The 143,178-nt window shown below is 42.2% G+C and overlaps 11 protein-coding genes across 14 annotated transcripts; 7 read left to right on the top strand and 4 right to left on the bottom strand.

Moving 5' to 3' along the window:
* The first annotated feature begins 22,442 nt into the window (after positions 1–22,442).
* On the top strand, positions 22,443–48,360 carry inpp5b (inositol polyphosphate-5-phosphatase B). Of its 4 annotated transcripts, XM_080857326.1 has the most exons (22): positions 22,443–23,308; positions 23,441–23,538; positions 23,726–23,755; positions 23,929–24,039; positions 28,038–28,187; positions 34,857–34,935; positions 36,408–36,563; positions 37,276–37,377; positions 37,608–37,722; positions 38,596–38,712; positions 39,154–39,341; positions 39,615–39,726; positions 39,940–40,049; positions 41,378–41,513; positions 41,787–41,897; positions 42,178–42,343; positions 43,400–43,635; positions 44,901–45,014; positions 45,532–45,616; positions 45,881–46,008; positions 46,301–46,412; positions 47,927–48,360. In XM_080857326.1, exons 2-22 carry the CDS (start codon positions 23,466–23,468, stop codon positions 48,034–48,036), a joined length of 2,541 nt encoding a protein of 846 aa, XP_080713452.1. In that variant the 5' UTR covers positions 22,443–23,308; positions 23,441–23,465; the 3' UTR covers positions 48,037–48,360. The 4 variants fall into 4 exon arrangements, with proteins under 4 accessions (XP_080713452.1, XP_080713453.1, XP_080713454.1 ...); XM_080857327.1 differs by lacking the exons at positions 22,443–23,308; positions 23,441–23,538; positions 23,726–23,755; positions 23,929–24,039 and adding an exon at positions 27,351–27,439; XM_080857328.1 differs by lacking the exons at positions 22,443–23,308; positions 23,441–23,538; positions 23,726–23,755; positions 23,929–24,039; positions 28,038–28,187 and adding an exon at positions 31,296–31,401.
* A 706-nt stretch (positions 48,361–49,066) lies between these two features.
* mtf1 (metal-regulatory transcription factor 1) lies at positions 49,067–63,130 on the top strand. The gene is made up of 11 exons (XM_080857684.1): positions 49,067–49,124; positions 51,334–51,917; positions 55,733–55,971; positions 57,852–57,983; positions 58,291–58,364; positions 59,983–60,116; positions 60,470–60,547; positions 60,778–60,884; positions 61,100–61,715; positions 62,046–62,103; positions 62,260–63,130. Exons 2-11 carry the CDS (start codon positions 51,396–51,398, stop codon positions 62,862–62,864), a joined length of 2,565 nt encoding a protein of 854 aa, XP_080713810.1. The 5' UTR covers positions 49,067–49,124; positions 51,334–51,395; the 3' UTR covers positions 62,865–63,130.
* Positions 63,131–68,290: 5,160 nt separating this feature from the next.
* yrdc (yrdC N(6)-threonylcarbamoyltransferase domain containing) lies at positions 68,291–72,248 on the top strand. Its single transcript, XM_080858320.1, has 6 exons — positions 68,291–68,478; positions 68,945–69,140; positions 69,432–69,546; positions 69,679–69,798; positions 70,177–70,307; positions 71,264–72,248. The coding sequence occupies exons 1-6, from the start codon at positions 68,322–68,324 to the stop codon at positions 71,337–71,339; spliced, it is 795 nt and encodes a 264-aa protein (XP_080714446.1). The 5' UTR covers positions 68,291–68,321; the 3' UTR covers positions 71,340–72,248.
* A 1,679-nt stretch (positions 72,249–73,927) lies between these two features.
* On the bottom strand, positions 73,928–86,389 carry LOC308380192 (glycoprotein endo-alpha-1,2-mannosidase-like protein; the record flags this gene model as incomplete). Its single annotated transcript, XM_080857465.1, has 4 exons — positions 73,928–74,564; positions 76,411–76,487; positions 84,541–84,650; positions 85,882–86,389. The coding sequence occupies 4 exons, from the start codon at positions 86,387–86,389 to the stop codon at positions 73,928–73,930; spliced, it is 1,332 nt and encodes a 443-aa protein (XP_080713591.1).
* Positions 86,390–93,507: 7,118 nt separating this feature from the next.
* On the top strand, positions 93,508–103,739 carry lin28aa (lin-28 homolog Aa; the record flags this gene model as incomplete). The annotated part of the gene is made up of 4 exons (XM_080858014.1): positions 93,508–93,538; positions 94,168–94,343; positions 98,715–98,899; positions 103,520–103,739. 4 exons carry the CDS (start codon positions 93,508–93,510, stop codon positions 103,737–103,739), a joined length of 612 nt encoding a protein of 203 aa, XP_080714140.1.
* Positions 103,740–107,932: 4,193 nt separating this feature from the next.
* mecr (mitochondrial trans-2-enoyl-CoA reductase) lies at positions 107,933–111,450 on the top strand. The gene is made up of 10 exons (XM_080858437.1): positions 107,933–108,286; positions 108,460–108,557; positions 108,693–108,824; positions 109,154–109,297; positions 109,564–109,666; positions 109,830–109,932; positions 110,056–110,129; positions 110,569–110,629; positions 110,813–110,885; positions 111,159–111,450. Exons 1-10 carry the CDS (start codon positions 108,033–108,035, stop codon positions 111,320–111,322), a joined length of 1,206 nt encoding a protein of 401 aa, XP_080714563.1. The 5' UTR covers positions 107,933–108,032; the 3' UTR covers positions 111,323–111,450.
* A 194-nt stretch (positions 111,451–111,644) lies between these two features.
* Positions 111,645–116,383, bottom strand: smpdl3b (sphingomyelin phosphodiesterase acid like 3B). The gene is made up of 9 exons (XM_080857696.1): positions 116,358–116,383; positions 115,712–115,797; positions 115,239–115,452; positions 115,001–115,098; positions 114,760–114,903; positions 113,870–114,039; positions 113,606–113,786; positions 113,343–113,482; positions 111,645–113,202 (listed from the first exon to the last, which is right to left on the bottom strand). Exons 2-9 carry the CDS (start codon positions 115,785–115,787, stop codon positions 112,837–112,839), a joined length of 1,389 nt encoding a protein of 462 aa, XP_080713822.1. The 5' UTR covers positions 115,788–115,797; positions 116,358–116,383; the 3' UTR covers positions 111,645–112,836.
* A 152-nt stretch (positions 116,384–116,535) lies between these two features.
* rpa2 (replication protein A2) lies at positions 116,536–122,434 on the top strand. Its single transcript, XM_080858593.1, has 9 exons — positions 116,536–116,630; positions 117,464–117,561; positions 117,710–117,811; positions 118,168–118,281; positions 118,536–118,610; positions 118,766–118,882; positions 120,370–120,516; positions 121,076–121,170; positions 122,031–122,434. Exons 1-9 carry the CDS (start codon positions 116,618–116,620, stop codon positions 122,116–122,118), a joined length of 849 nt encoding a protein of 282 aa, XP_080714719.1. The 5' UTR covers positions 116,536–116,617; the 3' UTR covers positions 122,119–122,434.
* Positions 122,435–122,760: 326 nt separating this feature from the next.
* themis2 (thymocyte selection associated family member 2) lies at positions 122,761–126,996 on the bottom strand (the record flags this gene model as incomplete). The annotated part of the gene is made up of 6 exons (XM_080857989.1): positions 122,761–122,846; positions 123,030–123,141; positions 123,710–124,899; positions 125,149–125,559; positions 126,137–126,277; positions 126,891–126,996. 6 exons carry the CDS (start codon positions 126,994–126,996, stop codon positions 122,761–122,763), a joined length of 2,046 nt encoding a protein of 681 aa, XP_080714115.1.
* An 858-nt stretch (positions 126,997–127,854) lies between these two features.
* ppp1r8b (protein phosphatase 1, regulatory subunit 8b) lies at positions 127,855–132,165 on the top strand (the record flags this gene model as incomplete). Its single annotated transcript, XM_080858647.1, has 7 exons — positions 127,855–127,921; positions 128,476–128,536; positions 129,485–129,638; positions 130,079–130,296; positions 130,888–131,032; positions 131,485–131,549; positions 131,809–132,165. The coding sequence occupies exons 1-7, from the start codon at positions 127,875–127,877 to the stop codon at positions 132,163–132,165; spliced, it is 1,047 nt and encodes a 348-aa protein (XP_080714773.1). The 5' UTR covers positions 127,855–127,874.
* Positions 132,166–135,040: 2,875 nt separating this feature from the next.
* LOC308380017 (cytochrome P450 4B1-like) lies at positions 135,041–141,012 on the bottom strand (the record flags this gene model as incomplete). The annotated part of the gene is made up of 12 exons (XM_080857294.1): positions 135,041–135,407; positions 136,246–136,328; positions 136,782–136,846; positions 137,627–137,760; positions 138,142–138,332; positions 138,642–138,748; positions 138,845–138,999; positions 139,320–139,444; positions 139,647–139,774; positions 140,027–140,071; positions 140,168–140,312; positions 140,770–141,012. 12 exons carry the CDS (start codon positions 141,010–141,012, stop codon positions 135,230–135,232), a joined length of 1,599 nt encoding a protein of 532 aa, XP_080713420.1. The 3' UTR covers positions 135,041–135,229.
* Between the last annotated feature and the right edge of the window lie 2,166 nt (positions 141,013–143,178).

Here is a 143,178-nt window from a genome sequence, read left to right as displayed (position 1 = left end):
TTTCCACAAATGTAAATGTCTTCCGAATCAGAATTGTATTTATTCCCTTTAAATTCACATTAACATAAATCCAACATATTGTAAATAAAAAAAATGAAATGACGCGTGAACTATGTAACTCCACGTCGACCATTTTTCACAATCGACGTCGTCGACTTATCATTGCAGCTCTATGCGGCCGAGAGCCTGCGTGGCTGCTCTAACTTTTTAATGTACATAATAAGGAAGTTCAAGTGAGGTAATTGGTTTGGGCGCAGGCCTCAGATGTTTTCATGATGTTTCAGTCACGATACGACGTGTTTTTGTATTGTTCATGTTCTTGCAATTTGTTAAATTGCCTTGCAAATAAATGCTTTGCCAACTGTTAAAGGCCAAATCCTTTCATGTGATGATTTTCACGTGTCATTTATATTTGTTCACACACCACTCCATCCATCTGTTCCTGGCCCGGCCCCTCTGTCAAATTTTAGAACCCATTGGCCCACGGGTCAAAATGTTTGCCCACCCCTGAGCTACCCACAGGAGCTCTCTCAAGCTAGGCACCGATTCACTCGTTAGCCTACCTAACGATGTTCTTTATTATTTGACACAATTCCCTGGTTTAAACAAGTACGAACACCTGGTCTGGCGAATGACAACTTAAATGATCTTCCCATATATTTTCTTCTGACATTGTAGTATTACTAGTTGAATGACTAAATATACTAGCCTAGCCTACTTGCTTGCTTAGGTACTTAGGTAGAGCAGCAGCTGGGTAATCCAATTTGAGTTGATGCCTTGTTTCTTGTCTTTATTACTTGATCTATTCCCATGTTAGGTAGTTATTCTGATAAATTAGGCGACCAGAACAGGGTGACTGCTTTTATTTCCAGCTTCAAAAGTAAGGACTTTACTGTGTATCCGAGATAAGTTGACCCAGAAGACGTCTACGTACAATCAGCTGGCAGCAACGGCGAAATAATAAAAAATTGTAACAGCTGGCAGCAACGTATGGAGGACTGAAAGTGCCAAAATTCAATAAATAAATACACCATCAATAATTATTTAAATGTGTCATTAATTCATTTAAATTGGAATTAAATAAATACATGTTTCAATAAATGTGTCATTAATTAATTCAAATTGGAATTAAATACATAAATGTTTCAATAAATGTGTCCTTAATTTATTAAATACCAATTCATTTTATGTAAAAAAAAAAACACATTTAATTATTTCACTATTTAATTAATTATGTCATGGTCCTGTGTTGCAGCGCATCAATAATTTATTTTATCTGTCAAACTCACCCATCAAAGTCAGTGGGCGGGGCTAACGCTGATTTAGTCTGATCCATTGCTTTAGTCTGAAGTGCCTGGAGAGAGACATTTTTCCACCGGTTCCAGCACCAAAACTTAACGTTATGGAATCTTGTGACATGTTACTTTGGTTAAAATTTCGAGTTATTCACGAGTGGTCTTCTTCCAGCGAGAACGCAAATTCATTTCGATAACACTTAAATTTTGTTTAACTTTTTAATACCATGTAGTACCATACGACCTAAAGTTAAAGTTCTGTTTACTTGATCACTTTAGACTAGAGTTTTTGAGATGCTCCATGGACCAGCTCAGCAGTAGTTAATTCCTCTGAAATAAACCTTTCAGCATATTCACACCTATTTGCCTTGAGAAGTTTCTTGAGAACTCTTAGAATTTTCCACGACATATAAAAGTTCTGTTTACTTGGCCATGGCTTTCTATATTTTCTCACGTAGATCAGACGAGTGGCAATGCAGTTCATGACGGGAGTTGACTAGCTACTTAACAACTGTAGCAGTAACCTACAGCAGCTAGTGCTAGTTACTACACGAACGTGCTTAGTCAAGAGCTTCTTTTTTTTCAAGTGGCAAGTCTTCTACAGTACACACAATACAAAACCAGCACTACATCACGGTCTCAGTTAATGATGCAACTACGGGTTTTCTACGAGCAGGCAATGCAGCTCATGATGGGAGTTGACTAGCATACTGTAGTAGTACCTCACGACAGCTAGCTGCTACAAGAACTTGCTTAGTCAACTGTTAATATCAAGTGTAATATCACACAAAAACAAGCCAGATTGAAAGAGATAATGTATACAAAGCAGACAAACCAACACATTTTGATGGATGAAAGCCCTCTTTATTATTTGTAATGTGTTTGTTATTAGGTCTAATAACTAAATTGCTTTCGAGGTATTTAATCCATGGTCCACTACTGGATCGATTTTCCGTTTTCTTCATCTCGCACGCTCTGGATTTTTAGCGTTTAAGAAAAAGTTTTGTTTGACACAGTGTTTAGGAATGAGGCCTGCGTCAATCCAAATATCTTGGATCGGTAAGCCTTGACTTGATGTGCAGGGTAACCAATCAGGTTTTAGGAATCCGCCCACTGACTTTGATGGGTGAGTTTGACAGATAAAATAAATTATTGATGCGCTGCAACACAGGACCATGACATAATTAATTAAATAGTGAAATAATTAAATGTGTTTTTTGACATAAAATTAATTTGTATTTAATGAATTAATGACACATTTAATGAAACATGTATGTATTTATTTCCAATTTGAATTAATTAATGACACATTTAATAAAACATTTATGTATTTAATTCCCATTTTAATTAATTAATGACACATTTAAATAATTATTGATGGTGTATTTATTTATTGAATTTTGGCACTTTCAGTCCTCCATAGCAACGTGGGCGGGTTTTAAATGCGATAAAAACAAAAGCCGGGCTTGTCTCCTCGCCGATTTAAACAGCCAACCGCGCAACAACTGTCTGGCATTTTACTAACTTAAATTAAAAGAGCTTGAAAGGTGGGTGGTTCCTGTATTAACTCCCGTGTTAAACAGCTGTGGAACTTCTTTTTTGCCCGCCAGCTGGTCATTCTGACGTCATCTGAAAACTATCAATTGAAAAGAAGATACATCTCACTAATGTGGGAGGATGTGTGCCATTGACAGATAATAATAATAATAATACATTTTCTTTGTATTGCACTTTACATTATACAAATCTCAAAGTGCTACATATACATTTAAAACGATAACAATGAACATTGATTATCAGAAACATTTTGAAAAAAGATAAGCTTTTAGGCCTTTTTTAAAAATGTCAGTAGACTGTGGGGCCCTGAGATGGTCAGGGAGGGCATTCCACAGCCTTTGGGCAGCAGAGGAGAAAGCCCGGTAAAAGGTTGTATTTTTCCACCATCCAATGAAGGAATACACAGGACTATGCAGGACATCAGTGGTACAGTAGGATTGTTTTTTTTGTGTAAAGTGTTGTGTTTTTATTTATAATTTTCCACAATGCATTTGTGATTTTAAGTATTGCACAAAGCAGTTATACAATAATAAACTATACAAATCACCGCAAAAAAGTACAGATTTCACATACAATTCCAACGGTGTGCACACCCACTGACAATACCCCGATGACATTTATAAAACTTCAAAGAGATCTCCAGTGCAGGTCAAGGGTCTGGGTCGGGTGATCCGTGTTATCGCCACAGGGAGATGCCTTTCTTACTCTCTGACTCTCTGTCTCTCTCCGTTCATTCCCACGCCATAAGCAACTTCTGAAAGGGAACGAATGCACCATGTCCAGGCATGCTGTTGAAAAACCCGAGAGTCAGATGAAGAGATCATATTGGAAAGGAAACTTATGCAGGTTGTTACCATTTTTAATGTATATTTATGTTGGCACGTAGTTTCTGTCTTCAAATTAATTTGGTTGAAACATGGTCAAGTGAAACAGAGATACACATAGCTGTCATTCACACAAGCTGTCAAGGCTATACACATGTGCTTTACTATACAAGGCCATACTATGTACTTTTGCACTCTGGATGTGTTAGAACTGGGCTTACAGCGCGATATATTGCAGAATACATTTCTATAACCAGTTAGCAAGCTAATAAGCCTTTACCAGTGCCTGTTGGCCTGATGGCTGTTAGCTTGTTAGCTCCCTAGTTTAAGACAAAAACATTAATGTTAATGTGGCACCCGTGTGCTTGCTGGCATTACCATTCAAAGTAGTGCTGCCCCTGGTGGACTCCAGACTGGGAGCCATTGTCAGCGCGCTCCAGCTCTATCCCCAGCTTGTAGTCCTGGGGGCCCCCCACAGTGCCCAGGTAGCGCAGAGTGCCGGTGCTGATCCGACCCGAGGGCAGCATAACCCGGACCCGGTGGCCAACCTGCAGGTCCAGGGGGGAGTGAGGCACAAACACCCGGTGGGGTCCACTGCCACTCCGCCAGGAACCCACACTGCAAGAGGGCAATAATGTGTGTGTGTGGAGGAGGGGGGGGGGGGGGGGGGCTACTGTCAAAATCAAAACATTTGTGACAGGGACATTTAGGGGCAATTCAGGAAGTAAAGACTTCCAGTTTCCAAGGATGCATGAAATAAACATGCCTCTCTGTTAAAAATAAATCATTGCAGATGAGATCTCTGAGAACCAGGTGTAAACACTGTTAAACTCCTTTAATACAAGCTCATAATGGGTGCCAGAACGAGTATTAGAGTTAATTGTATTATTAGAGTTTATTAGTTAAAAATGTGTTTTTACAGAGTTTTCTGGGTCCAGCAGCAGGGTGTTACAATACACATACATCCCGTGTCATTATGCATAATTAGCATTCTTTTGAAGACGCAAATATATCTGTATGGTGTACCTGGTGTTTGTGTTTACAGATGAAACTGAAGGGGGGCTGGAGTCACACGCTGATGATGAGGACAGTGAGGACATGTATTGGTCAGCTCTTAATGCCATCATCTCGTGCCTCCTAAGGGTGGTCCCTGAAAGGACAGTGACAAGGCAGACCAGTCCCAAACTAAATACTTCAATACACCTCCACTGTAAGTCTTATTCTGGGTTTTAATTACATAAAGAGAATGAAAAGGTATGGTTAAAAACGTCCTGGACTGAAGAACAAGTGGTTGACTTCAGTATAGCTCCGTTACAAGTGTTTATGTTGGATTTTAGTGATATACAGAGAATGCCAGGGTACGACTTATAATGGGGTTAAAGGATATGTGATTTCTGGTATACAGGCTTATTTACTTGGAAAGTCCTGGCCCTGTTCATCAAACTGGCTTGGTGGCCCATTCTCCAACATGGCCTCAAACAGCAGCTCTCTGGGAATCTGTAGCCCTTCCTGCCCGAGGTAGACTCCACCTCTTACCCATGCCTCAGAGGCCAGCTAAAGAAAAAGACAGTTGGTACAAGCCCCATTAGATAGATAGATAGATAGATAGATAGATAGATAGATAGATAGATAGATAGATAGATAGATAGATAGATAGATAGATAGATAGAAATAGACACGAGACATAGATACCTGGTTTTGTAGGTCCTGCTGCCTCTTCTGCAGTTTCAGGAATCTCCTCTCCCATGATTCCTTCTGGCTGTTGAGATGGTTCTTCAGTTTCTGGATATCCTCCTCAGCAGCTGACAGCCTCTTTTGGAGGGGAGGCCTGTGCTTAAGCCTACTGGCCCTGTCCCAGCCCTCACCACGGCCTAATGAAGTTAGATTCATTAATGCAAAATATCGTCATCATTGTCATCATTGTCATCATTGTCATCATCATCATCATCATCATCATCTTCACTGCCATCATCACCATCGTCATCATCATCATCATCATCATCTTCTTCTCTTTTTCTTCATCATCATCATCTTCATCTTCACCATGACCACCACTATCATCATCATAATCATAATCTTCTTCTTTTTTTTCTTCTTCTTCTTCTACTTCTCCTTCCTCCTCCCCTTTCCACTTTTCTTCACCATCACCATCAAAATGACCATCATAACCACCATTATCCTCCTCAATGAGCAGAAGGACTGTTGGCCAGTTAAGGTGAGGTCTCAAATTGTGAGGTGGATGGTGGGAGTGTGTGATAGACTAAATTACACAAATACTGCCATCTGCTGGACAAGTAGATTAAGTTCATTTTTTTATACAGTATAGCGGTATAGTTTCTCACTGCAGCAGGTATTTTAACTACAAACAGTAAGAGTAAAAAGCTTTACACAACACTTACAAAGCAATGTTTTCCCAAAAGATGATTAACCTACATTACCCTTGGTTCAGGTTAAACAGAGGTTGACAGAAAAGAAAGATTCTTCAGAAACTTGCCAGTCTATAGTCTATGAAATTGGCAAGAAACTAAAGATATCTGACAAAGGTACGCACCACATCCTTCTCAGAACAGCGCAAGCTGGCTTTAACCAAGACAGAAAGGGGACATCTAGGCTCAACTGTGCAGGAGGTTAGAAACATCTGAATCTCTCATTTGAGAAACATATGGCAGTTTTATAGCACCCAGGCAACCAAGGTCCTATCTTCAACAGTGAGGCCGCTCTGTAATACTATTCCTCCAGCCAGAGTTTAAATATAAAAGCCCATTTACAAGACTGGACAATGAATGGAAAAGACTCAAATGGCCGAAATGAAACAGATACTGACTGGAAGAAGATTAAAAATAGATTATAGACAGACCTTAGTCTAAGTTCAGGTGTTTGGATCACACAGAACAATTAGGTGTAGTACAGATGAAAAGATGCCAGACGACTGCTTGACCACCATCTCTCAAGCACGGTAGAGGACATGGGATTGTCTGGGGCTGCTTTGGTACTTATATGATACATTCAGACACAACACTGGCGCTTGAACCACGTTTCAAAGACCTGGCTTTCTTGAAAGACCACGGCACCAAGGACATGGTATTTTTAAAGATAATAGCAGAGGTGATGATGGAGGAAGAGGTAAGAATATACTTCATATACCGTAGCTAAACTCTATTTGTTACTTGAATTTACCTGTGCCTTCCTTAAATTGGAAAAGGAAATCTATCAGCTAGTCTCCATTATACTTTTTTCTTCATCCTGATCATGTGGATCAACTCAAAACCTAAAGAAAAACCTTAAAATAGGGCAAATAAGTTAAATTGATTGCGAGAGGCATTTGATCCACATGTTTAGGATGAAGCAAACTGTGTTGTGACTGCTTGGTAGGCCTACAGTTAAAAAAAAAAAAAAAAGACATTTAGAGAACACTTACACACGTACATATACATGTTATATTTCGTCAGATACCTTTTTAATGATTTGTTGTATGACAAATAAATGAATCATTATGAATAATATAAAATTGCATTTGTATCACACCTTGTTGAATCGCATCGTGTCGAATCGTACTGCATCGCAATAGGGGTGAATCGTATCGTATCGCATTAGTAGCTGCTTTTATGTATCTTTAATGTATCGGATCGTTGGCAGTGCATCGAGATGTGTATCGCATCTTCCTCAGTGATGAGATGCACATCCCTAATACATACATATAAAGTATGTAGTTTGTTTAGCGTAAAAGAGACGTTTAAACAAGGGCGGCTATCACTCCATTTCACCATCACCATACCCTGTGGACGGCACTTGACTGGAGCCAACTCAAAGCATTGCTCCTAATTATGCAAGCCTGTACTGTAGTGAGGCCAGGTTTATAAGTGCTGCAAACGGAGGACAAATAACAAAATTGTTATATCAAGCTGAAAATATTGTCTTCAATGTATTTTCAATTCATGCATCTTATTTGATGGATACAAAATGGGTTTTCCTGGAGAACGTGTCATTTTCTGGCATATAAGTTAAAATATAAACATACACGGTGAGTCTTTAAAAATGTAAACAATAAAGGTGTCAGCACCTGTTTCATACGGTTCCCTTGGAGACTCTTGTATTGCATGGTATGGGCTAATCTGCAGAGGAAGCACGAAGATACAGGAACCGGATGTGAGATGACACACAGTGCACACTTCAGAAACAACTGCCTTTAAGCAGTGCTAGATTACTGAGATGGCAGCTTATTTGTGAATAAAAAAACACCCTAGTAGAAAACAGACATTAGGAAATTATTTCTTTAGATAACAAAACATTACTTGTTATTTCTTGATTTATTTATTGTCTCTTCTGTGAAGTGACTTTTTCAACAGTAGCGATTTCTCAGAGGGTGCTGGCCCTCTGGAGTTCAGCATGTTTAGTATGTATAGTATGTGTTGACAGTGCTCACCCAAATAAACCTCCAAGTGAACAGTAACCCCTTGCATGTCCATACTAGTGCTGACCACAGAATGTATGTCACCATTCTGAGTCATTTTCATCGACGCATGACTGCAGTTCTGGGTCTATATGTTCAGGCAAGCAAACAAAAGCAAAAACTAAAAACACAAGAATTTAAATGACAGTCAGAAACGGGGTTAGTCCAATTATGCAGGTTTACCACTAGACTTTAACCCTCTCATATGGGGCACTTTCTCAAACAATATTTACATCATAGGAGAGTAGAGCCAATGCAAGGGCATGTTCAGTCAACACAGAGCGCTATTTCCTGGAATCTATTTGTGTCACTCTGCCCTTCAGCCTCTTTCATTTACAGAATACACCAATCTGACACTTACTACCCAAACATAAAAAGACATTCAAAGACAAAACAGACATATTCCTAATACTAACATGTACCTCTAACAGGTGTTCAGTCAGTTGTTTAGTCCAGACGTAAACAGAATGGCCTTACACCGTGTGGTAGCCCTCCGTGACATGTTAGCGAGAGTCAGCCTGTTGCTGCGCGCACCAGGGATGACTTGTAAATCTTATCTAATCCTCTTAGATGCAGACGTCCCTCAGACCACTTGCATTTGAACAGAGACTGATTTAGGCTGCTTGTCCTGGTCACCCTGGTCCAAACGCCAGCCATGTCCAGTTCAAACGCAAAGAAGGGCAGATCTTTCATCAGAACAGAAGCACTGTTTTGTTCTGTGTATAATGTACGTACAGTATATATATGAAAATCACACTTAATAACTACAAATTTAAAATGTGTCATAGGGTATGGCAAGTTTCTCACACAACATGAGGCAAGGTACTGCAATCATTAATGATGAACAAATAATTCTCTACTTCACAATGGGTATGAGGTGACACACATGTTTGTGTATGGGTTTTTACTAAACACATAATGGCAAATGTCAGATTGGTCAGTTTGTACTAAACACACTAGGCATGAGTCACATTGGGTGAGCAAAGGTCATGAGATGAAAAACATACAGGAGCTGAAATGTCATGAGAACTGGATGAGGCAAACTGTTCATTACTCAGATCTGTAGAGCTGGTCTCTCACCACATGGGGGCATCCATAACTACTATGGTTTGTACTCCTGTGTACTGCGAAACCTGGAAAGCTCAGAGCTTCTGTTTCTTAGAAGAGGATGCAGCCAGATTATTAAAGCTTCTGTGATATATAGAAGAAACACTTCAAAGTAGTTATAATAAGTATAACAGTAATTGTATCACCGCAAATTCAGTCATTTGTGTTTCCATGGTAATTTTCTATTTAAATCATTGTTTCAACCTCAACACTATGGTTCACGACACTGTTGTATCACCCAGAGCGTGTTTGGATCTCAATTAGGTTTAAAACTCAATCCATACCATTCATATCCAACTCCATGAAACTACACTGTTTACTGTAAATATTGGCTTTAGCATGAAAGGCATGAGACATATAGCCTACCCACATCTCCATGATCAGAGATACAGAGAAAGACAAACATTCAAAACATATTCAGGGTCTACAAGACATATACGTATAGCTACACCAAGGAAAGGAGTTGGAAACTATATGGACCCTATACTATTCTACTGCTATGTAATAGGTAGTAGGAATGATGTTGTGTTTTCTAGCATTGTCTCTATTGAAATAACCAAACTTCAAATTGAAAAGCTAAATTAAAACTTTAGCACAGGCTTCAACCAAACTCAAGAGATAATTGCCTATTTGTAGTCGTAACAGGAGTTGAGTTAGTTTTTTCATTATAATTCATTCAATCATTATTTCATTTTAACACTTACCATATAGTAATACCATGTACACTATTTCAAAAGTCTTCACACAGTGGACAGACACAGACCTCAGCACATCAGTTAACCTTTAGTGCAAAATGCACTACAACCACCAAAACCCTTCATACTTCACCCAAAAGTAACTTGCTGCCATAACTATAGCATGTTCTCTCTCCTATTAAACTACTCAATATACAATTAATCCGTTTTTAGTTTTAGTTTTTATTCTGTTTATTAGTTAAGTGTTGTAAAAACGTATGACTCTTACATATTGTTATACAAATCAAATACAGTAAAAATGAAAGACAGAGCAATGCTAAATTTGCTGTGGTATTCGTGACGTGCAGCCTTAATGCTGATCCGTGTTGTTCTTTGAATTTAGGGTGACATTTTTATGAACTTCACATTTACAATGTTCTCATTTGCCTTAAATCTTTACAAAACAAATCTTTAGCACATCTTATCGACCCCTAAAATCCATTCCACAAATATTTCAAGGCAAGCAGTTGTCATGACACCAAGAACACATTTCTTCAATCTGTTGGTTTGTCACAATACCACTTTTGAGTTTGGTAAATGTACCGCCTGATGGTGTCAGTGTGGTACAGTGGTTGGTGTTGTTGATTAACAAGTATTTGACCTGGATTCAATTCCTGGGAAAAACAAGATGCTATTGTATGTCATTTTGGATGAAAGATTCTGCTAAGTACCAGTCCTTTGTTGTAGTTGCATTTTTGGGTCACTTTGCCTCATTGGTAGTCCATGACATACATATACAGTAGTATAAGTGGGACAAAATTTTGAGTGACAACTACATCTGCATTTCTTTCCTTCATACATTTCAATGCATATGCTGTATAATCACTTATTACTGCAAACAAACAAAATAAAGCAGAAAACCGATAAACTTTCCGCAAAAATCAGAACAATCTGTCTTATTTCAAGTTCATAGATTCATTTGGCTGCCAAAATGCAGCTTCTTTCCAACTGTGATCAAACTGTCTGCCAAAATTGCTATAGTCGCACAGAGTTTTGCTGAACTTGAATGAGATGGGTATCCATTTTGGAAGAAGTGGTCATTGAATGTATTTTGTATCTAGGCAATGGAAAAGTAGCCACAGTTCAGGTCGCATAGTCTACTGATGGTGAATGTGTTAAGTGTGTTAAGAAATAGTGTTAATGGTATGGAGACAAGTGTAAAAATGATTGTAAAAAACTGTAAAGAAAAATCTTAGACAGACATACGGACAGGCAGACAGACAGACAGGCAGGCAGGCAGGCAGGCAGACAGACAGACAGACAGACAGACAGACAGACAGACAGACAGACAGACAGACAGACAGGCAGGCAGGCAGGCAGTCAGGCAGGCAGACAGGCAGGCAGGCAGGCAGGCAGGCAGACAGACAGGCGAATTTATTTCCACCCCTACTTAGCCCTTATTTGAATATTTCCAGGGACATATGTCTCTCTCTTTGTTGCTAGGGAGACCTATCTAAATCAAATAAGCCATGCTTATTTGCATGCATATTTCCGTTTGTAAAATATTGACATTACTGTGGTAAACAAATAGACTGTTGTGTAAAGCCTTGACAGTGATACTCATTTTCATTCTGTGCTCATTAGACTGCACCTGCTCCTCTCCTCTGTGTGTGTGTGTGTGTGTTTGTGTGTGTGTGTGTGTGTGTGTGTGTGTGTGTGTGTGTGTGTGTGTGTGTGTGTGTGTGTGTGTGTGTGTGTGTGTGTGTGTGTGTGTGTGTGTGTGTGTGTGTGTGTGTGTGTGTGTGTGTGTGTGTGTGTGTGTGTGTGTGTGTGTGTGTGTGTGCATTTGTAGAGATTAAGAGATGAATATGTACATAACGTCCAGTCCTCTGCCATATCTGCAGCTCCTACCCAGTGCAGAACCAGGAGACTCTCTCAGAAAACAAGCATTTTTTGGACGAGGCAGTTTTTATTTTATGACAGCTTGAAACAAAAGCACAATCATCACTACTGGACTACATAGGTATTCAATTTACATGGTTCGAGGAATAAAGTATCCTGAGAGAATTATGTGAATCAGCGAACAAAATAACACGCAATACATCTGAGATAATGACATGGAGTCCGAATGGTCATTATAATCATGAGCATCTTTGCCAAAAAGATTGTGTTAGGTGTATGTAAACATACGCTTTTCGACATATCATAACACATATTTCACTTACTGCACGTTGTGGGCACGTGTTGCATTTTTTTAAAACCTTGTCCACTTTGTCAAATTCTAACTTCTATCACTATTTCTTTTTTCTATTATAATATGAATTGTTAAACATGTTCATCATTTAAATACTGTGTACAGTGTGTACAGATGCTCTCTGTGGAAACACCATCCATACAGCAAATGTTACGATCAAGGCTACTCGTGCATAAGCCTCATCATGATGGTCCATTTTTTCCTTTTGAGCCTGTCTTTCACAATTCACAATTTCACAATCTACCTAATGTGAACACACATTACCTGCACCAACAAACCCATTCAGGCATCTCAATGCAATGCTAGCCAATTATGTGTTTATGTACAAGCTGCCTCCTATCGAACATATCCAATTGCCTCTGCCCCGCTGTTTGGACTCGAGCCGTGAAAGGTCTTTTGTACCCACGTCTATGGTGAAACGTGGATTAGGTGGTTTCGATGAAACGTGGAGATGAAAGGCGACCATGTCTACAATGATTGAGCATCTGGCTGTTTCAACAAGACAACAAACAGAAACGAATCAGAAAGCGTACCTGCAGGTACTTTATGATTAATAAGATCTCATGATCAGGTTGTATTCATGATTTTAACTTACATGAAGATATGTTATACGCTTAACACCTTATTCAACATAGGAAAATGACATGACTTTTGATGTATATGATCACTTAACCATTTTCACACCCTTCCATTGTATCTGTCAAACATGCCTCAGCGCGATAATCAAGGTAGCATGAACTACTGTATCATTTTCTTTTTCTCTCACACTTTCGCTATACTCTCCCCCCTAGCCCCATTATATGGAATGTTCGGTAAACATAATTAATAAACAGTCATTTTCAATCCTGCGCGTTCATCTATCAGTGTCTGACCTCATTAATCAAGTGTATCTGTCCCACTCAAGCAAAACATGATACATCCTAATACAGTGCATAGTCTTCAATGTCATACAAGATAAAACATGTCAACATGCCACAACTCATGCTACTGATTGATTGCTATCTGATCCCAGTAAACAGCACCATGCTTTAATTTAGTGTCCTCACAACACTGACTTGTTGATAAAAGCATTTTCCACTCAAAATAAAGACATGGGGACAGATCTGAAAGATCTACCTTTTACTATCTTTGACATTTCAATCTGTTTCTTTTTTGTCATAATCTAGTCAGTGTTTTTTTTTTTTTTTTCACTGGGCTACAGCATACTAGCATCAATCATGTTTCCATTGTAAAATGCTGCTAGTAGAAAACTTGCTGAGAAGCCAAATCAAGTTGATTTCCTGGAACAAAATAAAACACTACTGAAACTTGGCATTAGGGGAATTCCAATACGTGCGTTTGTTGAATTATTAATAATAAAATGCTAAATAAAAAGTGAAACAACCAAAAAGAACCACTGAAATATTTTATTCCACAAAGTCAATTTGATAAAGAAACTTTTACTGTGTCACTTTGCACAGACATGTGATGTTCCCAAGTGCTTATGCAAACCTTTGGGAGATCAAGCCGTAATATTAGGCATAAACTTGGTCAGATACCTTGCCATGATGCATTCATCTAGAAGGGCAGTCATGAACAAGGAAAACAATGGTGTATGAACTGGGTGTGATCTGGGTGTGAAAATTGTGTGTGACCACTGTGTTGAAGAGATCCATGTAAATCAAAATCAGTCTGTACAAAGTCTGTTCTTTTTTTATCCTTCTCAGAAATAGAGAAGTGAATCCTGAAAAAGAGAAGGATTTGTGCTGTCACCCGAGTGGCCCCGTCCCTTTGTGTGCCAACTAGGTATGCCTGTTTCGCAGTGCCACAAAGGGGTAATTGTTGTCCAGAGGAGAGCTTTTTCTATCAGTCAGAAAAGTAGGGTTTTTCATTTCACCTGCTCTGTTGCACAAACCACGGACTGATACCCTTAGAAACTCCTCCAACAGCCAGAGACCTCCAATCACACAGTGTTCCCACTCAGACTTGTTTTTACCTCCGTCCAGTAAAAGGAGACAAATAACACTTTAATGTCCTGGTGCACAAGATGCTCAAATCAAAGTGAAATGTCACGATGGCAGCTTTTGTTATGGGCAATAGTGTGACGGTAAATAAAGACAGTTGAGGAACAGGTTAAGACGTAACATGAACGCACGGTTCTGCTGCATTTTGGGTCTGGTTACCCATTGGATAAAGGGCTGTAAAAGTGTGTGGTTTACGTTATCTCTTTCTTTTGTTAGATGACTGATTCATATCTTTGTTTCTGTTGCTAATTTGGAATTCAGGTCAGGCTCCTGAATCCTCTCTTGAGGAATGAGACTGTGAGGGTTTTCCTTCTCCAACTGTTAGTTTGCCTACATGCTCGGAGGACTTTCAGCAGTTGTTTATTGTCTTTCTTCACTATTACTGTCCAAATGATTTCACTGTTAAATGAGGCCACGGGCTTTCAGCCAGAGGAAAATAGGCTGAACTGTTAAGGACTCACAATGACACTTGATTTCAGTCACAGCTGATACTTCAACCTCTTATGCCATTCTTGTCCATCTGTTAAATGCTCAGCCTAAATCTGCTGTCTATGCTGAATCGAGAAAGAGAAAGAGAAAGAAATTGATTTTAAGAAATACAGATTTAATTCAACCTGATGTATTTCTTTCAAAATGTGATTTGACTTTCACAAGAGTACATATTTGTCTGCTGATGGATGTTTGGATCAGTAAGACTGAATGTCTCCATATTAGGCCACTAATTTGGGAGCCATCGTGACTATAAACACTGTATAGAAGCACAAGGTTAGTCTGCCTTCTTTGCCTTGCAGGATCTGAGAGGAAAAAATAGATCACCCAAAAATGTTATCAATAGAGATCCTCCTCACAGGTTCAACCGGTGTTACGAAAGGCCAGGTGGGTGAGCGTTTCCGCTACTTAGACAACCTCTCCAGTGATGTCACCAGGGCGAGAGGGGGGAAAAAGGAATTCCGGAGAGAGTGGAAAGAGAGGGAGACAGTGAGAGAGAAAAGAAGGGAGGAAGAGGGAGTGAGTGGGAGAACAAGAACAGGAGCAAACAAGGTATAATCTTAACAGCATTGATGCACGCACATCTGACAAGCTTGTTCTACAATCTGAAAAACAGTGAGTAACACTAAATCGAAATTTCTTACAGACTTAAAGACTGCTTATGTTGTTTTGCACAAAGGTGCCGTCGGATGTTTTGCTCAAATAATCTCTAAAGGATGTAGCCTGGTGTATTAGGTTGCCATGGTTGCATTTGGTGATACAGCAGACTTATTCACAGTATGTACAGTCAAATAGGTATTGAATTTAGTTTGTATTCAAAATAATACTGATGTTAGCTACCTGTGTCATTAAATAGTCATTTTTCCTTGGTGATGGCTTGTGATAATATATTATTAATAGTCTACATACTTTCACCTGAAATACGATACAGGACAAACAATAAAGACCACTGATTTGGAAAAAAGTAACGTAGATTATGAAAAGGGGAATACTGGTGAGGGCTGACGTATGCTTTCAGAAATCAGACTTAGACATCTTAAATTATGTATAACAATTGTTTAAATTTTTCTAAACGATGCAGCGAATCCAAAGCGATGAATATAGTTGTTGAAAAACAACAGTGACATTAGTGCTTAACCGCACTGGAAATTCAGATTAAATTATTTTAAGTGTTGAATTGGATGCAATCGTAGGTTTGAAGTTAGTGTCTATACATCCGGCTTCCAACAAACAATGAATATTCAAGTGACCGCATTTCCAAGAAAAATGCGCTATCCCACCTGTTGCATAATGCCTTATGCCTTACGCCGAGCAGTTCCTACGGTTGTTTCCAGCGCAGGGTGAATGTTTTCTCAAGGGAATGAGAAGTAACAAGCCGTGCTCAGGCCACACGGGATACAAGACGAACAAACAAGTGTTAATTGAGTTCAGTATGTGGGTGCGTGGGTTCACCGTAAGAAAACTCGGACAGTAGGAGTCAATTGTCCAAGGGTTAACAGCGTGATGATACCAAGCACTAGGGATCCATGAGGCTACCGTGAGATGAGGTGGAACAATTCGTTTTCGCTTGTAACATTTAATTGGCTGTCCTGTAGCATCGTATGTGTCCACGTGAAGGCCTTCCAGTAGTAATCTGTGCGCAGCAGCGTTGCCTTTACAGCTGCAGCTGCTTTGTGAACATGGGATCGGTTTCACCGGAACAATTACAGATTGTTGGCGCTGCAGTCTTCCGATGACATGCCTCGTCTAGATCAAAGGGAGGCACAGGTGGGAGTGCATGAATGGTCATGGTTGTTATGCAACCTCAATTAACTTGAATAAACAGTCTCTACCGCTCGCCTGGTTCAATAGTTTAGGTTCCGTGACGAGACCTGATGCTTAGAGGGGTGAAGTTTAGACGCAGGATTGGACGAAGCCTATTGCCACTCCCTCATACATTTAAGACCGTCATAATAGTAAAAAAAAAAATCCGTGGAATAAACATAAAAGCGTTTAATACCAACTTTAGCGACGCGTGGGCCTGTATTAGATGTGGGCAAAATAAATGTGCATCTCCTTTATTTTCATTACAGAAAACTATTCAAGGTTTGATTCTACTGAGCAAAACTAAACATGATGTCATCAGTGCAATATTCCAAAGGTAAGATAAAAATAAGTTGTGTTAGCTACTAAGTGTGATTTTGACATGCCATACAGGAAGGTAGCATAAGCCTCTAATTTAAATATTAGACAAATTTGCCTTGATACGTTCAGTGTCCTTGACAGATACATTTTGAATAGTGACCTGACAGTTAATACCCATTATGAACATTAATTACAGAAATTAATTATTCTCTGAAGACCAAATAGGGCAAAACATTTTTATAGCAATAGGTTCAGTTAAGCATATTTGAGTAATTTATATTTCAATTGGTGGTTAGATGGAAAGCTTCAGATAAATGCTTTCTTTACTGCCCGTGCTGTTTCAAATTCTGTATGCTTTCAACTTGTACCTTAATGTTCATGCTGTGGTTCCTGTGCGACAGACACACCTGGAACCACGATCATTATCAGATGCAAATTAATTTCACAGATGGTTGTCCCTCTCCTTGATTTTTCAAACAGGTTTCCTGGTCGTTTTAATATGCCAAGTATGGCTTCCCTCATTTGTGTCAAGTCAGACAAGCGACCAGGCATCCAGCTCCTCCATGACCATGGCAACATCTACTGTCTCCATGACAACTGATTCAACTGCAACAAATGCAATGGCATCTAGCACTGCCTCTCCAGGAGCTGCCTCTACAACAGGAGCTGCCTCTTCAACAGGAGCTGCCTCTTCAACAGCTGCCACTACGCCCATGTCCACAGCAATGGCAGCCACCACTACTGGAGCTTCTGTTACAAGTACTGCAACGTCAGCATCATCTTTAACTACCATGGTTTCCACAAGCATGACCTCTTACATGACCACAGGTAAAACTGCTCAGAGTAAGACTGAATGACTCATCTTAGGGCAGAAGTGTCCTAGATAAAACGTGTATTTATAAAATCTAGAGATTATCTGTTAAGAAGAAAACACAAAATGTACAATTACACTGCTCCACCAGGTGGCTGAAACAGAGATACGGCTAATTGTATAATCTGTAATCTATAATTGTCTGTTGTAGGCATTCAGTGGTGCTGTATGAACTAATCTGTTTCCACCTCTCTAGATTCAGTGAGTAGCACCAGCAGCCCCGGCAACAGTACCATGGGAGGTAGCTCCAACAGCACGGTGAGGGCAGGATTTGGAACAGTAGAACCATGTGTTGTCATCTCTATAACCACACATAGAGGGCCTGTATCCTAACAGTTAGTGTTTACAGAAGGCTATAATATGAGTGAATAGTTTGAACTACAAGCATAGTGAAACGTTAGCTAAAATGAACAGGTAAAAATATCCTGTACTGTACGGTATTTTGTTATTTTATTTGGCTAATTGCAACCTGCAAGTCGTTGGTTTTAGGTACATGGCTAAATCAGTACTTGTGTCTTGTGGAAAATATCTGTCCCTCTTTTGATGGATAGAATTTAGTAATTTAGTGTTTTTTTATATCTGAATTACTTTGAAAGGTGCCAGTAATGTACTGCGGAGGACAACAAGCTTTATGTAAGCCTCATCCAGAGGAAAGCGAGCGAATCATTACTGAAGCTCAATGTGACCTTTTGCCGGAGGAGAGTACGCTAAATGTTATCCTCTTCCCCCTCACAGATCTCATGCCGTTCCTTCACCTGTGACGGTTCTAACTGTTACTGGATGTTTATGAATATGAGCTCAAACACCTGCCCTTCCAGTTCCAACTACTGTGAGGTGACTGGCAATGAAACAATGAAAAACCCTGTTTTGAATTATTACATTGAAATTAAAATTAACCTTATATTATTCAGTTGTATTGTAATTACATTTTCAGAGCTGCACATATCTGCCCCTCTTAATGGTTAATTTATGTCAAAATGATCATTGTTTCTTTTGTTTGTTTGCTTGTTTGTTTTTTTCATACAGTTTCGGAGATGTAATGATTCGATGTACTCAGTGGGATGTGTAGACTCATGTGACCTTAACTCCACTCGCTGCGTAAACGACTCCCAGATCGACTGCGTGAAAGACTGTTGCAACATAACGGACTGCCTCAACACAACACTGCAGAATATGGGAAACACCCAAGATACCACAGGTACCTACATACATTTGTCAAGGAGGGCAAGGCAATGCACTTTCTGCCAAATTCAACCAATTTCTCCTAATGGTCTTCAAACTGTCCATTCTGTGTGTGTGCCTAAACCCACAGCCCTGTCTCTGTAAATAGGAAATAAACAAAGTGTCCCGGACTGAGCCATATACTATTCCAGCCAATCAGCACATTGCTTCAGGAGCATGGAAAGGAGGGGTGTAATTTGATTAGCTTTTGAGCTGAAATATGAACCATTTAAACCACTGAAGGTCAAAATAAAAAAGGACTAATTCGAAACCGAAAGAATAGTTACCTATTCATAGAAAAAAAATCTCGAAAGCCTCTCATTTCATTATGTCAATCTTTTAGAAAATGATCATTAAGAATGGTTTTGTATCACATTGCTTGTGGGCTTACTAATACCCAATTATCATTGCATAGTACATGACTGCACAGACAATAAGACTTGGCTGATGATCCTGATGTCAGATTGGAGGCTTAATATAAACATTTTATTTTTGTAATGTCTTTTTATTCCGTTTTCTTTTCTTCCTCGCATAGTCACTACAACAACCAAACCCACTACGACTACCACAACAACAACAACCACAACTGCCAAGCCACACAATGTAGGACTCACAAGTATAAGTACCCCATGTTAAACATAATTTGCTGTTGATACACACAGTATTATAAATATATCAGTAGCAATTATATATTTATGACATAATCCTAAACTTATGTGAAACTTATTTTCGCATGTCCTCTGCCTGTGAGCAGGGGATGAAGTGTAAAAGTCTTTCCTGTACCGGTGAAAACTGCTACACCACAGCTACACCAGAGATGGCGTGGTGTTACGACCCACACAAATATTGTCAGGTAAATTAATCTGCATGGAAACTCCGCCAGTAATATTTGTTTCTAGACATAAATTTAATTGATTAGAGCACTGGCTTATGCAAGATGTCTAAACACACATTCCTTTCTTCGATTTTTGTTTATATTCACCTTTTTTGACTCACCTTTAGTTAAAGAAGATGATGGAGGGATCGGAAACGATGTGGATGTCCGGCTGCACCATTAACTGCACTCAAGAGACAGCCTGCACGGATGCGGCACAGACCTGCCACCAGGAGTGCTGCATGGCGTCAGCCATGGGTGAATGCCTTAAGTTAGATGGCAAGGTGAACATGCCCGGCTCAGATGCCAGCAGAGCCATATACTCCCCCTTTATGTTGCTGGCCACCTCTGTGATGGCATGGCTTCTCCTCATGGGTGAACCGCTGTAAAGACCTTCGGAGGACATACAAGCTGCCTGCTGCAAACGAAGGAATTAAGACTGGCTCTCAGTTTCATTGAGTGTATGGGTTTATGTGTGCGTGGGTGTGTATATGTGAGTGTATATGTGTGTGTGTGTGTGTGTGTGTGTGTGTGTGTGTGTGTGTGTGTGAATGTGAGTGTGTGTGTGTGAATGTGGGTGTGTGTGTGTGTGTGTGTGTGTGTGTGTGTGTGTGTGTGTGTGTGTGTGTGTGTGTGTGTGTGCGTGCGTGCGTGCGTGCGTGCGTGCGTGCGTGCGTGCGTGCGTGCGTGCGTGCGTGCGTGCGTGCGTGCGTGCGTGCGTGCGTGCGTGCGTGCGTGCGTGCGTGCGTGCGTGCGTGCGTGCGTGCGTGCGTGCGTGCGTGCGTGCGTGCGTGCGTGCGTGCGTGTGTGTGTGTTTGTGTGTGTGTGTGTGTGAATTAGCTGGTTGGGGAGTGCATGTGACAGAACACATCCCATAAGTCCATATGTGTGAGTGCATGCTTTGTGTTTTTATTTGTGTTTGCCTCTCTCTCTCCCTCTCTCTCTCTGTGTCTGTCTGTTTGTGAAGCGTGAGCCTTTTAGCTGCAGGAGGATGATTGATTTGCATTCCACCTCATGCCTCCTTGTTTACTCAAAATCTTAGAGACACATTCGTCTTAGGCACATACATCAAGTCCAGCATGTAAATTCATGCTCACAATCAGGTGTCAGCATAGCACTGACTCATGTTACTCACATTCTATTGCTTCTATCTTGTATGTGGGAAGACTCCTTGGTTGTGTTTGACATGGGGATGTTACTGTAAACCAGATATTTATTTTGAGTTATGACATTAGCAAATTGAGCATTCCTAAACACTAATCCCCACCACCACCCCCCATTTGATATTTGGGGTGGCCAGCACTGTAATGTGACAGGACAGTGTTTCTCTCATGCTCATACATTGGTAATAATTTAACAAACACGCAAAGCAGACCCAAAGACAAGACAATACTGGCAATGTCATTGTAAGATATTGGGCCTTACCATGTTGTTTACATTCCGTTATGTGATAAAGTGTCTCATGCAGGAAGCAATATACATCAATTTCCTCTAATTATTGTTTGTATCCAAGATTTGCGCTTAATTTGTTAGTACTCATTGATAACTAGGATTCACCATTGTTTTTTTTCTCTTCACTTAAGAGTGGTTGAGAGCTATCTTACCAAGATAGGAAAAAAATAACATCTTCTTTTCACAGTCCACAAATCAATTGTCAAACGTAAGCTTTAAATTTGAGGAACATACAAAAATGTCTGAATATCGTATAATCAAATGTATTACGTTTATTGAACAGTTCCTCGATTTTACTACTGCTTTAGTTTATCTTCTTCTAACAACTTTTTTTAGTGGCATCTCTCCAATACTTGAGCATGTGCCAGAGCATTTCAACACAGCACAACACCTGCTCTATAGTGTTTAGGGGGAAGTTATCTAGGCTAATAACAACAATCGGCAACATCAATTTATGATCAAGTGGGATTCATCATTCAGTACACCAGATTAAGAGCAGATCTTGATGGTTAGGAACTTTTGGCACATCTGGATTTGGCTTTACTTATTTTTTTCTCGTAAAATATAAGAGAAATTTAAGAGAATGTTGCTGCATGAGGCCCAATGTACATAGCTATATTCATAGAGTAAGTCTGCAGCCAAAAAAATATGTATTTGCACTTTATGCATATCAAATAACAATGAAGGATTTATTACCTATTCTTGTCTAAATGGCAGATCTTTAAACATTAAGTTGGGATTCATTCTACATCTACGGGTTTCTTTTTTTAATTATTGTTGCCATGATACTGTGGCTTTGGCCTATAAATCAAGCAAAACAGTCTCCACAGATAACTAAGCAATATCTCAATGTCCAATGTGCAGAATTTGAATAAATATCACCTGTATCGTTAGCAATTTGTAGAAACTTTTATTTTGGAATCTAATAAACTTGTATGTTTAATCCAAATCATTGTTGTACAGTGTCTGTATTTAATGATATCACAGCAATTCTGGTCTAACGTTTGAACTTGAGGGCAGTTCTCAAGAATAGACATGCACTCTCAATATATCAATAAATGTGGCTCACAACAGACAATTATGTATAATAATTAATTATGTATAATAATAAGCTACGTTATGGCCTAAATCTTTATTGACAGTAAAGAGCTGGGAGGGGAACCACTTCGAGTCCAAAATCTGACGTCACCTCTGTAATCAGTGCGTGGCAGTTCGGAAGTCTGTTTTTTGAACAAGTGTGGCCGAAGAGGGCGAAGCACATCTGGAGGAAGAGGGAGCAACGAACAAGAGGACTATTTAGAGTACCAAATCCGGTCAAGTTCGACTAAAGGATGCAAAAGACACGCATCATTATCTGGATATTCTCTTTGTTGTTTTAATATCTCAAAAGCACTAGCCAGTGCAAGCTTCATTCTGCGCAGGAATGGACCAATCCATAGCAATTCAAGAAACTCTGGCCGAAGACGAGAACTGTATTATAGTATCCTTGAAGTTCCATTAAAGTGACTTAACGGTTGATGTTGTGTTGCACAAGTTGTAATTCTAGTTACATCGAATTATGTTTGATTTCTAAACAGCCTTGCTTCACAAGATAGCAGCTATTAGTATCGTTGAGAGTTCTATTTGGGGAAAATGCCTGGGGCGAGGCCTGGTAGTTGAACTAACGTTAGCTGACATCGTGACATTGTATTGTATTGTAATCAGTAGATGTATAACAAGCCATTACAAGCGGTATACGTAGTTGTTGTCACCAGACATCAGTGCCTTCAGTCTGTTTACGTTCTTAAAACTTCGTTCTCTCAACTTGGAAAAATTATTGTCACACGCGTAATGTAACAGCGTCTGAGCATGCTCAGAAACAAAAAAAAATTGTGTTCACTTTCCCCGCAACCACATGGTGGAGATCTTGCACAACCTATGTGTCGCACTGTGTAAACTGCAGATACTAACGGCCTCGTTTATTTCATTGACATTTTATCAGTTATTCATTAAAATGTGATACTTACATTTTCTCCTTAACTTTTCTTAACCATGCGGTCCCATGTTTCATCCTTGTAGATAATTCCACTGAAAGTAGACTTCTGGGTTTAGTAGAACGGTCCAAAGAACATGCGTAAGTTTATTAAAACAACAACGACGATTACATTGAGGAAACGTAGGAATTGGCGTATTTTGTGATTTATTTTTTATTTGTATTAACAGTACTCAAAATAAGCATTTGTTCTCAAACGTTTTCGTTTTCCAGGCTGTTTGTGTATGCACATCGGCGAATGGCAATCACTGGAGATGATGTCAGTTTGGATGGAATCATGCCTATTTCGTATGATTTTGCTGTTGTTGAAGGTAAGCGCAGTAGTTTAGGTAGGAGGAAATATTTTAGTATTACCTATTATCTCGTATCATGTTACTTTGATACAAGTATATTTCATCCTGTGCTTTACTAAGTTGATTGCTGCTGCTGCCTTGACAATGGTAATGCTGTAGAATAAACACAGACAGAATAGCACTGACTTCAGCGTGTTCTCCTCAGTTTCTTCTCCAGATGAACTTGCTGTTGTTGGTGAGTCCAAAATATTAATGTTTGTTTAACACATATACTGTGTGAAGAATACACTCCTTGCATCAGATCAGATCAGATCAGATATGCAAGAGATGGAATACAATTTAGTTCAGGGGACTGAACATGTACTGGTAATGGCAGGTATTGCATAAGCTTGTGTGTGCTTGTCCCAGGTGCTGACACCAGGTTGAGGGTAACTTTTCTCAATGAAGAGCTGGAGTTGAGACTCCCCTTCGGATCGCACACACGCCTCTTCCTAAGTGAGGTCAACAAGGCCTGGAGCGGTGAGGCATTCAAAAACTTTCATCTTCTCTCTCTGCTTCGCCACGAAACCTTGCTTTTTAGGGATACCAAGTTCAGAATCAGTAATAGATCAATGCACAGTGGTCTGGTATCAGCTTGGCTCACTTTCGGTATCAAGTCTATTATCACATTAATTTACATTGTGAAGCTTCTGTTATATGCACTAGTGCAGTGCCCGTAGGAATTATGCATTCTGTAGTGTTAGCAGACGTAGGTGTAGCTGTTGGGTAGTGTAATAGCAAGACATATTTGCACTCCACATAGGTACAGGTTACACTGAAGTATTATTGTGATGCATGTTTCCTTTTCATGTTTTCAAATAATGAGCAAACAAAGTACACACGAATTACAACAGATACACAGGACACTAATACATCGGAAAACCTCTGTCATTGCGTCAGTAGATGCATGAACGCATGGTCACTGGTCTAGGCTAACCAGCAACGTTGAATAGAAAGCTAACTCTTATACAAATACATCAAACTACAATATACTACAATATACTACTTAACATGGTAATGAGATAATGAGAGAACGCAAACGATAAAATAGAAATATCTCGCGAACTATGAATTCAGAGAGAGAGTTGTATAGAGTAAATTTCATGCGTTTTGCATATGCCATGAATAAGTGCTGTAATCACAGTTACATTTCAACCATGCTTATGAAATGAGTTTGCCAAGTTGTAAGTCGAATAAGTGCAGAAATGTACTGTAAAAATACGCTATGAACAATATGAATATTTTGATGGATTACTATGTCTGTTAGATGACTGTACAACTCTAGACGTTACTTTGAAACTTAATATAAAGAAGCTTAAAAATAAACGAATAGATAAAATCAATCACTGTCTTAAGATTACCTGAGCAAAAGTCTGTATCTGTTCACCAAGAAGAATTTGAATACGGACCTCCTTATCGTATCCAACGCTATTCTGAACTTTGAGTGAAGGCAGGATAGTTTACCGCTAAGCGTATATTGTTTGATTGTGACGTCATTTCGGTGCACAATCGGTCAGGGACTTGCTACGGGAAACGATAACCCATAGTGCCTACGGGAAACGGTAAAATACAAATATCTCGCGAACTATGAGTTCAAAAATCTTCAAAACAAATTCAATTCAATTCAATTCAATTCAATTTTATTTGTATAGCGCCATAACAATACAATTGCCTCTCGGCGCTTAACAGAGCCCAGAGCCTGAACCCCCTTAGTGCATGCACAACGGCAACAGGGGCAAGGAAAAACTCCCTGTTAGGCAGGAAGAAACCTTAAGCAGAACCACGGCACATAAGGGGGGACCCATCTGCTTGAGGTCGGCTGGGTGGAGACAGGAAGGTGGGACGGGGGGAAGGGGGGAAGGGGAAGGGTTGTGTGGCAGAAGGGGAAAGGAAGCAACAGGGGCAATACACAGCCAGCATTTGGTCACTGGACATATGTATACATACATCTGGTGGTAAATACATGATACAGACAAGACCAGATTACTGTGCCAATAGGGTTACTGTTACAGGGGTAAGGGATGTAGGGACAGAGAAACATTTCGGTGGAGGTAATAATGTATATTGTATATAAAGGCTAGCATAGGGTATTGGGTAGAGAAGGTGTACGGCAAAGCAGTGGCGGTGGGTACGGTTGGCCGAGGGTTTCTCTAGGTAGACCAGTTAGAGAGACTACGTGCAGAGTGGTGGGGGTGGGGAGGGATAGTTCCACTTCCATCAGCGATTGGAACACGCCTGGCTCCGGGGAGGCAGTGGACCTTGCAGGGGCCGCTTGTTGAAGGGGGGGTGTGGACATCTCGGACCATGGAGCTGCCGATAACCAGAGTGGTGGTCGTCACATCCAGCGAGAGAAGTCGTCGAGGGGATGATGACTGTGTTGAGGGCCCAGGATGGGGAGCAGGGCGGCGTGGGCGATGCTGGTGTTGCTCTGGAGCCGGTCTGCAGGGGCGTTTCGGGGCGGGCTGAGGAGGGGAGTGATCAGGCCCAGGAGGCTCCTCCTGATCCATCTAACAAACAGGAAATGACGAATCAGTCTGCAGGTCTGTCAGTCGGGAATCAGCACAAACAAACACACAGATGAATCATTTCACCAACCAGGGACATGTCACCTGTGTGTCGGTTTGCCTGTTGCATATTATCTATCTAAAATAAAGGATGCACAGGTTCATGACATGCGTAAGCTACATGCGAAATCTCATAACTAGCGTAACTACCGTCAGGGAGATACGCCCTAGACGGACACACACACATAGATTTCTGGATTTATAGATAGATAATACAATGCACAAAGACACTGTTAAGAAGAAAGATGTATAAAATGTTGGGAAATATTGTTTCTCCAGAGTGATGTAAATATTAGAAGTAATTAAAAGATAATTAAAACTGAACAAAAGATAATTATGTAAGCAGTACTGTCTTAATAACTTAAGAAATTATAAACAGTGTACTTTGCCTAGGCATTACTTACGATAATAGGGTTGTCTGTACAATTATGTCATTGGAATTCCAGTTGTGAACTCAGGGGCAAAGACATTCCGAGAGCACCAGGAAACGCTGTGAGGAAGTAATGCTCATTCTAAGCCTGAGTTACTTTCTGCCGTATCAGTTACATCACTTCCTCGATACCCATTAATTGCATTTATACAGAATAACCACAGTGCTTTGGTATCGTATACTTCAGATGAATGGATAAATCCTTCTCGTTAGTAGTCTTCTGTGTGTCCTCTCTGTTGAGCTATAAAGCATTGAACATGAATGCTTACTGATTGCATAACACCCTATAACTGGTGTTAAAGAAGAACCTGCCAGACTAGTCAGATAAGTGTTTTCCCCCTCACATTTGAGGACAATCCCATACCCTTAGCCTTAGCTTACTGAGTAGTCCAAAAAAACTGCTGACTGTAACCGGTGATTTCCCTGATCTAGCACGAATTTTGCCTAGTGTCGACCATTTTCTGGGTTAATATAGAAGATTACCTTTGAGTCGAGCACTCTAGGATCACCAAGTCATATGAAAGGATGTGACTTTATCTAATGTGAAAGTAGGAGTTGATGTTCTGGAAAGAGGTGGAGTCTTGTCGTGTGGATGGAAAGTAGGTTGAGAATAGTTTTCCGTTTCACACTTCACACAGTGGCTCATCCGCAAGAATGAGTAGTTGAGGCGTTGTTTTGTCAAGAGGTGGACTTGTATGAGGTCACTTTGTGGGCGAAGAGGACAACAGTGCGCTTTGTGAAGGATGTGTCATTTCTAGTGGGAACACTACGGCTGTGAGTGGGACTGAATGGAGTCGCTTCTGTGAATCACAGAGTGTATGTGCAGTCACACAAACTCTTAAACATTGAATCTGAAATGCTGATGTGGAGATGTGGGAAAACCAAGGTAAGTACAAGGACTGCATAGTATTGGTTGTAGTGAGTGCTTTGAGCATCTACCTCGTGTGGTTTGACACCACTGAAGGTACTTGGCCTAAATGTGGCAAAGGAAGTTTGTTCTAGTGGGTCTGTTCCTGTCTGTCTGTATCAACGATGTATCTGAATGGATAATGCGAACCATTGAAAGAAAACGTGACGATGTAGAACTAGTTTAATTGAATTCAAATTAATTTAATGTTAATTCTTGTTTAGTCTTGAATCTCGTGTATTCTGTCTAAAATGAAACGTCAGCCTGAAAAGTTATGGTTCGACCCCTTGGAATATTCGGGGGAAAAGACATTGGTTTTATAATATTTGTTGTGAATTAATGGTTTTATTTTGTAGTACAGTGATATTGATGATTGATATTTTGAAAATCCAAAATATTTTGCCAAGAGTCCATTGTATGACCAAGAGTGCTTTTGGAATATTTACACACCAACTGTTCCCTTTTATCTTTTAGATGTATTGAAATGTTTTACAAAGTTTGTTTTAGAAAGCAGCAATGTGCTCTCTATCTGACCGTGTTCCCCAATTGATCAATATTTCTTTCTCTCTTTTTTTAGATGCCTGCCAACAATACCCAGCCGCAGAGCCCAGGTTTGAGTGGCTGTCCAAGTATCGTCGCAAAGCAACAGCAGCCAGAGGTTCTCTGAAGCAGTCCCTGTCTCCTCTTGTGGAGCCATTGTCCAAGTTCGGACACAACCGGAAATCAGGCAAGGCTTTATATTGATATATAGCTGACGATGATGGTGACTTAGCACTCCAGTTAATCCCGTTCTACGAGATACAGAAAAGCAGTTTCTCTTATTATGCTGAGTGATCATCGAGCGCACTCATTCTAAGATAGACATGTGACATGTCTCTTATCAGTGCCAATTGGGCCTATCAGAGGTTTGGGGCTGGTGGTGAGTTCGAGGCCATTTGCTATGTTTACTTCCTCTTTGCCTTTGATTTGATGTGCAGGGGAGAAACAGCACAAACTCACTGCATCTGTCCCCAACTACAGTCCTGCTTAACATATTATGGGTTTACCCGCTGTGTAAGCTAACTAACCTGTATGTCAGCATTTCTGTGTCCAGTGCCATACTGGTAAAAAAAAAGAGGTGGGTAAATTACAGGCCGTTAAAAAAAGTGGATAAACTACCATACCTCTATGCATGACTGCAATGCCACTTAAACCGAATCATATCATACAATATGTTATTCATTATTTTATTATTATTATTGTTGTTGTTGGAGTTTTCAGCCTTGACTCTATCATTCAGAATTCTATAGAGAAATCGTTCTGGGGAAGCAAGTGATCTGAGCCTGGTAGTTGAAGCCTTCAGACTCAACTGTATTAGTATTACCCACTTGGCAGAAGTTTGAGCAGCTGATAGCAAATGTGGATTGGGACGCATTGCTGCGCTCTCTCCTTAAACAGGATATGATAGTTGTCTGTTCAGCGATTTTTACCCGCATGCTTGCTACAGTACTTTCTGCAGGTTTAATATTTTGACTGTTCTCTTATCGTTTGTCATATAAATGTTTGTTGTGAACTGCTACCCATAGCCTGACCCTACGTTGTTACACAGTAGCGCTCCCGCCACTTGCACACGAAAGCGACATTTAGTTTCCAACAGGCATGAGAATCACTCACCTTTCAGCGAAATTCGCCGTTTTGAAAACAAAATAGGTGACCTACGTGAATCGTGTAGATTCGATGAGTTTTGTTTTTGTGTGTGTGTGTGTGGGGGGGGGGGGGGTTGGACATATTTTTCATATTCAGATGACATGTACATTTGTACTGAACTAGTGCTGGCGGCGGCAAGGTGCTCAGTGTTGCCAGATTGTAAATTGCGTATCATATCAAAGGCTCAAAATGATCGTATTTGGAGGATAATGAATTATATCTGTCAACACTGGGAAAGTTTGACCAATGACAGAGCTCGCGCAAGAAGGTGGAACGTAAGTGATACCCTTTCCAAAACGTGTAAAGACGTAATAACTCATTTGTGAAAGACCCAGAGAAACAATAATATCCGACGAGGCAAAATCCCGGACAATTTTGGAATCCCTGCTGGACGCATTTTTTTTTGTGTGACCGTAATGTTAGCATATAAAACGTTAAAACATGTGTTCGGTAACTTAACGGGATGATTCATTTCAAGGGGCATAACCTTCAGATACAAGTATGAAAAAGTTAGCAATGATGTGATTAGCCTGGTTACGAGACGGCTACGGTGTGAATAACTGATGGAGTAAGATCATTTAGCTACATTAACTCAAACGCCACGGAGACTCCCTGTTCTAACTTTTAATCGCTCTGTTGGGGCAAAGTGACCATTGTAAAGGTGTTTGACTACAGACTGTTAACGTAGCAAATAATTCCTACTATTTCAGCCAGTCAACTTACAAGCCTTGCAGGTATAAAACAAATCATGACGTCAGATGACCATTTTCAGTCTCGTTACCATAAACAAGACAACAACACTGACATGATAAGCACTTTGGTGACAAGAAAGGTGAGCATGGCTGCAAAGGGGACTCTTGTCACATGGAAGGCTTCAGTAATGCTCTGCTCAAAAAGGCCAAGTCGCCAAGCTATGAGGCAAAGCAGTCAAGAGCAAGTGCCACTGGAAGTAGATAGATGGATACTTTAATAGGAGCTTAACATATTTTTAAATATATATATATCCAGTTATTCAACATAATAAATCAGCGGCGAAAAAAACAATAGAATCATATTTTCTTGACAAGAATTCCATAAATGAAAAGAGATCCTTACATTTTGCATCATTTAGTACTTCTAAAGAAGATATGATTGTATTGTTTTTTTCGCCGCTGATTTATTATGTTGAATAACTGGATGATGCGAGTGCATGGAAATATTAACGCGAAGGGCCTCGCCAATAAAATGTATTGAAATCTGAATTACATAACATTGTATTGGCTGTCAATCATGATGGAAGAGTAGACAAGTTAAGTTAAGGCATCTCTCGTGGGGGCTATGCATTAAGCCATTTGTGGTGCCCTTACCACATTGTGCCTCATATACTGTAAATGACCCAGTGACAGGCTGGCATGAAATGGCTTGCATAATACTAAGTAAGGAGGCCAAAATATTTTTTGACTCATGGCTGAAGCTAAGTTTCTCCAGCTCTCCCCAGGTTGGAAAAAAAGCATCTCAAACTGCATCAGATTGACGCTTTAAAATATGGAATATTTAAATTTTACTTACAGGGGGGGCACGCCCCCGGACCCCCCCAGAGGGGTAATATCCTCCTCACCTTTTTCACCCCTTACCCGTTTTCATGCCTGTTCCAAATGTTCCCAGTTCCAACTGCTACAGTGTAATATGTCGATGGATAAAGACACATGTTTTAAGGATAGATGGAACTGTATAAGATACAGTTGTGTATGCTGCGCTATCATGCTAGCTATGTGTTCTACAAACCTTCCTCCGTTTCCCTCCCTGAAGTGCATTCAGTGTGATAGAGTTGTCTGTAACCATGGAGACCACTCTAGAGTCACATTTGCAGATTTTTCTGCACTTTTATCATATTGGTAGCGAGACCAGACAATAGTTAGTAACAAAAGACTGATTGATAACTACATTTTAACTTACCAAGCGGTTTGCCCCGGTTAGGGGATTTTTGAAAACCCATTCATATGTCAATTTTTCCCCCTTTACAACTAGGAAGTGTTAACTAACATAACATTTGAAAACAGTATAAACTACAAACTTCCGGTCGATATCCACGCTCGATTGTAGCAACAGGGAACGCCTCTGGCAACAGCCTGCTGTCACGAAAGGTTCTGCCTCTGGCACTTGTCTGTGTTCTGCTCTGCAAACCACTGGTGTTTTACAGCCGCGTTCGCTAGAATGCCTAGGATAGTAGTCTAACTCGACGTGCAAGGAAATGCCTAATGTGAGCAAGAAAGCTGGTAAGACGCTATTTGTTATGATTCGTGTATGTATCGATACTGTTGAGGAGAGAGCTGTTTAAATCTTCAGGCAATTTGTTAACAGTCTCGCTATTATTCCCGCAGGAATGCCAATGCAAGTCATTGTTTGCACGGTATAGTGAAGATGCAGCGTGCCAACATTAAGTTCAGTTTAGAAACTACCCAACGTAGTTTTAACTTTGCCTGGTAACTTTGGTGGCTAAGGTTAGGTCCACTTGAAACAGTTGACAGCGTAATTGGGACGCTGTATACCTGGCTGCAGTAATGTTACGTTACTAGCTAGGTAGGTTTTGCAAGCGAGAGGGAGTGTTAAATCAGGTAACTAGTTTTTGACATCTAACACTAACGCGTCTTGCATCTTGTAGAGACAACACAACATAGAAAGTGACTATGGCGCCTGATTCTCTAAGCTAACTGAGTTAGCACCATAATTAGCCACCATACCGATCTACTACAACGTTTAGTTGGATTATTGTAGCTGGTTAGTCGACTCGCCCCGTGAGAGCTGAACGCTATCTAGTTAGCCAGCTAACGTTAGTTACTAATTTTGGATGCGCCTGGTAGAAGTTTGTGGCTCGTCCTCGAGTGTGATTTTCTTCGGGTAAGCGAAGCAACTTACGTTACTCAACTAATTACTTGTTTCATGCAGGAGTGAATCTAATAACTTGCTTGCTCGTCTACGTCTTGGCGTACGTTAGTCATAGGCAAGTGTAATGCCATAGCGATGATCCTTTTTATTTATTGGGTGCCGCTGTCAATTGGCTTTGTCAAGTTGTACTTGTCTAACGTTAGCCTGATGTTTCGGTAGCTAGCGTTAGCAACTAGTTACTCCTAGACGGCAGAAAACTGCAGGGAAAGTGGTTTCTCAATGATTGCAGTTTCGCACAGCCAGCTTGAATGTAGGACTGCTCATGGAGCTTGTGTACTGAGATTAGCGCCTCGTTAAGTGTTAAGTATTTTCCAGCTAAGCATGCCCTAATAGGGTAGCACAGACAGTGATACTCTGCATTCCCGGGGCGGTCAAGGACTGGATTAATGTTAATCCTGTTTACTATGTTTTACTTCAGAAATGAAAGGATATTTAATGTATCTTCCTATAAAGTGGAGAGATTGCGAGAGAGGAATATATTGTATCTGTCCTATCCTTGAAGGCTATTTGACAGCAGTGGACTTTGCTATGAACACTCCTTGTCATTCCACAGGCCTGTATAGTCCCAGGGGCTAAACTGAGTCTTCGTGATACATGTTAGAAGGCCAGGAATATTACCAAACAATGACGAGTTTCATAGTCTATAGTGATGTCTGGCTGGTGCTAATTACAACAGGATCACACTAGGGGGATTTTGAGCTCATTGTCAACTATGCTTTGCTTCCAGTGAAAAGGATTATTTCGATGAGAAGGAATGACCAACACAGTAGACCACTGATGGTTTCGAGGAATTTTAGAAATGCTGCACATGTTTATAATGCTCTTACGGCCCCCCCCCCCCCTGCTCCTCAAATAAATGTAGGCTCTATGTTCAGACAAATCCACTTTCAATGTTGTGCCCTGCACTGCACACTTATTTTAGGGGTATGTGGTGGAGAGAGACCTGTGTGTATTAAATAATAGCTGTCTCTTCATGTCCCTGTGTGGTCCTAAAGGGGACGGGCAGCCTTGTATGCTGGCTGACAGAGTTGACAAGCATGCTGAAAGAACGTGACAGTTGTGAGGCCTCAACAATAAAATGGTTTTGAATGTGTCAACTGATCAAATATAGGCGCCTGGAGCAATTTATTTATTTGTATTGCCACCATGTGTTCGTCTGAAATTGAGCTGGTAAGGTAACATTTTTGCACACACGTCTATTTCCCTTTGGTTGCATCGCTTTCCAGCTGACCACCTTGCAGGGTGCGTAGCATTACATCATGATCACCAAGCACGGCAGGAAGAGGTTACGCTGAAGGATTGTGTTCCTGGAGTTCCCCTCATTCCCTTTCACCCAATTGAAACTGAAATGTCCTATTTCCTGCCTCCCACTGCCTCTCCCTTCCTCGCTGTCCCTACACCGCTGTCCCTACACCGAACAGACAACACATCTCTACCCATAGGCTAATGTCCCTAAATGGGAAATTACAGTGTATGCTGTTGAAGCTCCAATTTTGTTATGTTTGGTCAGAGATTGAGTATGCAATACTGTGCCAGTCTTGGCCTTTTACCCAAGATCAACATTATCCGTTATGTTGTCATTAGTGTCTCAACTGTTGTTACACATGGTTAATTACACATTTCATTGTGATGTCCTTCCTTTCTTGGTCTCTCTCATCAGTCTTGGCTGCGATGTCTGTTCTGGGTGCCTCTGGTAAATTCAGTTCTGCTGCTAAGTGAAGTGTGAATTAGACATGTCAGACTCTCATTACTCACAATGTTAAAGGAGGAGCCAGAGTTGTTGTCCAAAAACTTGGTTTGTAATATGCCCAGAGATTTGCTTCATGTTCTTGTTTAGGCTATGTAATAGAAACCACAGCAATCTTCAGCCATCATCAAAAGTGAACATTGTCAGACATTTTGTCGGGCTATCATGGCATGCTGTTATCACCAGATGGGAACTGACAATATTTCTGTCATACTGAATTTACTCTCATATTTCCGTCTGTGCTCCTGCAATCAAATATGCTGTTGGCACTGGTCATACAACTTTTGTGAGATTCTCTCACTGTCTGTAAAATTTGGCTCTGCAGGAGCAGTTTGTTTGTGTTAGGACCCACACCCACCCACATTCCATTCACATCCCCGTGTTATTGGCCTACAGGGCAAACATTGTGCCTACGTTCATAGATTACTCTCTAGTGGACCCTGTGCACAGCCTTAACTATGATCTGCAGCCTTTGTTAATCCTGAAAGTGTGAGATTATGTGCTGGATGTTTAGCAAACTGCTGTGATTTCTAAATATAGTGATTTACTACAGCAGTCAGACGAGTTATTTTCGGTCTGGTGTTGGAACACAATGTCTCTGTTGAAAGTTTCTGGCACTCATTTAGCGAGACCGAAGGAAACAGAAAGGTTCTCTTTTTCCACCCCTTTTGACCTTAGAAAGGGTGCCATGGGTCTGTCGGACTGTCACGTCACTAAATGTTGGCAGCCAGTGAGTTCGTCCAGCCTCTGGCCTGACAGTAGTCCCTGGCACAGTGGCAATTATTGACAAATTGGGCTCAATGCTCTGTCCAATTGATTGCTGCACACCGCACCAGAGACTGATTTATCCATGCATCACTGCACCCACTTGTCTCTCTCTCTCTCTCTTTCACACTCACTGTCACACACACTCATTGTCACACACACTCACTGTCACACACACACACACACACTGTCACACACTCTCACACATATATGCAGGAAGAAGATGAAGTCACCTTCTCACTCTTAACATCCCTCTTCTATGCGTCTCACTAGAGAGGTCACAGACGGCCGAGAGAAGCGGACCGACTGTAGAGGACACAAGAAGCAGTGGAGTACCAGGCAGCCCTGGAAGGTACAGTAACATTCCACCTCACCATAGAGACTGGCTTATATCAAGCCTGAGAAAGCTGTTCTCCATTTGTAATATCTAGAGTATCATTCAGACAATAAAGCACTTTATATGGCCTAGCTTCTGATCCGTGGACCTGGACTTTGGACACTGACTGCCCTAATTCTTTAGTGTTTTTTTTTCCTTTGACACTTTTGGCAGCACCGACCTAATTTGCAAGTCCAACAGTCCAAACATGCCGTATGATGCTAAAGAATCATATCTATTTTGTGATTGGCTCAGTCATCATTCTATGCTTGCCATAGTGTGTGTATTTTTTTTGTATCTTGACACGTATGATGCAGACACATTCTATGGTTAAATGTAATTGTAATCTGGAGAACTAGCACGCTGGCGAGCTAGCTCACATAGAATTAGAGACCACTAACATTAAAGTTGGCAAGGATTTGGGCTTAACAGCGGTGTAAACAGAGGAAACTAACATTCTCTACCTCCACTTTGTGGATAACTATTGAACGTCGGGGCACCCTCAGCTGCCTTTACCCCCTACTTAATGAAGTATGGAAATAAAAATCCAGGCTGCGGTTGGTCGATGAGCTAAGCCACACCAAGCAACGCCATTTGTATGGAAAACGACATAGGTCATTCGACATTGGTCATCCCTTTAAAGAAATTAATGCAATAGAAACTCATTAATGCCGTCATTTCAAGCCCTTCAAATGAACGTGTGCAGAGAGAAGCGTGTCTGATGTCCCATCATATTGGCAGCAGGACAAATCCACAGTGTTTGTGAGGATACAAAAAAGCTCTGGCGTATGTCATTATGTTAGTAAATGTCGTCTTCATGTTTGTTAGTGTTCCACTACGTCACCAGAATCTTGAGGTGATGGAAAGTCTGCAGTGTTGCCATCCACTGTGCTACTTTGTACGCTTTCTAGTGATATCAGGGTCATCCATAATGATTCTCCTGTGGTGCCATCAGAAATGTAACTTCTAGCTGGCCTATTTTAGTTTGACTGTCAGAACTCACTCCATGTAAAAGAAAATGTGCCTATCCAGCTGTAGTGAAATGAAAAGGTAGTTGTGATCTCTAGACCCTGGCCAACCCCGGAGACATGATAGGCATCTGAGTAGGAGCCACAGCAGTCTGTGTGGGGAGAGGGGTGGCTTCCATGCATACAGCATGCTCCCCTCTGACCCACTCCCCACCCCCCTGTCAAGTAGTAATGGTACTGAAACTGTAGCTCCGTGGCTGTTCTTCTCTGTTGCTTGCACCACAGATGTGGTTTTGTACGCTTTCTCATGATGAGTGTTGGAGAATAGTTTCAGAATAGCCAAGGGGTTTGCAAGCACAGACAAATGTGGTTTTGTGTACAGTGCTAACAAAACTCTTTAGCAATATTAAGGTAGATAGACCACATATAAACTCTGGCTTTTTTTTTCTTTCTTTCTGTTTTTCTTTTGTTTGACCACAGTGAGGCCAGGTCATTGCATGAGGACAGGAATGACCGGGTGCAGCCGACCAACAAGAACCAGATGCTGGCCCTACCTCAGTTTGGCCTGCGGGACAACCTCATCCGCTGTGAGCTGCTCAAGAACGAGGACGTCTACACTTACCTTGAGAACTTCAGGTGGGCCACCATGCTTGCTCTCAACACTAAGCGTTAAGCCAGTAAGGTTCACTCTTATTATTTGGATACGTGCTTGTAGTTACATACAAGGGGGAAGTATGAATATTATTTTACATGTATTTTATTTTAGAGACATAGATTTATGTTTGAATCCATGGCTTCCATATAGGCCAACTTCTAGTTAACTTGCAAGGAGCCCCCTTCAAGGACCTCTCATGGTTACAGGAGGTGTTGTTACCACTTGCAAATATGTGCTTGAAGTAGCACATCAGAGAGAATTGATAAAGCTGTGGTGATGGGTAGATGACACCCAAGCTGACTAATCTTCAGCCAGTTTAACTTCTCTCACTCTCTGCAGTGAGCTTACATGCCTATCACATGCCAGTATAATTTGATTACTCTTATGCCACAGGCAAACTTCTCCACATTAACCTATGCGTACATATAATTTTTCTGTATAATGTCTCCTGTACAGTGTTTCAATGCATTATTGTTTTGTATATGGGTGCTGGCCCATAAACCTATTTCATATCCTCTACCTCCCCCTACTGGTGAAGACAAAGAGATGCATACTATTTTTCCAAATCGTTGCAGAGTAAAATGTCTTTTGCCAGAGTGGACTGAAAATAGGGTGGTGTTATTCAGTAGTATTGAAAAAGAAAACCAGTCTTACGAATAATATTACAAGTTATCTCTCTTACTTTACTCTCAGCTTCTTCTTGGGAACTTATAATGTGAATGGCCAGACCCCAAAAGAGAGCCTGCGCCCATGGCTGGCTTCGACCGCGGACCCCCCAGATTTCTACTGTGTTGGGTAAATGAGGGGCTTTTATTATTCTATGAAAACAAACCTTATTTAACATTTTTTTTTTTAAATCAGCAACAGCCACTTGGCTATTGTATCTGTTTTTAAGATAATTTTTTATCAAATGTATTTGGTTGATTTAGATGAGCTATCTATCTTCTTTCATAAAGCCTTGTCTATGTTGAGGGTCTAATAAAGAGCCATACAGCAGGCAGTAATGGTGTTTTGTCCTTGCTTAGTTTCCAGGAACTTGACCTCAGCAAAGAGGCGTTTATCTTCAATGACACGCCGAAGGAGCCCGAATGGATGAAGGCCGTGTTTGATGGACTTCATCCAGGTGGCAAGTACGCCTTTGTAAGAACAAAAGATACCATTACCATCATACTACACACAAATACAGTGATGATTACCATTTGGCAGGGTGAAGGGCATTATGCCAGCTAGTGGAAAGGTCAGAATACAACAGAAACTATAGCAAGTTGACGTAAGGAGGAGCTGCCTTAAGGCCCTGTGGAGGACTGATAACTGCAGATCCAAAACAAAAGTCAAGAACCGCCTTTGTTCCATGTCATGGTTTCGATTTGAATGTAGTTTCACTTTTATAAAATCTCTATTGTAGTTATATTGCATGTCCTCATCAATTTAGATGATGCTTAGAATGGTGGTGGAGTACCTGGCTGGCTCTTAATCGGCAGCTTAGAGCTACAGTGGGGAAAATAAGTATCTGACCCCATGCCGAATTCTTGCTGTTTGGTAGGGGTTCAAATACTTATTTTCCGCAACAAATGCAAATCAATTCTGTCAAAACTGTTATTGTAGCAGCAATTCCTATTTTACTACCACTGGTGACTGAAAATGCAGTTTTCTGGATGTTGCTGTTGATATTCTGTCTCTCACTGTTAAAATAGACCTACCATTACAAATATAGATCACACATTTCTTTGTAAGCAGCCAAACTTGCGAAATCAGCAGGGGGTCAAATACTTATTTTTCCCACTGTATATTACGTTGAGTGTATCTGGCAGACCCATGAATCTCATAGAGTGGCAAGTCATGTTTCACCATTGGGGTAATGCCACTGTATCATTACATTATACATAGCTAACACAGTTTGTTATCAGAGGTCTAATTTCACTTACTATATGTATTCCTCGTTTATGTTGCCCCACTGTGTTCACAATTGTTGTGGTCCTTTAACCTCACCTTTCACCTTTGACCTGCTCCCAGGTGAAGCACGTGCGTCTGGTGGGCATCATGCTCCTGTGCTTTGTGAAGACGGAGCACGCTGAGCACCTCTCAGAGGTGGAGGCTGAGACTGTGGGCACCGGCATCATGGGGAGGATGGTGAGTGACCAGTTGGAGGGGGACCAGTGTTTCATTCTCAGCAACACAACCATAGAGACCAGTGGGATGGGGGACACAGTGTTTCATTCTCAGCAAAACAACCATAGAGACCAGTGGGATGGGGGACACAGTGTTTCATTCTCAGCAAAACAACCATAGAGACCAGTGGGAGGGGGACCATTGTTTAATTCTCAGCAAAACAACCCATAAAGAGTAGCAAAGACAAGTATTTTTCAAATCCAACAGGTCCACAAAAGAAAGTAAAATTTTGGGGCCTGTATTTCCTTGCAATCAGGTTTAAAAAGTGTAGCTTTCAAAATGACCGCAGATGTTTTATGCTGCCGGCAATTATTTCCTGTTTAGTAGATTGTCGGGCAGGTGAAGAAAGGGCTGGTGAAGAAATAAAAGGGTAGTTTGCTTACGTCAGTGCTTTGTTGCCAGGGCAACAAAGGTGGCGTGGCCGTTCGTTTCCGCTTCCACAACTCCAACATCTGCTTGGTGAACTCGCACCTGGCTGCCCACATAGAAGAGTATGAGCGGCGCAACCAGGACTACCGGGAGATCTGCTCAAGGATGCAGTTCCGCCAACAAGACTCAGACCTACCCGCACTGACCATCATGAAGCACAAGTAAGGGCCTCAGTTTTGCTTCCACAGCACCCCCAGAATACTACCTGTTTAGGTTAACGTGATCGAGCTACTTACTCTTCCAAAAAAAAACACACGAATGCATCACACTCATCCATTCCTCATATGTCAAATGTCAAAGTTCCTTGAACAGCTTTAATCTTTATTCTCCTCACTGATTGGAAGCTGCTTCACTGTGGTAAAACTCGTGTCATGGGCATAAAGAAATGCATGTACAAAGAAATGCATTTCTCTTTCTTTTTTCAATTTCAACAGTATTGTCCTTTGGCTGGGAGATCTGAACTACAGGATAAGCAACCTTGAGGTGGACCAGGTGAAGGATATGATCTCTAAAAAGGACTTTGAAGGACTGCATGCATTTGACCAGGTAAGCCCATTCTGAACATCTCCTCCCACTCCTAAACCTATTGTGGTTGAACCAGTTTTAAGTGTCTATGCATTAGAACTACTGACAACGCAATACTAAATATATTTGAAATGAAGTAGACTAAGTGGTAAAGTAGTTTGTGGTTGTTGACCATGCCCGTGAGGTTGAGGATGCGGAATGGAGCTTTGTTGAACTTGTTTGTGTGGCCCTCAGCTGAAGAGACAGATTGATGAGGAGGCGGTGTTTGAGGGCTTCACCGAGGGAGAGATCGATTTCCAGCCCACATACAAATATGACACTGGCTCCAGTCAATGGGACTCAAGGTAGGCATGGATAGGCTCCCAAGACTAAAGCAAAAACACTCAGCGGCATTTGTACTGCACACCGAAAGTTGGGGTAGTGAGAGTGTAACTGAGGTATAAATGATCAGTGTTGCTTTGCCTTGTACTTAAAGCTGTGCAATTAATCGAATTTCAATTGCGATTAGTGCTCCCAACGATTATGAAAATAATGTCATCAAGATAAAATGATTAATGTGCCACATTCCGCTTTGCAATGATGGACTGGTTTTGTTTTGTGTTGTGTCACTCATTTATTTTACAGTGGTGTGCCACTGTATTCAGCCACTGAATAAGTAGTTTCACTGTTGCATGTTATAGGCCTAGCCTACGGGGGAGATAACTTACACCAGCTGAAGTTAAAGTAAGGGAGTAACTTTCTGTATAAGGCTAGTGGTGAAGTTGGAATTTTTTAAACACAGAGATATTTATGTTGAGGTTTATGTTGAGGTTCTCATGCACATGTCAATGTCCAAATCTGACAAAGCACAGGGGCTAGGAAATTCTGTTGATCATAGTTTTAACTTGCTTAAACTTGCTTGAAGCTGTCTGCGCAGACTGCGTCTTGTGTCTGGAATCAGAACAGGATGCTGGGCCAAGAACAACCTCACATTTTGTATAGTAAACGTGTCCTAAAGACGGGTTCTGTTGATGCACATTTAGGAAAGATCACACATTTGTGGTTCCATCCCAAATGAGGAACAGACATTAAAAGCTGCAAGAAGGAACTGCCCCTTCAGAGTCGAGTTGGCAGCAGTGTTGTTGTAACTTCTCTCCCTCTTTGCAAAGATAAATACAATTTTCAAAATTCTACAGCTGTGTGTCTCTGCGTCTTGTTGATACTGAAATATCCAACAACATGTAATCGCTATCTACAGTCTCAGCGCTATGTACTACAACCCTGTTCAAGTCACAGTTAGCATACAAATTAGGCTAACTAACGATGATTTTAAATAACACTTGTCTACGTATTAATAAGACTAATTAGACTTAAGTCTAATAAGAAGACAAAATGTATGATAATATATTAATATAATGCAATGATCACGATGCTGATACTAATAAAGTAAAAAAAGTTAAATTCTAAACACACAATCCTAGGTGAAACACTAAATGAGTAATTATGTGTCAAATAATCGCCATTATGCATTTCTTTTTCATAATTGAGAAGCACTTCTTGTACTGCAAATGTAGTTTTTTCGAAAATCTAATTGACTGTATATTCCACTCTTCCTTTGAAGGTTGAGCTGGTCACCCATGTCTGTGTTTATTTCCCTCATCCTTTTGTGTGTTGTTTTTGTGGTGGTCATCAGTGAGAAGTGCAGAGTGCCGGCCTGGTGCGACCGGATCCTGTGGAGGGGCAAGAACATCCGCCAGCTGCACTATAGAAGTCACATGGACCTGAAAACCAGCGACCACAAGCCTGTCAGCTCCCTGCTGGAGATAGGGGTGAGAGCACAGGCCCGGCGGTCTTCAACTCGACTCAGACCTCATCTCCAGCCGTGCAGTGCAGCTCTGAAGTTATGCCGGATAAATTGCACATAGGCATTTTTTTAGATAGATCAAAACAATGCAGAATTTCTCCACAGTTAATTATGAATATGTTTGATGGTTAAAGCACAAGCCCCATTTGCTGCTCTGGCTATTAATTCAAAAAGTATGTAGCACTGGATTGACCTTCTGACCAAAGTCTGAACGTCTGCTGTGTCCTTTGTGATTTAGATCAAGTTGGTGAACGAAGACTCTTACAAACGGACATTTGAGGAGATTGTGAGGACACTCGACAAGATGGAGAATGAGTGTATTCCCTCAGTGTCCTTGTCTCAAAGAGAGGTGTGGAACTGATCTTACTGTCCCCCCCCCCACCCCCCCCACACACACACACACACACATACTGACAAACACTTACTAGATTGTTACATACCTCACAACAAAACCTACTACATACACCTTAAAGTCCATTTAAACATTAGATTTGCTACTTATATTTGCTCCGGATATCTTTGTCTGGTTAAAAGTTGAATCTTGAACAAGTGTTTAGCCGTACTGTTTATCAGTCTGTGTGTAAATCATGCTTCCCTCTCTGAATCCTTGATGCTTGCCTCTCTCGCAGTTCCAGTTCAAAGATGTAAAGTTCATGCAGCACCGCTCTGAGACGCTGACCATTCACAACGACGGACAGGTGCCGTGCCAGTTTGAATTCATTCAGAAGCTGGATGAACCAGCCTACTGCAAGCCCTGGCTCACGGCCAACCCACACAAGGGATTCCTGGCACAGGGTAAGACACCGACGTACCCTTTCATCTCTAGTTGTATCCATCACACCAGTGCCATGAATACTAGCGACTTGTAAGTTGTATGCTACTTGCAAGTGTACACCAGTCTCTGTTGTGCATTATTCAATGGCCATGAGATTTATTGTGACATGATGCGGATTGTGCAAGATCGTGTTCCTGCGACATGAGACATACTCTTTAATTCCATCTCGAACACCATCAGGGTGTTTGGCTTGATAGGTTTTTACTGCACTGCTGCCATGTACTGCAGCATTCATCTCAATGCCCTCAGCCATGTAGACAAGCAATTAGAAACCTATGCTCCTAGCCTTCATAAATAATACAGAGAAATGTGACTGTGCTGATGTTGGTGAATTACTTGGTGAATTAGACAACAGTACCTAAGTAGGAGGTGGTAAAGCCATTAGTTTGTGTCGAGGGGCGACCCCAAGTGTGAATACTTGATGCCAGGCATTATTGCATTAGCAGAGCCTTATAAACTTTTCATTTCTCTTAAGGTACAGTGGGCCCTAATTAAATAGATGTAAACCGCAGGCTCTTACGCACAACAAAGAAGAGCATCACGTGATGCTATTTCAATTTATAGGGCACAATCATTTGATCATTTCAAAGGCCTTTGAGGGCGGACCTTGGCCTCATTTGGTAGTGTCCGATCAAAACGTTACACGTTTGGTGTAATAGTTTTGTTGCTCTTTCACCTTCAGTGAAATGTAACTAGCATCTTGGTTTTCAACATCTGGCAGGCACATCTAATCTATAGTTTGACAGCACTAAATTGACCACAACATTGATGATCATTTAACAAACTAAAAATATGCTGTGTAGACTGTGCAGTTATATACAAGTAGTTGTACCCTTGAGGAATCAGTGATTTTTCTGCTTAATTTACTAACAACATTCATCCACATTTAATGACGGGTTCACGGTTCATTCGGGCAGTGCTAGTGATCATTACCTGAAACGCCCAGACGGCAGCAACACACCTGTCTATTCAAGTCTCATTATTTGTCCTCTCTTCCATGTGACTCACCCACCCAGGGGCCAGTGTGGACATTGAATTTGAGGTGTTTGTGAATCGCTTCACCGCGCCACAGCTGAACTCAGGCCTGCAGCAAATCGAGGACATCCTGGTGCTGCACCTGGACCGGGGCAAGGACTACTTCATCTCGGTGATGGGGAACTACCTGCCCAGCTGCTTTGGCACCTCCATCCAGGCACTGTGCCACCTGCGGGAGGCCATCCAGGAGATGCCACTCGACACCATCCAGAAACTAGTGAGTGCAGGTGGTCAGGGACAGAGTTGGGTTTCTATCAAGTTTGCCCGAGAGCTCTTCCTCAGAGCATGTACACAGGGCCCACGTCACTGGTTTTATTGGTTGACACACACACACACACACACACACACACGTCACAGATGTATTACATATGACAAATACATTTGGTACCTAGCAGTAGTTCTGCTATTCTTGGATAGTATTGTTTAAGAGTGCAAGGACGCATTCCTTTCTGGCACTTGACATTTCTTTCACTTTAGTCTTTTTTTTTAATAATTATGCATTCCTTGGAACAAAAGGGAACTGGTTCATCCCGTTGTGTTGTGTATTGTCCAGTTAGGCGTTGCGTGTTACGTTGACAAAAGACATTGAAGAAAACATTCAATCTCTCTCTCTGCCATTAAGTTACACGTCACCTGCGGTTTGCCAGCCGAATGCAAAAACACAAGCAGCGGGAGATCTTTGTTGCATCAGTTGTTTGCCTCACCATTTGATTGGCAGTCACAACGCATTGTTCAGCAGGGTTTCCAGGTGAACAGACAAGGACAACGACTGTTGCAAGGGTGCAGATACAAATAGGAGCAAGGGCCATTGGGAGTGTTGCTTCAGGACAGACCTCTCATTTGCAAGGATCGTGTATTCCTGCAGGGAATGTCCATGCAATCATCAGCATTGCAAAACAACAGGCTCTCAGCACAGCAATGACAGAGCCAAGCATTTTTTTTAGTCTTCAGTAGACATGGATGGAAAATTGTTCGTTTTATGTTTCAGCTTTATATGATTAGTTTCCTTGTTTAGTCCCTGTAAGCCGCCAGACGGAAGTAACCAAAATCACCAAAATGATAATATTGGTATTTCACCAACTCATGGAATCATATTATTTACCGCATGCCTAGCTTCCAAGAAATGAACACAGTTGACGTACTGTTTAATCATCTGCTGGAAATGTAATCTAAAGATTAACTCTGTTTATTGCCAAAGTATTTACACCTCTAATTGGGTGTACTTTAGTTAGTGCATTCCCCGCAACACAACTAGCTAGAACTAACTACAATTATTCAGTCTAGAAATCATTTCTGTTCACTTCTGCCACAATCAAGCCAGCCAAATAAAGGCCTCTTTCCTCAGAATCTGATGCTGTGGTTACTCCATATTCTATAGAAAATGTTTTATCATTCTAAGGATTGTTAAAATGTATAGTCTATGCATGAAAAATTGTCCTACTTATTTACTTACTTGTGTATTTTATTTAACTGCATTGCAAGACCTCGATGTCCACTGGCGAGGAGTCCAATAGTTCAGTGACGGATGTGCCCCGGGACCTCCCCAAGGAGATCTGCATGATGGTGGACCACCTCTACCGCAACGCCAGCAAACAGGTCAGCAGTGCTTTTCCTTAGTTTTACCCCTCACGCTTGAGGGGGTAGAAATCTCGGAAAGACTGCCACCATTGTGTGGACCTCACAGTGGTCCTCTGGGCACGGAAACACTGAAGCAGTGAGAGGCACGACTCTAAATCTCACTAGATTGTTTGTCTTTGTTTTTATGGGCCAGGCCCACTGATCTTACTTGCCACAGCAACGACAAGTTTATGCCGAGGAATGTGTCCAAGGTTTTGTTTTCCTGGCGGCCCGCACAAAGATACTGTATTCCAGGGGCTCTTGAACTAAAGCCCTGTGTTTAAGAGTCATTGTTCGCTCTGGTTCGACTGGCAGGGCTTGGAAAAACACTTGCATTCCTATGAGGCCGAGACAGGTTTTTAAGTTGTGCTTCGTTCCCTTCCTTTTTTGGTTAGAAAAATCAGGATGGAAACAGGGATCATGCTGGCTGGTGAGGACAAAGTCATTCTCATTTACGAGGTTTTTAAATCTGCAGTGTGATTGATGTGTCTTACAGGAGGACCTGTTTCAGCAACCAGGACTACGCAGCGAGTTTGAGGAAATCAGAGATTGCTTGGACACAGGGGAGCCAGATTCGCTCCGTATCCTTAATGATGGGTCACCGAACATACTCCAGGAATGATGACCATGCACCATGAGAGTAGCATTGCTGTAGCTCAGTGGAGCCTTTAGCTCTTTAGATCACAATACAACACAATACACAAATGTATTTCTGGACTGTACCTTAAGTTATTTTGGACAAAATCATCAACTAAAAGAATGAAAATGTAAAATACGTTGCAGTTACAGTCATTACAGGATGTTGAGACTCTTTGTGTTACCCCTTGACCCCTATTGACCTTCAGCTGGAAGTAACCACTCTGTGGCGGAAGCACTGCTCCTCTTCCTCGACGCTCTTCCTGAACCTGTGGTTCCTTACCATCTCTACAAGCAGTGCCTAGAGTGCTGCTCTGATTACGGCCAGTGCAAACAGGTATGCTCCCTCTTATGTGCACATCCTTTTTTGATTCAGTTTACTGATTTAAATTTGATTTTATTTATAATTTATATTTTATATTTTTATGTTTATTATTATTGGTTAAATGTATGTATGATCCGTACTTATTTTTGTTGGTATGTATGTATATATTTATTTTTCAGTAACTTGATTGGTTATTCTAGTATATTGACATAGATGTGTTCATCATCAGGCTCTATCACTGCTTTTCTGTGCGTTTGAGAGATTTTTCAAGTGTCAGTGATGTCCAACTCTGTTGTATTAACAGGTGATCTCCATGCTACCTCAGTGCCATAAAAATGTTTTTAACTCTTTAACGGAGTTCCTGCGAGAGCTGTTGAAGCACTCCCCTCAAAACCACTTGGACGTCAACATCTTAGGTAGGCCCACAGTGGAGAAAGGAATGAAGCAATGAATGCTCTCACTTCTTGTTCTCTGTGTATTTTTGGCAACTCCCTCAATAAGAATCAACAAATTTGTCTTACAAAGCAGAACTTGCCCGCCTATAAGCAGAGCCTTTAGTTCCAGTTTGTGATGTTTTTTATTTATTTATTTATTTTTTTTTTCTCATATATGGTCTCTTTGTAGTTTTAGTGTTAAAGGCGCCCAAGGCAACATTAGGGCATCAAATGGAAATATTCTGGATAAGACAATCTTTATGATATTGACATTTACTTCACCATATTAGCACATTTGCATCATTATTTGATACTTTGGGCGTTAAAAAGAGCAAAGGCGCAAGAGCGTAGCCCTTTATTTATTGGTGCCACCAATAAATATATATATATATATATTTTTTAAATGGCCTCTCCCCACCGGCGGCACGGGCAGTGCGATTTTCTATCAGTTCTCACCACACAACGACGTCTCATCTTTGCTCCCTGAATGTCGATATGTAATGGTATGGAGTTATTGAAACTTACTACGTGTATAAAACGACTAGAAAATGCAACGTTTATTTTTCGAGTCTCAAGCCTCTAATGTTGCCTCGGGCGCCTTTAAGGAGACAGACAGTGTCTCATTTGTACTTGCTGTGAAAGCTAACCTCTTTAAAAATCTATTTATCATAAAATAAAAAATCCTATCAATGCACACTGGCACTGTAACTGTTAAAACGGGAATATTCCCCAGGAACATAATACAATTGGAAAGTTCAAACTAAATCCCTGTGTTTGAAATAACTTGATGTAGCTGGAAATTAAGTGAAATGAAAGATGTGATTGGATTGAATAAAGCAAAGTAGGATATTTGGCCAGTTCTGACTTTAACAGTGAGTGGTAGCTAATCACATTATACAGAGGGGTGTCAGGAGATGGCACCCAATTAAATCTCCCATCAAGTGAAATCAAAGATGTAGTATTTTGGTTGTTCTCAAATACTGAATGTGAAAAACTATTTTATGCTGCACTTTCCCTCATCCCTCTGGACAGGGTAATTATTAATTTGATTAAATATTTAGCACATTGATTTTCATTTTGGTTCATAATTTATGATCATTGAAAATGGGGTGTGGAATCCATTCTTTGGCATTTCGCAGAATCTCCTGTTAATTTTTCAGAACGCAAAATGGAACCAAGGGAGTGAGCCATAGAAAGCCTTTTGGAGATCCCTAAATGGGATTTTACAAATTCAACCTGCAGACATATTATTGGCACACATTTTCTAACTCCTAAAGGCCGGTCAGAGTTAGGCATACTCTCATGTGCGATTATGGAAATAGGAAAGTGCAAGGCCTGACGACACAAACAGACTATTATCTGTTTCCTGTCCTCTTCTTTGCATGCAAACAAAGCCATAATGGGATGTTCAAATGGGATTTAACATTTCTAACATGTGAACTGCCATATACGTTCAGCATCAAATTAATTGAATTCATTTTCTTTTCTCTATGCAGCCACCATATTTGCTGCCTTGATGCTGAGATCATCTACAAAGCAAGATCTCTCTCAGAAAAGAAAAATCCAAGAGTTTTACCAGCATTTTTTGACGGAAGATCTGTCTTGATCCTGAATGTCCATAGTTTACTTTTTTTTAGCTCAATAAAGCATAATACTTTCATACATAATATACATACTTTTGAATTGCTTTGATCATCCATGATTTAAATAAGATGTTTAATGCAGGATGACATTTTTAGCTGTTGAAACACAGGGTTTATTTTATTACAGTGTAGAGAAACCGCCTAATATGTATATTTACCAGCTATTTAATGATCAGATGTATTTGTATTTTGATGTCTGTAAATACAAAACCAACTGCTCTTTTATATTCATATAGATATATACATATATGCACACACACACACACATATATACAATTGCACATAATGCTGTCATGTTCATAGTTATTTTTCAAATGTTGAATCACTAAAAATAATTTTAAGTGAACTATGTTGATGTGTTTTGTTTTTTTCCCCTGGAACACTGCTGAGTATATTATTTTTTATAAATATTAAGTGTTAAATATCTAGTATACTGTATTGGAGATCCAATACACAGCTCCTGCCTTGCAGAAATAAATGCATTTAAACACCTGTGGAAAAGAAATGGGAGGCACAGAATAGAAGGGAAGGTTGGAAAATTCGATCCTTCAGAATTAAAAAGTTATTGTAGGGCTTGTAAGTTGTGGTAAAAATGTAGAGGGTTTGCAGTTTTAGGAATTGCCAACTTCATGATTCTATCATGATATGTGTGGAACAATTAACATGGATGCCACTGGAATTATACTGAATAGGCGTTATTTGAGTGGGAAATTATTGTATTTGCATGGAACAATACCACACATAGTACCACTAAGAAACTAGCTTTACCACTAAAAATGAGTTAGATAATTACGTCTATGGTCTCTATAATGATCTATCCCTGACTTGTATCAAATGACAATTAGACAGATTTGTGTACCATTCAGCAAAGTCATGATGAGTGTAATAGAGCAGTTGACAGCAAGTCCATTTGGAATGAATGCTTCCCATAATGCTCCAGAGGAGGAAGCTGAAATTTGACGTTGTTGTTTAATCATGGTACTGCTGGGGACTGTAAGGAAAGAAAGTGCTCGCAATCTGAACAAAACCGCTTGGGGTCTTTTCAACACTGGTAGGTGTGAAATAATTATGCTCTGATGAGATGATAAAATCATTAAATTCTTGCACTCCAGGTTGATTTGGCCGTTTTGTTTATGCGTGTTGCTATGTGTCCCTAGTTTTTCCTTGGTGTGTTCATTAGAAAGATGAGCAGGCTAGCTAGTTAGAGCTGAACTGAAGGATGCCGCTCATTAGAATGTAGCATTTGTAGCTAGGACTGCTCGGTTACCCATCTCTGGCTCTTTCCGATAGATTAATGATGTTATGCCAGTACAGTTTACTTTATACGGTTAACAATATGAACAGGGTTGTGTGCAGTGTAGTAACCTCGTTAACTAGTGTGCATTACCTGGACCTAGAATGCTAGTTGTGTTTCACTGGTCTTATGGCTATGGTTGAAGGCTAACATTTTGGCTAACTGGTTAGCTTGGTGGTAAGTAAGCTAATAGGAGTGGCTCTAAAGGCTGATTGGTAGCGAACTGGCTAACAGTAAGATGCGTTCTCCATTTGTATGTCCGTTCATTTGAGTAAGCGTGGAATCTGTAATCTAAAGTGTCGATAAAACAGTTCGTTTCTAATATGGTCAGACTTGAAATAAAACTCTGCTGTCATAACGACGAGGTGTATTATTCGTACATAGTGTAGTGGTCGCTAGCTAAACTGTATGCTAGCTTCAAGCTTACGAACTTGGATCCTTTCAGTGAGATATGTGGCAAAAGCAAGGTTAACTTCCCTAGCCGCGCTAATACGACATGTAGTTGCAAAGTAATTGGGTCATTACTTGTAAAAAAGTTGAAAACAGACTAACTTTACATACACTGTGAAGTTGGTGTATCAGTCAGCCAGGGACTAAAAATATTAACCACGCAGGATAATATTTAAATAGCATAAATGGAGCTGTGGAGAGGTCTCGTGACATGTCAGTGAGTGGTGAATTCCGAAAGTTCTGGAAAATGAACGGGAGGTAGCTAGTTATATCTAACGATAGCTTGTCTAATAAGGGGTCACATTCGCAAAAAAAACTAGAAAGGATAAAAGGGAAGCATGTTTTTGCTACGTTTGCTAGATGGCTAACATTATCATTAGTCATTAGTTTTGAACTGGACAGGTAGCCAGTTGTTGCCTCTTGTTGTCTTGCCTTTGCAGTTATCTTGAACAACTTCTTGCTATTACCTAAAATAAGTGAAATCATCCTACCGAACTTTGTCAATAGCCAAGTCTAGACAATATCTCACCGTTTTTGTTCGGTCTGATGACTTTCGGTCTTTTGGCAGTGCTCTGATTTTCGACGTATTATGTTTGCTTCAGTAATGTAATGCTGTCATTAGTGTTTTTGTACGGCTTTGATCGTATGTTTTGTTGTGCGCAATTGTCAGGCAGGTGGGAAATCATTAGCTCTCCGTCCTATAACAGCTCTGCCCTGCATGCATAGATATTTCGATTTACCTATCAAACGAGTGCAGGACCCTTCTCCCTTGCAAACTCAAATTTGACAACAAACATATTCACTACATGGATTCGTAGGACGGTTTATGAGTTGTTTGTCTGTGCTTCATGTACTTTCAGGCAATGTTTGTGTAACGGTGGTGTTTGCGTTTATGTTGACAAGCATAGCCTCACACCGGACTCATCACCGGACTCGAACTCGCAACCTCGGGCATGGGAAGCGGGCGTGATAGCAAGGAAGCTTAAACCAATGCAAACTTACTAGCATTGTATCGGCAGTCTGCCATTACATTTCAGTGAACAGGGACTGGAACAGGCCAGGCAGATTTCCACTGTAGATATTGACATTTGTCAAGGAGCCCACAGTTTGTAGGTACGCCCCTGTCAATGAATGCCAGCACTCGTAAACTGAGAGGTTGTGCTATGAGTAAGTGAAATATCATTGGGTAATGGATCATTTCCTTTTCAGAGGGATTTATCATCAATCCCCCATCAGTACCATATTTTGAGAATACATTGAGGTTCTGTCAATAGGTTGGATGAAGTGAAGTACTTCCATATATTGATATCTGTGGTCAAGAAAGATGTGAGGATGCTGCACTCTTAGGCCATGATTCTTTAAACGTTTCACTTTTTCTTTGTTAGTTTCAGTGATCTCTCTGGGTCAGCATATATGCAGAGGAAACAGAAGTAGACTGCTTTGAAATCAGGTCATGCACTGCGTGTGTGTGTTTGCCTAACTCTGTTCCTGGTCTCACGTGCACATCTCTCCATAGGTAACGTCAGCTGGTGGACGGCCGCCTGGGCGTGAGCGTCAGCTGACAGCGTTGAAGCTACCATGGGCGAAAATGGCTCCCTCCCCGAGTCGGCCATGTGCTTCGAGGAGGTGGCGCTGGACGAGGATGATAATATTGGCGGTTATGGCAGGGACGACGATGAGGACGACAATGACCTGGACGACAATGACGGCTGTGGCGACGACGGAGGCAGTCTGATACACCCCTCCACGTCCTGCATGGGCCGCATCTATGACCGCACCACAGTGCTCATCGAGCAGGACCCAATCCGGCTGGACGAGGAGGGGGAGGAGGATGGCCACTGCGGGGCAGACTGCGACGAGGACAGGATGACCTTCCTGGACGAAGGGGAGGGGGACGATGATGATGACGACGATGATGAGGGCGGCACGTTGGTCTTCATGGGCGACCCGGACGGCATGTCCCATGGCTACGTGCACCACACCATCTCACCGGATCAGATCCAGTTCACCATCAACCCGGGCTCTACACCCATGCCGCGCAACATAGAGGGAGCCACGCTCACCCTGCACTCCGAGTGCCCGGAGACTAGGCAGAGAGAGGTGAGGGGCCTCCCCGCTAGAGAAAATCGTTATGTTAGAAAAGCCCTTCATTGAAATGTAAGCATCATAATCCTCCCACCGTGCAATTGAAAGTTGATTGTGTATAGCAGTCTTTCTCTTTCACTTCTCCTTCTTTGCTCACTCCTACTTTCTCTTTGTACAGCTGAAAAAATCTCCAGGTTTGTCTACCCATCAAGCCCATGTTTGCTTTTCTGCATGTTTTGATTCAATATCAATATCATACCATTTTATTTCAATATCAACACTAGAGATTTGAACAATATGCACACTGCTAATATAAGGCCTTCGGAAGCTCAGTGTCTATTGTATTTCCTGGCCATAGATCTGCATCTTGCCTTTACACAGCTGCCTGATTTCATCATGGTTTTCATAGACAGAGGTACTCTCATTTAGTGGTGATTGTGAAGAGAAACTTCTGAGAATGAGAGGCCGTTGTTTGTTCACGGAGTGGAATGCCCCACAGGCCTTCCTATTCCACGTGGTTTCATATGATAGATCTCTTATCTCCCTCCCCCCCTCCTTCAAACACACACACACACACACACACACACACAAACACACACACAGCTCCCAGCCCAAACACACCAACAGGAGTGCTGAAAATTGTTGTCTGGCCTCTGGCATGTGCATCGCTGGTGTTTTCTCCTCACTGAACTCAATCTGCGCTATGCATCGATCTGGTGTAGTATAATGGCACACCGATTTGTGTTGAAGTGAATACGCTATGGTTTTGTGCTGGTGTCGAGACTTTCCGGCTGCTTGGTAGTATTGATTGTGTTTACTGGTGTGTTTGTGTTTTGGTGGCATTGCTGTTTTTAACGTAGCCTAAATAGCTCCCTTCTAGCTGTTTGTTTTTGTTTTGTTGTGGTGGTTTTGGTGTGCATCAATGTGTGATTTTGATGTATGTGGTTTTGTTATGGGGGCTGCTACATACCAATCTACTCTACCAGCTCATTAAACCTAAGATGCTCTCAAAGGGATGGAAAGTAGGCCAGTGTGTGTGTGAGTGTGTGTTTCTGTGTGTCTGTCTGTGTGTGTGTATGCGTGTGTGTGTGTGTGTGTGTATGTGTGTGTTTGTGATAGACCAATATGGGGTTTTCAATGGCCAATGCATCTGAAAATACAACAATTAAATGATAATAATAACAAATGACACACATTTACCGTCAGCAATTTGCAGTGTGCTGTCTCTTACCAGAGGTTTGTTGTTTGGGCTGTCCTCCGTGATTTCATTACTAGGCTTCAAAGGGAGCCAGGCTAGATGACTCAATCATTCTATGGTGCCTTAGGTAGAACCCTGGGTCATCTTTTCTGATGGATAAATCTTTGCCGTCCTCATCCAGAAATCAGCCCCTTTGTCAGATGTCACTTGCAGCCCATAGTGCAGCGGGCCCGTGCACCTCAGAGGGCATATGAGACGGCCTTTGCCTGCTCTCCTCTTGTGTGTGACCTTTGGACAGCAGCAGGGATGTAGTGTGAAGGGGATTGTCTAGACAGACACTGGACATTCTATCGCCCTCTGACCTGCTCCCATGTGAGCAGCTGCACTGTGTGTGTGTGTGTGTGTGTGTGTGTGTGTGTCTGAGGCAACTGCCTGGCTTTGCCCCTAGCACACCCTACCTCCATCTACTTTCTCTCTCTGGGGTTTTAGGTTCTGACCCATTGCAAATCCATTCACCACATCAGCTTGACTTGGCACAAAGGAGTGGTGAGCGATTGCTTCCTGAGTCCGATCCTTAAAGCTTGGCTATTAACCTATGTTTTGTAAAATTAATTAGTTTTGCACTGAAGGTAAATAGGCCTACTCATGCGTCTCTTAACAAATGTCCCCTTCTCCCCACCCCATTTCCTGCTTAATCACATGAGTCACATTCAGTCGCCAGCCCAGCCAGTTCAGGGAATTATGACTCAGTGGCTCAGACTCGTACAGGCAGTGTCAGATCAATCAGGGGGTAATAGGGACAGGGCCTAAGCCCCCCCAGCCCCCCTCCTCAACCTCCAAGCTGTAACACACTTCACTGAAAATCCAATGGGCAGCTCTTGAGCATCTCCAGGCTTGGGTTTTCTTTAGGTAGGTGTGTGTGTGTGTGTGTGTGTGTGTTTGGGGGGTGGGGGGGTGCACGCATCAGTTTTCGACCAGTCTCAGTCTGTGGACGCTACTTAATCACATCATACGAAGTCTGAATTTAGTGCAGTACTTCTTCTACAACTTGCATCTCTTGTGCCTGCTTTTGTTTTGGCCTTTTTGGGGGGCATTTGTGTATTTCTGACTTTGCATAAAGACCCTTCAGCAGATCACAACATGTTTGGATGTTGTGATCTGCTGGTGTGATGGACATACACATTCAGAGATGACTAGAAGCTCAGCAGGGCAGCGTGTGACATTTGAAAATGGAAGAGCTAAAAATAACACTGCCTAGCTATGATGCCCTTTCTTCTTTGTTCCAAGTGGCCTCTCTCTCTCTCTTTCTCTCTCTCTCTCTCTCTCTCTCTCTCTCTCTCTCTCTCTCTCTCTCTCTCTGTGTACATGTGAGTGTGTGTGTGTGAGAGAGAGAGGGAAAGAGAAAGAGACACTGGGCTTATGTGATGCGTGTAAGCTGGTGACTGCTCATGCAGAGGTCCGCCAGGTCAAACCGCCACAGGCTTGATAGGGTTGCACAGCACACCATAGCGAGCAGAAAGCACCCCCCTCCCCCAATTGCCAAACTGTGATGAAGTCATAGGAGGGACAGAGTGCAAAAGGGACAAGCTCTTCATCCTGCAACATGGAAAACCTCATTTGTCCATGCGTTAAGGGCATACAGGAGCACATAACAGAGAACAGAGAGAGAGAGAAAGGGCAAGACAAGAGGAAAGCATATGTCTTAATATGGCTTCCCCTTAGGCTATTTAACAGGCAGAGTACAGAGGGGTTGCATTTTGCCTGACGCTGTGGTGCAGCAGAATGCTGAGCAGGGCAGGAGAATGGCAAAGGATGGGACCGGGTCACCGAGAGAAGAGGTGGGGGGATGAGGGTGGGTGGTGGAAGGAGGGGTTGGGGGGATTGTGGATGGATGGCATGGCTGGTCTTACCCACTCTGGCCCCACTCAAAGTGCCACACCGCCTGCTCCCGTTGAGCGACCACAGCCAACAGTGTCCCTGGGTTCACAACCTGTGAGTGAGGTCACAGCAGCAGCTTCTGGAATCTTAACATCACAAGCTATCTGAGAGCACCCAATAATTATGCAGCCTGTAATAGGAATCCATTATTAAAGAACTCTTCTCATTCAGAAGCTAATTTGGCCTTCCCCTTGGAGCCTGCTTGTTGTTTTGATGCAGCATGGTGCCACTTCAGAGGGTTTTTTGTGTGCCTGTCTTGTTTACTGGTCAGGTTGCTACAGGTTTCAGGGTTGTGTTTAATAATTCTGTGTCATGTATAACCTTTGAGTAACTGAGATGTATAATTTTAAGGTTTTGTTTGATAGCTGCCGACAGACCCAAGCTTTCTATTGCATCATCATACTTAAAACTCAAAATAAAACTCCTTGCCTTTAGACGTGCTTATCGTGAAAGTTTACCTAGCAAGAAGATTTTTTTCACAAAAGCAGAACTTGAAGACCTTGTCTTTTAAAGTTTTAAACATTTGTTAAATACTGTATATGCCCTGAACTTGAGTAGTAAGAGGAAGTGCATTTCATGAACTACTGTTCAGCTGATGTCAAGGCAGCTGCTACGTATATGTTCAAACATCTCCTCAATGAACAGCAACTCATCCTCATCGTCACCCTTTGTGTTTGCTCTCTCCCTCCCTCAGGTGAAGCGATACCAGTGCACGTTTGAAGGCTGCACGCGGACCTACAGCACGGCAGGGAACCTGCGCACGCACCAGAAGACGCATCGCGGCGAGTACACATTCGTGTGCAACCAGTCGGGCTGCGGCAAGGCCTTCCTCACCTCCTACAGCCTCAAGATCCATGTGCGCGTGCACACCAAGGAGAAGCCCTTCGAGTGCGATGTGCAGGGCTGTGAAAAGGCCTTCAACACACTCTACAGGTCAGAGCTGACTCCAGACCTGTGTGCCGAATGGTGAACACGTAGAATTAGAAACAGTACAGTGAACATTTCTATTCATAACAATGCTGTGTTGACACTATCGAGGCCCTCAGGGAAGTAGGAGGTTCTATACACATAAGAAGAATGCTTGCGTCCATTGTAGCCGGTCCAATTTCGTGGGTGAACCCACACGTGTATCCACAAATGCCGAGTTTGTTACAATTGGTTCTGGTTCTTGTGGTATTGTCACATGTTGTCACGTGGCACATTTGAAAGCAAATGTTGTAATAGTGAGCCGAGTCAAGAATTGCGTCATGACACTATCCACGGTTTCTGTAACTCACTGTTGCAGTGGCTTGACCTGCTTAAATGCATTGTTTACTTTTTCATATTGTATGTGTATTGTGGCTCATGACGAGTGGAATTGCTCGTAATCAGTGATATTGCAAGTAAAGTTCTTCCTCACAATGTTATTTCAGCAGGTACTGTACATGCAGGAAATAACCCGATGTGCAATCTCACAGCTGTTTCTCGCAGAATTGTCGTTTCTTGTCGTAAACACGCATCCATTAGTCTCCTCCTCTCTTTATTTAGTTTTTTCCCCGTAAAGCTGTTTTTGCATGGCTGGTCATTTGCATTCATCTGATATGCACATAAATCAGGCTGTGTAGCTTGGCTAAGCGTAAGCTGGGGCTCTCTCGGGATCTCGCTCTCGCTCTCTCTCAGCTTTTTAATGGTCTCCTCTCCGCCGTTCTCCAGGCCTCTTTGCAGACTGCTGATCTATCAGCTTGGCTCTACTCACTCCCCCGCTGCAGCTACTCGTGCTGTTGCTGCTGTGTTGGCTGGTGGAAGAGTATGGCTGCAGCTACTCGTGCTGTGGCTGCTGTGTTGGCTGGTGGAAGAGTATGGCTGCAGCTACTCGTGCTGTTGCTGCTCTGTTGGCTGGTGGAAGAGTATGGCTGCAGCTACTCGTGCTGTTGCTGCTGTGTTGGCTGGTGGAAGAGTATGGCTGCAGCTACTCGTGCTGTGGCTGCTGTGTTGGCTGGTGTAAGAGTATGGCTGCATGTTATTGACCCTCTGTCAGGCCGCATTAGCCTTTTACACGCCACACCGCACTACTTCCTGTTAGCTTCCCTCCTCTGGCCGGCTAATCTCAGCCCCACTGCCCTGGGCCACACACACCGGAAAAGACAACTTGTGTACCTGCCTGCACCGCCAGGCAAGAGAAGCAGCACCAGACAAGCAGCCATGGGAGGCCAGAGCGGGCCATTAATAGAGGTCATGATGGGGGAAGAGTGAAGGGGGTGAAGAGGGCTAGATTATGCAGGTTTTTTTTGGGATCATCATCTACCTCATTGTTCCCCTGTGCTGTAGTTGCCAGCAGGATTGTGCCAGTAACGTGCATTAATGGTGCTCTGGTGTATTAATGAGGAGACATGCTGTTCATACCAGAGTAACTCGATTTAATCTGGTGAAAGCTCATAATCTTTGCTAATTATTATTATTCATTTAATTCGTTTTTTAAGAATGCCAAGTAATCTGTCACCCAATAGCAGGCATATGTCATTTACCTTAAAAGTTTGCTGTCCTGTTTTAAGACTTACCCAGTGTTCACCAGGCATGAAGGAAGCCACTGAAGCGCAACACTGAACTTTTTTAATAGGATCCAAAAGCCTTGTGCACTTTCCCTGAGTCACACTGGATTTGGGGAATGGCACTTGCGTGCTGATGCATTTCAGTGAAAGGGGCTGATGTTCACTTTTAATGACAGCAATGTATTAAAAGGGCACGTCAGCAAGAAGGCTGTTTGAATTGTGCATCTGTCTATGTATCTGACATGCTCCCCTCCTCGCCCTCTTCCTCCTCGGCATCGTGGGCAGACTGAAAGCCCACCAGCGGCTGCACACGGGGAAGACGTTCAACTGTGAGTCGGAGGGATGCACCAAGTACTTTACCACGCTCAGCGACCTGCGGAAGCACATCCGCACGCACACGGGAGAGAAGCCCTTCCGGTGAGTCGGCACTCTTTGTTTGTTGGTTTGTTTGGTATTGTTTGTTGGTTTGTTTGTATGTTTGTTTAATGAATCATCAGTGAATGAGCTTAGTCATTCATGATACTTGTGCACTGATTTTAGTGTTTTCTTGTAAAGGGTGACGAGATGACTGCTTTTCAGTATATCTCTCACCTTCAAAAGAACCTTGTCATACTGTTCCCAGTTTGGTACAGCTTTGTTATTTGGTTGAAGACTTTTCATAGGTTAGGCAACATGCAATGAATCATTATACTCCTCTTCTCCCTCTCTCTCTCTCTCTCTCTAGGTGTGACCATGATGGATGTGGCAAAGCATTTGCAGCCAGCCACCACCTAAAGACCCACGTACGAACACACACAGGTGAGGCTCGCCGTCTCACCGGACGGCTTTGGGCAATAGTACGTTTTATAAGACGTCCGCTACCGTCACGACCGGTTTCCAATTAATGGGGTTGTCAAGCCTGGGTGAAAACGTCATACGATGTGGCGTTTTCACCCAGGCTTGACAACCCCATTAATTACACCCGGGGAGACCCCGGAGGGCAAGCAGAGCTGCAAGCTTGTTATGTATCATTCATCTTTCTCTCTCTCTCTCTCTCTCTATTATTTATGTGTATATACACACACACACATATACATACATGCACATACATTATTTTTGGTTTATTTCAAATGGAACATTTGGCATAAAAGGCCTATTTTCTGCCCCCATCACTTCTGTGTTTCATTATGTTAAGTAATCCTAAATGATCATGTTTCAAATGACAATTCATCATTAGAAATCCTTTTACAATTAGGTTTGCTGTTTAAAAAAAGGGCCTTCTTTGGGCTACTTGAGTATCTGGAGTGTTACGACCCGACTTGTGTGGCCTCAACATATATTGGAGCCAGACCGCAGAGTATACAAAAATAGGGCAAATCTAGATGCACAAAGTGGGCATGCACACACACACACACACACACAGACACACACACACACACACACACACACACACTCAACTGCAACACTCAAAACACTACAGGGTTACTCACCAAAAGTATATAGCCTACCTGCAATGACCACAAAACCATCAGAAGCAAATCGTTTCTTAAGAGCTCCATGCTCATACTACACGATAAAGGGCTTACAACAAGCCAAATAAAAACATCCGCTACTGAAAGTTCACCATGCAGGTCACAGAAATTCTTTCTAGTCTTCTGTGAAGACTGTTGTGCTATTTAAGGAAGCAAATTCTTTGGACTTCTTAAGTATCTGGAGTGCCAGACCCGGCTTGTGGGGCTGCAACATATTGTTCATACATATTAAAATGGTCAAGAGAAATAGCTTTCTTCAGAAATGCGTCAGTCAGTTATTTCTCTTAAGAAATTAAGGTTCTTCCATGCAAGAAATTGGCAAGAAACTGAAGATATCTCCCAAATGTGTGCACCACATCCTTGCCAGAACAGTGCAAACTGTCTCTAACCGGGGATACAAAGTGGAGCATGAGGCCCTGGTGCATAACTGTGCAGGTGGATGAGAACATCAGAAACTGTAGTTTGAGAAACAGATGACTCACAGGGCCTGATATGGCAGCTTTTTTAAATAGCACCCACAAAACACCAGTTGCATCGTCGGTAACTAAGAGGTATTGGAATTCTGGCCTTCTAGTCAGAGTTTCAAAGAGAGAAAGCTTTATTCGAGACACTAAAATGGGTATCTCGCACACGCATACACCCTCAACTTGGCTTGTATGATCTTCTATTTTACCCTTCATATTCATCACTAAAAGCTTACTATCAAAGCTTCAATGTAGGTCTCTGACGAAAGCTGCTTGTTTAAAAAGACACATAACTGGACGAGGAAGACATTTGCATGTCATTAAAAATGCCATTTCCTGAATATCTTCACAATGCATTTCACTCAACAGGCTTTACTTTGTGCTCTCTCCCTCCCTTCTCCTCCTCTCTCTTTCCCTCCACCTTTCTCTGTCTGTTCTCAGGCGAGAAGCCTTTCGGCTGTCCCAGTGATGGCTGTGCGAAGGCCTTCAGCTCTCAGTACAGCCTAAAGAGCCATGTCCGTGGTCACGACAAAGGCACCCCCTTCACTGTCAACCTCAGTCACCCGCTATCTGAAGTGAGCAGCCAGTGGGCCTGCTTGTCTCACACCATCGCTCTGCTCCTGCCTTCACACACACACACACACACACACACACACACACACACACACACACACACCCACACGTCCTGTGTTATCAGACATACATAGTGAATTTACATAAATAATTACACTCGTGTGGTCACACACAGGCACAATCTCAACCACATTGCTTGTCAAATTGAAAAAAAATTGTAATGGCAGTATAATAATGAGAAGGTAATTTAGTTCCCCAAAATCACTGTTTCCTGTTGATGCTGGTGAACCTGTGGCAATTACAGAAAAGCAAGAAATAATTGCTATGTCTGAGTGTCTGTTGTTGATCATTACAGGACGCAAACCACTCGCTTTGCCTCAGTGATCTGAGCCTCATCTCAACGGATTCAGAGCTCCGAGAAAACCTCCACAATGTGAGCACCTACAAGTTGTTTTTTTTCTATTTATATGATCACATGCATGTCATTATTAGATCTGTTATACGAGAGTAATATCAGATAAACACAGTGTGTGAAATGATTTATTTGTTTACCGGAGGTAGTTTTGTTCATGTAGTTGCAGCAGTTGTAGTCGATGTTGTTGTTGTTGTTGTGTGGTTGTGTTTGAGACCTACATGTGTTTGCTGGTTTTGTCTCCATGGCAGTGTCACAGTCTGGACCTGAACAGTGTGACCCCAGTGAGGATATTTGAGCTGATGTTTCAGAGCCCCGACAACAGCGTCAGTCAAGATGACGTCCAGCCCACTGGCAAGTGCCTCTCTAGACAAATCAGCCTGCAGTCCGTTGTCATCGTCTCTGGCCACTTCAGTTTTTACAAGCTTTCTTTCGTTCTTCTTTTCTTTGGATTTGTTAACTTACTCACTCACTCACTTTTTAATTATTTTTGCTCTGTCCCTCTATCTTTCCCTCTCTGTTTCGGTGTGTGGTTCTGTCTTTTGCTCTCCTCCCTGTCACTGTCACAGATAGCTTAGTGGAGGCGTTTGGCCTGGACACCCCCTCTCAGCCTGCTGTGCCGGACACCCCGGCCCTACTCCCCACCTTCTCGCAGGCCCCTTCCTCATCCTCCTCTTCCTCGTCCCTGGCCACCCCGGTCTTGTCCCTGGACGTGTCCCTGCAGGCGGTGTCTGTGCCCTCGCAGCCCTCCTCCACCACGCCGCTCCCCACCCCCCCAAGCTCCACCTTCGTGCCCCTGAGCGCCTCTGTGAAGTCAGAGCTTCAGACCATCTCCGCGGTGCCTGTAGCGACTGGCCCTCAGCACTATGTGGCGCTGCAGCCTAAGTTTCTCCAGCAAGATGGCAGCTCGGCAGCACAGCCTGTCGCGGCGACTGTGCCACCGCCGGTACCCGACGCAGTCCCCACGGTGCCAGCCAGCGCCTCAACGGTTGTCGCCACGGAGACAGACCCTCCCAGTGTGACCGCACCTCCCCCTCCTCCTCCTCTTCCTCCTCCTCCTCCCACTACTACTACCATCACCATAACACCCACGCACGGCATGCTGCCGCCGGGCCTGGTCGTCTCCAACCAGGACCTCCAGTGGATCCTCAGCAGTGTCGCCAACTCGCAGATCAACTCAGAGCAGCAGGTGAGACTCTAAAGCTGGAGGTCTGTCGTGACACCAGCCATCTCCACCACCTGTGCAGTCTTGCCAGAGCTCTTCTAATCAGAGTTCTCTGAAATCTCTCTCCTTTCCTCTAGTCTTATTAGTTTAGACATTTAAACGTTGAAAGTGTTTGGTTTTTGGTCACCGTTCAATGCAACCCTTTTTTTCCCCTGTCTTCATCTGTGGTTCATGTGCTTTTAAAAAAAAAAGAGTAGAGGTGATTTTGATCAGTCAAGGATTCCTGCTCCTTGTTTTCCCTTTACCACCTGTAAAAGCTTTTCACGGGTGCTTTGTGTGTATTTCCAACTACAGGGTACTACGATGGAGAAAGTGTTCTTCACCACAGCCATCCCTGTTGGAGGAACTTCAGGTACAACTGACTGATTCCATCTTTCACTTCTGATGTTTTTCCTGTGGTGTTAATGTGATGTTTTATTTTCAGTACAGTACCTCAGTGGGAGTCAGACTGTAATGTATGTCTAGCGGTTTGAATAAGTTGCACGTGTCCGATTGTGACCTCTTGCAGGAAACCCTGTTCAGCAGATCGGCCTGAGCCTGCCGGTCATCGTCATCAAGCAGGAGGAGTCGTGCCAGTGTACGTGTGCTTGCAGGGACTCCAAAAAGGACACCGCTGCCGCAGCCGCCGCAGGCACCTCCTCTTCCTCCACTTCTGAATCCACCTCCTCTAAGAACTCGTCATCCTCTTCGTCAGCACAGCAGCAGCCTGTAGACCCTCCTCCGACTGCCCCTCCACCCCCAACCCCACCCCCTCCTGTCAGCCCATCACAAAGCTCCCCTGATAAGCCGGACGATCCATCGCCCCATGATGGACACACGCATTCATCCAGTCAGCCTTCATCATCGTCATCGCCATCAACAACAACAACATCATCATCATCATCATCATCATCGTCGTCCTCCGCCTCCACAGTCAGCTCTCAGACTTTTGCCATAGCTGAGACGGCTGCCACGGACCCCCTCCCCCCGCCAGCAACGGACGGGTTGGCTATCATGGACGTGTCGGACTTCCTGTCGCTGCAGAGCCCTGGGGGCTCGGCCAACATGGAGGCGCTGCTGCTGGTGCCCGACGACTTCCCCATGGCCGAGGGAGGCACCCACAGCGCCCCATAGAGGACATCCGCCCGTACCACCCACCGCGTCTCCCTTAACCCCCCACCCCCTCTACGTCCTCATCATTTTTTCCATCCTCATCCCTCTCTTCCCTCTCCTATTCCAGTGCCGCAAGCCCACACACACACACACACACACAAACTGGGCCGTGAGTTGCACATGTGCGGAGCCCCCTTGTGGCCAATCAATGGAATGCACAGAAACATTTCCCGTTTGTCCCACCAGACCAAGCTGGATCAGAAAGCTGCTGTGCATGTTGCTCGTTTCACATGCAACGCAGGGTAGCGTGATGCTTTGTGATTCCGCCTCGCAGTGTGTCTCAGGCCGCTGTGGAAGCAGAGCCTCAGCCGATGGCTGTCCTGCCTTTTGGTAGAGAGGTAGTTTTTTGACTTGCCACATGTTACTGGACAAATTGCGTTACTTGTCATAACAGTACTCCTCTCTGTCTATATCTATATATGCAGCTTCAAAGTGATCAATGCCTGAATTGACTCATCTAATGATTGATTCACTTTTTTTTTTTTTCTGTGGTGTCATCAGGGGAAAAGAGGTTATTCCTTGATTTGGCCCAATTTGGCTCTGGAGTTATTTATGTGCCAGTACTTGAGGAAATTCTATCAAGCTCTTTCCGAGACTGCATAGTCACTTTTGCATGATGTGTAACATGGTTTTTGTTCCTGAAAGAACATGAAGCACTGATTTGCCACAAACTGTAATGAAATTACACACTATGATGTTTCCTATCCATGTACTGTAGTCAGAAGCGCTCTCTGATATAGACACATTTAGTCCAGGATTGACTAGAATGTACTGCATGAAAACAAATAGCTACAACAACGAAGGAAAAAAAAAAAAGGCGTTGGCAGAAGTCTTCTATGGAGTAGATGGTAGTTTTAAAAAAAAATCATTGCAAGGTCACTATAAATGGCAGTTAATGCAGCTTTTTCCCTTAAAGCAAGGTCTAGCGTGGGCCATGCCAACGTGAAGAGTAGCTGATCATAGATGTAAGGCTAGTGTAGTCCAGGAAATGTGATTGCAATTTTGACATTATTTTATTTCACTTATATTATCTGTTAATATTTTTATAAAGAAAGACAAGGACAAAAATAACTTTGCTTGCCTTTTAAAAAAATATATGTAATATGTAATATAGTCTTTACATTGGTAAAAACAGCTGCCTATAACTAAACAAGTATTTAATTTTTATATGTGTTAATTTATTTGAATACTTAATTGCTATCATCAGATCTGCTCTTCTGTTCTTACCGTTTAGTTTTTTTCTCTCGTAAAATGTCTACACCCCAGCTTTGTAGACCAAGTCCTGTTGCAACTATGACGGCGTGTGGGTTTCTTCTGAAGGCATTCTCACTCGGGGTAGTGAAAAGGCTCAGGTTCAGGCTTATGTTTCTTCTGTCCTTCCTTTAGGATGGTGTTACTGATTCCAGGCTTTCGCCCAGTCGTTCTCTTCCGCATCCCCACCCCCTACCCCCCTCCATGGCTGCCTGTGTGTTAGCATGCTATAAGCTCCAGAAGTGCTCTACTGAAGAAGAAAAAAGAAACATTTAATTTCCCGAAGTTGATTTCTTTTTTTTTCATTCATTGAACAGATTTATTCTGTTGGTGAACGTCAGAGAGAGGCACACACAAACATGTGAAGATCACCCAAAATGCTCACTGTTGAGGACAGAAATTGGCATCCTCCTCTTCAGTCTACTGTCTGCTAACTAACAACCCAAAACCAGACCCAGCATGACCCTCTCAGGGATAAAAGTTATGGTAGATGAAATTCCAGATCTGGAGCATTAAATGCTCTAATTTAGACCTTAAACTCATCACCTGTCATTGCTGACCAGCATCTGTCATCCGACTTTAACTTCTCTCTGTAGTGTCTTACATCTCTGAACGGCTTGCACTACCAATCGCCAGTGTAGTTAGTCTAACCCCACTCCTAATGAGTAGTCCGTAGCATATGGCCCTTGCTTGTACACCACTGCTGTAGTGAGTATTGTGTTGTGAATGAGTTGATCATAAATGTATATATTGCACATTTGATAATAGAAATACAATTATTCCTTTAGATTGTATTTGAATTTGTATTTTTGTATAGAGCGTGAAATATTTTATGTTTTTGAGATTGAAGACCGACCCTATCCCACACTGCCCTTTGCATCCTTCTCTATGATTGCAGACATGCACTAATTATGCAGATTTTTTTGTCTGTTTACTACTTTGTTTGTTTGTTTTGTTTTCTGCTTTTAAAATTGAAGCCTTGTGATGGTCCAACTGTGGTATTAGTGCAGGCTCTCATGACCTTCCCCAAACAAACTGTGTTCTGATGTGCATATGTGATGGGTGTCCCTGCAAGTTGATATAGACTCTTCCATAATGTGTAGAGTAAATATATTACATTGCCTTACAGCCTATCAATGATTACAGTTTGAAGGCAGTTTGCCTCTTCAGTGTTCTTCTTCTGAACGTGTTTGCCTTTGACTTACTCTATGACTCTGGTAATCTGTGTACATGTTGCCATAGCGTCTCAAACGCACATAACACAGAAGGCTCAGTTGGCAAAACGAAAACATCTGTCCATTTCGTTTGCTCAGTTGGTGTGTGTGTGTCATGGCATGCCAATGACCATGTTCTGTGTGTGAATTCATTTCTTGTGTGTGTGTTCCATTTCCAGTCCTTACACACCCTCTGCACTGCATAGTTCATCACTGTATGTATCCAGCTTGTCATAGAATTTATTGTGTTCATTGAGCAGCACTCTTAATAACGGCTTTTGTCTAATGGAAAGGCCCTCTCCAAGAATATGTTCCATCTTCTTATATCAAAAAGGCATCAGAGCAGAGGCTTCCTGTTATTGCTTCCATGCATGATTTCATTTCCTGTTGTCTTTGATAATAGGGCAGGGTTCTGTTGTGTTTATGTATACAGTATGTAAGCACTTGGTTTTGGATCTCTTGATGTGTCTTTTTCGCTTCTTTTGTTGTTTGTAAGCATTCTTGTTTGCTGTATTTCTACATGTATGTATGTATGTATGTGGTGCAATGTTTGAGTTTGGATTGGAGGTGGGACGACAGTGAATGTTAGATCAGCTTGATCCTTGTCACTACTGCAAAATCCTCACCATTTCAACCTCAAAATGTTGAACTATGCAAGACATCTTTCCTCTCTTTTCCTTATCAAAAGATGCCAATTATTGGTCATTGTTCCATCTTTTTAACAAATAGCTATTCCCAACCCACAAGTAGGACATTGTTTAACAGTGAATCTAATGTCCTTAATGGATTATCCAGGAGGCTCTCAAAGCCATGTTCACCTGATCTTGTTGAGCCGATATGCTTTTCTTTTTTTTTTTGCATTCTAAATGCATTTGTCTAACACATTGCATACAAAAAAAAATTGGGCATTGTAGATGTTATCGTGGTCTGTGGCTGTTTAAGGAGGAGGATTCTTAAATGGTCAACAATCGCTACCACCAAGTTACCATGTTGAGGACCCACAGAGTGTACCTGAAAGAGAGGCTCTATAATTCTGTTGTAAGAATTATTTTGATCAGTAAAGAAAAAATGTTCTGTATCGTTTCAAGGAAAAGAAATGTTTAAGGAATACAAATATAATGTTTGCATACTCAATCTGTATGTCAGTGATCATTTCACTTCCCACCTCCTTTCTCTTTCTCTGGCCTTCTTGAGCTACATCACCATGTTGCTCTGAAACCTTTATGTTACCCAGAAGGAAAAAGAACACTTACCCAGTCAACTGGAGCTGGATTTTTTTTTTTAACGAACAGCCGATTTAGTTAATGAATAAGTCAGAACAGCTCCTGTGCAGACTTCTTTTTTATTTGTGTTACGGAGTGGTCAAGTGCATTGTCATGAGTTTATATGTGCTATCTACTTTGTACGTTGTGTTTTTTTCATACAACATAAGGTTGCAAAGGCGATCATAACGCTCTAAGGGACATGGAGGTTAGGAAATGCATGTCAAGTAATCACGTGAAGCGCAAGAGTATAATTATGGGGGAGGAGGGAGTAAACACTTCCAAAGGATTGTCTTCAACACCCAAAGAATGAGGTTTAAAAATGTAAAGGATCTGTATTTTTTAAAAGAATGTATAATGTGAAAATTGTCTGCTTATGCTTGTTTTGTATAAAGTAAATATTGTATTATGAGAAAGTAATAACTTTGAATTGAAAGCAATACTAATTAAATCTCACGGCCTCTCTTGTTTGTGTCAACAGCGACACATAAACATTAAAACTGAGCTTTATTAAGAAATTTGGGGAGTAAATACATTTATTTCTGAAGAGCAAGTGGTGCATCCACCAAGTCTCTCTCCTAAGGGAAAAAAATAGAAAGGGCATGAGACAAAATGAAATATTTCAAAAAAAAAAAAAAAAAAGGTCAAATTAAAACACTATTGTCATTACACACAAATTATCCAATGTGCCATTCTTTGTTAGGATATCGCAAAAATGGCCTGATTACAACGGTTTACCTCTTTGGCTAGTATTCTCCATGTAACCCTTGACACAGTTCCGTGGACGCATACCTTTAAACGATCATGCAGGGCTTGCAGATCCTTAAGTATGAAGTCGCAAAGTAGAAGATTGTTGCTAGCTTGGGCTGTTGCATTCATGGTAGGGGGCCCCTGCTGTGTTGTCTGGGACAGATTTTTTGATTGAAAACCCATTCCCAGCCACACAAAGTTAAATGCAGATAAGTTACCCTAGAAAAATACCACTCTTCACTTCTGTGAAAGCAGTCCGAGGATTCATTATAGTCACCCAACACAATTGACTGTAAATCAAGTCAAAGTAATCTTTTTCCCCACTTTACCACTGATCTCTGAGCAAAGGCAATATGGTAAATGTTTAAAGGTTTACTCTACATACCTCTGTCTCTGAAGAATATCCATTGTTGTTATGAGATGCATTGTGTATGTTGCCTGTAAGAAAATCTTAAGCTGTAGTTTATAAATTGACATTAAAGATTTACATTAGGACGAACATGTCTTACCAGCACCAGAAGACATTTTCCCTACACAAAAGCGCGACTGAACTAATGACCTACTCAGCTCAACATCATTAAATAATACCATCTGTTGTAATTACCCACAGCTGACTTCGCAAAGGATGGGCATTACATTTTCAGTGACACCACTTGACGTAGGCCTATCAGTTTATATTTCTTAATATTTCTAGGTGAAGACGAGATCACTCTTTCCAAATCTAAAAATAGCTGTGCTGTTTTATATTCCAATGCGCAATGACCTGAACAAAAAAAAGCTAAAGTTGGACGGTCAGGAAATAAGGTATCGTGTGTCTGATAAATTTGTTATGAGACATGAATGGGTTAATAATAACTGCTACCCGGAAATGATGTTCTTGCGCTCCTCCGTGAAAACATTTCATCAGTCAGTGGCGGTCATGCACTGACTCGTGGAAACACATGCCGGCTCTGAGACATATTTATAAACAAATATTACTTTCACAAATTTGCAAGTTGTCTACAGCAGCGATGATAAAGTCGCCGGCAGCAAAAGTCTTAAACTTGCCACCACAGACGTCCAATGGCTGTTTGCTGCAGCCGGATGGTATTCAGCAAGGTAACGTCAGGGTAACTTACGCTAGCTAGCTTGGTAGCTAGATATCAGTTAGCACCGGCATTTAACTAAAACCTTGATTACCACGGCAGACTTGTGAACGACAGTAATAGTTGTTTACTATGAATGCTTTTTTCTATCAATAGTATATGGTAAAACCTTGGTGAAACTGAGATTAGCCAAAAACACGTGGGGCACGTCAGTTTCACAACTAGCAGTTAGCTTTCACCTCTCGTTCTAGTAACCTTGTTAGCTGAAACATGTTAATGTAAGTCAGTAGCATAACGTTGTCTAACATTGTCTAAGCGAACTAACAGGTAACTTGAATACCGCACTCGACTGCCGGCTGCCAACACACATTTGAAATTCTTATGGCTGGATGAATGATGGATAAATCAGCTGATCAGATTTGCATTGATGTCATATAAATGATTGGATACATTCCCCATGATGGCTTTTCATTTTACAGATCAGTTGGACATTCTGAAATCTACTGTCAACGCTCTGAAGGATGGGGAAGTGGTGGCTGTCCCTACAGATACGCTGTACGGCTTGGCGTGTCTGGCCCAGAACTCTGTGGCTGTGAAGAAAGTATATGACATTAAAGGCAGAAATGGACAGAAACCCTTGGCCATTTGTGTTGGCGAAATCGAGGAGATATATAAGTACGTACAGCCATTGCTGTCTAAGTTCAGGTGATAGAGAATGAACCAAAATGTTATACTAGTATGCTATGTTTGATTTGTATTTGTTAAGTTGCAATTCTACTAAAGAGCAGCCTTACACCTTGCACCAGTGTTGCTCTGGTATGTGTGTTTGTATTGTTGGTACGATAGACCCGTACCTAAAGAGATCTCGCAATAAACTAGATTTACCCCTCAACTCCCTTACAAACCCAAGGCTACCAGCAGAGCAAGGTGAGCTGGACTGATCTCTCTCTTGATCTGTGTTTCCAGATACTGTAAAGTTTCAGTGAAGAGGGAACTGCTGGAGGACTTACTGCCCGGCCCTGTCACACTGGTGCTGGAGAGATCTGCAGAGCTGAACCCCGACCTTAATCCCTTCACCCCGGTATGATGTGCATCATGTACAGTACACTCTATATTACACTCACATTGTTGTAAGTTCGCTTATCTTCTATGTTATGTGCTGTCCATGTAATGCTTCTTTTTATTTGTGTGTGTATGTGTGTGTGTGTGTTAGCTGGTGGGAGTGCGTATCCCTGACCACCCTTTCATGAGACGCTTGTGCCAGATGTGTGGAGAACCTCTGGCCCTCACCAGTGCCAACATGAGCTCCCAGACCAGCACCGTGGATGTCCATGTAAGCACAGCCTACACATTAAGCCTTCTTTGTAAACATGGGCTTTGGTTCAAACTCTCAATGAAATTTGGGATTTCCTCAAAATTTGGAATGTGGCTACAACCCTCCAAAGCAGTGAGCAGTTTGTGTCTTTGAGATCGCTAAACAGTGGACAGTAGGAAATTGACGAGCTGAATGAGTTTGGAATGTACGTTACCTTTGGCAGTGTTTGGTATCAACACATCAGCTCTTAATTGTGACCCTCCCCTTAATTATTAAATATATCAAGACGAGTCACTTTTATAGCACGTTTAAAAACGATAGGCGTTGCACCAAAGTGCTATGGCATGAATTATTACAGGAGTATAAATGATGAAAATGTTTGGCGCTCTCTTGCAGGAGTTCCAGGAGCTATGGCCGAAGGTGGCAGTTGTGGTGAATGGGGGCCACATTGGAGACCAGAGCAGACAGGGCTCAACGGTGGTCAACCTGTCAGTCCCCGGCAGATTCAGCTTCATCCGCCCTGGCTGGTGAGTCGTCCTCTGACAAGTAACTGTAGTGTGTGACTGTAGTTAGGATGGGTTCAATCTAGGGCTGAACGATTAATTGCATTTGCGGTTTAATCGCGATATGATGAGACGCGATTTTCAAACCGCAACTTTAATAAAAACCGCGATTACATTATTTATTTATTTTTTAAGATGGAAAATTTTGCACACAATGATTTAAAGCAGCATAATGGATCACTTGCTAATCACTAACGAGATGCTTGTGGCTCGAACTAGCGAAATCTCTTGAAATGTGCTTAGTTTGACACTATGACCAACTAGTTAGTCAAGAACTGTCCTAACACAGTCAAACATCAAGCAAGTGCAACACAAGATGGCAAATAAGCTACTTACTAGTTCGGCAGACAGTAAAAACCAGGCGGCTTCAGGCACACCTACATAACGCAGTCATTTGCCTACGGACCCTGGAATGGCAATGGCACAGAGGCGATTCTCCATATTAAAAGTCATTGTAGCGCCCCAATTTTCAAAGCAGTTATTTTAAGGTAAAACTGCTTATCCTAACCCTGAAGTACAATTACTGCATGAGGCCAATTTAAAAAGTGCATGCCTTGTGTTTATACTTGACTTTGTTAAAATAACTTAAATGCACAGTGGCAAAGCCACCTATTTGTTTCTGTAATGAGCAGTTAAATACAAATGTAAAATGTGGGAAAGAATATTTCACATTAAATGTACCTAATATTGTGTCATATTTAAATCATTCAGTACGTTTTGTTGGAGAAAAAAAGTAATCGCATATCGAATTGCAATCGCAATATTTTGGGGAAAAATCGCAATTAGATTATTTTCCCAAATCGTTCAGCCCTAGTTCAATCCATGGATTAACTTTTTAAAGGGAATTATTCTCACAACCAGGCTTGTTTGTTTTTAATAACAGGTTAAAACTTAAAACTCTTCTCTCCTCATATTTTCAGTGCCCTGGCTCCCACATTGAATGTACTCGACCGCAAGTATGGACTGTTGGAGGACAGTGAGAACCAAAAGCTTTGACACCCTCTGAAAAAAACGCATTCAAATACATGCAAACGCACAGTCATCTCCACTCTCAGTCTGCAAAAGACGGGAGGGACCTGCAGCTTGGAGAGACGGGAGAAGGGACCTTCAGCTTAGAGAGATCAGGGCGAGGAAAACAAGAAGTCTGTTATTTATAGCACCTGTCCGGCACTTTGATATATCAGCAATTCTGTGGGTTGTGTCGTCTTGGTGTTGGGACCTGATACTCTGTCAATGGTCTACAAATCGCAAGAAAAATTGTACAAATCCATCTGGTTCAGTCTTGGTTATATGTTGGAGGGGATCGGAGATACTTGTCTAGTTGTACAGAGTTGAACAGATTTCTTCTGAAAGTGCATGGTGACTGTTGAAATCTATTGCTGGAACATGTGGTAGGGACAGGCACTTGGACCTCAAAATTATTTTTTTTAAACCATGGTTGCACTCTGAAGATTTATTTTGTACTAATGGCCCAGTTTGGTGATGCAGACTTGCAGTGCATGGTGAACCCTGCATATTAAATTGACCTAGGACATGTCACTCCTTAATTCATAGATAATCATTTTTTAACAGTTTTTATTTTCTATTTCTATTTATGTGTTTTGTAAATATTTATTAGAGATTATAACTGGTTCAGCTGTAAAGCAACATTTCTTGTCACTACTTTTTTTTCAATCAGATATCTTCATCATAATCCTCTGTTCTCCTGCCTCAGATTCTTTATGAAACATACGAAAAGGCGGTTTAAGGTTCGTAATGGACCAAATTTCACCCTGACCTTTTTTTTGGTCATTTTCAGGAAAGCATATGCTACAATCTTTCTCTCACTCATTCTCCTGATGGGTTGGTTTATTGCAGCATTAAGCTTTGCCAAAACCTCTTTTATCTGCAAGCCAAAATAAAGAGAAGCACTAAGCCTTTTTAAGCCTGTGGTTTTCCATCTGTTTTTCGCATGCAGTCTATGCAGATTTCCCACCGTTATATCTCCAGATAATCTTAATAATTGAAGTTCATTTTAATAAATATTTAGCTTCATGAACATCAGTGATCATCAGATGGTGCAGAGTCAATTAATGCCACACCTAAACTCAGGATCAGTTTAATATCCAGAGAGACACTGGCAACTTATTCTTTTATCCTTAATTTTACCCTTTATTTATTTTTTCCAGAACTATGAACACAATGATTTCATAGAGCTTTTATACAAACTGGTCAGGAAAAGCAGGCCGTAGTGGTAGATCACACCTTTCTGACCCAGCAGCAGTAGCAGCACATCATCTGCCACAAGTCCTGTCAGAACGGGTCCAGAATGTAACGCTTTGAAATGTGCATGTTACACATATGCTTTTTGTTTTAAGACATTGCAATACAATTAAAAATAATGTGTGACAAAATTGGTTATGTTGGGGTGTTTCACCAAACCTGTGACGAGGTCCTCTTCTTGGTAAATAATAATAGTAATAATAACATAAAGAAATAACATTTCCCAGTCAGACTACTTCATTAACAAACTAATAATTTCCAGATCAGATAGTTTCCTACACATGAGGCTGTCCTCACTGTTTTGGATATTGTGTGTAGTGTCCTTTAAAATCTAGTTTTCAGGATAAGACATTTAAAAGACATTGAGAATATACAGCTCCTGGACTAAATGTAACAAAGTTAAATCTAATATATATGTATCTATAGAGATGCTTTCAGAAGATGTGAAGATGGAAAAGGCTGTTTCATTTTTCAAGAGGCTGGTTTTACGGTGAGACTGCAGTTTGACGAAGGTGAAAATAGAAGGTCTGCGGTAGCGGAATGTAAGTGAGTCCATGCGTCTCTAGTTTGGGACTGTAAAAGAGCTCTGGCATGAAAGCTGGCAGCAAGCAGGAAGCGGTGGTTTCCATAGTGAGGAAATTGTCTGCAACTCAAGGTCATAGCAAGTAGAAGCTATTCTTTTTCCCCGCAGGGACTCAAACACAGATCAATATCCCTGAAGATCATCCGAGGCGGGAGAGGTCTACTCATTTGATCTCGCATCCACCTCTCTCTCTCTTTATAGACAAGTCATCCAAGCCTGGGCTGAGTTTCCAAAAGACACTCTCGCACTAAGATGATCCTCATTAAGAGAGTGTTTGTGAGTAATATGCACTCTTGTCATTTCATGATTATCAGTAAAATGATTATCGTAGCTCTAAGAGGGGGTTGGGAATAGCAACCACATCTCACACACCCTCTAATCTGTCTCTCTCACACAAACAAACATACCTACGCACTCACCTACTCTTTGCATCACAGACACACACCCTCGCTCTCTTATTTTAAACACCTTACCTCCCTCACTGTGCAGCAGTGCCTCATATGCCATCTCTGGGTGCTAGGGAAACTCCCCAATCCCCCTAAAGAAGTCTGTCCATTAGTAAGTGCTCTTCGAAATTGGTTTTGAATATAAATAACCCGCACTGTCTCCTCCCTAGAAGACTGTTCTCACATAGGGGCTTAACACCCGTACCCCCCACCCCCCAAAATACAAATCAAATACAGTTCTGCTTCTCAAGCCTCTCTTCAGTTTCCCCACCCCCACCCCCTTTTGCCTGCTATCACATGAGCCACTGCTCTTTCTCCTTGCTGAACTGCTCGGCCCAGCGGCGCGTCAGCTCCAGGTACAGCTCAGGCCCATGCGGGTGGTAGTCCAGGTAGAGGCGCGTCACCGTCTTCTTGGGCGCGGCACGCTCGATCTGCGTGCCCTCATGCCACTCGTTGAAGGAGGTAATGCTGACCACATCGGGCCTCACGTTGAGCGCCGCCTGCAGGGCCGTCTCGTAGTAGCGGCCATTGACGCGGTTGCGCGTGTTGTGGTTGTTCCAGGGCCTGACGCTGGTGTCGACGTAGCCAGGGCCCACGCTAGGTATGAACAGCAGGTTGTTGCCGTCGCAGAAGGCCTTGATGGCCTTCCAGTTCTGGTGCGAGGAGCCGAAGGAGAAGCCGTTGGAGGCGAAGTAGGTGTACATGCCGTCGAAGCCGGACGCCAGGATGTCGTGCTTGTGCCGCTCCTCCACGATCAGCGCCACGAAGACGCCGTCGTAGGGTGTGTCACGCAGGCTGTGCGAACCAGTGGAGCTTAGGAGCTCCGACCAGGCCTCCGGCGGCGTCAGGTACGAGTCGTAGATGTAGAAGAGAGGCAGCACTTTGCCCGTGTTGGTGGAGAAGCGGTAGAAGGCTCCGTGGTCTCCATACCTGCAAGGATTTAACAAAAAAGACACGGCGCATCTGTTACAATTGTTTTCTCCTAACTCAATTCTCTTTTTGGTTATGGTTTATAAATGTCTTCCAATTGCTCTTGGAAAAACTTGAAAATTGAAGAGAAACATTTGGGTGTTTTCGTCTGTTTTTCCTTGCGTGATTTAGTGACTAAGTCATTGAGGCTGTAAGCTTTTGTCTGCTGTAGCAGTAGAACAGGAATGTCTGGGTTGCCGAGACAGGACAGAGAGATGCTCATTAGGCAAGCAGGTGTTCTGTGTCAAAACCAAGGGGGTGCAACGGCAGTCTCTTGAACGTCCGCACAGGAGGCCATTTTGAGGACAGTATACTTCCGGTAGGGATCAGTGGTACGTTAGGTAACGTCAGTGATCTTCACAATCGTTTACACTCTTATCTCGCGGACATTTTTGACGGATTTACAAAATGACTTGATTTACAATCGTCATTACCTTGGTAATAATTCTGGATGCTTGAACATGTTGAAATGTGCAGCTTAATTGTGTATCACGGCTATTGTGTATCAGTCATTTTATATCAATTGGCGAGGCATAATTGTTCTTTCTTTTCAATATAACTTAAGTTGCACATAATTAAACTGAAGTTGCACATGATTTCCAATCGGGTTGGTTTGTTAAACATCTTACATTATGATTTCGACCGGAAATTGCGGACTTTATTGCCAATGAAGATGCCAGAATTTTGTGCAACCTGCTCTATTGAACACTCCCTTGAAACGAGACCTGTCAGAGACCTGTCAATGTTATTTTCATATGAAAACCCATGTTTATAATTCTTCATAAGTATGTAGTGCCATAAGAAATATCTTACGTTTATAACAAACCAACCCGTTTGAAAATCGGTTGAAAATTGAGCAAGTTCTGGTTACTTAAAAAGTACCACTTCCAACACAATGTTATGGGGGAGTGAGCTATACTGTCCTCAAAATGGCCGAAATGTGCGGACATTCGGCTCCGTCGGCCAGAAACGCAGGCAGGATATCTAGCCTTTATTATAGATATCTATGGTCAAAACAGCCTCCTAGCGTTTGTGATTACAGCTGCAGCTGCCTCCCACAGCTGGTCGCCTTGTCCTGCTATGAGAAGGAGGCTGAAGCCACCCACCCACCTGCCTTAAGTGGACCGGACTGTGACTGGGCCACTGATGTGAGCTGCGGTGGCTCATACAAGGGATGGCCTTTGGAAATCAGCCAGATAAACACTGTAGCATTCCCGCTGTGTGTGTGTGTGTGTGTGTGTGTGTGTGTGTGTGTGTGTGTGTGTGTGTGTGTCTGTGTGTGTGTGTGTACATGCATCTGCATGTGTGCGTCACTTTTGTTGCACATGACTAAGCCTCACAGGAAAGTCACCCTGAGGAGGTGCTGCCATTGCGGCTTGTCACCCATGACGGGACTGCCGAAACGCATCACAAAGGTCAAAGGGCACTTCAGAGAGGAAGGGCAAACAGCGTGAGGCTCCTCATATTTATTCCCAGCACTGTTCATAACCTTGAATCAAAAGACCAAGACACTTTGAAAAGGAGGTGGGGAAAAACTTTGCTTGAGCTATTTATCTGCGACACCCGGTGACATTGCCTGAGAGATACTGCAAGGCATTAGCAGTCTGGGCTTCCAATGTGAAATCAACATCAAAAAATGTTGCCGGATATACAAAATAACCACAATGTATTATAAATATTACAGATAAAGATAACCCTAGATTTAAGTCAAAATCCTCCTTTCAAAATCTAGTGCTAGTTTTCCCTTCACAGAGAGTCTTCTGGATGGCAACAACTGTGGGGAAAAAAAGACAGAGGAGTGGCACACCTGTCGATGATGTATTTGATGTTTTCATGCACGCTCTGGTCACTCCTCCCTCTGTAGGGCTGAATGTGAAAGGCCACCTATGGGAAACAAGAAGACAGTTTGGATTATTTCTCACTTGTTGTGGATCATGGCGGGGTGTCAATAACTGATATGAATCCCAGGCTCCACCCTCTAGTGAAGCGAGGAGACGGCCCACCTGGGCATAAATCATCCCCCCTCGAGTGTTTCACTCTTTCATCATTACTCTCAACTAACACCTCTCAGGTAAACAAACAGAAATAAACATTCTTTCTCTGAGAATGAAATATTCTTGTTTAAGCCTTAAGCACTCTCCCTCTCTGTCTCTCTCTCGCTAGCTAGCACACTCCCTCTCTGTCTCGCTCTCTCTCTCGCTAGCTAGCACTCTCTCTGTCTCTCTCTCTCTCGCTAGCTAGCACTCTCTCTGTGTCTCTTTCTCTCTCTAGCTAGCACTCTCCCTCTAGCCAGCATTCTCTCTCGCTCTCTCTCTATAGCTAGCACTCTCTCGTTCTCTCTCTATAGCTAGCACTCTCTGTCTCTCTCACTCTCTCTCTGTCTCTTTATGCTTAGGTGCTGCTCGGTTCATTCTCTTGTCTCTTGTAAGATGTGTTGCACTCATATTACGTTTTTCATCAGCGGTGAAAAATTACAATACAGAGTTGTTTTCCTTTACCAACCCCTTAATTTGATTGGGTTTTTATTTATGAAGTGTGATTGAGCTTCTCCACTTGGCTGGGACTTAGCAATCACTATCAATAACACCAACGCCAAAGACAGAAACAGAATCATCCATTTATATGGACGGAAAAACAAAACATAATGCAGTACTCCTGCCTGTGCTCATTAATACAAAGAAGAATTTAAACAACTCCCTCTCTCTCTATCGCTCTCTTTCTTTCTCTCTCTCTCTCTCTTTCCCATCGTTCTTTTTTCCCACTCTTTCTGTTCTCCCTAACTCTCTGTCTCTCCACCGTACAAATAAATATTTCATGTAGTGCCTCGTGGATAAGTTCTCCCTGTGATCACTGAAGTGATCAGTTTGCAGTCAGGTTTGGCTCACCTCTCCTCCCCTCAGAGCACGCAGGTACTCTGAGGGGTTCATTCTCACTTTCATCTCGCAAGGGCTCGTGTTTCTCACCAGGTGCTTCTCAGAGTTAAGGCTCTGTTTTGAGTGTTTGAGCAAGTGTGTGAGGGACTAGGCCTCCAGAGACACACCCAAGAGACGCGAGAAAAAACTAATATTTTCATGTGTTGACGTTTTGTAAGACTGTGAAAGAAATGGCCTTTAATGCTTAGGCATAACATGGACTTCAGTTTAAAGCTGATGATGGTCTGTTATTATGTGCTAGGTTAGATTATGTATAATGTACCAGAGTTCAAGCGTAAGTACTTATGCAACACATTTATATAGCGCTTTTCAAAGTTCTCAAAAACGCTTAAAATAAAGACATAAGAATTGCACAAAACAGGTAACAGAGTTGCTTGCCTTGCTGGAGGAGATTGGCACTGATGCTCTGATTAAGAACTCATGAAGCAGCTGGAGAATGCCTTTCTCTAGCAATTATTCTGTAGTCTCATCTAATTATGCCTCCCCAGATTATCTCCCTTTGGGTCCTCCCTAACAAATGTAGACCAGGCCGTGGAGAGGCGGGGGAGGGGGAGCCCTGGTAGGCCTGTGACTTCTACTCCATTTTTCAGAATCCCCTGACTATGTTTTAAAATGCTGCCTTTGCGCAGCAATCAGATTGGGGGGAGAGGGCATAGCTGGGAAATGTTATGTCAGATCACGGGGGTAGGCAAGGGGAACAGGAACACAAAAATCCACAACTTTACAAAAAATTAATGAGGTCTGTCTTTTTTTGTTGTTGGACTTCAGTGTAAGTGTACTTAGTGAACCCGAGCACGGGGGGGGACGTGTTTACAAATACTACAAAAATAAAAAAGGTTTGTCAGTGACATTTCATTTTTGAGGGAAAGGCCATTAGAATGTTCAGAGTCCTTTGTTGTCCGCTCTTTCTAGAAGGTTCTTTCCTATGAAGGACCCACATTTAGTTACTGGGCATTCTGCATGCATTAGCCTATAGGAAAAAAAACACCATGTCCCTTAAGTGGAACGTCCAAAGCAGTATGGTGGCAGAACAGTGCATGAAATCACTTTGAATTATATATGATTACAGAGAAATAGCGGCTTTCTCCGAGGTCCCTACTGGGAGTCTGTGTGGGAGGGAAACATATTGGCCACTAAACCCTAGCCTCTCACTTTCGACTAACTGTAATCAAATTCCCCCATAAAATCTGCTGGTGTCACTTTTTCCGCCAAGGCTACGCTATTATATGAGCCAAAGGCTGGTTGTCATGCTCCAATATGGAGAGAGCTATTTGTCTGCAACTAAAAGGGTCACGTCAAGCTCTCAAAAAAATTACTTTTGTTGTATCTCCTGGAATATATCAAGAAGAAACTTAGTATTTCTGTTTTGCAGTGGTGCCATAATTTATTTTTTACTGTGTTCAAATAAGGGGAAAAAACAACAGAATGGGGGGATGGGAGTTTGCTCAACCCAACCCCCTCCAAACAGTTGCCGTGGCAATGCAGCTCTTGGCAACGGGCACAGCTCCTGGTGTCAGAGTGACATTGAGGCTTAAGTTCACTAATGGGCTAGAGTGGGCTGGAGTGAGATGAGACGGGGAGATGGGCAGTTAAAATAACACTCAAAGGAAATAAATGGGCATAAAAAGGCAGTGTTGCTGTCAGCATTATGGCACATAATGGCAAATAAGTGGTTTGTTAAGCAGTTGGAAGAAATCTGAATGTGCCTGCTCTCTCCAATTACGTGTTTGTCTCTAAAATGTCTCCGCACTGACATTCTCATCTTGAGTCATGTATTCCTTCCGTCAAGATTTCAGTCCTGCATCTGGTTTAAGTCGCTGTGACAGATTAGAGGAGGCTGCTCTCAGGAGGAGAGGGAGAGGGTTATCACATTTCCAATTTCTATCCTCAGAGAAATGGAAAAATTATACAGTGGGTGAATATTCGGATAAAATATCTAGTTTTATATTTCAGTTTCTTATTTCATCGGAGAATTACAGTGTTATGTCTCAGTGCTCAAAGAGTATGTCTAACTCAGTGTGTGTGTGTGTGTGTGTGTGTGTGTTTGTGCACGTGCGTGCACGTTTTGCGTCTGCATGTGTGGATGTACAGACGTATGTTTGTGGTTGTGCATTCATGCATCTCTGCATATATGTGTATATATATATTTTAAATATATTTGCATGTGTAGGTTTCTCTGTAGGTGTCCACTTGGATCTGTCAGCAATAGTGTGTGCGCCTGTGTATGTAGGTTTGAGGTGTGCATGCATACTTGAATCTTTCAGCGATCGTACTTCTGTGTAGGCTGTGTGTGTGTGTGTGTATGTGAGAGGGTGTGCATCTGGTAGCACCTCATCTCTCTGCACAGAAATGCAGCCACTGGAGGAGTGTGCTCATGCCCCCCTCCACACACACACACACACACACACCCACACACACACACACAGACCTCATAAGACCATTACACAACATCCTGAGCCAGCGCAGTGGGCAGACTGTGTGGGCCGCGGCTGTTTGCAGAGCTCAGGAACATGCCGTCCAACTTCTGCTCTCTGCCCCGTCACAACAGATGCTCTGGACCCAGCAGCCAATGGTTTCAGGCCAGATGCGGCCCAGATTTGGGCCAGAACGGGAGCAAAGGAAACCTCTTTCAGGCCCACACATAACCAGAACACTTAACAAACTGCAACCCATTTTCTGCACATAACATCAAAGATGAGAAATCACCTCCCATTATGTTTCACACAATCTGACCTTCTGTACACACTGTGTCTGTCTAAGAGACTTAAGGGGCTCTGCCTCCTGAGTGGAAAATACCATAGTGGTTTTCACAGAGTCTGCCACCAGTGCCTGGCTGGGCTAATGTTTATACTCTCCACGGGAGGCGCTACTCTTGGGATGGGTCCATGTTCTAAGGGACTCCGGTTCCATATGGCCGCGCCCCGCTCAAGACCGAAATGCTCTGCTGGGCCTGACAGCATCATTGCACACCCACCCGAGACCCCCTCTGCGTCGTGGCCTACTTACTGCTGTGAACATTCACGGCCCCTCAGGGTCCGAGTTGCTCAGGGAGGCACAATGAGTCATGGGACCCACAATACACACACACACACACACACACACACACACACACACACACACACACACACACACACACACACACACACACACACACACACACACACAAACACACAAACACATACAAACACACACACACACACATGAAGAACAGTGAATTCGTTTTTTTTCAGCCCTAAGGGGATAAAACACTGTTAATGTTGTCCAGGCAAAAAGCCGCATCTATCTGTGCTGAGTTGCTGTCTCTGATCTGCTCTGAAGCCACAGAATGCGGAGAAGCCGCCCGTGGCACACAGTCCCTGGGAAAACCTAGGACCCATGTCCTCAACGTGGAAGAAAATGTTTTGACAAGTCAAGCACAATGGCAGAAGGGATATGAAGACCTTCTCTCCTCTAAGTGTCATGTCGCGTGAAGCCCCACATTAAGTTTTTAACTGAGTGCCCTCAACTGTGAAAAGAATGTTTTGTCTTTTTTTATCTTGTTTAGTATTTTATAATGTATCACACAAGTTCCCAAACAGACAAATTACTCTTTACATAACACTTCTAAAACATGCACTCCCCATGGTATTACTGAGAAAAACAAACATTGTTTGAAGCAACCGTCACTATGAGGAAACACATGTGTCCTGGGACAGATTGCCAACTAGCTGGTGTCATTCCCAGTGTCATTCCCATTGTTATTCCCAGTGTTATTCCCAGTTTTATTCCCAGTGTTATTCCCAGTGTTATTCCCAATGTCATTCCCAGTGTTATTCCCAGTTTTATTCCCAGTGTCATTCCTGCCTGCTGTGAGGATCCATGGCCAAGGATCTCAGACAGGGCCAGTCACTGATGCTAAGGCTGTGGCTGCAGCTCTGTCACCTTACATTCCTGCATTCTGTGGAGACTACAAAAACAGTACCCCCACCCCACTCCCCCGTCGGTCCACATCGCCCTGGACAGTGCCTGATCAGACGTGAGCCACACACAGAATGACTAAGCAGGTGCCGTACAGCAGGCACAGGACAACAGGCTAGCTCCAACCATGAGGCGGTCCTTTTGTCAATGTAAAGATACAACAGTCTAGGAAGGCAGCAATACAATCCTCTAACTGCATCCCCCTGGTCCATCATTTCTATGGGTTGCCTGAAATATGATTCCACTGGGCTAGATGATACTTTATGCTGAGTATACACACACACAGGGTTCTGAGAGAAGCTATATTTGCCTTTCCTGCTGAAGTCCACCCCAGACTTCACCCAAGCACCTCTCACCTGCTAGCCTGCTTCATCTCCTAAACACACTTACATAACTACATGACTATTCTTCCCACTTTTCAACCACTCTCCTCCATGGTATGCTCCATATCTTTATTTAAATACAAGTGTGTGACTCCACAAAGGCATCCTGTATAACCTCATCGAATTTATTTTAAATTTTTTCCTTACTCCCTACACTGCCTTACTCTGCTCTTGGGTATGCTACGAGACAAGTCATAAATTACACCCCCTTTTCATCTCTCCCCCTTCCTTAGAGGGGAAGCAATCATGCATTCGATTAAAATGCGGAGGGGGAGCTTATTTTTGCTTGGACCCCATATAAGTGCATTTTCCAGGGCCCCTTGGAAAGTAATATTCCATCTTCTTTAGTCTAATAACAAAGAAAGCAATTACATATCCCTTCCATTGTCTTCTGCGCCTGTCATGTTTCTGAAGCACAGCGGCAATCAAGCTTGCATGTCGTGGCTCATCTTCCACTTCCTCTCAAAGGCCAGTGTGATGCACTATCTGTGTGCCTGCAGCACAACTTCCAGAGAGACAAAAAAGGCAGGAAAGACTAAAAAAAGATAAACAGAGAGAAGGGCAGTACGGGTGTTAACTTTGAACTTAAGAGTCGACAGCAGTAACACAAGAGGTAGCACAAGAGGTGAGAGGTCAGACGTTAGAAGAGGGAAGCCTCCTTTTTGAGGTTCAAACTGGAATGAGGCCAAACCCAAGCAGCTACCTCATTAGACATCACCAATTCTGTTATCAGAGCGCCCCAATAGCCCATCATGGCCACCAATGCACTCACTCGTCCTGGCTTGGATAAATAAGGTATGAAATGATGAATAAGTGGTTAGCCGTGTTGTGGTTTGCGCCTGGGGCGCGGCAGGTCTGGAGCCGGTCTCCCGTGCCTAGGCTTAGCGCGGCTGGCTCTTAACGAGCTGATTTACCATGTCAAATTGCTGCGTGTGCCGAACAAACACAAGCCATGCATTATTGATAGACCTCAGCTGGAGAGAGAGGGTCTTGCAAGTACTCTGCCATTCTCCCTCTTAAGCTTTACGCGTCTCCAGACACACATACACAAACATACACACACACACACACACACACACACACACACACACACACACACACACACACACACACACACACACACACACACACACACACACACACACACACACACTCACTCACACACACACACACACACACACACAAATGATTAAAAACTCCACATGTCAAAACACACACACACACACACACACACACACTTTCAAAAACATAGAATTCCCATTCACCCAACTGAACCAGACAATGCACACACACACTAACGCACATAAGCCTCACTCTGCCTACTACACACATGCAGTTGAAGGCACCTTGCGTAGCTGTTAACCACTGTTAACTACCCTGAGGCACAACAACTTATTACAAAACAGAGGCTTCAACTAACACACACACACATACATAAACACACACTTAACCATGACAGAACACACTGTGACAAAAAGAACCAACAAATGACAAGCCAGCTGACTTAAGAATGGAACCGGCAGCTCTGCAACAGGAGTCAGCTGCTAGCTGGGCAGCCAGCCTTGACAAAAACAAAGTGCCTGAACACAAACTAAACAGCCTCAAACGAGCGTTAGAAATCTCATCAGACGCCCCCACACTGGCTAATAAGGACAAAAAACCCATTTGCTTTTGCTGCAAGGCAAATGGACACACACAAACATGCACCATGGGATAATCACAGAAGCCTGTCTGGCAGGGAGTGTGTATGTGTGTGTGTGTGTGTGTGTGTGTGTGTGTGTGTGTGTGTGTGTGTGAGTGTGTGTGTGTGTGTGTGTGTGTGTGTGTGTGTGTGTGTGTGTGTGTGTGTGTGTGTGGTTGTGTGTGTGTGTGTGTGTGAGAGATGTGTGTGAGATGTGTGTGTGTGTGTGTGTGGTTGTGTGTGTGTGTGTGTGTGTGTGTGGTGTGTGTGTGTGTGTGTGTGTGTGTGAGTGTGTGAGTGTGTTTGTGTCACATTACCAAGGAGCTGGCCAATAAACATTACATGAAGGCTGTGAGATTTGAAGGTGGGGTGGGGATTGGCAACAGAGTGGGAGGGGTGAGTGAGCGAAAGAGAGGGAACATCGATAAACAGTTGTTTGTCCCTCAGAGAGCATTTTCCGACCTAATTGGCCCTCGGTCATGATGTGCCCAGTGACAAAGTGTCTCCTGTGCCTCGTCTGTGTCTGTGAGCTGTGAAAGCAAGCACATCTCAGTTCTATTAAAAGGACTCGCTTTCACCGGCCAAGCATGCACAACTCTAATGCTGTGAGCTTCTCTCCAGCTAGAAGTGAATAACAAACTGTGCTTGACTGCTCTCACATAGAAACAAACCCTTACCGTGCTTTGCCTCCACCAGGGTTTCTTGTTGTTTGTTTAGGACCTGGTAGTGAATGATATACAATCTCTTCCATAAATAAAAAGTAAGACTTGTGATTTATTCATTTGTTTTCAGTAAAAGTCTGAACTAAGGTCATGGTCATTTACTGTAACTATTTTATTATTTAACTACAAACTATTTACTATTTTATAAAAGTAGTAGTTGGATATTGACCTTGGTATTGTCTGGGATGATATGGAATTGGGGGTTTCAGTGCAAACACAAACATCAACCCTTTGCATGTGTTCCCCTCATCACAAACCTACCTTGAGGCCGTGTCTGTGTGCTGCCTCCAAGATGACCGGCACAATGTCTTCGGTCGGTTCACCGTTGTCATCGGACAGACCAGGGGGATACCAGGACACCGCCACCACTCCTAAGAGTGAACAGAGCATTGCGGTTTAGGAAGACCTAGTGCATAAGAAACCAGGCCCACCAATACTGCACCCCGAGACCATAGTGAACCAGCCCATTGGTCCTCCTCAGTGTTCTACACTTAGGAGCTTGCCTTATACGTTTTGAGTTTGAGATTCCAGTTTTGTTGTGTTTGCTCTAAACTCAAAATAGGGGTATCTCGTGACTTTCACTGTAACAAAACTTCTTCTAACTAAAATCTTTCCAGTGGATCTAGTGGCATTTGTAACAGTTCATACACCACCATGCTGGAAGGAAAGACAGACAAAAAAAATACTGAACCTTTAATTACATGTAGCAAATATATGGATGATATTCCGGTATCATTTAGCCTACTTCATAACCTTGCCATTGAGTTCTGTGCATTTTCACACCCTGCTGCACGTTGAGTTTAATACGTTGAAGCATATGTAATGTTTTCATAAAGTGCTTCTTGGCTTTTCATTTCATTAATGGGTGCCGAATGAAAAACATCCGTTATAGCAAACCAAGGCCTTTCACATTTGTTTCGCGCATATTTCAGCCATCGCTCTAATTAAATGGACTTGCTTGGCGCTCTCAACTTGGCGTTCCGCTCCCCATCTGTCAGGGCCAGTGTGAGTTGCTCAGAGTGGATACAATAACCATTGAAGCCGATGTAAGTAAGAGGACGCCTACGCTCGGTATCTAAGCCCTTGTAAAGATGTCATAAATGTTTAAATTCAGGACCACGGCTACTCAACATTGTTCTCTCACTGAGCACCAATGTGCACACAGAAAAGAGACGTTTTCGCTTCTCATTCCCACATCCTTCTTGATGCATGTAACTCCTTGAAATGATTTTAAGTACTGGCGACTGATGGGCTAGTTTGGGAATTTAACTTGATTAGTCGGCTTTATGTTCACAATGCCTTCTGATTTTGTCTAAGTTTCATTACTGCTACCTTACAACAGAGCTAAAAACCTAGGAGCTGTCCCAGCTGTAGGTGCTGAATTCACTGCCAATCCTTGTTCAGGTATGAAGGAATCTTTGCAGTCATCACAATTTTACACAATAAGGTGTCACAACATCTAATAGCATAAGATCTCAAGGCATATAATAGCAGATCTTAAGGGATAGACATACGTAACACAGATGGGTCATAACATAAGGGTCGTAGGAAATACCATTTTTTGAATCAGTAGGGAATTATAACTGCACCTTCAAACTCTACCTGCTCCCGCTGCTTCGATCTGCTCCATGTGAGACTCCAACACCTCCGGGTCCCGGGAACTGTACGGACCCAGCTCTGGGTAAAAGCTTGAGCCGATGTCATCTGGAGGTGTGTGCCTCCCTTTTGGGTAACTCGCAGCAATCTTCGGGTCCCAGTGTGGAACTAGAACATGGTCCCAATGCAAGTACTTTCCATCCATTTGTGGATTCCCATACCACATGTAATAAAATATATGAACGTCGTAAAAAAGACCTTTGTCTTGGCCGGAGTTAGAGAGAGCTGCTTTTGTGTCGCCGGCACCAACCCGAGCTTGACCCGGGGAGACTACGTCGCTGGACGAGGAGCGACGGTCCACCTTCCCCCCGATCATTGGCATGAGATCCAGTCCAGGGGCCATGTCCGAAAAGCCATCAGTGGGCTTCAGGGTTCGCAAACCCATTAGGGTTCCGAACACAAAGAGCGTGAAGAGGAACAGAGCCACACACGCTTTCCGCCTGAGCCGGGCCATTGTTCTGAAAAGTCACTTAGAAGGCTAAAAATACAGATGAGCTATGCTTTAAGAGTTCGTGCTCTTGTGAACCAAAGATAGATGTAGGCTTCCCAAAAAACAGCCAGTAGCCAAAGATAAATTTGTATCTCTCAGATACAGCTTGTTAGTCAAGACATGTAGTCTAGTTTGTGCGTCTCACAAAAGAGAGTTTAACAATGGGAAGATTGGAGATCTGACAGTTATTATGTAACATGGCGCTGTCTACATGCATAACTTCTTAAGTGCAAGTATCTGGTCTACATGATTTCAAGTAAACATGATGTATATTCCATATTATGTTTAACTTAGCTATACGACTTGGTGGTTGATTAACATACACGCCCAGACGTTGAACTCAACACTACCACACAAAAAGGATCAAGAAGTTTTATGCAAATATTTGGACATCCTTTGCATAAACTCCTTTGCTCCTGTTAGCAGCCAAGTTATGGCATTTATTCGCTCAACGCACACGCGTATACGCTCGGGCGACACAATTTTCAGTAAGGAAACCGCTGTAAAAAATGAGAGGAAACAAAGCTAGCTGAAGGTCTTTCTGTACTTCATTCGAGATACGAAGGGGGGGAGTTTAAACAAGGACAATACCTTCATGATTTTCCCAGAGCCGCTTTCAAAGCCTCAACACTGACTCCAGCCCCGGTTAATCGATATGCTGTCAAACAACCGGGTAATCAGCCCTCTCATCATCTCCATCCAATGTCTACAGTTTTGTGACTATAGATGAAGCTTACATCTTTATCCCTGTCCTTCCTCAGCAGAGAAACTTGATGCGTAGCCTGCTTATATTAAATTCATAAAACCGTGACCGCATCCTTGTGTGATGGTAGCCACTGGGCGTTCGTCTGGCGGTCCTCGCTGACTGTGTTGTGGTTGTGATATTCCGGTTGGGCTACGTGGAGGCGGGGCTTGCCGCCGTTCACAGCGTGGCGCAGCGGGGGGAGCTGTGTTCTGTGTGTGTAGCGGTGGAGGGGCGCCCTCTCCGTTTAACCGTTTAGTCGCTCTGGCCACCATCAAAGACAGTTCGTTTTTAAAAAACCAATGCTCATTGAGGGATATCAGGGATTTCACAAGCCCTTCAGTCTGTTTGAGCATAGGCCTACTGCATGTTGCAGGAAGGTCACAAAGTCAAAGAGGCATCGAATTCTTTTCGCTCGCACTCCCTTGACTTCCCACACTCAAGGGCCGTTGGCAGTCATCTATACCTTAGCTTCACCCCTCGTTGTATAGGTGAGGGCAAGGCCCTCGAGTGTCTGTTACATCGTTTTCAGATCCTCATCATCTTTCGGACAATAAGAAAACAATTAAACAAACTACCATGCTTCAGACAGAGGATCATAGAACAGTCAAGTGTCAGATCAGAACATGGTGGGTGAGGTCAGGGATGGATTACCCAACGGGTTTACCGCACCCAGACCCAAGGACCCATGATCTTCTGCGAGAAGTCGCTGTTATTACTGTAACTATTTAGTGTACCTGCACTGTGTTAGGAAATGTGTATGTGTTGTACGCTGTAAATCCTGTTGAGGTACAGTTGAATTTAGTTATTGTGCTGTTGAAAAAAATGTCATTACATTTTAGTAATGTTTTGCGAGCGTGCAGGGAGGGAAGGGGGCCCTTTTAACCGTCCATGACCAGGGGCCCATAGTTTCATAATCCGCCCATGGGTGGGGTGTGTCTTGGAATGTGGGGGGTAGAGAAGGAGGCCTGCGTGTTACTCATTTATTGTTGATTTATTATTACATACATAGGCTATTGTACACATACTGTACATAAATGTAGTGTTTGTGTGTTGGTCTCTGTGTGTGTGTGTGTGTGTGTGTGTCGGTGTCCACATACTTTGAAACCTGTCTTGTCTCCTGTACACCTTTTCATCCCACAGCCTTGCATCCGAGAGATAGATACCCCAGAGTGACGGCCTTTGGTAAAGGATCCATTTGGTGTGGTACTGCACTTGTTTCTAAGTGGTGCAGAACACAAGCAGGCCATATAAAACTACAGGAATAGTAATGCTTTGCGTTTATGTAAGCACTCTCCACTGGAGTGCCCTCAAGCACTTTGAGGGGGGATGATTTTTAGCTTTTTTTCCCACAGAGTTGCATAGAAGTGGTGCACATAAATCTGCAAGTTTAGAACTGGGGCAATACTTCAGTGCCACTGAATAATGCTGACTGTAGCACAGGGGCGAAGCGTGAAAACAAGGGTATATTTCATATTATTTGGTTTGGCGTCATCCAAATGTATTTCTCAATTTCACAATAATACCTAATCTGAAAAGCCATAGATAATGACCACTTTGGATTCAGAAAAACGTCATTTGATTTTGTACTTGAATAAAGTCAACGTTAAGAGCGGCACAGATAAGGATGTCCAGAGATGTGTACACAAGCGTGAAAACGAATGAACCTCACCGCTGACGACTAGTTTAGAGAGCACTAGAGGGCGCTATATCATCATTTAAAAGTAGAGGCTGCTCCATGCCTGCAGGCACAAACATATCAAAATCAAATTACCCCTATGGATCGGAAGAACAAAATAAACAATTGAAGTCCTTTTAAACATATTTCCCATATGGCGTAACTGAATTGTGCTTGCAAGCTCTGAGATGATCAATCAAAGTTTGTGTTGTGACTGACCAAGGAACATGTAACCTCATTCTAAGTTATATGCAATTCATCTGGTCCATACCACAGTTCAGTATTTTGTTTATATTGTTAATTTGTCTAGATTAACCACAGTATTCGTCAGTTTAGTGTTCTATGCCTCCTTTACTCACTCCCATGAATGTTATGAAGGTGCTGTCCATGGTTCTGAAACCACAGTAGTTCTCACTGTCCCACAATCTGCTCCATGAAGCAACGTCCAAGCTATGTTATGGAAACCTACCCAATCACAAGCCACTGTACACGCTCCTTTCCTCATCAGTATCACTTAGAAGTGGGCCAGTGATGGTTCTGGGAATGGGAGAATCGATCACCTTGCAGCAGCTGATCAATGTGATTGGTGGGTGTGAGAGTGATTAGTGTTCAGAGGACTGCTTGTCCTCGCAATTCTGCACACTGCACACACAAGGCCATCCACCACCACTGTATTGATATTTCATGTTGTTGTGCAGACATGTCTACCCTAGCCTATTGCGGATTTGCTGGAGGTATATTCATGCATTTTCATAACACCGCACACAGGTGTGAATCACTTTAAACAGCTGCCCACATGACCTGGAGAATCAATATTTTCAGATTAGAGCATTGATCAGCATTCCGATTTAGATATTGATTATCTGGTGTAACACTGATATAGTAAGATGGGGGAGGGGATGGAATCAATGCTCTTTATCTTACCTGTCCACATCAGTCACCGCTGCTGATGATATGGCACTTTCACTGAGTTTCACAGAGTTCCACAGCATAAAGTAGTTCAGTTGGACTAAATAAGATCAAATACGTGATACGATACGATACGATACGATGCGATACGATACGATGCGATGCGATGCGATGCGATGCGATGCGATGCGATGCGATGCGATGGGATGGGATGGGATGGGATGGGATGGGATGGGATGCAATACGATATTAAATTATATGATATGATATGATATGATAAGATGATTCTTTTTGAAACAGAGAGCTTTAAAATCATCATGACAGTGGGTATTTATATTATAAATTACATTTACAATGAGAGTAAACGTTGGAGAAGAGGCTTTCCAGGTCCTGACAGATCCAATCTCTGTCCTATATCGACGCGTTTACAGTCTCATAACAATAATCATATCTATAACTATGCATACATCATATATGTACATTATGTACATTACATCCTATCTGGCTCTTTTGAGTATACATGGATACAATTTATATAAAATGTCCTTGTTTTCAGTTGCAATGCTAATCTTGTTTCTCTCTAATTATATACATCATGGCATCCAACCCAATGTGCAACACTGTCAGGAATATTCAAAGACGATCTACCCCTCCTTCAGGTGCCACTGATAGTGATTTCTGAGGCTGAATAATTATTTAAAAGCTAATAGAAGTCTACACAATGTGTTGTGTAATCACAGGCACAAGTTTAAGAAGTGTGATAAAACATAACAAATATGTAGTGAGACATAAGTGATACCCAGCAGGATAAGTTGTGACAAATGTGTTTGTTTATAGCAACTCTGAATTAAAAGGATAAGAGGGTCTTCATGGAAATGTACCATTGTGTCCCACTAAATGGCAAGGCTGGTTAAAAAGATGTTGTCCGAGCGCATAAATAAGGTCAAAAAGGCTAGATCACACAATTCAAGTATATATTGTTATATCATAATATTATAAGACGATAGGTAAATTACAAAAAGATTATATATTATATGGTGAAACCTTTCAATAAGCCTTAAAGTTCACATAGTTACAGTAAGAAATTAAATATCTGTGTTATTGGCACAATTACTATTTTCCTTAAATTCCCATTTTTTATACATGTATTTCAATTCATCTTCAATCAGAAATAACAGACAAACAACTAAGACAAACGACTCACTCATCCATTAATCAATAGACTTTTGCTTGTCAGATGGTCATATTTACAGCTAATCCACAACCGTTCAGCAAAAAAATGTAAACAATAAACTGATTTGTATTGCAATGCCTGGGGTACCAGCTGGTTATCTAATTAACTGGACAAACTCTTCCTTTCTGTACCCCCATGGATTCGTTAGCATATGCATGATACAACTGTCGCTATTTATATTCTCCAAAGCCTGATGGCAAGAGCTGTTAGTTTCATGCATGTCTAACGTGTCCAATTCCAGCTAGACTGATTGTGATACATGCCCCCTCATTTAGAACCATTGTGTAGGCTATAGGCCTATGTGGAAGTTTTCTTACATTTTTCGATACTAGTGGGCTATTTAAATGTGTATTGCGTTAGGCTGTAAAAAATCACTCCACTGATCAAACTGTACGATCAGATTGATTTTATTGGATTTTTTGCTTATGCCCACTTGCGTACACATTGATAACATACAAATAAAATAAAGCTGATGTGATTCAAATTGGTATGTAAAACTAATAAAGACAAATAACCATATCCGCTTTGAAAAAAAACTTTTAAAAATATATTTATTATTTCAATAGTTCTTTTTCAACTAATTTTGTCTGGGCTTTGGGAGAATGGTTGTCTTTGTTAGAAGACAGATGTTTTTTTTTCTGAAGTAACAGCGTAGGCTAACAGTGTTTCAACAGACCAAAAAATCACTACAATTAGGCTACCGTCTGACTCGTTAGAAAACGCAAGAGATGTAATTTATCTAAGGTCGTTTTAAAAATGATGTAAAGGATTTTGACAGTACTTTTGAACTTTATAAACACTTGATCACGTACTTATATTGTCGTTTAAAAACTCTAGGGTGTATCCATTTGTCTTTGGATTTCTACATTTTATCGTGACGGACGAGAAATATGCAAAAGATTTACATAACTAACCCAAGTCGTCTCAGAAATACTAGACCTCGACCAGAAACATTTTGAACAGGCAGTATAGGGGTTTCAATAAAAACGTCAAACCTGTGAAGTTTGAAGTATTTAAGTAAAATAGGCTATATTTTTCGGCAGTTTATTTCCACCTATTATTTATAATAACATTCTGATCTCAAGGAATGACATTTACTCTGACTATACGATAGCAGCTCTTTAATTACAAGTGCAATTAATGCAATGGCATTTAATGCGATATTGTACATTTAACACATAATTAAATGTATTGCATAACTGCGTTAAAATAATACCACTGTCAGCAACTATGTCATGGCGCCCTTTTATTTGTATTGCGTTTGTTTGTCTGAAAAGGTAACATCAGAGACTAGATCAGTTCAGTGACACAGCGATATAAGAGGTGACTGAATAATATATTTTGATTTATCAATGGCCAATTTCTTTTGGTTTGTTAAATTTCGACCGAACTGGTTTTGTTTATAAAAAGTAATGCCCACTACAATGTAGCCTAACTGGCCTCCCTGTTAGTTTCACATTCACTGTAAGCAACAGTCGCACATGGCTACTAAAAGAGATGTAAACAGCCCAACCGTCTGTATTGAGAGCATTAAAGTGCCTCGTTGCTTAGTTCATTCCTGATATACACAGCAACTTATGAAAAGTGCAATTTGCATGGACTGAGTAATATTTTCGAATGTGCCAGTTAGTGATGTTTGTTTTTGTGTGGTAATCAGTGCTCCTGTTACTCGTGTGGTAGGACAATAGCACAACAAATCAGGGGTTCGATTTCCTGAGCTCAGGACCTAATACAATTAATACTTGTAAGATGTTTTGGATACAAATGTGAATAGAGGTATCTGCTCATTCTAACTTACTCTAATTTAAATGTCACTTAACCAGACTGAGTTTGCAAGTAGTTTGCAAACTGAGGTTTCCCAAAGACGTCATTTAGAGAGACGGGCATCTTCTGGCTGTTTCAGTGATGCTTGGTAGCCTCGGCTTGTGATTGGTCAAACAGTGAAAACGCACTAGTCCTCTACAGAATGGGTAATTCATCAAGTAGGAGAGAGAGATACAGAATCACGTGGACTTGACCGAAAACCAACTGGGGGTCGAGTGTGTGTTTTAGATGAGAGATGAGGGGGACAGATGAGCAGGCCAACTGATCTACGTGTGGAGCAAACTGCAACGTGCTGTCTCGTTTGGCCAAACATCTGTACTGGAGACGGGGAAGGAGATTCCGAGAGGGGCCAGCCATGGCAGAAGGTATACCTCTATAACTTTCACGTTTTGGGTGGTGTCAAGGTGTGCTGTAGGAGGTAAGGGGAGGTGGGTGTGTGGGGGAGGGGTTGCGTTTCATGTCATTGTCTCGAAGATTTTGGAGGATTCTTCAACAAATCTTTCGCAACGACCCTCCCACTATTTGGCGCTGGGGCTAGCGACCCCCCTTTGTTTGTGTCCCCTCTTGCGCTTTGGCTTCTCCGAAGAGCACCCTTGATGCCTTCAGTTCCTCACATGAGAGTGCCAACCAGCCAAAGGGCCACCACGGTGGGGCGAGAACAGGATACTATTTCTCAGGAGATTATATCAGTCGAGATGGGCTCTGTTTCCACCGAGGACTTTACAGGTGAAGTTGAAAAAAGTAAACGATTGCTCGATTTGATTTTGATTCGTGTTATATTGCAACGGTTCAAGTCTTGGGCCATGAGCGGGGCCAAATGGTGGTTGAGAGTCGTAGGGGATTCGAAATCCATTAAACACGGTGTGCGTGTGTGAGTATGTCTGCGGGATTTTGGTGTTTGTGTTCTGTCGTATGCATGTATCAGACTAGGACAGTACAATCCAACTTAACCAATTTTGCCACCCAATGTTGTTGTATTGAGGCCTTATTTACTTCATTCATTCGTTCTTCATTCTCGTTCTTTTGTGGAGCCCTTTCCGGGGGTTTGCCCTTTAGGAAATATCAGCATGAATAAGTTGTGTATACTAGTGTGGCCTAGGCTATTGAGAGATGTAGTTCTAAAGATTTGTTCTTTTAACATATTAACTTGGGTGGACATATTGTAGGCCTATTACCGTTTTTGAGTTTGATTTAGCTCTCATAATATAAATAAGACATTTTCCCCCTCTAGCTCCAACTATGTTACTATTTAAGCAGTACCAGTCTGTGTGTGGTCTGAGCTTCTACGCGGCGGACAAAATCGTTTTTTGTTTTTTCAATGAGGACGTTTATTCATTTAAACTGCAATTCTATAGGGGGCTGTACGAAAACTGAAGAAGATGATGGTCCCGACACGGAGGAAGACTCTCAATCCTACCATGGCGTCGGCATATGCAAATGGTTCAATGTTCGGATGGGTTTCGGGTTCCTGTCCATGACTAACAGGGAGGGTGCGACACTGGACGAGCCGGTCGATGTGTTTGTGCACCAGGTGAGTAATGTGTCCACGGCTAGTGACTTATCTAAGTTCCCTCTCATCTCCCCCATAATTTAGTTTTATAGAAAATAAGGTATTAGTATTATTGGAGTCTTTGAGTTCACAAGTGTGACCCCTCAAAACTTTTTTTTTCTTATTCACTATCTGATTATAGGGCATTATACTGGTTTGCGTCTGAGTCCATATTCACGTGAACGGTATCATACATTTATTTACCAGCCCAGCAGGCGACATTATTTTAGGAGACTCAGGGAAGCGTTGGTTGTTGTTTATATCTGTAAAGAAAGTAGTGGCCATCATGTGCTGCAGAGTGTAAATGTGTGTGAGCACATGGATATCTGATGTTTGTGTGAGCACATGGATATATGCTTTGCTTTATTTCTCATTCAGTTCCTAGTCCCCATTTAAGTCAAAGTGAAGGTCACACATTAAGAGTGACATCCTCACCCTCACAGTTCTCGTCCAGCACTCATTGCATGGCCTTGTTCTATGGAAAAGTACCGGTAAGGCTGCCTGACTGCCTTGTCCCCACTCGACCCAGCCCACCCTCCCCCATCCCAATTTCCCACATTGCTGAGAGCCTCCAGTCTGTCTCAGCTCTCCATTGATAAGGTAAAGGCCCAGTGGTCACTCATTGAGAAAGACCCCCTCCTTCTGCCCCCATTCATTCTCAGTTCCTGTAATAAAGTCATTAGGAGCTCTCTGACGTCTCCTCTGTGCCCGGTGCCCTTCCCACCCCCGACAGACTGCCCTATACACATGTTAATGCCACAGGGAAGGGCAGAAGATTTGAGATTGTTTCTAAATCTCTGCTCACTTTCCCCTCACACCATTTCAGACCCCCAGCCGGGGAAACATTTGTTACCCCAAGTGCCTGTTGTCTTCTATCCAGACCAGGCTGTTCATTTCTATCCTTCACTCAACTAATCAAGCTCTTGTCTTTTGTGTTTGCCTGCCTGAGATTCCATGAATTCTTACACAGGCACTTCTGATTGATCGTTTTGCAAAATATGACTTATTGATCTATGACCTATTGATAAATGCTGGAGCTGAATTAAAATGGAAGAGCGCGGTGGGATAGAGGGTCGTTTTCTGATAGCACTGATTGATTGATTGATACTTGTTCAGCAGATTGCATTTGGAGAAACAGAAGAAGAGAGTCCTTTTGTTTTTCTGTGTGTACTTCTGCACTTCAGACTTGCCATAGATGATACATGCGCTTTATTGTGATGAATTCTCTGGGCCTTGGACTTCCTTTGTGGACTCCAACATGGCTGCCTGGTGGCTGTTGATGGAGGTGTGATGGAGGGTTTAGGCAGGAGATTAGGGGCCGCGTGTCAGGGAACATTAACTCCTGGGCTGCGCTGGCCTTTGTGTGGACAGACAAAGGGACACGCATCCCCAATGAAGCACTCTCATAGTCCTTGGCCAAAGCCCTCTTGGCTTGATGAGTACTACCACCCATGCTTCTGTGGGCCCCTCTCTCTCTCTCTCTCTCTCTGTTCTCATGTCATCTTCATCTTCTCTAAATGTTCTCATACTTACCCTCCACCACTGGGCTTGATAAGATAGGCACCAAATGGGACACTTTTTTGGAACCTTTGGATTTTTTGGCCACTGTTGATCCCATGGACAAGGCTGTTTGTGTGTGTGTGTGTGTGTGTGTGTGTGGGGGGGGGGGGGGGGGGGCAGGTGATGGGATGGGGTTATGTCAGAGGATCGGGGGCAGAGGGGTGGGGTTGGGGGTGGCGGGGTCACACACACGAGAGGGAAATGGGCTAACGGTTGCAATGACTGACACACAATGGACAAACGTGAAAAATGGGACAGTTGCATCTGCCCTGGCTGCAGTTATGGATCACCAGTTATGTTTGGTCAGTCCTTTCACACACAGATTACAACCCTTACACTGGCAGTGGGGCCAACCCAGTTCTCAAGCACAAGTACTAGTAGTAATAGCCACATTCACAAGTTGTGGTAATCTGCTGGTAATTAAATTGTCATGCCGTGGCCCATATGCTACCATGTGCTGCAGGACTCTCTTCTGTGACGGCATTAAACTGCTACCCAGATTCACTCCTCCTTATCTTATAACATTCTATCAGAGACACTCAGGGGCCTTTTTTGTCCTTTGGTTAATCTTCGGAGACGTGGAGATTTTGTGGGCACTCAATAACAACAAGGGCTTTGTCTCTGGCTCTTAGATCTAGATCCTTTGTTGAGTTGAAGTAATCAAGGCACTATTACTGCCTTCTGGGACAGTGTCAGTCATTGTCGAGAGAGAGAGGGTGGGGGAAATCCTGTGCTTGCTAAGGACTATCTAAGTGAAAGAAAGCAATTTTTTTCCTTTACTGAAAGATTTTATATAGAAGTTGAGTGTCAGATAGAGTATGTTACTGGAGGAATGGATTGAAAGTTGAGATTACGGCTTCTGAAAGAGATATTATGATTTGGGCTCGAAGCCAGCCAGCAGAGCCTTCCCTACAAACACACTAACACACACACACACAGGCTTCTAGTTTGAGTGTTTGCCTGCGTTCGGCACGTGGAGGAAATAAAACATCCCAGTGTGTCCCCAACCCCCACCGGGCAGCATTGCATTTTAAAGACCCCCACCACACACACACACAGGGGTGGGGGTGGGGGTGGGGGGTTCAGTCCGTGTACTCTTCCTAATGACCGCCTGGCTCTGGTCCTGGGGCCGGAGTGAGAAAAAGGGGCTTGTTTTTAGACTCACACTGACAGGAAGTCCACACTCGTTTTCCTCACATGAACTACAACTTTTTTTATTTCAAGGCCTTTATTTTACTTTCACAGTACAGTTACAGCCGTAGTTTTTAAAGTAATCTGTCCTTTTTGTATTTTCATTTCTGTGTATCCACCTGTACAGGTCACCTGTATCATAATGGTGATGTAACATGTAAGTTATACTAGTAACAGTAGCAGAAACTGGAGCACTCTTGAAAGAATTATGAATATTGAAACCATAAGCTGGAGTAGTGCAACGCGTGCTAACAGCGTAAGATTTAGGAATCATATTAATAAGGTGCTTTAAAAATCCTACATAGACTATTTTATATTTTGAAACTACTTAAGCCAACTGCATTATGTTTCCTAGATTTCAGTGATGGATAGATGGTAACAGGTATGAGGTATCACAAAGGAATAAAGAGTTATTTATTCTTTATTCTATCACATATTTCAGTACAAAACAATGAGTCACTTTTTGTCAAATGTTGTTTTATGAACAATTAGTTTTGCTATCATATGTGATGATATGACAGATAAATAAAGCCCTCTAGACAAGGCACTGTGTATTTCTGTTGTTGGGTCAAAACACCCTGTGAAAATGTAAGAAAACTTTCAGAGCCAATCACCAATAATAACGCCAAAACTGTGCCAACTGAGCTGTTGGTGGTGTTTGCAAGATTTTTGCATCCTTTTTTGGAAGGTGTCTTGGTAGTTTTAGACCGAAACTCCATAATACTTCAGTAAGTGAAATGCAAGCAGGTCAGGAATGCTTACAAGTCTCAATCTCACTTCATCGGGAAGCTCTCTGTGGTCACTTTGTGAAGGGTCAAGAGAATGTGTGTGTGGTTTCTGGGGAGGGTGTGTGTGTGAGCATGTGTGTGTGGCACTAGGTAAATGTGTGTTAACCTGATAGGATAACAGTCCCCCATCCCCCATCAAAGGCACAGCATTCCAAACAGAGACACACACATTCCTGCTTTGGTGAACTGTTGTGTGAGGCATTGCAAATCTCACAAATCTTATCATCTTCTCTTCACTGGGATTGTCCTTTTGTTCTCTGAGACACAGATAGAAAGCCACCCCATGGATTGGTCTCATGTTTTGAAGCAATTAAGCCAGTTTTGCAAATGAGCAGGGCACAAATCAGTTTAAATGTCAGAAAGGTAGCATGTTAAACTCGTGTTAAAATTCAACAATAAACGTCAATGCACATTCAGTTCAATTACTTTGATTTTGTTTTGAGTGACATATATTCTTTAATTCTACATAACGATATAAGTACTTACATTCTGTATTTATATATATATATATAAAATCTCCTGCAAAATCACCACCACATATGATGTTTGATAAAGGGCGATGAGTTTTACATGTTGAACCTTCAGGCATAAGAATGGTGTACGGTAACCAGGCATAAAACAGCCAGTTATGATTATTATCAAGAATAACTCATTATGATGGTTCAGCCTAGGTGAGGATCAGCAATAGGACTCATTCAGTTGTCAGGGTAGCTGGAATTTGTCATATTAGCTGCGTGATGTTTAAGAGTTGTAGAGTCCATTGCATTTCTGTTGCATTTCCAATGAAATCTCATGGGCTGTTCTGCTTTCTCAGAGCAAGCTGCACATGGAGGGCTTCCGCAGTCTGAAGGAGGGCGAGGCCGTGGAGTTCACCTTCAAGAAGTCCTCCAAGGGCCTGGAGTCCGTGGAGGTCACAGGGCCAGAGGGAGCCGCCTGTGTGGGCAGCGAGAGGAGACCCAAAGGGAAGAGCATCCACAAACGTCGGTCCAAAGGAGACAGGTGAGATCATGTTCACTCTTTCTCTTTCTTTCTCTCTCTCTCTCTCTCTTTCTCTTTCTACTTCTCTCTCTTTCTTTCTCCCTCTCTTTCTCTCTGTCCATTTCTGGCAATACATTTATCTCCCTCTGAGATTTGGGTTGTGGAAGACTTTGGAAGAGCAGTCGACACTTTTATTTGGTCCGAGTTAGTTGTCCTAAAATCTCATAATTCCAAAAGGCAAGGTCATGGTAGGGAATTTATAACACAGATTTAATGAGAGGTATTGTTTTTTGCAAGACACACTTGTATCGGTTAATGGCTCTAGAAACATGATTCTCAACAGGCATTGTGGACAAGCTTCATTTTATAATTTAAATGTTTTTAGCAGTCTCTCTCTGGATCCTCAAGAATAAGAATACACATTTAGCCATTCCCACTGATATTTGCCATTTAACCATCATGACAAGGGTGCCCCTCAGTCCCCTTTGAGCTGTTTCAAATTAAACTCCAGTTATTTACCATGCTGGAGATATGCATCTTTAAGACAATATCTTCTGAGAAAGGCAGAGGTGCGATGGTCAGGTTGCTCAACCTGGTTGTTGGTGTGTGATTTTAGTCCGAAGAGAGGAACGGCCAGTTTTGCCTGTTTGATCCCTTGTGTAACGCTGTTATATCGTCTCAACCCCCTCCTCCACTCCCACCTTGCCCTCTGGGGCTGCTTAGGGTCGCATGGACAGGCTTTGCCGATGACCTGGATCAATAGCTGTTTAAACTATCTGTCCACTGGGGTATACATACTCAGCAAATCTCCATCCAGCCCCTTCCTCCTCTCTTCTCTCTTGTTCTCTCTCTTTCTCTCCATGTTGGTGTTCTCTTTATCGGTTCCCTTCCCCCTATCCTAGTCAGGTGTTTGAGGTGAGAGCTTGGAGAGCAGCATCCATGGTAGACCACTAGATTGCGTTGCCAAAAAATACATACTCACTAGAAATACGTAGATTTGCATAAAATGTTGAGGGTGCCTTTCACTATCAATAGTACAGCCACCAAAACGATAGACAAATGTGTTGAAAACTATAGATAGAAGTATGATTAAAAACCCTTGTTTAAAAACGTTTCTAAAAACTAAGCGTTAAAATACATCAAATAATTTGATTTACAAACACATTCAAAATGAAGGTCACTAAAGTATTTAAAAACAAACATCATGGCCACATCGGATAAAGATTCCACACAAAAAGCCTTACCAACAACAACAAAGCCTCCACAGCCTCCCTGTCCTTTGGGGTTCCCCCGCTCCAAGCTCCCATTCTCCAGGGGCACCCAGTGCTGGCTCCATGGGAGCGAAGGGCACTGCGAGGGGTCAGAGGTGTACTGGTGTGCATCGCTGTCCACTCTGATTAGAGTGAAGGCTCCGCATGTTGACAGAGGTGGAGCAGTGATTGTTAGGGCCCCACAAGGGTCCAGGGAGGCCAGGGAGACGCAGATAGGGCTGTGCCTATTAACCATGTTTGAAATTGGAATATTCAGCAGTGTCCACAATCAAGTGTTAAGTTATTAGCAGGGGCTGGCCGTAAATGGAGATTATATCGGGAATGAAGTACAAGCTTGTGCATAGAACTGTAACGTTTTGTCACAAAAAATTTAGCCCATGGCAGGATAAAGGGTTGTTTGATTGGTAGCCTAGCGTACCATAGTGCTGAAACTATACCGTCCATTTTAAATTACACAACGTTGACTTCTAAAACAATACAAATATAAATATCCAGGCCCCCATATCCTTCCTGACATTCTTTTCAAGTCAGTCTCACAATTTTACAAGAAGTTCCCAGCCTCCAGGGAAATATACTGTACTCCAACAAAATGTATCATCTAGTAGTCATTAGCCTAAGCTAATATCCCAGTCATGTACAAGTTTCAACATAGTGTGTTACTTGTCGTTCTTTCAGTGCCATGCATTTCTCGTCCATTTCAGCATGTCAGTTGCACAGAGGGGTACAGTAGGCTACTAAGTTATCCCACCTCCTTGATGAAGTTAACTCAGATGCCTACCCCAACCAATAAGATCCTTTGGGGTACAGGTCTCAGGACTACAGGACTGTTCCGCAGTCGAATCATGGAGCAAGTTCCTGCCCGCAACACACATGAACAAGTGTAATGCAAACAAAAAATGTAAAAGCCAAGTGAACAAAAGGAACACTTTGGAACTCATCCTTCTCAATCACTAAAGAGATTCATTCCTAATGACAAAATAGTCCCCAAACGACACAGTACTACTGGCAGCTCTATAAGAACAATAAAGGCCTACAGGGTTACAAATAGACCAAACCAGGGTCTGTTTCCCAGCTTAGAGTACTGTATAGCCTATCAGCAAAAAGCATTTTTGTTGTTACTTACCATAAGTGATATGTGATCATTTGATTCAAATTAAAAAAGAAGCACTGAGACATTTGGGCTAGCTGTTGTAGCAGGCAGACTAACAGCCTTTTTTGACAGCATTTGATTATGCTATGATGTTATTTCAATGCTACTCCTCCTCTGATTGGCTATGACAACGACATGTCTCACATACACCTTGCTGAAAACAGGTTTCTTCTGTTCTGCTGTTTCCTTTTCACTCAAAATTGTTAAGCCAGTAATTGTCTACCATCTTGACAATCCAGTCTTTCTTACTAGTTAGTTGTTTGAACTCCAGAGACTAATGTGCTTTCCTGCCAAATGCCCCGATACGGCTTATGACCGCTACAGCCATCTCACTCCACAAATAAATACCCAAATTGTTGTGAGTGTGCATACCATCTCCCCTAACAGACAATGTTATTATTTGAAGTGAGCATATGCGAAAGTATTCCATATTTTCTCATAACATCACAAGGTCGTATACATGTAGGCTACAGAATAACCAAAAAGGGATACTAGTATTTTAAAGATAATGCTGTAAATGGTTATTTGGATATTTGGTTATGTGTGCACAGCCCTACACACACTGAAAACCAACGCTTAATCTGGCTTGCGCTCTCTCCTGCTCTGCACTGTGTAGAAGTGTTCTGTGCTGCTCTTATGCACATGTATGGCACAGTTATTGACCACTGGGTTGTTTTAGTCCATAGAACACCATGCATTTCATTTCAGTTGGTATGTATTGAGTGCACTTCTTAAGAATGTCTCGCTGTTTAGGATGGACACAGTGTGTATGTGGTATGCTTAGCTATTAATTGTCCAGTGACTTCAGTTTCTTCATTAATTTGATACGATATGAAGACTTGTTGCCAAAACAGTGTTATAAAAGTCCTGCTGTGTGCCTATTATGAAGCTACCAATGTGTCACCAGAGAGCGTGCAGCTACAGAGACTGAGCGGGTGCCAGAGAATAATGAAGTGCTCTCTTTTGCTCTCTTCTCTCTCATTCACAGTTGTATTTTGGGCTTCTGTTGAACGCCTGGCATGCCAGAGTGAGAGAGAGAGAGAGAGGGCGAGTAAGAGAGAGAGAAAAACACTGCGGTCAATTTAACTGATAACAGATGTAGGTGCCTGCGAAGGGTCAGGGGTTGCCGTTGCCACGGTAACCGCATGTGCTGAAGGGTGAAAGCGGTAGGGGAGGGGAAAGGGTTGTGGGGTGAGATGGGGGTTGGTGGGGTGGAATTGGCAGTTTTTGGGGGGGGGTTGGGGGGATAGAGTAGCAGGGGGTGGGGTTAAAGTTCAGAGGTCGCCACTGCAGCAGCTTTGGGAAGACAAAGGGCCTCCCCCCCGCCTCTTCCTGCACACGCTGCCTCTGATCAGCTCCCCCGCCCCCCTCCACACACACACACACACACACACACACAGTGATTTGATGAGGGTGACTTGCAGGAGCACCAGCGGTGGCTCATCTACATGGACATCAATGTGGATGTGTCACCACGGTGACAGACCCACGCCCACCACCCATCTGTCACCTATGGACAGACACATGTTCACGCGCACACGTGTCAAAGGGTCAGAGGCAAAGACACCTCCAATGGCCACAAACCACTTGGCTTCTTGAAAGGGTGAAAAGATAGTCCAACTAGTGCTGAAAGCATTTGGCACCCGAATGCTACTTCCAGCTGCTTCTTTTGACTTGATATAAGGACAGACTAGGGATTCAAAGATAAGAGCATTTAAACTGCAGGATTTTTACTTAAGTATTCAGTATTAAGTATTAATGTTCTAAGTAATAGCATATACACTGGCTTTGGTAAAATGAAAGGCAAGTCTGAAATCAGGCGTTATATCATAGTCCATATCACAATCACATAGTGCTCTCATATTGTACAAGCTCTAAATGTAAATATTATTAACCAAAGTAAACCTAGGGATGGTGTTTGAGATATGAGTATTATGTTATTTGTCAGCTTCATGGATCCTTTAACAGTTGTAAGTGTAACATCGAATGTGTAACAGTTTGCCCTCTAGTGGACATCTTGAGGCACTGCGTAAACCACTTTTAAAGTTCCCGCTTTTGTGCTGTTAAAGACTAAAGACATGGAATCAATTCAGCGAAACACAGAAACTTCTCAAGATTCCCATATGCTTAATGTATAAAAGTGTGGAGGCATACAGACATACAGAGAATGGTGTGAACACACACATTACAGTATACTAACCTTTGCCTTTCTCTGTTTAGGTGCTATAACTGTGGAGGTTTGGACCACCATGCCAAGGAGTGCAAACTCCCACCACAGCCCAAGAAGTGCCATTTCTGCCAGAGCATAGCCCACATGGTCGCCAACTGCCCGGTCAAAGCACAGCAGTCCTCACCCGGCTCTCAGGGAAAGCCTTCGCCACAGAAGGGTGAGGAAGAGGAGCAGAACCCCTCACCGCCGCCCCCCGAGAGTGCTGAATGAAGGCCATTGGTTGGCTCCATGATGCAGGGCGGGAGGAAATCATAGGACACCAATCAAACCACTTCACTGGAAAAAAAAAATGAAGGCATGTTCCTACCAGTGCTGCTTTTGGAACTACCTCAGGTTTTATGGATAAGATTTATTGCAACAAAGAATGTCATGTGTTTTGTCTTAATCGCTGTAACACTCAGGAATGTGAATGCTCTTGTACTCAGGAAATGAAAGCATAAAACATATCAAGTGAAGAGAAATTGCAACAAAAATCATTCCTCACTTGTTGCATCATTTTGTTCTTTCTCCCAGTAAAGTCCATTGACAAGAGCTGGAATCCTTCTATCGGATTGGGAAGGTTTTCTAAGCTTAAATTCATTCTCATAGTCTTTATAACGAAGAGAGTCCATTCCTGGTTGTTACGCTATGCTGTCCGACGAAAGCAGAGGTTGTGTTATTACACTTCTGTGTGAATGTTTCTCTGCATTTTTCTCAGTGGGAAGGGATTGGGTGGTAGGGGCGGGTTGGGGGGGGGGGGGGGGGTGGGGTCGGGGGGTTTGAAGAAATAAACAAATGGGAGGGAATTGGTGCTTTATGTCTTGGCAGCTGCCAGTTTTTGCAATCGACTGTCCAGATCAGCTGGAGCCGAATTAATGAATGTTTTTACCTGCGGTGTGCCTCTCGTTTACGCCAAAGGGTCCTGTTGGGACGCCAGGCACTGTCCCGAAGTTTCCTGTTGGGACGACTGGCTCTGTCCCGAGTCCACAGGGCTGCTGTGTGTTAGCCTGTTCTCTCTGTCTACCTCAAAGGCAGCGGTTTGCCTATCCTCTCAGTAGCCAAGCAACCTCATTAACTCCCCTGCCCTTTCCAAAGCATTGTATCAGGAAAGGGTGATCACACTTGGTTGTTGATCTCAGGGCTAGCGCCAGTCATCTTATTATGACAATAGACAATAGCAAGAGAATTAATACTTCTTTATCAATCACCTATGCCTTTTGTTAGTTTTCTCTTTGAGTGTGTTTCAATCAGATATGTAGGTCTGGAAACGTTTCATGCTATTAACTCTCACAGCAGCTGCATCAAGGCTTATCTGAGAGTAAGACATTAGTGTAGTATTGTAGTTTAGTGGCCAAATAACAGCTAATGCCATTCCCTCCATGATATAGTGGCATGTTCCAACATCGTTTAGGAAGAGGCAGGTTCACGTAGACTTAGATAAGTCTTTCTTACCCCTGTTTAAGGAGAAGTTGGCAAATCATCTAATATATATGTGTAATTATTATAAAGTCTCTTACATAAAACGATAGTATTTATTTGTAGTCATCCACGTTGCCACTTCTTCTTCTTCATGCAACACTTTTGCCTCTTTCTTGGTGCCCTGTTGAACCAGTTGCTTTGTTGTCCTCCCAACATTCTTTTGAAACAGCTCTGTATGGTTTGTTTTTAGGCTTCTGTTATTTTATTGATGTTTTTTTATAAGCTGTATTATTTTCCTGCTATGCACAATTGAACTCCTTGAACTGTTACGGCTATGCATTGCTATGAAAGCCAACGCAGGGTTGCTCTGCACTACTGTAAGACATGATTTCTTTGTGTTGATTTGTTCAGTTACAATCCTTTGTATTATTATTCTTAGAATTATGTGTAATTTTTTTTATTCAGTCGATTTATCAAAAGAAATGTGTTTGTATTATGTGACTGCAGTAAGACAGAATATCAAGTGGGTTCTTCTCTCAGGAATCTCTAATCTGAAAACTCAGGGAAAACCTCAGATTACCTCTCTATGAGAATAGAGATCAGGTAGAGAGAATCATGCCAACATTTTACATTCCTACTTTGAATCATGTTTGATCTCTGATATACACACTACTATGAAAACTCTGTGCCAGAATTCTGCATTAAAAGGGCCGACTTGTCCAAACAATAATGTGACCATTTTATTTATTAATGAATGTGAATGATTCTTTAAGCAGATTAAAAACACTATCCATACATTAATAACATACATTTACATTCATTCTGTGGCAGTAACATTATTTATAAATGTAGGAGTTAGTCATGTCATCTGTTATCATATTTAATACTGAAGGAAAGAGTATAGCCTGGCATCTTTGTATGAAAAAGTAGTTGGTTAATTCCTCCTGTTTGCTGATAAACGGTCTTTTCCACACTCAGAGTGTTTGTTAACTGACTGCTATTTTGTGTTAGTGCCCTCGATGGAGAGTGTCTGAAGGGCAGAAGATAAAAGAATCTGAAAAAAGTCACTGGTGTGAGGATGAAAATGGCCCGTTCTGTAATGTGAAAGAGGTCATGTTCTATTTCAGACTTCTATTTCTATATTTTTTTTTTCCAGTTTTAGTTCTATTTCATTGCTATCTTAGTATGATAGAGGGTTTCTGCTAGATGGACACGGACCACAGAAAATCCACTTAATGCCATCCAGCTTCATTTTAAGATGTACTTATGTACAAATAATTATTAAACTGGTTTATAGTACATATGGTTGCCATGGCATATGTCACAGCGTCTCCTCACAGCTCTCTGGCTTTGTGCGTGAAATAAAAATGTCTCCATTGACCAATTAAACAAAAATTTAAGGTATTCCTACACATGTAGCTCAATCTTTTATGAAATGAAGGGGAAGAATATTTTATATAATTTCCTCTGAGATTTAAGATGACATTCCTCTATGACATTCCTGACATTCCTCTCAGTTTTCTTGTTATGTGTAAGTATAGCTTTATATATTCCGCCAGAATAGTTAAGCATTATGCAAAAGTAAAACTAAAAAAGAAATTCAATATATAATTGATAATGGGGTAGAAACCTGTCTTTAAGGAAAATACCAGTAATTTATACCCTGAATGAATGGTGAACTGCCTAATGCTAGCCATTCATGCTGCATGCACTTGCCTTTATCCAGGCAACACTCACAAGTGGCTCATGGTTATCTACTGTATTAACTGATCTGTGCTCTCTGTGGGGACATCTTCCCGAGGCCAAGTGTTCAAGATGATTGCGTTGATGTAAATTGCCTAATGGGCTATGAACTGCATGATACACATGATAGACAGACACAAACATCTGTTATCTGATTATAATACAGGGGTTACTTCAGGGAAACGTCTCTTAAATGTGTTGACAGATGATTAGATGCATGCAGTGCAAATGGACTTGGATGATCTGTTATCATTTGGAGGCAATCATATTTTTTCTAATTAATAAATATGAATTGAATCAACAATTGATTGGAGTGTCTTTACTTTGTCAGCAACAGAATGTTCAAGTGATAGCCATCCATTTGTATGCTGCTGATCGGCAATTTTGCTAGTTCAGATTTGTTTTTTTTAATTACCTAAGAGAATGAATGCGGTTTTGGAAATCCACAAAATATGGCCCATGGTATTTAAATAACTGTTAAATAACTTTGTCTCTGTATAAACCTTTGACCCATTCTATCCCTAAAATATGTGTCTCAAATGCACCTGCCTCTACACTGGTTTCCTGTCAAAACTTTACTCGACTTCAAGGTACCCCTCCTAACACACCATGCTCCAAATTACCTCAAGGATTGAATTGTGCCCCCCCCCCCCCCCCCCCCCCCCCCCTGCCCCCTAATTCCCAGAGTGCAATGTATCTTTAATTCCAAGAGTATCATAAAGCAGGAGGCAGAGCCTTTTGCTATTGAGCCCCCCCTCCTCTGGAATAACCTTCCTATCTCCAATCGAGAAACGGACACACTTTCATATTGAAATCTAGACTCTAAAAACATTCCTCTTTAGTGCATCCTATAATTAGGCATAATGCATCAAGATCCAGCACCTGTTGCAAGATACATCATGATGGGGGAGAATCAAATTCCTACCCGTACACCCGAGAGGGTTGCCGTAATATAAATTAATGCCATCATTACAGCGCATGAAATGCCCTGTATTGTTGACATTGAGGTTTCTGCTTTTTGGTTCTGCTTATTCTTATAAATGTAGCCTCGTGAGCATACTTAATCCTTCAATGCGGGCTCTTTCAATTTGTATCCACTATCAATCGCGTATCCTTGAGTGTATGCCGCACGCTAAAATAAATCCAATAGTAGCCATTACAAAAAACTTGTTTTTAATTGCGCGTCAATTCCAGGGAATGTAGCAGTTCGCCGAATATATTGGTACCGCAGATACTCTTTGCAATACGGTAAACAATATGGCTGCGCTGTCAACCTGACACGCTCAGTCTCTCTTGATAGTTGCTTTTCAATTGTATTTGCAGAATAGACTAACTTAAAAGTCAGCCCTCCACTGAAGTGAAATGAAAGCGGCAAATGTTTCATGTTTTGTTTTCAAATTCATTCGTATACACAGGCGTGAATTATGCCGAGCAAGGACAGCAGGTCAGCAGTCCAGCACAACCCAGTTTCAACAGGACTGCTCGCCCGGTCATCACTTGGCATTTAATAGATGTATAGGCCACATACTCCACAGGAGATATTCAACGGAGTCATCTGTCAAAAACTGCCAGGGATTGTTATATAGGAACCATGGAGACCCTTCGCAAGTTGTACAGTAAGATAGAATGAGACTCAAAGCATGAATTTACCATTTAGAAACTGTCCAGCAAAAAAGCAAAAAAGCAAACCACATACCCCCCACCCCGGTAGCGTTGCAGGCAATAACACGTTTAGTTATGTTGCAATAGCTTGTGCGTGAATCTGAATTACTCTCTCCTTTTGTGGTAGATTGGAGCCCATGGAACTACCCCCTGTGGGCGCCAAGAGTGTGCTGGTGAAAATGCTGGCTGCTCCTATCAACCCATCAGACATAAACATGATCCAAGGTGAGGTCAAGTTATTATGTGTTACTTTATGGGGTAACACAGTTTTGCTGGGTTAGGCACTGTCATTCTGACTATCTACATATCAGAGATTATTTCCTTTGAATAGACACTGATATTCTGACCTTGTTTTCAAAGGCACCTATGCTATCCTACCTGACCTGCCTGCAGTGGGTGGCAACGAGGGCGTGGGCCAGGTGACAGAGGTGGGCAGCCAGGTGACAACACTCAAAGTAGGCGACTGGGTGATACCAAGAGACGCTGGTCTTGGTGAGTCAGGGGAGTCTTGGGGCAGGAGGCATTACTGATCAGTTGGACAGATTGTCATCAAAATACTCTGTCAGGATAGACTGCTGACTATCCACCTCATGTCTGGCTCATATTTTAACTTGGTCTACTCTGAACGTGGGGAAGCAGGAGGAGGTTGTTGATTGATGTGTTGAATGATGACCTAAGCGGATCCTTTTGGGTGAAATTATTGATTCCTGGTGCACTGATATCCTCAGCATTCTTCCACACAGTCCAACCAAATTCAACAAATTATCTGGAATTAAGTTGTGTTTAACCAGGGTTTAATTGCGTGTTTCTTGTTGAAACAGGCACATGGCGGTCAGCTGCAGTGTGGAAAGAAGACGACCTGATCACATTGCCCAGTGACATTCCTCTGCTGTCTGCAGCTACACTAGGTGTAAACCCCTGCACTGCTGTCAGGATGCTCTCAGACTTTGAAGCCTTAAAGTCAGGTGTGAAAATTGCACACACAAACAGAGAGACCACCACATTCACACTTTATGCATTTACCTTTATTTTTTAGCCATTAGTTTTTCCCCCCATTTGTGCTCATGTTCAGCACGTTGTTCAGCACTAACTATTTTTAAATGTGCTCTATGAATAAAGGTTCTTTTTTTCTAGCTAATGCAGTGAATCTTAGCTTCATACCACATCACTGAGAGTGATAAGGCCTTGAGAGGCTGTTTGTTTAACTGTTTCCATGTGTGTTGATGTCCAGGAGACTCTGTGATCCAGAATGCAGCCAACAGTGGTGTAGGCCAGGCCGTCATTCAGATAGCCGCCGCCAGAGGAGTACACACCATCAATGTGGTCAGAGACAGGTGACTGTCATCATTTAAGTGATTTCTGCTCCTAGACACGTTTCACTGTCAGCTATTCTAATCACAAACTGACACTCAGAACTAAAGTTTGTGAAAGTAACATTCATTGAGCTTGTTCAATTTACCGCCTCTCAGTAACTCACCTCCTCCCTCTCTCTGTCAGACCAGACCTTCAGCAGCTCACAGACAGACTGAAGGCCATGGGGGCCACTCACGTCATCAAAGAAGAGACACTCAGACGCCCAGAGATGAAAGAACTTTTTAAGGTAAATTAGCACAGACAATTTTGTAGTTCATAAGCAGATCCTTCATCATTGCAAACATGTTCCACAGTTAGCAGTTTGTGTGAAATATAAACTGGCTAGTATAATTTACTCACTGTGTTACAGACGTGTCCTCGACCAAGACTGGCTCTTAATGGCGTTGGGGGAAAGAGCGCCACAGAGTTACTACGGCAACTTCAGTGAGTACTGACTGTTGCACTTTAACATTATGTCATTGTAAATGACAGTTCATATAATGCAACATGTGGACATATTTAAATATTAGCACAAAACTGACACCCCGTAAGTCATTACTCAGCTTGTTGTAATTCAGTTGTACGTGAGAGCCTTCATGCTGGCACAGATAAGATCAAATGGGGAACTATATGGATACACAGAGTAAAAACTTATGTGATATGATAAAGGTAAATAATGTAATAGTTATGTAATGCCTTAAGTATTTGTATTGCTGAAGCATATATGAGGATTATCCATGAATAGTCACAGAGTCTATCAGAACTGTTCAAAATGTGAAGTTATCAAAATGAGAAGTGGCTGTTTGGTTAGGGTATGTGATACATGTGTGATCAGGGAAATGATTCATTTTGATTCATGATTGATTCATGTTTCCTTACCCAGGCAAGGAGGCACCATGGTGACATATGGGGGAATGGCGAAACAACCAATCACTGTGCCTGTGGTGAGCTATTTGTTGCTTTCTGTTCAGCAAAGTTGTTGCTTTCTTTTCTTCTCAGCTCTTTTTAACTTAGTAAGTATTTCAATAATGAAAGACACATAATATGTAGTGTTCTTTATATTCTTCATGTACTCATTCACCTAACTTTTCTTACGTGGTTAAAACTTTTTTTCTTCCTTCTACCAGAGTGCACTGATCTTTAAGGATGTGAAAATACAAGGGTTCTGGGTCACACAGTGGAAAAGGAACCACACCCAAGGTATAAGGCCAGCCGTGGATTTCAGCCAAAAAGAAAACCATTAGAACTGTGAAAGATATAAATAAATATATCGATATGAAAATATGATCATATCTGACCAGATGTACACCTAAACATGTATGACAAAACACATCATGTAATGTTAGCCTCATAAGATAACTTAGGGAGAGTATGTTCTTTGATGCCTTTGTATGAACTGACTGGTTGTGATAAACTCAAGCAAACATTAACATTGATAGTTCCCTCTGTGACGCGGTGCCTTTTCCCCCACAGACGAGGGGGCCATGCGCACCATGCTGGACGAGCTGTGTTCCCTGATCCGTGCAGGAAAACTGTCAGCCCCGGCCTGCGCAGAACACAGCCTGCAGGACTTCCAGAAAGCTCTGGACGCTGCCATGCAGCCCTACTCCTCTGCTAAGCAGGTGGTGGTCATGTGATTAATATCTGCTGGACAGCTGACCACTTGTTTCTTTGTGACCTAAAAAGTCATGCAATGCACTGAGCATCACTCTTTGTGTATGTGTTTATCAAGCAGACGTGTAATAAATAGGTATCTTGCATAAAAGCTCAAAGTCCAGCTTGCTATCAGTGTACGATTTGTCATCTTTACGAAATAGTCATTGGTTGTTAATAAACCCCACTAACATGCCATGGAAATTCACACTGTGCTTGCATTGGAAGACGAATGTTGCTTTAATTCACACCTCATCCTGGCCACAATGCTCATCTCTCCCAAACAATAGTTTAATAAACATTTATGGCACTTATTGAAGGGACACATAGTAAAACTGACTCAATAAAGCAATATGTTTTTATTGTTTTATCAGATTTTTATCAGATATTGTTATCAGATTGCTGTCAAATCCATTCAGCACATCACGTGATTGTGCTCTATTTCAATTTCTCAATACTGTTAGTGATGCCACAGATACACACGCACCAGTATCTTCCTGTCCAGCTTTTACAATCCTGAAAAAAAAAATCAAACGTTGCCCTTCAAACAAGTTCACAGGATGGATAAAGTCTTTATAGAGCATTTAAATCAAAGGTCATGCTTGTTTCATGTACAGGATGAACATGGCTGCTCCATACAGTGGTTTAATGAGCCTTTAGCACGGGACAGATCATGGAACCTAGGACACACCAAAGGCCTCTTGTTAAAAATGTTTTGATGTTTCGTGTCCAAAGCATTATCTACACTGAAGGCAATTACTACCAGCGTGTCCTTTAGTGGGGCACAAATAGATATCGTTCTCATAATGAGTAACATTCACAGATTGCTTAAAGTAAGTCAATACAATGTGAGATATCGCATATGATGACACAAAGAAAAGCAATACAACAAGTCAGATAATATAGGTGTTGACTCTTGATCTTTAAGTAGGAATAAGCACTTTAAAGTAATATTGTATAGTACATTATGGACCAGTGATGTGCGGTGAGGGTTGTGGCTGGTGAGGCACTGACTCTTTCAGTCAGATTTACAAATAAAAACCCAATTGGCAGCTTGCACACTGACTACTGGTGGTTTTTCATTTCAGCATTCTTTACACACACATAAGTAAGGTACATACAGTTGGCAGCTGCTGGCTTGTGATGAACTTAATGTGTTAATATGTGTGAATATGCACTAATGCATATGAACTCTTTCATACGAAGTTGCACAGGCAGCCTGATGGTTTCTACCTTGTCCCATTATAATTTTAGTTAAATCAAGGAGACTATAACAGCAGCGTGATAACTAGCTATTATTTCATGCAAATTGAACTCTTCCATTTTAATCGTTTAAGGTTATTAAGTGTTCTTAGCTAGCTCTGCCTCCCCTGACTGCATGTCCCTGTTATGGACAAAGCTGAACAAAAAATAAATATAGCATGCTTTCAAGCATAATTTGATAAAGCATTGAAAAGAGTGATCTGTTGTGATCATGAACTGAAATTACTTGAGAGCATTACAAGCTTGACCATGCAATGCTCAGTGTAGCAGAAAGTACTGGAAGCAGCATCACAAATAGGCCATTAGGAGGCGCACTGTCTTTCAGACACTCATTATAACTCTTCTCGTCTATCCCCCTGGCAGCACAGATGTGGTCAAGGCGACAGTTGGCGTCACAGGCTGACAAGTCATAGCTGACAGAGTTCAACTCATAGTACTTCTGCAAGACGCAGGATTCCTCGGCCATGCGATCCAGGATCATGTTCATGGAGGTGGGAGAGGCGTCTGGCACACGGAAGGCTTCTGTCAGGCGGTACTCTTTCTCCCATCTGGCCTGGGCCATGTTGGCATAGGTCAGGTTCAGGTAGTAGGTGACCATGTCCTGAGTAAACAAGGAGTTCCACCAGTTAATCAGTTACTGTAGATCTGATGATGCAAAACCTGGTGAACAACATGCAAAACCAGGGGGGAAAACATGATTTTTTTTTTTTTAACTGCAAAGATTGCTCCATGCTGTCATACTTTGACCAGGAGAGAGTCTGTGTCATATTCAAAGGTGCGAATGCCAGGGTTGTTGGCACCATCAACAACCCCTGGCAGAGTGGTCTTCCATGGCGTTACCCCTGGGGTCAGGAACATGGTGCTAATGGGAATCTGAGAATCTGTGAAAAGATATCATTTCTTTAGACTCTGAAGATAACAACATAAATGTCTCATAGATATAGTAACACAAACTAGGGAGCCACTGGCTGAAGAATGCAAAAATGATCTCGCTGTTTAAGTACCATCTGAGCTGTAGAACATGCGAAAACAGTCTGTGTGATGGTGGCCAAAGAACTGGCCTTCGATGACAGCATGATGCTTCTGAATTAGCTCCAGGTAACGCTCATTGAAGTTTGGGCGGAACCACATTTTACTTTGCTTCTTCTCAAAGTACCCTGGAGGAACATGTCCTACAATGTATACCTTAAACACAGAAATATTTTAAACAGTCAACATATCACCAAAGCATCACATTTCTCAACAATGAAGAGAAAGCTCATTCACACCTTCTCATTTGTACTTGCTGCATTTGTTAATATTGTGTCCATCCAGTTGAATTGGTTTGCTGGATCTGGGATGTCCTGTGTGGCTTCATTCTGATCATAGTAAAGGTTGGTATTGAGCACTAATATCCTGTATCCTGGTCTATTCAGCAGCTTCTCTGTGTAATATCCACCTAGAAGGAACATTAAAGACGATTTGGAATAAATATGACTATACTTTTTTATCAGACATATGTGCTTGAGTGATACACATATAAGACAAATGAAATGCATGGAAACTAGCCAAGTACAACAGTAAAAGTACTGTATAAGGATGCAGCTTGTTTGGGTTATTCTCTGGCGACATTTGAGAAGCATAAATGCTAAGCAGATTCATTTTTTTTGTGTTGCCATCAGTAAATTGAATTAGCCTTATTGATTTAACTCAGGTGTACTGTTTTTGTGGGTGTGACTCTCAGCCTTTTCAAAGTCTCGTTGTGTCGTTTAGTAGGCCCTCATTTCTGTCTATGTTTTCATAGGTCAAGGCATACCCTGCATTTGTCTCTTCAGATTTGAACTACAACTCTAACCATTCACTCTATTTCATGTCTGCATATCAGCTTCAAGAAAAAGGAAGTTGCTTGTCAAAATAGTATGACTGGATTGGGTTAGTGTGTGTAAAGCATATAAAAAAAATCTTCCTTATCTTTGCATGATGTTTCTTTTTTATCTTGACCCGCCTTTTCAGGACATGCGTGCCTCAAGAAAATAGTGATAGAGTGATAGGACCTATTGCCTTGTCTTGTTATTTCAATGCAGAACACACAGGAAGATGTTTCTTGTTACTATATGTAACCGTAAGTGATCTCCCACAGTCTCACTAATATCATTGTCCAGTCAAAGGTGTACCATACCTATTTTGAAGAGACTTTGAGACTCTGGGTCAAGCCACTGTTTCCACATCTCTGCCGTCTGGTTATAAATATAATTCTGTCCAGGTGGCAACTGGTTCTTTGGATGGTAGTCATGGTTACCCAAAGCAGCATACACTTTGGTGGCTGGAATGAAAAAATATTGCTTCAATGTCTTATCTATTTTTACTAGCTTAGATTCATTCATAATCTTACGGAGTTCAGTTTATAACTTTTAATTTACTTGGGAATACTTCTTTGATAAGCTGGGTAAGGTTTCCGATTATGGAGACAACTGCCTCTTCCCCAAGATACTCATTTGGCACGTGCGGAGTTTCATCTCTACGGATACATGTTTAACAGTTAAAATGAGTTGAAAAGGGACACATTGACATCAATTAAATAAAGACATTATATTTCCATACCATCTCTATTACGCATATCTGTAATCATGGCTTATTGTATCAGGCCACTTTACATACCCAGTCCAAAGAATGAAATCTGGATCTGGTAAAATGCTTTTCATGGCATATATGGAGGAGTTGATAAGGTCCCATGGTGCGTCACAGAGATAGTCCCCAAACCTCCCTGCCTTCTGCGCTGGACGACTCCCACTGGAGTTACACACCAATGTTGGGTCATCACCCAACTTGTAAGTGGGGTCCCAGTGGAGGTCAGTGATGTGCCAGAAGTTCCCTGAATAAAGAGAGCATTCAAATACGTTGATACATCCCTCCAGTCACTACGCCTTTTTCCTTTAAATCATGGCTCATTTCTTGAGAATACTATACCCTACGATTTAGTACTTTACATTTAATGTAAAATTCGACACTGATGTGTGGTTGTGTATGCGTGTTTCAATATGTTGAGTGTGGTCTTTAATATGAAACATTGGTTTTGTCAAATAAACAGTTAGGCTGAAAGAAAAGTTTGTCATTTAGTTTTCAGTTCTCACCTGATGATTCTCCACCTCTAAACACAAGAAAGACACTCCAAATTAAACACGTCCCGACCCGAGTCATGAGGTTCATTATCGTTGCACTGTAAAGCCAGAATGGGAAGCAACAGAGAATGTGTCGAGTTACCGCTCACAACCACAAATGACCATAAACCGAGATAAGAACTCGACTATGTTCCTGCACAGATCACCCATGACTGTTTTACATTGTATGCGTTGGGTTAAAGTGGCCCACCGCCGTGTTATTGAATTAGCGGCTCATACAAAGTATCCAACTACTCCAACACCCCGTGACCACTCAGATCATGCGAATGGGAAATATAGTTTTCTGAATATTCATCTTGGAAATTCCTGAATTGGTTTGGAAATCATTTGTGATATCCGATGCTTAGTAATGCCATAGGGGACATTTGAGGTTGCAAAGTTTATAAATATATACATGAAATTATTTGTATTTGTGGAAAGGAGGACACACCTTCAAAGTTATTGGTAAAATGTTAGGCTACTTATATAATAAACTATAATAAACTTACAATTTTGCTGTAGGCCTACAGCGTTAACTCTTTGATTTGATTATCTACGACAGAAAGATTGATCAACTTCAGTAACTCTGAAAATCAATGAAGAGGACAAAGAGATATACCGTCGGGAACTCTCTCGTGAACCTCGTGTTCGTCACATCATGTTGTTTGAAATAGCACACTTTTGATTGGATAAAGAGCCGGAAATACATTGAGTGTAAAGAGCGGTTCATTTCGCGGCAAAAAGCCTGCGCCTGAATATGCAGCGCGCGGAATTGTAATAACACATTGGCAAGACGACTGGCCTGGGGTGAATTGCAGCAGTAGCCCATATCGTCAACTACCAGTATTCCGAATTGTACACTTTTCTATCCGCATTAAAATGTATAATCATGGTAAGTTTTAGCGCTCTAATTTGAATGGCACTTACTCCAAAGTATGCATGTTAACAAAGTAGTAAGCTAGCAAGTGAACATATGTGACGTTACGATGTTGGCTAACGTTAGCTAACAAGTTATTTCGTGTTCTAGCAGCTAGACTGAAGTTACACGCGTACGCTGTAATGGCTAAATATTTCATATTTTCAATATTTTCATGCACACTTTCATGTGCATCAGCTCAAAACATCCGCTTGGCCATGTCTTCGTGGCCAATATAAACTACGCAGTATAATCCGTGGAGTTTGCATTAGCAATCCTAGCTGACTGACTAGCTAGTTAAAGCAACTCTTCTGACACCGCCGACGTGGTTAATTCATTTTTTCCTAATGTAGTTAACCTACGACAACCAGCTGATGCAGAGAACAGACTGGCTAACGATAGTTGTATTGAAGACGCGTGAATTGAGACCGCAGTATTTCGCAAACAAACGAAGCGAGGAATGAAATATACTCCAAGCGCTTCGAACTGTGATCATGTTAGCTTTAGCTGACTTACTCAAAGTGTGGTCAAACGACAATGCAATAACTTTACAACAACAAACTGATGCGTGTGTTCACTCGAACCGTTTATTTGGTTATTCTATCGAGGCCTCACATGAGCCTGTGTGTGACACAGTATGATCGAATGCCCATCGTAAAAAGGGGTTGGTTGTGCATCAGTTGATATGTCGAATGTCAATCTGCCGTTGTTATTTGGGCTTGGCTTTACTAACCTGACATATGCCTAATGTTGGGAAATCACTCCAACTGATTGGTTTGAAATCTCTGTATGGTTCATGTCACCCCCAGGTGGTTATGGAGATAGCATGGGTGGTGGAGGAGGGTACACCCAGTCGCCAGGAGGCTTTGGGTCTCCTTCAGCCTCCCAGGGAGGAGAAAAGAAAGGGGTGAGAAAATCCCGCGTACATTGTTTGTATAATGATGAGTGTTCAGCATTAACAACTTGCTTAGATACTTTCAGGAACTAAACATCCTTCTACAGAAGTTCTCAAAATATTGAAATAGTCCTAAGGCTTCTTCTGTTTGGATTTTTAGAGGACGCGGGCCCAACACATCATCCCCTGCACAGTATCCCAAATCAAGACAGCTGTCCAGTCAGAGGATGTCTTTAAAGTAGGGGAGGTGGAGATCGCCCAGGTTGGTGAAGCATTCGTTAGGCCCTAAAGTACTGGCCATCCCTGTCTAAAGTAGAGGGCTGAGGGCTGTTTTGCTACTGTTCTCATCCCTGTCTGGTAATGTGTTATTGGCTTTGGCTGTAACTGAAAAAGTAGAGTCTTAACCCAGCTAGATGAGCAGTGTCACCATAACAGTACAAGTGTTCTAGAAAAGCATTTCAAACAGATGCCAAAATGAAGGTGGAAACACTGATTATAATGGATTTAATGTTGAGTGGTTGATCTAACAGCCGAAATGGTCAGAACTGAAAACATCTTTTAAATCATTCTTTCTCAATCAGTCTCTCTGTCTCTCTCTTTTTTTTGTTTTTACCGTAGGTCACGATAGTGGGAGTGATCAGAAGCATGGACAAATCCATGACTAACATCCAGTACATAGTGGATGACATGACTGCTGGTCCTATGGATGTGAAGCAGTGGGTGGACACAGAGGTAAAGACTGATGGACACTAGACAGAGGCCAAATGGTCAAATCTTTCAGATATCTGACAGACAGCTGTTGGTCTATTACAATGATCAGGAACTATGTAGATACCTCTACAAGCACCAAACAATTAAAATAAGGAGCCATGTACATATAGCTGTAAACGGATGCTGTTGTACCACATTCAAATGTGAGAACCATTCAATATTAGGATTGGACCGTTACCTGTAGACTCTGTTCATGTGTTAATTCTGTCTGTCAGGAAATCAGTGTGGACAACACAGTCATCCCCCCAGGCACCTATGTCAAGGTCTCTGGGAATCTCCGATCCTTCCAGGTAAGAAACTGGTGCCTGTGTCTTCTCCTTTGGGTCATTTTCGAACTGCTAATAATTTGGATTGAGAAAGTAGATAGGAAGACATGGTTTGTGTTTTTTTGTTGATTTGTTATTCTTCCTCCATCTGCGATCTGTTTCTCCCTTCTTCCCTGTAGAATAATCGCTCTCTGGTGGCGTTTCGCGTGAGGCCCTTGGAGGACATGAATGAGATCACTTCGCACATGTTAGAAGTGGTGCAGGCTCACATGCAGCTGAACAAACCACAGGCTATGGTGAGAACCATCTCGCAAATGTTGCGCCCAGTCCCTCATTAAGGGCCGTATTCTCCCATTCACGCTTAAGCCCATTTTTGTGCGCTTCTTGTTATGCATGTTTCAGTTACGCACATTCTCTAATTTCTAAACCCATATTTGAGGTGTTGAGATTCTTGATTTTTAAAACTCACAGTTGAAAAGGTTTGCTACATCATATGCAAGTTTCTTTATCCCGGCTCATGTTGCGTAGTCTATTATTAAACACTCGGTAAACAAGTAATCAAACACCTTCCCACGGATGACTGAGAATGACTAAAGACTAAAGATATGTGTATCATAGCAGCCAGCCTCCGAAACGAACCAGATGCACAAACAGAACACTTATTATTTGGATGAAAGCTTGAAAGGTATTTAACCAGGCATCCGCACAAGTGATGTGGATTATGGCTTCACAGTCAAGTCGAAATCACTGGATGCACTGTGCGTCGTAAACTCCAGTATATGATCGGAGGTTTGGAGATCAAACACTGGCGGCCAGATTCTTTGCGCTTGCCAAGCTCTTTTCCATCTTAAGTTCAATTGCAGTAAAACTCAGAAGTAATCAAATATACTGTATGTTACACTGTAATAGAAAAAGTAAACTTATTTTAGTAGTTTAAAGCAGAAATACGGAGTACTGTTCCAAAAGTAGTAGGCTAACTACCTAAAAGGCATGCAAAAACCTTTCAAACCCCACCATCAGCCAAGCTGACACTGATAGACGATTGCCAACACACTAACTGGTGTCTTTTGGCAGTTTAGCTGGCAAAGTAATGCGTGTGAAAGCTTTTCTTCCATTTTTGCAGAGTGTACCAGCCCGTTACACAGAACTAAATAGGGTATATCCTGGATTGATAGTGGGGAAAACACATCTGTCCTTCACATGACCATATGCTATCAAAATTAATTTGAGGATGGTACCAAAACTAGTTGCCTGTAAAACCATATCTCCAAAAGTGTCAAATTGTTGCATAGTGTTACCTTAAAACCAAAATTTGACAATCAAACATTTACATGTATAATAATTAGTGGTGTCAGTTTAACGAAACTCATTTTAACGCCGCCAATTTTTGTATCACACGATTAACGGTTTTTTTTTTATTAACGTTCTTTTGGCCCTCCCAAACTGTGTAGTAGGCTAACTGCACTATAGGCTGAGTCCTTGTTTATCTGAAATGTGCACTTTATAATTTTATTTTGTACCACCCTGTTTGGCAATGTTGTTTTTCAATAAAATAAAACATTGCATAAAGCAAGCCAATCCACTTTTCCATGTTAATAAGAGCATTAAAATAAAAACATTTAGACATTTAGAATAGATAAAAATGTGCGCTTAATCGCTTAAATATTTTAATCGTTGCAACTATAATGACAAGTCTCATTATGATTCTCATGTGATTTTATGTCCCTGCATAATTTTCAACCATAAGTTTTTTTTCCTTTTGCTTATTTATTCTCTCTCTTAGATGGTCAGTGGTGGTGGTGGAGGAATGGGCATGTCCTCTGTGCCCGCATCTAACATGGGCATGGGTGGCACGAACACCATGGGAGGCGGCAGCTATGCAGGTGCCAACCCTGTGGTCTCCAATGGCCTGAGTCCCAATCAGAATCAGGTGAGCACTAAGAGAAGGGACCTCCTCAGTATTGCATTTCTGTGGTCCTCAGCCCCCTAGTGAGGGTTATCTAGCCCAGTGGTTCTCACCCTGATTACTGACAGAGCTGGGGCAGTTAGATCGGAATAACACCACGTAGGACATTTGATTAACACTTTGAAAGAATTTTCGAAATTTTATAAGATCAACTTGTCAGGATAGAGGTTGACGGCATCAGAGCTGAGCCGCAACATCTTTTTCGTTCAAGAAAGGACAGATCTCTGTAAATGTAGAAGGAGAATGTCTATGGTGTTCCTGTAGCCCAGCAGGTTCTCACAGTAAACACCATGGATAAAACAATTTGCTGAATGAGTAAGTGGAAAGGTAAACTCCTAGATAACTTCTAGTTACAGCCACTTTGAGCTGGGATCACCTTGCTGTGTGCCTGCTCGGCCGGTGTTTTTTATAAATGTAAACTGACAAATGCTTGGCCGAATGTAAACTGACAAATGTAAACTCCTAGCTCGTGTGGAGATAACTGAGCTGTGGTGACCCCGGCTCCGTGTGCTTGTGTTGGCAGGTGCTGTGTCTGATTAAGAGCTGCCCTGAGCCGCAGGGCATCAGCATACAGGAGCTCAAGCAGAGACTGAGCGGCATGAGTGTCAGCATCATCAGGTGAGAACATCGTCACTCAGCACCAAACTCATGACCAAACTGATTCCGCACTGGCAATACACATATTAATCATGCTAAGGTGATTACTCTAAGGTTGGTAAGGTGAGTACTCAGTGTCTCTTCTCTAGCCCACCTCTTAAAAAGGTGAAATCACCATTCCCTTGCTAGAAAAGAGGTGCAGAAAATGTGGTAATAGTATGGTAAAGTAATGTCTAATAAATACAAAAAATGGTAATACTTTTGTTTAAAGCTTTGGTAATAGTTTGGTACGGTATTATAAAAAAGGCAAATTCTAATACTAAAAATAAGTGAGAAGCTTTAAAATTTGTCTGGGCCAATAAGCCTGATAGCCTAATTCTCTCGAGCCTATGTCGGCATTCATCATCGTCTACCCACTTGCCTATTTGAATGCATTGTGATGCATTCCACACACCTCGATATCACTATGACTTATGGTGAACTTATCAGCCAGCATAGCATAGAGTTGACCACACTGCTACTGAGAAATGCTAACTACTCCTGAAAAGAAACCGGAATATGCCAGTAGACACATCAGGTCATGGGCCTTTGTTTAATTCTACAGTTAAAATGTGGCTTATCAGCAGTGAGCTGTGGTACTTGTACTGTTTGGCTATTGAAACGTGAGCATAATTCCTGTAGCTGTTAGTATCACTGGGCTGTTGCAAACATTTCACACATTCTGTTGAGGCTGAGTATTGTGTGTGTGCACAAGCAAATGAGCTCTGAATTAGCGTAACCATCTTGCACCACTGGCCTTTCTACTCCAGCGAACTTGATACGCACAGCAGCAGAGCGTACTTATACTAATACTTCCAACTCTGGTCTCTCTGGGTTCACAGGCAAGTGGTGGACTTCCTCAGTAACGAAGGACACATTTTCTCCACCATCGATGAAGACCACTTCAGATCAACTGACAACGATGCCTAGGGCACCCCTTCTGCCCACGGCACTTGGGTCCTCAACACACGTCGTCTCTGTCCTGCACTTCGGAGTCCTCCATCTAGTCACCAAGAGCAGTTGGCCACTGAAACCACCATCTAACAAAACAATGGCCTGGTTTCCTGCCCTGTCTAGCTGGTTTCATAGCATCTGTTGTGTGCTTCCTGAACTGCTCTTTCAAATTTGAACAGTTTGATAGAATGAGCATAGGAGCCACTAGTAAGGTATAAGTTGTTTTATGATGTAAGCAAAATTACACATTACTCATACAATACTTGGTGAAATGTCTGTAAATGTTCTCATTTGTCTGTTAAAAGGATTAAAATATCTTTTCTTAAATATGTATATACAAATTTCAGTCTTGCTCCAAATCTTGTTTTGTACAGAATATGCTTCACATTGCTACTGCATCACACCATAAACATTTTTATTATAAAACATGCTAGCATGTCTGGCATGAGGTTGACTTACAGCGTTTAGAGTCCTATGTTTTCCTGTTACTTTACCAAAAACATAATGTCTCGCCTGTATTCAATTCACTTGGTTGTATATGCATGTACACAAGTGAGAAACGAGGGATGTTTGGCTTGCCGAAGGACTGATTATCTCACTGGCTGTAATTCCTGTAGGTCAATAATGTATGATGTTCTCCTGGGCTATCCTCACAATGTCCTCCACGCTCTCATAGTCATGGTCGCTGTCTGGCGCACGCCCCTCTGTGACAACGGGAAGCATAAAAAGGCATTCATAGCTGAAAAGTAGTTGACAACCTTCATTTTTTTTGGGGGGGACTAATTGGGATTGAAGAAGATAAATTCAAAGTACACTCTTAAGTAAAACTTGAATTGTTTGTGGTTTTGGTGGAGCATTTATACTTAAGTGAAACCAGAACAATGTACCTTTGGCCTTTTTTTTCTGAGGCCTCTTCACGTAGGTGTTTGGTACTGAGATACTTCCTCTCTGTGTGGAGGGTTTTCTAGGAATCACTGGCGGGGCTTCATCTTCAGTGCTCTAAAGGGGGAAAAAATAAATGTCCACACACACACACACACAAGGTCAGCTTTTCTCTGGAATGAAATTGCTGTTCTGTGAATTATACTGTTCACAAAGGGCGTACAATAAGGAAGTCAGGGGGATGGGTGCTGCATGTATGTGAAGTCTAAGCGCAGCAATACACAGAAAAGAACCCAGGCTTCGAAACCGAAACAAAATCTACACAGGGTTTCTCCCATAGCTTTGTGATATCATCGTTTGTTTCACATATGCATATAGCAGAATGTCATTTTAATATTCTGTGACATGCCATAGTAAGATGAAATTGGAGTTATGAGTAGTGAGCAGCTGCTTTGTTAATAAGTGTGTGACTAAGAGATCTGCCCATTGTGTGAGGCCCTATTTCAATAGTACAAGGAATACAACCTTGTACCTTGAAATCTGTAGAACTGAATTCAATTGATTTTAATGAATCCAAAACTTGGACATTTGAGTTAGTTCATTTCATGACATGATTGGTTGATTTTTAGCTCAAGGAAATGCATGTATATGTCAGTTATTGACTGGGGAGAGTAGAAAGACTTACTGTTGGGGGAGGTGGTGGAGGGCTTCTTTTTTCACTGCTCATAGATAGTTGGCAGAAGCTATCGGGCAGGCTTTTGCTATTTTCTTTCACAGTGGACTTGTCCGGGGCCGATTTGGCTAGCCTTTTTGGCTTTTCCGTAGACATCTGTTTCTTGGGCGGTCGTGGGGGCGGCGTAGCCTGCACATTGGTGAGCTTGCGGAACTCATAGTAGAAATGCTCCTTGACCTCTGTGACAGTCTCCTGGCGGAATTTCGGGGGCTGACCCTTCGGCCAGGGCAGGGGCTCTGAGGTGAAGAACACGGACATGTGCAGCCATCGAGTGGGCAGCTCGAAGCACCACTCCGGTTTCTTCAGCAGGCTGACACGGATGGTTGGTTCCACCGAACCCTCCTCCAACCTCAGGGCAGGCAGCCCCGGCAAAGGGTCCTTCTCCAGGTCAGAGTCCCGTGTGGCCACCTTGATGTCCAGCGGCATCAAGGAATCCTTCCCTAGCTCGGCCAGGCTGTACTTCTTCTTGTCCGAGATGATCTCCACAAACTGGGCGTCCATGTACATTGGCAAACAGATGGTGTCCTCCCTGTTCTTCCCCTCTCTTTCCTCATCTCCTTCATCATCATCATCATCCACTGTGCGCTTACACACAAGTGCCCCCACCCTCTGCTTGTTCCCACCGTCCTTACCAGGTAGCTCCACGTCCTCGCACTTGAGCACCTCCAGCTCATCCCCGACACTGAGCTCGGGCAGGCCCTCCTCCTCCATCGCCTCGTAGTTCCGTGTCACGCTGACCTGCAGCCTGCTAGTCCTGGTCGAGGCCACGTACAGCTCGTACACTGAACAGAACTCCCGGGCCTTACGTCGGAGGCGGCCGCCGTAGTCACTCGATATGAGGAAGTACTGCTGGGCCTTGCGGCCCTTGGGTGTGGAGGCCAGGACCATGCGGGTGTCCCCGTGGCTGTGTAGCACCAGGCGGCAACCCTTCTGGAGCTGCGGGTGCCAGTCGCAGCTGAAGAAGTGCTGTGAACCCTCTGGAGCTTCGAGGATCTCTGCCACGGTGGGGAAGGCGTCTCGTGGCTGGCCACTCACCTCCGTCAGAGTGAGCGGCTTGACGAACTCCAAGTTCTGGCATTCTCCGGTCACGTCGGTCACGTCTACCTCCAGGCTGGAGGGGAAGTTGACTATGTTTTTCCTCACTGTGTTGGGAGAAAGCGGTTAAATATCTCAAAAGGAAGTAACTCTACAGGTCCTAAATTTCAGTTCTGATTTCTGTGTGCTTCCAACAATGCTGCACATGAGGCAGTGCATCTCACAGGACAACCTGAGCAGGCAGTCTAAGTTACAGTGCAAACCACAAGTGAACCCTAAAATGAAGAAGTGGTATTAACTCTACACACCCTCAAGCCATAATAAGCTAACTGAACTGGAGCCTGCTGTACACTCACTGTGCATAATGGCCTCGATCTGGTAGACAGGGGAAAACACCAGTGGGCCTCCGCAGGCCTTGGCCTTGACGCAACGGAAGCGGCGGCTCTGGAGTCGAGTGGAGGAGAGGATCTCCCGAAGAGAGTAACCGTGCTCGCTCTGGCACTCGTAGAATGAGCCAAGGTGCTTCAAGGGAATGAGTATCTCAGCCTTCAATCCCTCCGACCCCATCACCTTGCAACGAACGCTGCCCTGCTCGGCCGACAGGAGGGTCAGCTCCTGGCCTGGCGCCACTGTGAAGTTGTTGATGGTCAGCTCGGAACGGCTGATAAAGGAGAAGGAGCCGACAGCATCCACCCCCACAGGTAACAGGCCCACCATCTCCTCCAGCGAGCTGTACGGCATGTCATCAGCAACCACCTTAAACAGGCCTGTGAAGACCAGCAGTGGTTTTCAATACATGACCTTAGCACATATGAAACTTTTTATTTTATCTTTTTTATGTGTAAAATTCTTTCCATTATTTCAAATTGTTAAGCTGAAAACAGGGTTCCATATATGGCTGTTCCGGTACATATTAACACTGTGAGAAGGAGAACAACCACCCAAACACTTCTCTTTCTCTTTGTGAAACTACCCAGAATGCAGAAATCGCTGCTCATAATCTAGCTCATAAACTCTCTGCTCATAAACTAGTAAAAGGTTCCATTAAGCCTTTATGCAAAGCCCTAACCATCCATGCAAATTTCTGTCATTTAACAAAGTAGCCCTCACTGACACAGTTAGTTGAGCAAGATACAACAACAACTACTTCTACTACTAAAAAGTGGAATTCTGTTCTCAAAGTAAATGCGGCCTATTACAGGCTTCATGCAGGCTTATCGTGATTTGTTGTGTAGAGGAACAGATTAATTCGTAGTATTTTGAGCTTATTAGTATGGCACACTGATCCTCTACCTGCTGTCCGAAAGAGTTGACTGTATTCCCCATATGAAGTGTTAGGCTTACCCTCATGGTCAATTGGAAGTTCATATGTGCTATTGGTAGCAATGTCTACGCAACTTGCTGATTGGAGTTTCAGGCCAATAACCTTGATAAGGTCACCAGTGGACAGGCATACCTCACACCCTGACAGCTCATACACTGAACCTGTGGACAAAAGCAAATGTATGCCATGAATGTGAAGAGGTAGACTAAACACACAAAATCAAACACACCAAAAAGCCAATTCCCCTTGGCTAGCTATCAAATTAAGTTTTTTAAATCAAATTCAAATTAATCATTTGTTTTGTTTTCAGACATAAAAATGAGGTAAAATACACTTCTGATAGTAGACATGCTTCTTTTCATAGCAAAATGAAAACAAAAGGGGAAGTCAAATGTTTGTTAGCGTTACATTGTCTTATTTCTAAGTCTAATTTTGAGACTCGAGGTACCACTTACATTATACATTACCCTTTTCGAAACACACCGTTATGAACGCTAAAACAAATGGATAAGAAACTCTAGACCGTAGGCTACTGAGCGATGCAGCAGTGCGCATGTCACTCGACTCTAGAACTTTAGAGTGAATTGTAGCTAGTTGACTTGTTTGTGTTGCCCTCTCTTACAGTTTCAATCTTTTCATTAGCCTATTGTTAATCGCCACATTACAGAAGACAAAATAGACTAGGATTACTGCTGGTTTGGTCTTTGAATAAACAGTTTTTCTGATATGTTTTATATTGTATAGGCTACATTAATTTGGAAGTATTGATTCTACCTTGGAAGTAGACCCCTGAACAGACTCGTAGAATCCGAGGCAGTGAAGCATGATCCAGAGATGAAATTAATTCTTGCAGGGACAGAACTGCCTCTGGTTCGTCCATCGTTCAGTGAAGCAGTGTGTGGCTGCTCAATGCGTTTCTGTTCAAAGACACGAGTAGCATGAGAGACAATTGGTTTCACAGAACTACAATGAGGAAGTCAATTTGACGCATAAGGGGCACATTACGTCCATACTAAAGTAAACAAAAAAGGAAAGAAAAACAAACAAAAGGTGTTTTATCATTATTTTCGATATTGGAATCTATTTCTGCAGATTATAGTCTCATATCAAAGATTAACCCCTTTGAAATAATTTGGTTACCTAATATTGATTACCCCGTTTTAAAAATAGACTTCAACACTTAAAAAAATATATAAACTTAGGCTTCATATAGGCTAGGTTATTAGTAGGCTAGTCAAAGTAATTATGATAAATTAGCTCAGCCTGGGGTTCTTTTCACCATAGTAAGCCCTGAGAGCATTTTTTTTTTAAAGCGTCTATATCAAAAGTTCCTGACGCTTTTATTAGTAGTTACTGTAAAAAAAAAATATATATATATATATATATATATATGGCTGTTTAAATAGCGTTCCAAAAATAATCAGACAGACATAAAAGACGATTTTCCTGAAAGACCTAGGCCAACCTACCCAATGAGAAAGGCTATTGGATCAAATTGTAAATAAGCTATACCTTAAATATGTGTATTGCATTCCAAATTAAATCTAACCAGTAATAATGCAGAGGGTATGTGTTAATTTATAATTCAAGGGGTTAAATTAAGCGTAGGACAGGATACCATTTTGTGATAACCTCCAGTGCTTGTAGTAGCCTACTACCCCTTTCGAACTACATATCCCTTATCCTGGTTCTGAACGGACCTCCGAAATATACCCGGCATGCATTCCGATTCTTCGTGTGTATGGAGAATGAAGCGAAATGGCTAACACCATTGCTAATATACCGAATTTTGAATGTCCCTCGTGGTGAGTCTCACCGCTGTAAAATGCGCTTATGTATCTTTTTGAGTCACACGTGTGTTGGTAATGAAAATAGATTATCTGTGCGTGGAGAGCTGTTAGATGTCCACTCATACCAGTTCCATTGCTAATAACTTACTCTGTGTGAATGAACCTACCTAGCTAGTTGGCTAGCTAGCTAACGTAACCTAGCAAGGTTCATACACACAGAGTAACTTATTCAACATCGGAGTATGCAAAGAGCAGATTTATTTTGTAATAACATATAATCGTTGAACAACAGTGCATCGTAATCTATTTATGGGCACAAATGTTTAATCTGTTGTTTGATCTGGTGAAGTTTTCTCAAACTGCAGCAGGCAAGCCAGGCTATCAATTTTATTTGATCATCAGCTTTGGTGTGCAGAATGTTTCAGACTTTTCTCACCCCCTCCTTGTAGTTTGTGGCAATAAGGGATAACGGTTAATCGTTATTAAAGCCTGCAGCATAATTCTCATAATGTGCAGTAATCGTGATCATGGCCCAGACTTGTGCTCAAGTAAACATGATGCTTTTACAGGGCAGGGAAGCCTCCCCCTGGTCTCCACCTGGACGTAATGAAAGGAGATAAACTCGTAGAGGTAAGTGACGTGCAGTTTGTCAAGAACATTTGCGATAGTAAAGCTTTCATATGCATATGGTGAACTCCCACAGGTGTGTGTGTGTGTGTGTGTGTGTGTGTGTGTGTGTGTGTACACACATTACCTTCCATTGTATAATTTTGAAGGCCACTGGCATGTTGGTGGCCGTGTGCATGTTCAGGCTTTAATGCTCGGCACATTTAGTTTGGTTTAGTATGGCAGTACTCCAACTGTGTTCCCATCCAAATATAAACATCGACAAGAAACTCACTCACACCCACCAAAATTCCTTGTTACACGTAGATCTTAAGGTATTTTCAGACCAAGATGTCCACGTACTTAGGACTCGCATCATACAATTTATTGCATTAATCTACTGTGTAATTATTTTATGTCTCTGAGATTCAAATTATATTATATCTGTAAATTCTATTGGACTAATTATTTATTTGTGTCATGCTACATACATGGGACCATGCTATATGGCAGGTCCCACCCTTTCCTTTTGCACTTGATACTAACCTGACTGTCTGCAGCCCAGCAGTGTACGCACTCTGGTGTCTGTTTGGATGTGGCTGTCAGGTCAAAAGAGGTGCTAGACAAAACCCCCGTGAGATTTAAGCCCAGAGTCTGAAGGACTGCTCTCTGTGTTATGACTTGCGGAACAATGACTGAAACACACACAGTTTTCAGTTTGCTTCGTTCACCTATCTATCTATCTATTTTATTTATCTATTATCTGTTTGATTTAATTTATATGATTGTAACATATTAATAGAAGGTAGACTGAAAGACATTAGTTTATTAGTTGATGTTGTTCACAGTGACAAGGATATTGGTGTCATGTTGCTGGTAGCGTAGGGGATCTAACCCTAATCGCTTACCTCATCGTTAGACTGTATTGTTTGGGCCTAGTGCTTTCCCGGTTAATGGATGTGTTTTGTCTAGAAACTCATAATCGACGAGAAGAAGTTCTACCTGTTCGGGAGGAACATGGACATGTGCGATTTTACCATTGACCACCAGTCATGCTCCCGCGTGCACGCTGCCCTGGTGTACCACAAGCACCTCAAGAGGGTGTTCCTCATCGACCTCAACAGCAGTGAGTCAGCTCTCGTGTTTACCAGCTTTTACCAGCAAACTGCAATACATGCCACTGTCTCTCTCGCAGTTAAAACATGTCACTGTCTCTCTCACAGTTGAAACTGGTTTAGAGAAGCTTGTGGTTGAGAGAGTGTAAGTTCCGTTAGAGTGACAGAGAATTCTCTCCAGTTTTTCTCAGACAATCTTTTAACATATATATACCTTCAGAAATATAAAATGCTTGCTAGACCTGTAACCATTCATTTTTAAAGGACTAATGTATACTGTGCATTCTTACGCCATGCCAAACATTTCTACTCTGGTGAACAGAAATGGCTTGCTGCAAGTTTTACATTTGTTTTCTGAAAGTATGTTTTATCAAGGGTTATATTGGAGTATGTACTCATGTATATTCTTCTTATTAATTTAGTTTTATTGAAAATTTGCTTCCACTCTCAGCACACGGTACATTCCTGGGCCACATTCGACTAGAGGGGGATAAGCCCCAGCAGGTGCCTATCGACTCCACCATGTCGTTTGGGGCCTCCACACGTCTCTACACCATCAGGGAGAAGCCCCAGACCCAGCCTGGGAATGCTCCAGGGGACAGCAAGGCCGGAGAGGACGAGGAACGCAAGGGCCTCCTGGGGCTACCGGAGGAGGAGACTGAGCTAGAGGTTTGTGTGTGTGTGTTTGTGTGTGTGTGTGTGTGCTTGCGTAGATGTGCATGTATATGTGTGCGTGTGTGTTTCTATTTAGTGAGTGCGTAGATGTGTATGTGTTGGTGTGTGTTTCTGTTTGTGAAAGTGAGTACATGTGAATGTGTGTGTGTGTGTGTGTGAGATGGAGCGCATGTTGAGCACATATGAGTGTGTGATGTTCTGTGAATGTATGAGAGAATGGCTGTATAGAAGATATGTTTAAGTGACCAAGTATTATAAATGCATGCAGGCTGTATTAGCCTTAGAAAGAGGGAGGAAGTGGGTTCTTTGTTGGGAAGTGGTTGCATGGGTATTATTACTTACCCAAGCGTATGTCACTGAATGTGTCTGTGCATTTGAGATGCATCTCTGAGCAGGGATGACGCATTACTGTAAGACAACAATAGTGCATGGTCATCTATATTACATATTTGTAACTTCAAACTGCCATGTGATCCCATTACTGTCTGTATAATAAGGATCAGTGATCTTTAGCTAGACATCTAAGCCAGGCTAATGGTGTTTTCTTCGTCTTCCTTTTTTTCATTTTTTTTGTGTCTGTGATAGAATCTGACTGAATTCAACACGGCCCACAACAAGCGCATCTCAACTCTGACCATCGAGGAGGGCAACCTAGACATCCAGCGGCCAAAGAGGAAGCGGAGAAACTCCCGAGTCACCTTTAATGAGGACGACGAGGTCATCAACCCAGGTGGGCCTGCTTCTGATATCTTTGGGTTTCATTTAGATACATATCTACAGGTGGATGAGTCTGTGGTACTAGCAGTCACAAGATGTGGGGTGCAATATATAGTGAGCACACAAACCATTTGCTCTGAGATATTGTAAACCACTTTGAAATCCAACCACAGGTCAGACCATGGCATCTCAGGTTTGCCATACCATATGCATAGAGTCTGTGCTTTGTAATTCTACTGTAATGAGGTTCGTTGAGGTGGGGGGCAGAACGATTTTTCAGTGTTGGGTTAGGCCTACTTGCACTGATGTCAACCTTGGAAGAAATCGGTTGTTTGAGTGCAATGAGTATGAAGATGTTGAGATGAGAATTGCTCTGTGTGTATCCTTGTCACAGTGAGACTTTGTATGCACTGTATCTTTGACATTTTATGTGTGTTAACCGCTGTGCGTTCTGCATCATTGCAGAGGACATAGACCCATCGGTTGGACGCTTCAGGAACATGGTGCAGACTGCAGTGGTTCCCATGAAGGTGAGAATTTATAAGACAGGAAACCCCCTGCTTAGTAGAGCACAGTAGCTCGCTTCTGTTTTTGGAACTTTAAATATTTAGATTTCAACATTTGCATGCTTTAGAGAAGAGCTTCCTGTATTGCCTTAAATAGTTATCGATGTTCACAAGGGGAGGGCGATGTGTGGGGGCAGTTGTCAGAGCAACAAGACTTGTGTTGCGTCTCGGTGTCCAAACATCAGTAGAGCTTTCACTTTTGCTTCTTCTTTTCTGACCACAGAAGAAGAGGCTCGAGGGCTACCAGAACGCCCTGGGCCTGGATGACTCGGTGCCGCGTTCTCACACCCACAGCCACGCCGGCCGTGGTGGGCTCTATGCCGACCTGCCGCCCACCGGCCACGACGGGTACTCTGCCGTGGCCCCCGGAGCGACCATCCTCGGAGGGCTGCCACTGCCCCTCCCAAACCCTGCGCCAGAGGTGGACCTGGCTCCCGAGCCACAGCGGCTGCCCGTCACCCTCAACCCCATCCCAGTGACTGGCCTCTACCCCCCCGAGTCCCTCAACGAGCCCCGCAAGAAGAAGTACGCCAAGGAGGCGTGGCCTGGGAAGAAGCCCACTCCCTCGCTACTCATTTAGCCAATGGGGGGAGACCTGGGGTGGGGGGTGGGGTGCTGTCTCAAGGTGGCAATTTCATACTAACGGCACAAGAAGGGGTACTGAAGGACATGGACGTAGCTGTGTATGGACTGACTTTTTTCTCACGTTTTTTTTTTTTTTACACAGATCTATTTATACAGGGTTTGTTTGTTTGAAGAGGGGGCAGGGGCAGAACTTGCATTAACTATTGATTGCGATCGTTGATATGCATTCAACCAGTTGTCATCCAATGCAAGGGCCTGCATTCCACGCTTTTAAGTGATTGGTCCGTTTCCCCTTGTCCTCCTTCTGTCCTGATGAGTCGGTGATGAGGTCGCCACGTAAAAAAAATTGTTGCCGCTCTGTTACCCTGTTGTGTTGCAACCAATTGTGTTAATTTTATTGAGGATTTCTAACATGTACTGTGATGCACCCCCAAGCATCTGTGCAGGTTATTTGGCCCAGTCTGAGGGAAAGGCTCCTTTTTAAAGTGAAGCTCTACGATGAGTTTTTTTCTCTGCACTCAGGCTTCTGGGTAAGTCAGGGATGACCTCTCTGTGACTAGTGTGCTTGAGTCTCTTTAAGATGATATTTACTCTTTGGTTTGTTTGTGTTGTTTTATTTTTGTTTTCTTTAACTGTTTTATACTTTATTCTCTCCGCACATAAAAGGACGAAATACAACGTATGTTTTTGTGTGTCAGAGATGATCTAAAACTCTTCCTCGGTTCTATAGTGGATAGTCTGACCGTAAAGTCAGCCTGTGGTCAGCAAACACACTGGCCTTACGTCATCAACAAAAGTGAACAGCTGAAGACCGCAGTGAAACGTGTTAACCACACTCCCTAGACTGGATAAACATTTGTCTGCCATTAACCTCACCTATTAGCTGGACTATCTGTTATGGCTACAACTCTAATGGTAACTGTCGCCCTCTGTACACAATGCTTCTTTTTTTGAAGACTGGTCTTCCGAGCAACAGGGAATATCCACATCCTGGCTATTGACTCATTGCTGAAAACTAAACCAAACAGTCAAATGACCATCCTTACGAGTTAGTTGTGGTTTATATGTGTAGTCTTTTGTCTAGGATATGACCACTGCTTAATTTAACCTTTCCTTGTAGGAGGCATTCCGGGCTGGTTCAACCTAAAGTGCACTGAATGAAGGAGATCTTGATGTCAGCCTAACTTTGTTCTGGTCTTATACATGGAAACTATATCTGAATTACACATCATCATAATGTCAGACAGTTTTTTCTCCCTGGCTGTGTAAATCAAAACATTGTTTTGGCTTAGGCGGTGTCCAGTGTGTCTGATACTACAGAGAGCAAATAAAAACATTTGTACTGTCTTTTTTTAACAGATGTATGCGGTCACTAGTGATTTTCTATCCAGAAGAATAGAGGTTTTGATAAAAGTTATATTGTTACAACACTCTCTCTGTTCATCTGAACCTCCTATATTCTCTCTTCGCATGGCTGAGAAGTTATGTGATATGACCGCTGAATAATGCATGACAACACTACTTGGATAGCGTGTCAAGACAAGGCCTATCATTCATGGCCCATGGTCAATGCCCACCCTGTCATTAATAATGATCAGCTGATGTCCAATGATTTGATAGTGTCATGATTCTATTGTCAGTAACTAATTGTCATGACCATGTAGAGGCCATTTCAGTTTATGTCAGATGTTACTAAGCTGTCATTGCATCATGCATTCATGCAAGTTACAGCCTGATGATATTACGCTGTTAAATCTGGCCACCGACTGCTACTATGCTTACTTACGACAGGATATGAATAATTTCTGCACACTCACAAAAGGAGAAGAGTTTGTGATTCTGTAAGATGGGAAATGTGATCGCGTGTAGGCAAATCTCATCACGGGGAACTCCGCATTCATTACGTCTCTTTAGGCTTCTTAACCAATGCACCCTTCACTGTAGCCCCTCCATCAGCACATTCTTATTATCAGAGATGCATTGTTGATAAAGCAGCACTGTCAGCCCGAGACAGTCTGGAGACTTCTATTGGCTATTCAGAACACTGCCCTCTTCAGACTAGTCTGCTGCCCAGAGAAAGAACCTTCATCGCACGTATAGAAACATATACGGATTTGTTACTAACAGGCTGTGCAGAACAGGGAGAATGAATGAAAATGAGAATTAATAATACTGCTGCTCTTGTCAACCACTATGCGTTCTGGTTGTAGGCTGGGCCTTTCCCCACCTAGGCGACAGATGGGAGACATGCATTCCTGATGAGATGAAGAAGAAAATTGATTTGTATTCTCCCACCACGGAGAAGTACACAATGGAAATGAGAGAGTTCATGTGAAGTGCATATGGTTCTACAAATAACCAGTTTTCTTATAATTGTAATTGGAGTGTTTACTCTCCCCTTTTCTTCTTCCGTGTTGTGTTGTGTGTAACGTGACGCCCTGACTAGCCTAGGTCTCGCTTATGCATTGCCAGCAATAACCACCCAATCCTCAGCCCCTGCTCTTTACAGAACTGTGGGGAAAAAAAAGGCGCAGACAGAAGTTGCACAAACTAAAAAAAGGGAAATCCCTTTCAATCCTCCTACAACAGGTTATTGTATCATTGAACTGAATGTTTTTTTTTTGTTGAAGTAAGTGATCTGACAGCTTTGGTCAGATGTCTCAATCGAACTGAATGTTGTGGCAGAATAGAGACTCAAGACACAAGAAAGGAGAATAATGAGTTATTTAAACATCAAATTCAGGATCACAGACTTGACTATTCCTAAGCAGCAGTAATATCAACAGCAACACGCTCAAATACACTTTTCACAATCTTTTTAGTCAGTTTAAGGACTGAATTCCACAGGTGAGACATACAGTATTCATACAAATGATTACTTTGTTAGTATATACAGGAATTACTATGAGCATGTTATCTAATTCCCTTATAAGTTACAAGAATATAAGTTCTGTTTTATGACATCCACGTTTTTTAATATGTGTGTTGGTTGGCTAATGAATCCACCGGTTGGCCAATGAGTCTGTTCCACATGTGGCTCACGGAAGGCAGGGTGCTGCTTAGGGCTCTGGCTCCAGGGGTTTGATCCTCAGGTAAATGCCGTTGAGGGAGCGCAGCACCAGGCGTGGCAGCATCTTGGGCTTGAGGTCCGGATCAGTCATGAGCTCATACCTCTTAAGGGTCAGACACACCGCCACCTTCATCTCATTCATGGCAAAGGTTTGGCCAATGCAGTTCCTGAGGGCAGGAGCAGAGAGACAAGAGTTCAGTACAGCAACGACAAGGTATACAGGAACTGAAAAAGTCACAGACATTTTAGGTCCAGAAATCGATTTTAAATAACCGTTTGTGACTTGAATGACATTATGGAACATGAAACTGGGATATGGAACATGAAACTGGGCGATATACAGATTTTTTCCCTTGAGAAATAACTTTTGAGGCTTTGTTTTTATACCTAGTTTCAATCTTATAGGCAGGCGATCTCGTATGCAACGTTATGATGACCTCTGCTGGTTTCAATTTCATTTAATTTGCACAGATCAGCATTCAGATGCAGATTTTATTTAAAGGAGGCAGGCTGATATTTGTTTTGGTAATAAAAAGAATGTTTGCCTTTAAGCAATGGAAGTTCATTGTAAACCACATTAATTTCACCCAAGTAGAAGAGGCTGAGGTTGATAACACTAGTCACTGTATTACTGTATTACTGGGACAAGTATACAAAGAACTCTAACGCTTAAAAAATTTGCCAGAGCAGACCAAGCCAACTTTCTAACATTATAAGTATTTATAATTAATCTCAATAGTGTAGTGATGAAAAACTAACTTCTAAACTAAAAACACAAAACACCTGTATCAGATTAAAAGAAGTTGTCCAATCCTAGTTGTCCAATCCTGAGAGGTTATTGTCAGCAAAAGGTTGTATCAGGGTCAGAGGCATAATGGTTCCAAACTCCATTCAGGTAAATGAGTAGCCTCCTCTGTCAGAGAGTAACATGAGAACCTCAGTGCCTGCATGCCTCCTCTTAAAACAGTCCTGTGACAACCATGATGATCTGGCAAGCTCACAAACCTGGGACCAGCCGAGAAGGGTACAAAAGCATGGGGCGACCTTTGGGCACAGTTCTCTGGCAGAAACCGCAGCGGGTCAAAAACCTACAGTAACACCAGACACAGGCAAGGACAAGTTAAAGTTAATTTAGTTTTCAGGTCCAAGACTGTAAGATGAAATGTGCCTAAATCAAACATTAAAATAAGGTGTCCTTTTAACACATTAGAATATACATGCTTTACTTTCTCTCCAGAAATGTTTAAGTCTTTAAGTCTTGCCTAATATGTCTAAAAAGAGGCGGGCTGATGTTGCAGACAGCTCTAGTATTTCTGTATTACAAAATGTCAGCAGAACAATGAGAAAAGCAGATGTTCAGGCAGCCTTCAATGAGGACAAATTCCTTTTGGTAGTCAGAAGATTAGACATTTGCCAACTACTTGTAGTCTTTAGCACTGAGACGGTGTGGTTCACCGTATCATAGGAAAGACTATTTCACTTTGATCAAACTGTAGCCACTGCAGATATGGTTTATACTGTAGTTCATAAGCACCACTTACATTGGGGTTCTCCCAGACTGTGGCGTTCCTATGCATACCAAAAACACTGGTTCCTACAAGAAAACCTGTAGGACATAAACATGAGATAATATTTTGAGCAAAGTCTCATTAAACCAAACACAAACCGTGTATCATCGTTAAAGCATTTATGAGTACAAAAGCACATCAAACAGACAGTAGATGCGGTTTTGGCTCTGTATCATTGCATGATCACATTTATCCATTATCCTATAAGAGTGGCTAACTCAGACCAAGCTTACAAGACCACTCACAGGGTCCTCAGAGTACTTGTTTCAGCCAAACAAAACAGATGGGTCAATATTTAAACCTTTCATGCTACCATTGCACTAAGGCTAAGGTAAAATCACACTATCTTTCTGGTTCCTGGCTTTGCTTGTTTTGAAGGCTGTGAATGGAGAAGCTCCAGCCTATATCTCTAATATCCTGACCCCTTGGACACCATTAAGGACTTCAAGGTCCTCCAATGAGCTTTTACTGATTTGACCTCAAATCAAATTTTAAATCAAAGAGTGGTTGAACTTTTACTGTCATTGGTCCCAAATGATGAAATAGTCTCCCTGCTCGATGCTCCATCTGCTGCCTGCTTGATGCCACTTTTAAAATGTATAAGATTTTTAAATATAAAAATATTTTGATAAATTGATAAACCTTGTCCTTGACTGAAAAACACTTTGATACAACTACTGTTGTTTTAAAATGTGCTATAAATAAATGTGACCTGACTTCAAGACTACCCAATTTGATTATACAGTAGCCCAATTAAGTTAAAGTAAGTTCAATAGCATCTTTCTTGTCAACAAACAAACGAAAGTCCTAAAGCCAACCTGCGGGTACAGTCCTGCCATCGAAGAATGTTAATGGCTTGGTCAGCTTCCTGGCGATGCCAGGTACAGGCGGGTACATCCGCAGAGACTCTTTGATGCACATGGTAGTGTATGGGATTTTGCTCAGGTCCTCCCTGAGAGGGAAACAAATAGTTGACCTCATAGGTGAATATTTCAAATGCCTGTCCATCAAACATTTCTCAGAGCTACACTTTGACCTGGGCATGAAACATTTGTGACACATTCCAAGAAAGGTATTCCGAATGTCACTTTAACTTACCTTGAGATTAAGGTGTTTATAGTTTTATGGAGAGCATTTATGTAATACCACAATCCCACTCTGAATTCACAGGGACGTTAGGCGTTGCATTACAATGCCACTCAGATCACGTAAAATCAAATCCACTCCAGTCAAACTCTACAGAAAATGTTTTACACTGTAAACATGAAATATAAATGCAAAACCTTGTCTAATAATACAGGATGTATTGGGCAGATGTGGCCTCAGGCAGTACCAGTCCATGTTGTCCTTCCCCTGCAGCACCTGGGTGATCTCCTCCCTGCACGTCTGCTGGTGCTCTGGGTTGCTGGCCAGACTGAAGAGGAGCCAAGAGATGCCGCTGGCGGTAGTGTCGTGGCCCTCGAACATGAACGTGTCAACCTCCGCTCGGATGTCCTCGTCAGCAAGTCCCTCCTGGTTGTCATCCTGCCAACAGTAGATGATACATGTGAAAGTATGAAGTCATGAAAATTTAAATAGTTCAGCAGATGACACGTAAAATGTACGGCTAATATCATCAGACATCACACAAATATTTACTGTGGTAGCATTACCAGGGCTTACATACTGCATAACAAACATTGCAATTACACTACAATTACACTAGTTAACTAATACATTGTGATGAGGAACATAAATTGCTGTCAGGTACATCCTGCAACTCTTGAAAAAATGAAAGAAGTGTGTTCAGTGCTAGTTATGCAGTGGGCAAAGACCCTGGATTAGGTGACATACCCTTGCACACAAGAGGATATCCAAGAAGTCCAAGTGCCTCTTCGTCTGAACTTTCTCTTGTTCCCTCTCACTCTTCAATATCTCCTTTCTCCTTGTGATGACTTCCTCTTGGAGAGTTATAAGGACACATTACAGTATGTTAAATAATTGAAATATCACTGAAATATTGTGAAGATGTGGTGTCCTAAATACTTAGCTGATACCTGTATGGCCATGTGCAATTTTGCACGCCTTCCTAAATCTGTAGCCATGCGGACTGAGATGGAAGATTATATCACTGTGGTACGGAAAGGTCCGAAAGCGGAGGTTCACCAGGTCACACAGCTCATACACAGCCTTTATGTATGCATTTGTCCCACTGGAATGAGTTAGAAAGGAAAACAGAACTATTACAAGCTGGCTAGCATGTTACCTTGTGTCTTTTGGCAATATAGTTGTTTGGCAATATTTTGCTCCTCAAAAGCTTTTTTGACATTAACTCGGGGTGGGCCATACTGGATCACAAAACAACATAGTGCATTGGTTGGGTTTCTAGTGGTAGTAACAGGTGTGTTTATATGTCTTTCACTTGACCATATACCATCATAACATATTTGAGGATGATACCAAACAGGTTGCCTGCAAAAACATACCTCAAAAGGTGGCAAAAATGATGGTTTTGGTTCAAAGAGCAATTACCTTTCTGTCTGGCAGTTACTGTTGCAGCTGAAGCCACATTTCATAATGCTGTCCAGAGTCATCAGGCTCACATGCTGAAAAAGCTCGAAAGACTCATTTGTTTTCGCATAGTTCTCCCATTTATCCTAAGAGAGATGGAAGCAAGAGGAACAAGGAGTAGAACCTTAAATATATTATAAATCTGCTTTCAGTGGTAAAGTCCTTGATTCTTGCATTGGCTTAATGATATTTGAGCTCAACTGCCAATCCAATTAAACCCCCTCTCTTCTCATCCCTCTTTAAAATACCTTTAAAATACCAGGGTCAGTATAACTGTTGTGAACCTACCAGCATAACTTTGGTCGAATCTGCAATCAGTTTCACGTAAGGTTTTAGCACATCATAATGAAAACCAGGGGTGAGTAGTCTTCTGTGTCTGAACCACTTATTTGAATGAGACACCAACAAGCCTTCGCCTAGAAAGCACAAAGCAAAACAATAGGCAACATTAATGCATATATAGATGATGTCATGCATTTAGCAGAGAAAATCAAACAGACAAACAAAAACTGCCTTCTTGTAGTCAATTTTACTAGCAGTAGCATGTGACAAAACATACTCGGAAAAAAACACCATTGCATTGTTCCAAAATGCAAAGTCAGTGTCACATGCTATATAGAATTCTGTCATATGAATCTCACTATCATTCCAACCCATGGGTGCCCTACCTATCCATGGGATAAGAAACCTGTAGGCAATATCATCTTTAGGCTCTGTGGAGGAAAAAGAGCAACATTTACCAATCATTCAGAGGGCAGTTCATTCATTTATATGCATAAAGAGGCCTAGATATTTAATAAGACACCCACCTGTTGAGGCTAATAGAGTTTTTGCATAGGATGGATGATGGATGTTAAGAAACGCTATGGATGGTCCAAACCACAGAGGAAAGGCATAGGGATATGCATCTCCCCATTTCAACACCTTGTCCAAATCTGTCCCGTCTTGTCGAAACTGTTAAGGGGTGGGGAGAGGGTCGAAGATGTTTAGCGTCTCAACTTTGGTTTCCAGTAACTTGGCATACGAGCTCGTGTAGCATATCTCAATTCATTGTCTGTGTCATATAAGGGCTATACTGGAATAAAGGGGTCGTGTTTCGTGTGTCATTTAAGGTCAGCCTACGTGTCCCCTAAATTTGGACTATATTTGTTCGACTTCTACATTGACCGTAAATTGTAACTCATTGGTCAAACCATAATTTGTGAACAACAGTCATGTTTTGACCGGTAGCCTAAGCGAGGCTTACAAACAGCCTTTTAGTGCACAGAATCTACTACTAATAATAATCTACTTTTACATCAACACGAAGCCAATAACCTTTCTATAATTTGGATTTTAAACTTCCACCTTAAATATCCACTTTAAACATTACTTAACTTGCTGAACACATACTGACAAGAAATCTACTAACCTCTTTAACGTGCCCAAATAACCAGTGGCCAGGTGGTCCGGGAAAGCTCTCAAGAACGCGGGTGTCCTCGTATCTTCTGACAACCAGTTGCGTAACCTTCAAAGCGATGTATACAACAGCAACGACGGCTATGATGCATTGGAAATGTATAGGATCTAGGTAAAACTGCACTGCTCTCTGCACTTTGTCATATATTTCCATCGCAGTGTGTGCAGAGCTGGATACTTCAACAGCGAATAGCATAACTTACATCACAAACATGAAAACCACTGAGAGGGAAGGGCCATACGTCACACGAAGAACAAACTAAATGGGAGGGACATACGAACTGGGGCAGGTCGGAAGTTTGCAGAATTGTTCAGACAGCATCTGATTTTGGTTGGGTCGGAAACGGATCTTTGGGTAAAGTCAAGGATAAGTCAGGGATGACCCCGCTATGACAACTGTGCTTGAGTCTCTTTAAGATAATACTTAGTCTTTGGTGTATCAACAAAATAGATAAACATTTATTTGCCATTCACCTAATTTATTCTACGGCTCTTCAGAATGTTTCAAAAAGTTCCGTTGATTTGAATGGGCCACCCCAAAGTTTGCAGGTATGTTTTTTATGTACCCTGACTACTGAAAAACAATTATGACCGCTGTCATTACCAACGGATTTTGTGCTTCTAATTTACATCTTTCATATAATTCTGCAAATAGTCAGGTCATTTAACGTAATTGAAAGTCATTGTAACTTCAAGTCAGCAAGTGATGGGTTACTTGCTACGCAAAAATACCTGACATTTTAAAGTTCTATTTGTGTGAAGAACTATCATTTTCCTTATATTTGCCTCATGTTAACTCTGAATTGGGGAAGACAGCTTTGTTATTTGGAAGCCTGGAATTGGAATGAGCTCCAAAAATCCTTGAGGTTGTGCATATTTATATCATTAAGGGAATTCTCTAACCTTATCTCCTTTAAAACTAACTTATCCTGTAGTGATTGTAACTGTTAGTTGCTTTAACCGTAGTATTCTACTGCATCTTCAAATGTGTTGTTTAATGTTTTTTCCCCTTGTATTCCTGTATTGTTTTATATACGCATATTTATTTTCAATCCATTGTATTAACTTTTCATTGTACCCTCAGCACCATTGTAAATGAGGGTCTTTTTCCTCAATGTATTTTCCAAAGCTTAAATAAATTAAATGTAGAAAGAAAAGAAAAAGAAGCGTATGACAGATGTTACTTAGCTGTCATGGCATCATGCATTCATGTCAATTACAGACTGTGATGACGTGACGCTGTTGAATGTCTAGGCACTGACTGCTGTACTGACTTATGACAGGATATGAATCTCTTCGGACCACTTCTGCACACTCACAAAAGGACAAGCGTTTGTGATTCTGTAAGATGGGAAATGTGATTGTGTGAAGGCAAATCTCCTAATGAAGTGAAATTCCCCATTAATTTGCTTGCTTTAGGCTTCTACCCTTAAACAATGCACCCTTCACTGTAGCCCCTCCATCAGCACATTCTTATTATCAGAGATGCATTGTTGATAAGAGCAGCACTGTCAGCTGTAGCTCAAGACAGTCTGGCTTCCGTATCCTCTGGTTGAGGTTAAAAAGGCTCCTGATTGCCTGATTGATGCAGTACACCTGTGAGGGACAACCAGAGACACCTGGGTGGGGAGGAGTTCTCTACGAGAATCCTCTGGGGTAGTACCGCCCATCCAACACCATGCCTCTTGGTTGCCTTCGTTTGGCTGTACTTAGCCATGTGGGGCACTGCTCACCGGCCTGGCCATCACAACATATAGAAACGTATCTACTGACTCATTAATAACCGGCTGTGCAGAACAGCAAGAGCTAAAAACAGAACCTGGAAGTGTTTTGCCTTTACTGCCTTAAAGTTTATTTGAGTTGATTTTAGAAATTCAGAAGCAAATGAAAATAATACTGCTGCTCTTTTCAACTTCCTTGCCTTCTGGTGGTAGGCTGGGCCTTTTCCCGCCTAGTCCATGCTTAGGGCAGGGAGACATCTGGCAACAGATGGGACACATACTGTACATTCCTGATGAGATGATGAGGAAAATTGATTTTTATTTTCCCACCACGGAGAATCACACAATGGGAATGTGGGAATGATCATAATGTCAGTGCATATGTCATATCAGTGTAAATGTAAACTGTATATACATCCTTGTAAAAGCGTCTGCTAAATGACTAAATGACTAAATAAATTATATGTTTATACAAATAACTAGTTTTTATATAATTATAACGAGTGTTTGCTCTACCCTTTTCTCGGTCAGCGTTTTGAGTGTTGAAATAACGTGACGTCACGACTAGCCTGGGACTCGTTGCGTGCCTGAATTCCATACATACATACATACAAATGATTGCTTTGTTAGTATATATACAG

This window comes from Sprattus sprattus (assembly GCF_963457725.1).
Source record: "Sprattus sprattus genome assembly, chromosome: 19".
NCBI classification, from domain to species: Eukaryota; Metazoa; Chordata; class Actinopteri; order Clupeiformes; family Clupeidae; genus Sprattus; species Sprattus sprattus.
Note: the sequence above shows the minus strand (reverse complement) of the source record. Positions and strands in the feature narration are given on the sequence as shown.

Excerpts from the sequence above, each read along its gene's own strand:
- mtf1 (XM_080857684.1), top strand. The coding sequence starts at position 51,396 with ATGGGCGAAAATGGCTCCCTCCCCGAGTCGGCCATGTGCTTCGAGGAG. Across the intron at positions 57,984-58,290 it reads ACGGGAGAGAAGCCCTTCCG|GTGTGACCATGATGGATGTG; the intron begins GTGAGTCGGCAC and ends CTCTCTCTCTAG. Across the intron at positions 62,104-62,259 it reads CCCTGTTGGAGGAACTTCAG|GAAACCCTGTTCAGCAGATC; the intron begins GTACAACTGACT and ends GACCTCTTGCAG.
- yrdc (XM_080858320.1), top strand. The coding sequence starts at position 68,322 with ATGCCGGCTCTGAGACATATTTATAAACAAATATTACTTTCACAAATT. Across the intron at positions 69,547-69,678 it reads ACCTTAATCCCTTCACCCCG|CTGGTGGGAGTGCGTATCCC; the intron begins GTATGATGTGCA and ends TGTGTGTGTTAG. Across the intron at positions 69,799-70,176 it reads CCAGCACCGTGGATGTCCAT|GAGTTCCAGGAGCTATGGCC; the intron begins GTAAGCACAGCC and ends GCTCTCTTGCAG.
- inpp5b (XM_080857326.1), top strand. The coding sequence starts at position 23,466 with ATGGCAATCACTGGAGATGATGTCAGTTTGGATGGAATCATGCCTATT. Across the intron at positions 37,723-38,595 it reads CAGGTGGCAAGTACGCCTTT|GTGAAGCACGTGCGTCTGGT; the intron begins GTAAGAACAAAA and ends ACCTGCTCCCAG. Across the intron at positions 43,636-44,900 it reads TCGACACCATCCAGAAACTA|ACCTCGATGTCCACTGGCGA; the intron begins GTGAGTGCAGGT and ends CTGCATTGCAAG.
- rpa2 (XM_080858593.1), top strand. Across the intron at positions 118,282-118,535 it reads AGCAGTGGGTGGACACAGAG|GAAATCAGTGTGGACAACAC; the intron begins GTAAAGACTGAT and ends TCTGTCTGTCAG. Across the intron at positions 121,171-122,030 it reads ATGAGTGTCAGCATCATCAG|GCAAGTGGTGGACTTCCTCA; the intron begins GTGAGAACATCG and ends CTGGGTTCACAG.
- smpdl3b (XM_080857696.1), bottom strand. The coding sequence starts at position 115,787 with ATGAACCTCATGACTCGGGTCGGGACGTGTTTAATTTGGAGTGTCTTT. Across the intron at positions 115,453-115,711 it reads TAGAGGTGGAGAATCATCAG|GGAACTTCTGGCACATCACT; the intron begins GTGAGAACTGAA and ends CTCTTTATTCAG. Across the intron at positions 114,040-114,759 it reads TCAAAGTCTCTTCAAAATAG|GTGGATATTACACAGAGAAG; the intron begins GTATGGTACACC and ends TGTTCCTTCTAG.
- mecr (XM_080858437.1), top strand. The coding sequence starts at position 108,033 with ATGAAAGCGGCAAATGTTTCATGTTTTGTTTTCAAATTCATTCGTATA. Across the intron at positions 108,558-108,692 it reads AGACATAAACATGATCCAAG|GCACCTATGCTATCCTACCT; the intron begins GTGAGGTCAAGT and ends TTGTTTTCAAAG. Across the intron at positions 109,298-109,563 it reads CTTTGAAGCCTTAAAGTCAG|GAGACTCTGTGATCCAGAAT; the intron begins GTGTGAAAATTG and ends GTTGATGTCCAG.